Source organism: Centroberyx gerrardi, chromosome 18 (genome assembly GCF_048128805.1).
Source record: "Centroberyx gerrardi isolate f3 chromosome 18, fCenGer3.hap1.cur.20231027, whole genome shotgun sequence".
NCBI classification, from domain to species: domain Eukaryota; kingdom Metazoa; phylum Chordata; class Actinopteri; order Beryciformes; family Berycidae; genus Centroberyx; species Centroberyx gerrardi.
In genome coordinates, this window is record NC_136014.1 from 5,900,173 (window position 1) to 6,025,515 (window position 125,343).

The following is a 125,343-nucleotide window of genomic DNA, read 5'->3' on the forward strand; positions in this document are numbered from 1 at the left end:
GGTGTTTTTATATCAAAAACCCATGAAGACACATTGACATATATCAAACCAAAAGAATTGACGTCGACTCCACCAAAAGTGGCCACCATTATGTTGGAGGCTGATCTCAACCAGCGGCTTTATGGCACATCAGATGTAGATACTCTCCAAGTCATGCCGATAGATGATGGCAGCACCGGTTACATTGATAGCAGTCCGACTGCTCTCAGCAACGGGCTCTGTCAGGCCTCACAGTCACCTCCTGGAAGCAATACAGAATCTTCAGTGTCAGACTCCCTAGTTACTTTCAACAACGGTTTAATTGCTCAGCAAGAGAACAGTGAGCCATTGCAGAAAGTCACTTCCCTAATCCTGGACCCAGAATTGCCAGCAGCAGGCACTGAAAAAACCCAGGAAATGGATTCTATACACTGTGTCACATCACTGGTGGAATACCCAGAAATTGTTAGTGGTGTGGAGCCGGAGTTGAGAGAGCAATTACTGTGTGTACCTGCCCCCGAAGATGAGTCTGGACACCTAGCAACACAACCTACAGAGATATCACGGTTTGAGTCAGGCACTCAAGAGCCAGAGACACAGTTAGTGCCTGATGCTGAAGACATTGGTGTGACCTCAAAGAAAGTGTTTACGATCATGTTGGACATGGAGTTGCCTCAGTCTCAGCCACAGCACATAAAGCAAAGCGAAAACTTTGGAGTCAGCTGCCCAGATGTATCCAGCTCACAAGCAGTAGACCTGTGTGATGCAAAGCACCAGAAAACAGAAGTTTCAAGTACAGCGCTGCCTGAGAAGGAATCCATGATGCACATCCAGTCGAAAAGAAGGGAGAGGACACTCGCTACATTAAACAGTGTTGAATCAGAACAGAAAAGCCTTGATTTGAATATCCTTGAATCAAATGCGTCTCAATTTGCTGATTCATCATCGGAAAACCCCTTGACATTAGGAAGTACAGAATCGAAGGAATTAAAATTTATGAGTGCCAAATTGCCATGCAAAGAAGTAAAGAGTCAAAACTCCAGAAGTCCTGAATTCACAGAGAGTGAGGTGTTGAATTGCCCCAAATCATGTGACTCTGTTGGTGAATCTGAATTCACCGGCACAGCTCTTTCTGAAACAGTACAGACGACAACATCTCCTGGCATCACACAAGAAGAGATGACAGACTGCCGCCACACAGATGAGCAAGCAGAGAGCTCGGTGCCATGCTCTGGGTTAAGGAATCAGCCTTCAGTGGTTGCACTGGGCCATCCACAAACACAACTCCCTGCCACTGACAACACTGACACTCAGATGACAGCTACTGACGCCGCACATACAGAGACCACAGGCAAAAGATATACAGGGATGACAGACAGAAATAACACAGAAAAAATGACTGACACTGGATGCCCAGAGACTAAAACTTCATATGTGTCAGAAAGTCTTCAAGACAGTGCTAAGCAGAAAGCAGAAAGTGAGTCAAAGTTATCTGGATTGCTGGGGGCCACAGAGGGGCCACAGGAACAGGTAAAAACATTTTTTTATTATAATTTATTTACATAATTTTCTCAAAATGCAAATCAGAGACATATGCCTCATAGATTTTATTCAGTGTAATTCACATTATGCCTATTTTCTGTCCTTGTGTAATCACTCCCCTGGTTCTCTTCTTCTCACCTTTCATGTAATGCAAAAGTGTAGCTTTTGAATTAGCTCGATCTGTAGTGTGGCATGCTGGGAAACACACAACTCCTGGGTATGAGACTGGGAAGGGACTCCCCTTGAAACGAGGCTATATTCCTTGTTAACATGAGTGACACCTCTACCTGTAATTAGGGTTAGACTGAGATATTGGTTTAATGATATATAAATGTATATGATGTGTTTGAGCTGAAGAAGTTGGTTACTCACATCTTTACTGCTTTAATGTCATCCTTCATTGCTTTTGAATGACATTGAACAGTTGGTTGTCTATCATCCTTGCTGGCACAAGACTCATACCCAGCTAAAGCCACAGTCTTTGCTTGCATAAGAGACACTTGTAAAACAATGTATCCTTTGACATTTACAGGCCATTTTCCTTTCCTTACCTTGCATTGCCTAGTGCTTAAAGCTAGAGTGGGTGTGTGTTCGCTGAAACACAGCCAGCTGGTTGCTGTTGTGTTCCCTTAGATTTTTCTGACATTTTTCTCACTGTAATTTTATCCTAAATCCAACTGGAACTTGTTATTTGTCTTTAGGAAATTCATTCCATTAGCGAGTCTTTCCCACCGTTTGGCATTTTGAAGTCATTATTTAGTCAAGGTCCAATCATAGATTTAAGTCTGGCATTTGCCTTTATATGAAACCTTCTTTATCCTGTGTAAAGAAATGATTCTTTCTCAAGACAAATGTACACTTACACTATGGATGAAATACTTCAGGTGTTAAGTTAAACCTTTTTTGTTGCATAGTTTCTTGCTCACTGTACAAAATACATTTTTAAGTTGCCCATTCTGGATTATTGTAAAACTCAAGTTTGCAATGTGCAACTGCCAGGCTTTGAACATTGTACTACAGCACCATACTGGAACTAAACAAGTATTATCTTCATCAACTGCTATTTAAACACTGACAAAGATAAATATTTGTAACAGTAGCGAGAAAGATATACTGTAAACATTCACTTAAAGGTAGACAAGCTCTCCTATGAGAATAAGGGATTCTTTCTTTGCACTGCTTTTTTCCACCACAAATCGTCACCTGTTGTTTCAAATCCACTTCCCGCTCTACCTACGCCCTGCTCTAAGGCACACCTTGGTCGCATCCAAACACTTCTAAAAGGCACCTCCCTTGTTTCTGAACTAATGGCTTGACAGTTCATGTTATGTTACAGGTGCTTGCCCTGTCTAACCAAGTCTTAACAGATGAGTGATTTGCTCAAACAAAGTGGAGAGTCAGAGTACATTTTGAAATGAATAGATTTGGAACTGGGCCTTTCTCCCTCAGGGCAGACAGCTCCCTACTCAGGCACATTCTTGTGTTAATAGCTGTACTGACTCGCAGGGCCGCCGTCAACACAGTGCTAGTCGCTACTGTGGAACCAGGAAAGAACAGGAAGCCCTGTTATTATCTTGGGCCAAACACGGGGAAGAAGAAGGCTACAATGTGACACACCACCCTGGGCTTTTGTGCATATTCCCTCAGATCCAAGAGGGCATGGAGCCTGAGAGAGGGGCATTGGGGTCGCCGTCCGATTTTGGGCCTGGGGAGAAGACAGGTGGATCACCAGAGTCCCCCAAACACCAGTCCACAATGCAGGACATTTTGTCTGAAATCCAGAGCTTGGTGGAAAGAAGTGATGTTATTAATGTGAGTATTGCATCAAATTGCCCCAGGTGGAAAAACAGCTTGCTGTGCTAGAGCTAGGCTTGTTAGAACTATAATAGGCTTGCTATGTTACACTGCATATTTGTCTTGTTCCTGGGAAATGTATGTATTTGTTGGTAAAGGTACTGTCAAGACCTCCTGTCAGAATTTGTGCATAGAAAGGTAGTTGCATATTCAGTTGGAGAAACGACAGAGAATATTAATTCACTGTGTCCATTATTCAGATCTATGTAGTTGCACACAGTACATTAAATTGACATAGCAATGAAAGTTCTGTCAGTGTGAGTTATATGCTTTGAAATATGTGCATAATTCCCAAGTGTCCTCAAATGGCAAAAAGTCAAGTGTAAATGCATGGCTCAGTGAACAGATAAGAATGGCAGTTTGATGTACCTTGGGATTGATGATACTGTATTCCCATGATGCCATTGACAGGAAGATCCACATCCCACAACAAGCTTTGAGCCACAGGGATTTCCTGCAGGGTCATTAGCAGGGCCTAATTACTCACAGTGTCCACTGACTTGTACTGACAGTTTCACTGCTTTTTGATACACATTGTGATACTGTATAACTTTAGGAAAAATATAACATTTTTATGTATGTATGCACACATATGCCCCTGGCAATAGAAGAAAGCTAAAAGATGTAAACCATGAACTTGAAAGAAAGGAATGCAACTTTACAATCTCTGGTCAATTCTGTTACCTTTGAGGCCCAGTTTGTACATAAATCATTGTCTGTCTGTCTGTCTGTCTGTCTGTCTGTGATTTCTTTTAGCCTTCTTGTTCTAGCCTTTTAGCCTAGCTCCTTTAGAGGTTTTTAAACAAGTAATCAGGGAATGATAATTTGATGAACTTGTTTGCTCCGATGGCCTAGTCCCTGCTTTTAAAATTATTATTATTATTAATATTATTATTTTGTTTTTTGTTGTAGCGGGCACAACAGATGGATTTAACTTGGTCCATGGAGTCCTCTCCCAGCGAACCAGAAATTCACTTGGTACGAACCGTCCTAAAAGTTCTGGCATGTCGCTATCAACCAGCCCAGCTCAATGTCACAGCCATGGCCAAACAACTGGATGAGGCAGAGGTGAGGGTTTTACAAATGTATTTATTTATTACTCTATTTAGGCCTTTTCCTAGTCAGTCCTTAGTCCTGGTTAATGTAAGGATACATAGACTCTCCTGCCTGCCAGTTTTGATAACATGTTCACCCATAACAAAATAAATAAAATAAAATCACATTGCCTTCTTCAGAACTGCCCAAGGTCAATTTTCTGTGCACTATGATGGTTCAGTGCTTTTGAACAATTTACGTTGTTGGATTGTTCAATTGTTTTTTATTTTTCCATTTTACCTTTTTCTCTTTTTTTTTTAATTGTGCTCACTCTGTATCACAATTTTCTTGTATATCTTCATATTTTGTGTATTAATAACCAACCACATTGTCCTCTTTCTTTATGGGAGGTTCACCCACAAACTCTCTGGGGTTTCTTTCACCTCCTCTGTACCTTCCTCTAACTTTTGTTTCACTAGAGTTTTAGTTTGATGTAATTCACAGCGGTGCTCTGTTCTACAACATTTGAGCTTTGAGTTCATCACAACAGACAATACTGTCGAATAATCTCAAGTCTGTCTGCTGTCTTTTGTAGGACCACAGACGCTGTGTGCTGGAGCAAGTAGCTACAATGAACAGCATGCTTGCTACCAGGGTTTGTGACCCAGAGGCCCTGAAAATCATGGAGGGACGATGGAGCGCTGCAATGCTGGATGCGTCTGCCACAGTACAGGTCAAAGCAGCACAGCTGGACCAGGTCAGACAGTATCACAGACAGATGAAGACTACCAGAGCATTACTGGAGGTTCTAGCTGCCGAGAAGGAGAAAATGAGCTTGTGAGTAATCCAATGATTTAAAAAAGGAGCATTTGGGGGCGCCCCGGTGGCTCACCGAGTAGAGCAGCGACTCGGGTTCGAATCCAGCCCGCGGTCCTTTGCTGCATGTCCTTCCCTCGCTCTCTCTCCCATGCCTTCCTGTGTCTCTCTCACTAGTCACGCTTCCATCAACGTATTTTTATGCACATTTTGAAGTATCGCATTAGAAAAGGTTGATGGAAACTGCAAAATTCGAAAAAACTTCCTCAATTTCGCAAAAAAGTTTTTACGCTCGCTTGAGGTGGTTTTTGCCTTTTTCGAAAAAAAGTTAATGCGCAAAATGGGAGATGGAAACACCTTTTCCGAATAAGTTATGACGTAGCGAACATTTAACTCACATGACTGATCAGCTGTTTCCGCTGTCGGCGTCTTCCCGGATATTCCCATAACGCGCGAAAACATGGCTGGTAGTAGCAACAACAGGATTGCATTGGATTGCATGTCTTCGTCTCTGGACAGCATGAAACATGGCCAATACTAGCTGACATGAAAGAACAATTATAACTTGCCCAACGGAAAGTAATTCCTGACGACCTCTCTCCATTTTTCGCTCGTATATGGCCAAGGCGAATTGTTTTGTTTCCGGTTCGCAACCTCTACTTCTTCTACTCTGTTTATTACAGCCATGCGTAACGTAGCCTATACTGCCAACTTGTGACGAAATTACGCATTGCGTAGCCTAGTTTATTCGCTCCAAACCAGTTGATGGAAGCGCGCCTAATTCGCATTTTCTTTTTTTTTCTTTTTTGCGACAAGTTCGCTTAAAATTCGCTTGACAATTAAATGGAAACATGACTACTGTGTCTGTCCAATAAAGCATAAAAAATGCCAAAAATAAATCTTTAAAAAAATAAAAATAAAAAAGGAGCATTTGCTGCAGTTAATTATTGCTATAAGTACTTGATAATGATAGTTTGTGTACTTTACTCACATTCTTTTCTCTGGGTTTTTGTCAGAAATGTTTTGGGAAGCAGTGCCCTTCAAGCTGACAAACTCCATGTCCTTCTGCGAACCATGGAGCAGAAGAAAGGCATGATGGAAGAGCTGCTCCGGTTAAGTAGCCAATTGTCAGTCCACTTGAGCGAAGCTGAAAATTCAGGTGCTCTGCTTGCCCAGCTTGGGGATATCCAGGAGGAATGGAGGCTTTTAGAAGGGAGTATCAAAAGAGCACTGAGGCATGCCTCAAACTCGTCCGCTCAATCCTCTCTCTTTTTAAAAGAGGCTGAGCAACTTCAGGCCAAGCTTGAAGCTCTTCAGAAGTCGAACACTTTCTTGCAATCCTCTCAGACAATTCACGACAGCAAAAGCACTTTAGAATTTGTTTGCCTGACCACAGATCTAAAACTGTATAACCAGCTTTATCTGCACTTACAGTCACAGTCAGATGCTCTTGGCCACTTCTCTCTAGGTCGGAAAGAGAAGGACGAGATTGGACGTGTCCTTCAGAAATTGAGGTCCTTGCTCAATGTCACCAAGAGCCAGCTTGACACTTCATCACCCAGTATTGGTAGCACTTCTTTAGCTAAGATCAACAAGCACTTAAAGGACTTGGTCATGTGGGCCAAGCAGGCAGAGAACCACATCACACTTGGGAAAAAGTTGGCCCTTTTCCCTGAGGAGGCTCGTATCCAAATTATTGAGATGAAGAAACTTCAAACTGATATTTTGTCTAGACAGTCCAAGATGCAAGTAGAATTTGAGGAAATAAAAGCCATGGCCTCTGACATGGACAAGGAGGAAACTGAACAAGTGCTTACCTCACTGAAGACAATAGAAGAGCTCTATGAAGCCATTGCTCACAGCTCGGCTCATGCTCTGGACATCATGGAGAAGAACCTGCAGGAGAGGGAGAAGCTACTACGCCAGCTCACTGGCATGGATGCCTGGTTAGCAGAAGAACATGTTAAAAGAGACCCCTATCCCCATGTTGAGAATGTTTCGAAAGCCGACATCCTAAATCTGGAGAGCAAGCTTAGGGTCCACAAATTATCCACTGAGGAGATAGAGAGCCAAATAGCTCTGGTGGACATTCTGGCAAAGAATAGTAAGGAAACAGCAGTAGGGCTAAGACCAGCAGAGAGCCGCTACCTAGTTAACAGACTCTCAGGCCTTTGGACAGAGTTGGATGGATTGCTGGCTCATGAGCGAGCGACCAGCTGGGAATTAGAGGAGCTAATTCATGAGCGGACCTCGTCAGATGAGGAGTTATCTACTGTCCAGACTAGCTTGAAGCAGATATCTACCAACCTTGAGCAGCAGACATTCCCTTTAACAAAGGACACCCTTTCAGCCACTGCACTGTTGAAACACATGCTAATGGAACATCAGTGTCAAATACAAGAGCTTCGGCACTGCCAGGAGGCCAAGCGGAGCTCCCTGTTGTGCACCATTGGTGAACTGCAAGACAGGTCTAAAACACTTAGTGTCCATGCCTTGGAGCAAGACAAGTATATGTACCTCAAGAAACAAATGGAGGAATCCAGGGACATTGCCAAAGGGCAAATCCAGCGTGCCGAAGATAAAACAGTCAGTGTAGGTGAGAGGTTCAGACTATGTCAGACACTCTTGGTTGAACTTCCTTTGGTGAAGACACAATGTCAAGAAGCAGCTGACCAGTTGGAAGCCATAGCTCAGGACTTGTACCCGTCACAGCTTAATTCAGAGAGGCAGAGGATTCGCAGCTCTGTGGAAACTTTGGTCTCTTGGGAGCACGCTGTCACAGATGATATCAAAAACCTGGAGGGCAAGCTTCTGGAAGGTCTGTGCTTTCGCTCTGAGCTTCCTGCCTTGATGGAGCTTTTCCAAAGAACAAGGCTGGAGCTAGAGGGAGCTGAACAAGTGGATCCAGACGAAAAGGCCATAGATATTACACTACAAAGGTGTTGGGTTATTTGGAGAAACTTGGAGTCTGGGATGCGGGTGTTAGAGGCTTTGGGACGGAAAGAAAAAATGAACCTGAGGACCCATGGGGAACTGTACTCCCTCAGGGATGCAACCATGCAGGAGTGCCATTCACAGATGGTAAGCTAAAATATTTTTGGATAATATAGTTATAGTCTTTTTGAACCTACTAATTTATTGTGCATTTTCTTGATCATTTACCATGTATCCAACAGGAGAGTTTGTCTCAGGCTCGAGAATCCTTGAAGGATTATCACTGGGCTGCTCAAGGAGCAATAGGCTTCCTTCACAACGCTGAAGCCACCTTCTTGTCAGCTCCTGGAGGGTTTTTGGACTGCACCGAGGAGCAACGGCAGACCCAGCAGGCTCTAGCTACCCTAGAAGATGGTCTCCAGGCTCATATCTGCCACCTCGTGGAACTGGTACCTCAGCAACCCTGCCTCTCCCACCCAAAGACTGAGCAGCTCCACATTGGCATCTTGAGTCAGTTGTTGGTGGGAAGAGCTACACTGGAGGCCCAGGCCCAGCTCAGGCTGGATGCCCTGCAGAGGTACGGTCTTTTCTCACTTCCCACTGTTTACAGTTCGTCACATATTGATATGTTAATATGAATTACATTAATTGTAAGTCATGTAGTTACAGTGTAGAATGTAATCTTCAGTAAATTATGTACTGAGTCTGCAAATGCCTCCATATTTCAGTATGTAAGTTGCAATAAGTCATCTGTTGATCTATCATCTTGAGGGCAATCTACATGCAGCCACAACACTGAATGTTTAACCAATTGAATGTATTGCTTTCCACTGAAAACTGCACATTTGAACATCTTATGTGTAGCTTGTGTCTGGTGTTTTCTCATTATTATTATTATTTACTATGGTTTTTATTTTTTTTAACCTCAGTAAAGCCAAAGGCAAATTTCTAAATGTGTCTAAATATTTTAGTATTCTGTTTTATTGTATTATATTCTGTTCTATTCTATTCTATTATATTGGGGTTATAGGGGGCGAGGATAAACAATGCATCTATGAGAGGAAAAGAAAAATCAGCCAAAATGTTACATGGGTAAATCATGTTAAAATAATGCACAGGTAATAAATAAACTCACAAAGCGCATTACCACTAAGTAACAACCCTCCAACAGAGCTATCTAACCCAACCTAAGGGGGGATTCTTATTCTCTTCACCTGTACACTAAATACTTTCATGTACACATGTGACATATGTGAAAATAGATCAACAGGGAAAAAACTCGCCCATGTAACAAATGTTGCTAATTTTCCTAACACCGTCAACATTAAAAACGCAGTGTGTCGGTTATATTACAATTAACAACAATCATGAAATATGCTCTATATTTCTAGTTAATGCTTCAGTGATTTATCTCATATTCCTCATCCTGGTAGGTGTGCAAAAAGAGAACACAGCCACAGGAAGTGTCATGACGACATACAGCAACTTCTTTCGAGGTTTGAAGCCAGGCTCTCAGACTGTGCTGCTGAACTTGTGACTTCATATGACAAGTGTGTTGAGCAACAAAACAGAGTCAAGGTAGGTTAGAGGCAGCATTAATTCTGTGGTTATTAGCACATGCCGAGACACAGCATTCATTAAATTGCATTTGTGAATACATACTGGATCCACTTGGGCCTTGTATGGACATGTCAGATATTTTGACAATTATTTGATAATTATTTTAAGTGTTTGTTTTGATCTGTTTGGAGTACCAGATGGCTGAGTGCCATGTTTGAACAATCACAGGAATGCATTTGAAAGTAAAAATGTACCAGGCATAATCTGAATTGCAGTGTGTCCCATCCATCTGTTCCTACAAACAAGTAAAAATAAAGGCTAAGAACATTTTGCAGACACTATTTAACCCAGGTCCAGTACATGTACAGAGAATACTGCCTGACTCCAACTTTTTTTAATCTCTGCATGAAGTTACTGATGGAGGATCTCCGCGGCCTCGCTGGGAAGATAGAAGAACTGAGAGCTGGATGTCCGATGCAGGGCTGTGGGGTCGGCAAGGACGGGGAGCTGAGCGCCCTCTGGAGGCGCTGGGTATCATTACGGCGTGGTGTCGGCCTCCTGATGGCACACTCGGAGCAGAGAGGAGAGGAATGGAAGGACATCACCACCAGTGTGAGTTGTAATATCCACTTTTTTTTTCACTTAAAAATGATTTCATGCAACATAGATGGTTCATTGGATGTCCCACTTTGCCCTTCTTTTAGGAAAGGTTTACTCAAGCGAATCTACTGTGTCTAAGATAAGATGAATATTATTGATCCCTGAGAGGAAATTGGGTCATTGCAGCATCAACATATAGGAGATATGACAGAGATTAAATAAATAAATACATTTAAAAAAATATTGAAGATTTAACTCTTTTTACTTTAGATGGAGCAGTGTTGCAGTTCTTTGGCCAGTCTTCAGGCTGAGCTACCTGACCCCTCCACCATGGGCTCCACCCAGGGGGAGCCCCAAGACCTTCTTGCCCAGGCTGAGGTCCACCAGGCTGGCCTGGAGCAGGAGCAGCAGTCCTTGGCCTCCCTGGAGCACCGTCTGGAACATGCCCTGAGCTTATCCATTCCCCAGGATGCCGACAGCCCTGGGCCTGTGGGCCAAAGACTGGTGAAGATCCAAGAGAGCTTCAGGAGGTGTGAGACATATATTATACATGTGGAATCTTTTCATAAGAGATTATTCTTGAATGACAGGGATGCTAAGCGGATAATGTTCTCCACAGCTTGAAAGAGAGGAACCTGGTGGTGGTAACGACAGCGCTGGCGGAAGAGCAAGAGAGACAGCGTGTCCAAGAGGAGATAGGAGATGTGGAGCAACATGTGTTAGCCATGCTTCCCACTCTGGACACCTGTTCCAATCCACGCCAACAGCAGGTCACACTGCCTTTTCTGCTTTAAAGTCTGACAATTGGAAATCGATGCTCAGTTTTGTAGGAGGGCCAAAGGAAGTTAATTTTTTTTATATCAGCAAAAATAATACCAATGCATTCCTTTGGCACTGTCCATTCTGAATACAGTATGAAATAATGATTTTGTCTCTTTTTAATATGCTACAGTGCACATTGGCCTCAGGGTCTATTTACAAGTCCTGCTTAACTCCAGAGAGATGCATAAACTATGTTTGCAGGCCTGTTTTTGTCAGTTGCAGCTACAGACCCCATGGAGCTACACTAATTAGATTACAGCCTGGCCATAAGTGGTCTTTTGATATGTGGGCTACCCCAACGGTCTGAACGGTCTCATCTGTGAATGGTCTTTGTACAGTTTCAAAAGCAGTCCCGCACAGCAAATGGGAGCACATTTTCTGTTAGCTTCAGGGTTGTGACTTGTTCCTAATTAAAAACTCGAGATCTATTGAGAGCTATTTGTTTTTTTTCCTTAAGGTTCAGAGCTTTCCGTTTGTGCACTGATGCTGCTCTAATGTCACATTAATATATTTGTTCAGTTGCCTGTAGTGCTTCACTTCAGCGTGATAAAAGAGTGATTAAGAGTGATGATTTGCCATGTTTAATTTTGACTGTTTAAGTTGGTGAGGGTATTCAATTAGTCATCCTTCCCTTTTTAAAAGTACATTGAACTTGTGACGGACTGTTAGCTTACCTGGAACCTTCAATTGGAAAATCAGTTAAACGAGTTTGGAAAGGAAGAGTCAAAGGGGAAACCTTTGATCCTCTTTCCTCTCTCTCTCTCTCGCTTTCTGTCCCTCACATTTTTCCGTCTTGCATTTCTACATCGACAGGGGCTCAAAAAGGACTTGTTTTCCCAGAAGGCTAAGCTACAGCGCATCATGGACAGAGTGCAGAGCACGTATGCTGAGGTTCCAGCTGATATCGGCAGGCGGATACAAGAAGTTCAACTGTCCCTTCAGAGAACAGAGGAGGAGGTAACAGGAAACAGAATTGAATCCATCCTGGTCAGATCGACATGATATGAACATCATGTGACCTGTCATCTCACTCCAAACCTCTCTTTATTTTGTGTATGAGAGTGGTGGGTGGGCAGTCGCGAACAGACATTTTCAATGGCAGGTCGAACTGGCTGAACTTTTTATATTTACACATGTACTGTCACTGTTGCTATGTGTGATTCAGTTCAGTATCTAAAATCATTGCACATGTTGCTTATGGGACCAGGACCACTTCCCAGTGGTCCTGGAACTTCTGGAATATCATGTAATTTTGAATGGAAATGTTATTTTCTTTAGTTCAGAGGAGAGGAGCAGAGGAGAGAAGTGCCTATCCTTATCCTTGACTATGTAAGTTGATTGTCCTGATATTTGGCAGCCTTGGACAAATTATGTGTGTGTGTGTGTGTGTGTGTGTGTGTGTGTGTATGTGGGGTCATTCTGCAGATCCTGGACAGAAGCGACCCAGTTCGTAAGCTAACTAGTAGAGTGGTGGAACTGCACTCTGGGCTGGAGGGAGTGAAGACATTACTGAAGCAGAGGAGTCCAACAGTCACTGAGGCTCAAAACACACTCAAGGTGTGTCCATTTGTGTGTGTGTGTGTTTGTGTGCGCACACCCATTTTACTCAGCATCTGAAATATGCACATGTATATATGCATACTACAACTGTACATCTTCCATCCTCCAGCATGTGTGGGATGAGCTGGACGCATGGCACAGCCGCTTGACGCTCTTGGAGAGCGAGGCGCAGGATCTCGCGGAGGAGCGGCCGGATCAAGCCCACCTCCTCATGGACCAGCTCACCCAGCCGCTGCAGCTCTACCAGGATGCGGCGCACATGGCCGAGCAGCGCACCGCCTTCCTCAGCAAGGTTAGGCACACACACACACACTACATCACCTACAAGCCCTCACTTCTATATTGAACAGAGGGGAGCAGGTGGTGTGAGCTCTTGGGGAGAATGACTTCTAACTTCTGTAAAGTAGTGCCGTCGTCCTTAATTTTCTATCCTTTTTGCTCCGTCTCAGATCCCTGCCTATCTTCAGGAGTTTGAAGACATGCTCCACAGCGCCACCGGCTGGTTAGAAGTGGCCCAGTCTTGGCTCAGCGCTCCCTGCTCATACACAACAGCCAGAAGCCTTCAGAGTCATGCGAACTCACTGCAGGTCAGTGACACCAAGCAAAACAAACACTCATGCATGTGTCATGCATGTGCATATGAACACACACACCAACTGTATGCATCACATCTATACATTTGTAAAAAAAAACTTGAATACACACACACACACACACACACACACACACACACACACACACACACAAATGCATCTATGTATCTACTACTGATATTTTGCACACCCTGCATACATACTTTGATTCATATATTTTAATTTGGGTTGCCTTTAACACTCCCATTATATTCTATTTTTTCTTTTCTGTATCCCGTTACTGTTTGCTGCAGCAACAACTCAATTTCCATAGGGGAATCATTATATTTAATCTTATATTAGAATTTTTAAAGTGTGCTTGGCTAGCAGTTCAGAGTCCTGGCTCCAGGTTATACCCAGTCACCTTAATGGAAATGATTTGTGTATTTTCACCAATATCTACAAGCTTTGGCACATGTTTCTTATGAATACCAAAGATTAATGTAACTCAACATCCTAAACTACAGCTGGTCCTGGATGATGCTGAGCGGATCAGGGGCACCCTAGGGGGCTTCGGGCCTCTGCTGGATGAAATCTCTGCTGTGTGTGACATCAGCACCCAGGAGGAGAGGCTGGCCCAGGCCGACCAACAAGTCCACACCATGCAATGTAACATTGTAGGGCCTCTGGAGCAGCTCCTGCAGACCGCTGCAGTAAGAAACACATGCTCTTTACTTTAAAAAGGCAAATTCCATTTAGGCATTTTCCACAATGACAAGCACCATTTTCAGGTGTTTTTGGAGTTTTGAGTTTTGAGCTGCTGCCAAATGGCAGAAAGAGGTAACTGTTTGAATTTGTGGACTTCAGTGCCCAGAAAACCTGTAATGTGACAATGTGATCAGTAAACTACGCACTCCTCAAACCTAAATTTCCATTTCAGGGAAAACGAGGGACCACTCTATATGGCATTTGTGATCATGGAATTTTAATTTAGCAACCCTGCAAATTTATAGCTAATAAAATCATTTACTAACAGGGATATGTTCAAAATCAAGTTGCTGTTTTTTTTTTAATTGTTTGATTTTAGATAATTAACCAGGTCTATAAAAAAGTTATTGCCGATCTCCTTTCCAGGTGGTGGATGCCATGGAAGCAGAGCTGAAGACTATGGAGAAAAATGTAACCAAGATCAGAACGATTTTATCTTCCATGGACAACTCCAACATCACTGTTCTGGAGCATCTTCACAACCGAGAGGTGAGGCATGGAATTATTATTATCACTGACCCATTATGTACTAATAATTCTTCAAACTGATATATTGATCTAATCCTAGAATAAGTAGTTCTCCAAAAACTAAAAACTCTAAATGTTCAAAGTTTGTTACAGTTATACAATGTTCACACTTTGTATTTCTCTTTCAACATCAAGGTGATCCTGGCCAATGTGCAGTCGATGCGGAGGACGTTGGAGGAGATGGAGCGATGTAAAGGAGAGCTGGGCCTCCCACAGGGAGAGGAGGAGAGCCTGGCTGTCTTCTCCAGAGCCAGTCTGCTCCTGCAGCCGCTCCAGGAGCTGGAAGAACTCACCCAACAACAGGCTGCACTGCTGGAGGTACAGTATGTGGTTTTAACACGACTGTATAGGCAAAAATGAGTAGAACAACAAAATAAGTATACCTTGAGAATCATTATACAACATTTGCTTCCAGCCTGACACCTCGAGTATGCTGTTGCTTTGGTCACTGTTTGTCTCTTTTTCTCTCTTTGTCTCTCTCATCTCTTGTCTCTCTTGTCTATCAAAGAGCAAGGTTGGTAAAGAGGAGGAAACTGAGGAAACGACCCCCACAGAGGATGTCGGCATCGCCATAACAGAAGCCTCTGACCTGCCTGGAGATACAATGCAACTAGACGGGTCTCCACGAGGAAACTCTTTCCAGGTAACACTGATCTTTGGTCAGTTCACTGCCAAGCATCAACAATAATAACGCAACAATAATCCAATAATGCAAGTTTGACAGTGGTGTTTGATTTCACAACTTGGGAAATTCAAATGACAGTCACCAAGTCCAGGGTTCCCACTGGTCAATTTCTGTAATATCACAGAATTTTCCAGACAGGCAAAGTCAGGGAATTTTACAAATGGGTCACTTTACAGGAATATAGCAGTATATATTTTCCAAATAGTTTCACATATTCATTGAATTATATGGTGGTTTTCAGTAACTGAAACCAGACTGTTCAGCCCTTTACAACTTTTCTAAGCTGAAAACAACATTGACAAACCAGGAAGGGAGAACATTTTTAGGTCATGGAACGATTGAAGCAGTCCGACTAGTTATGGAAAGTCATGGAAATTTTACATCAGGTCCAGCTCACAAGAGACAGGCTTGGTGACAGTTATTGATTCCAACTCTTGTCTGGGTTTGACTGAACCTGCCGGGTCCAATCCTGGCTCCAGAATGCATCGCCCTAAAACATGCAAACTCCACCCAGCTGGCAGGCTCAAGCAAACCCTTAAAACAGTATTTCACTTTTGTGGAACATGTTTACTTTTTGGCATGCATACCTCCATATAAGTTCAACAACAGTCACCACTGGTGTGACTGTCTGACCCTTGTTATTTTGTTGCAAACAAATAAAATTACTTGAAATCTACTTAAAGCATGGTGTCATGTGGTGGTATGCATTTTCAAAATAAACATTTCCTCACAGTTGTTGCTTAAAAAGACAGTTTCCCCAAAAGCCATAGCCATTTTTTGAAGGTTTATAACCAGAGAATCTCTAACCCTAACGCTAACCCATTATCACTTACCCCTACCACTACAAGCAGGAGGCTTTTGAAGCGTGTAATTCAGAGGAAGAGGAGGATGAGGAGGAAGGAAGGAGGAGTCCTCACTCGTCGTCTTCTGACACACTAACATGCAGTGCTCCAGAGGTAAAGATCATAACAATATATTTAACACAGGAGAGCTTCTCACCGGCTTGCTCCATCTGCTGAACATGAAGAGTTTCATTCCAAAATGACATGTTCAACATGGTAAAAACTCCTCTGCTCTGTTGTCATTAAACTTGAAAATTTTGACAATATTGATCAATTAAGTTCAAGTAATATATTTTCCCCCAAATGGGTATAAAGTGTTTTGGAATGAAACTTTTCAAATTTCATGAGTTCTCTCATTTTTCTTCCTTTCAAACTGATATTTTGAAATGATTCATCATGCAATATTCCCCAACTCTGACTTCAGGCTGCCTTGTTTTTTACTTCATCTTTACTGGTGCTTATATTTATATTATATATTATATTTACTGTTATGTTGATGTGTAAGGGTTTACACATTTTTTAGCAATTTTAGCAGATCTTTGCGTACTCTGTGCTGATGCAAGGCTGTGTCAGGCAGGCAGACTTGTTCCCTTAGAAATCCACCATGGCACTGTCAGAACCAGCTGCTTTAAATATGTTGCCCCTTAGGATCCTCTCCTTTCACACACAAACACACACACACACACACACACACACACACGATGAGAATGGCATGTCGGTGTGTGTATGTGTGTGCATGTGCATGTCCATATTGATACAACCCATATGTATGTTAGGACCTAGAGGAGACACTCCTAGACCAGGACCTTGTGGAGACAAATGCTTCAACTGTGGAAAGTGAGGATGTTCCTGAAATTAATCCGCTCTCAGAAGTCAAGGTAAATAATGGTTTTGAGAGGAGATTGGATTGGTTTCATTTATAATGAGCATTTTGGCTCTCTCTCTTTTTTTTGGCTCAATAGCCTTCAAATATTTGGGTTTGTAATTTTATTTTTGATATCAATGTCGTCATTTTTTCAGGGCTACAGTATGCACTTAACTATTCAGGATAAATCATAATGCAATGAGTGATAGTAATAGTCACGCACTTGACAAACCATCATTTCATTATTGAATTCAACGATTCTGTCCACCATGGTCTTTGTCCATTGTCTGCTGCAGAGACGAACCATTGCCAGCACTTCGATTAAACTGTCATGGATCTTCTAATCTTATTTTAGGCACTGGAGAGTGTGGCCAGTCAGCTTTGTCCTGAGGCAAGTTCAGTGACCGCAGAAACTGGGCTTGTATCGGTGAAGACTGTGTTAGCTACCAAGGAGTCTGTGGAGACTGGATTAATACCAATGGAATCTACACTTGCCTCCGAGACTGAAGCTGGTGAAGCATCTGGTCGTGGATCCGTGACAGCTGAGCCGCTAACCGCTGCCATGCCACCAGCTGAAGACCAGCATGCCACTGCTCCTGCAACGGACCAACACGAGACCCCGGAACATGAAATACTTGTCACAGACACGCATACTAGCAACATACACTCCCGTCAGGCTGTGGCTGCACTGGAAGACACAAGGTTTATTCCTGTGAGGCCTACAACTCCATTCACACCAAATAGACCATCAGTGGGGGGGTCTTTGGGCAGGGAAGAACATCTGTCTCTGTCCACAGTCCCTCACCAACATCTGGTAAGTGCCTGGATTGGATTCCCCACAATTTGAATACATTTCTATTATTGTTATTCTGGGTTCCAATGGAGAGTTTTAGTGTCCTTTTAGTGGTATAAATTATGTTTCAGGGGGAAATACAAAATGCTATGGTGTAATTTTTTTTGGCATGAAAATGGCTACAATATATTGGCTATAACAGCTTCAATCCAAAAATATTCCTGAACCTATATCTGTGGAACCCTATTTCAGAGTCTTACTGTTTTTTTCCCTGCTTTCTCTCTGTCAATGTCCAGGTGACGAAGGAGCAGAGTGAAGTGAGCACCAGTCATGGCAGTGTGGTGGAGGAATCCCAGCAGACACAGCAGCCCTCTGAGATGCAGATCAGGTAAAAGGCAGGGTGCCGGTCATAGGATTCGGCGATTAAAAGCTTTACAAATCACTTGCACATACCACAGAGTCAAGCATACAGTGTACCGCTGCAGGCATACATCTCTGCATGTATTCCTTAGGGTCCCTAGATTGGCTGGCGATGAAGAGGAGGAGGAGGAGCAACGATGGAGTCGACTCTTCACCCAGATCTCTCAAAAAGTCACCACCCTGGAAAAGGTTCAGGAGGAGCATCTGACATCGGTCGGCCCAGGGAGTGGAGGGATTGAGGAAAAGGTAGGGAAATACTGAACAATGAATGACCAGTGTAATGTTCCAGCCATTACGCTAACTGATGTTTAAGAAAAGCTAATATACTTGAAGATGGCATGCATTTGGATGGTAAAGTGGAAAGTGATTCAGAGGAACCAGATGGTTTTGATATAAAAATAAAAGAAAAAAAAAAGAAAATTGACATTTGGTTATTTTTTGGCATTTACTGGTAAATAGGTGTACATTAGGATATGAACATTTTTCCCTTAATTTTGTCTTAAAATCACGATAAATCAAAGCAGTGGTGGTTTTATGTCACTACATCTGTGGTCAGATTCACAGCATTTTCACCTATCATTTCTTCCTTCCACCCTCCCTTTGCCCCTTTCTTCCTTCCTTCCTTCCGTTTTGTTTCCTATGGTTGTTTAGGTCCCAGAAAGGGAGGTGGAGACAACTGGGTCTGCTGCTGCTGTTCTCCAAGAGGCACATGAGTCCACCGCCATGCTAAGACGACTCAGGCGGACAATAGCCACAGAGGTAACACCTCAGCGTGCGTGCATGTAGGCACACAGTGTGTGTGTGTGCGCGTGCGTATGTGCAAGTGCACTATGTTGTCAAACCCGGAAGACAAATGATAAACATGGACATGCTTGCAGCATTACAAGCTAAATTAGCAAACTTAATTTCAACAAATCTTTGATGGTTAATCTGGCCAAATACAAATGTATAATAAAGATGCATGTGTATATAAGTGTTTTATTACTGCTGACTGACTCAAAACCCACCATGTTGAGAAGGTTAAAGGTTATCATTATATGTAGCAAAATTTGATCTGACTTTCCAACTTCATCATCTGACTTTAAATGGAGTTCATGTGAAGTTTCCAAGTAGGAATTTTGTTTTTCCCATATATCAGTAGACAGACACAGAGTGGGGAATTTCCACAGAGAGGGACGTGTGATATATTATGATTTTAAATAAATGAAATCTTAGTAGTACAGCTTGAGTGTGTATTTGCTAATATGCTGAAAAAAAAACAATTTCTGACCTTTGCATACACTATGTTGAGTGACAGTAGGCTCTGTGACCCTGTGTGTGGTATCTCCTAGGTCAGCTCTGCAGACGGCTCTCCTCTCGGTGCAGAAAAGGAGCTGTACACAGCTCTGCGCAGGGTCCTGCTCTGTCTGGACGCTCTGACTGACCTGCTGTTGACCCCTGCTGGGGCTGCTGCAGGTGACCACCAGCTGAGGCTGCTACAGCAGGAGGTGACCGGCCATGATGCAACTCACACACACACACACACACACACACACACCTTTTATGCTAGTACATTTACACACGCACACTGGATCACTGAAAAATTGTTCATATGCACTGTGCATAGTGATTATTCTTTTTCCTCGCATTCAGAACACCAAGGCAAAATACTTTAGAACTCAACACAAAATGACATTCATTTATCATGAGCTGATGATGAAAAGGTGATCTATAATATCAGTGGCTGGCTGAAATAGACAATATATACAGTATATATCCACCATTCTCAATCAGACAGGGATGTGATTTTTCAGAATTTCAGGCTTTTCTTGGGATATACAACTCCCATTCATTTCTAATTGGCGATTTTTGTTTTCTGCTCTTTTGTGTTCCTGACTACTTTCCTGCTTAGTGTGTATCAGCTGAGCTGGTCGTCCTGGGCGAGGCGTTGAGTAGTGTGGGGTCAGAGGTCAGGCCTGTGCTTTTGACAGAGGAGTCAGAGGCTCTCCGCTGCGTGACCTGCCTTCAGGGTTGTCTACGTACGGTCTGGCAGGTCCTCGCCTCATCCCAGAATCAGCTTCTTACACGTTTGGGCCTCCCACACCAACATCAGGTTTGAAATACTAGCCGTAGAGCTCAACTTAATGTGTTTCAGAGGTTTTTCTATGCTCACAGCCTGTGTGGCACTGAAACCACTGGTTCTATTCTAATCCATCACAAAAACAAAACCACATCTAGCAACTTGTAAACACTTATTATGAGTAGAGTATAGCAGTCTCTTCAGAGCCACCTCAATCTTCACCCCCATTAACCATGATTTAACTAACGCAGCCTGTACAGTGACTGAACCAACACTGAGTATCGTTCTCACCTAGGAGCTCTCCTCTAACCAGCTGTGTGTTTTGGACGATTTTGAACTTGGACAGAGCGAGCCATTCCCCACTCTAAAGGATGCTCCCAATTTGGAGGTAACCAATGCTTGTATGTGTGTGTGTGTGTATGTGTGTGCACAGGAGTAGGTGAATATGTGTCTAAGGGATGCTAATTGTCCCCCACGCAATGAAATTACATTACACTGATTGTACCGGTAGCTCCATTTTATGCCAATTCATCACTACCAGAGCCTCCTGGTGTTTCAATTACCTTGAACAATCATTGAAAATGCTCTGCTTGGGTTGTGGGGTGCAATTTTTTTTTTTTTTAAGTATTTTTCACTGTGCCTTAATGTAGCCTCCGATGAACAGCGATTATTTCCTACTCTATATATTTTCATACACATCGGAAGCCAATGAAATTTACAGTTGTCTACAGTTACTGACTCCTTTAAACGTAGGGATGATGTAGGTATTTTCTTTTAAGCGTGTGTTTCTCCTGTATCTCTGAGCAGTATGTGCTGGGCAGACATGTGGGAGAGTCCCCAGAGGAGAAAGCCAAGCTACAGCAAGTTTCCCGAACTTTGCTTGAGGGGATCGCTCGCCTCCTGGAACTGGGTGAAGAGTGCATAACAGCAGGGCAGACCAGCCAGCTCCACAACCACAGCCAACTCCAGCCTGTCCTCTGCAGACACAAGGTATCCAACTGTGCCCGAGGAAGAAAAGCCCACAATTAAATTTGACAATTTCCCACGTGTGTGTGGGGGATTCTTGATATGAAGCAAACTTGAAGAACGAGTGATTACATTATCATTATTATATTTAGACTTTAATCAGATTTAATGTGTATTTTCACACTTAACTTGTCCTCTTGTACAATCCAGAAGTTCTTCCAGGTCCTCGGGTCTCAGTTGGCTTTCATACAGCATCTGTTCCAGCGAGAGCCAGAAACACTGGAGAATCAGGAGGATGAGCGGGCGCAGCTGGAAATCGGGGTCGAAGCGTTGCAGCAACAGGCTCTGGAGCAGGAAGTGGCTTCTCAGAGGAGGCTTCAGGTTTGTAGTGTCCATTTAATTCATACATACAAAGTGTGCCTTTTCTTGGGGAGGACCTCAAAAAAGCCCAGTTGTTTTTGCAATCTCTCCTGTGATTGTGTATTTGTGCATGTAAACTCAGTTAAAATAAGTGTGTGTGTGTGTGTGTGTTTATCGGCGGGTGTGTAGGAGTGGAGCCGGTGGGAGGATAATTGTGGTCAGCTGGGCAGGCTGCTGGATGAGCTGGAAGCCGTCATCAGCAGCGGCGAGCCGGAGGAAGAGGAGGAGGAGGAGGTCCAAATACAGGACCAACTGGACGCCTGCCAGGTAAACCCAGTGTACCTCCTTTACCCCACCACACACTGCCCTATCTCTCTAGTTTCTGCTGTCTCTTTCCCTTCTGGAATAGGAGTTTGTTATCAGCGTAAGAGAGTGTCTTGCGGTGGATTTTTCCTTTAAGAATTAATGAACAGGTGTGTACTGTCTCAATAAGTAATGCAGGCCAAACCGATGACCGTGTTGGCCGGGTGTTTTGGACCAGCCTTCAGAGGTGGACAGATTTACGGTGGCCCGGTCACGGATCATACACTTTGCAGACACACCTCATTTCAAATTTCATTTTCTCCACGACTTATTGCAGTCAGACACCAGAAGGGAGAAGCTTTTGTTCCTTTTGACCGCTTTGCCTCTTCAAAGCTCTTCTCTTCCCTTTTATAGTATTGCCAATGCGTGTGTGTCAGATGAAATGGCTAGGATTGAATGAGACAAAAGCGTGCCTGTGTGTGTGTGTGTGTGCGCAGAGAGAGAGAGAAGTTTAGGTTGTTAGTGGAGTAGACATGCTACTCTTTTTCTCAGATAAATGTGATTTTTTCCCTTCCTTTCTGCCTGACTACAAAAAAGAGTGGTTGCCATAGCACTGGATGAGATTCAGGTTATAGGATTGGGCTGGAGTGGCATGGGTAAATCATTATATTATAGCCGGGTGATAATTTGGTTGGAGATAGTGTTTTTCTGTCCCTCTTTTTTTCCCCCAGGTTCTTTCTCACTTACACCTTAGTTTCCTCCGTCTTCTTTCCACTAGCAATTGTTGCCCCCCTCCCTTGCTCCCCTCCTTTTTGAGTTCATTTTCCCTCCTGACATCTCATAACTGTCCCTCTCATAACTACATTCATTGTATGAGTACAGCAAGCCTCACCTATACTTCTCTTTCTTGCCATCCTTCCATCACCATTCTGTCACACCAAGATGTTTTCTCCATCTCCATGTCGCATTCTTATTTTCTCTTTTCCCTTTGCCATTTTTACATGACATTTTACATTTCCAACATTTAGCTCATGCTCTTTCCCGACAGTAGAACATTACCGGTCCATGCCATCTCTTGATATGTTAGTATGGAGAGCTGTTTGTCAAGGGAATCTCATGTGGATTTTGGTCGTGATCCCAACACAAACACTGTTGATTCCCCCTATCCCTCAGCGAGTGCTGGTCCAGCTGGATCAGAGCAGAGCTGCTTTAGGTTCGGTGCTGGACCAGGGGAAGGTGCTGCAGACGGGGCCGGGGTTCACTACCTCGGCTAACCAGGCAGGAGGCGCTCTGGAGCTGCGATGGCGGAGCGTCTACAGGCGGGCGGAGCAAGAGATTCAACGCTGCCGAGATATCCAGGACAGCCGGGCCAGGTGGGACGGGTTCAAGCATACCGACACGCAACTACTGTCAAAATAGGCAGGCAATATCTGGACGGCTTTATTATCTACCAAAGGGGGCCAGGCGATGTTAATTATTGCCTGAGCAGCTTAATGAATTTTATTTCGTCTGGAACGTCCAGGTCAGATTTTTCCCCTAACTAAAAATTCTTGCCAAAATTTTATTTCATTCCAGAGCACCTTTTCAGTAATTTGAGTGCCCACAAGTAATTACAAGAGCTATTGAAGGAACAAAAGAGTAAAATGAGAAATAGTTTAAGTTCACTATAGTTTAATTCACTAGAAATGATCCTTAGCTTACTACATTCTGTGTGAGGGTGCTGTAATGTTCTGCCCCACTGGATGAGCTATCTGTGTTTCTCCTCCTCCCCACAGATTCCAGACAGACTCCGCCTCGGTCAGCGAATGGCTGGTCGGTGCCAACCAACACCTGGAAACATGGTCAGGCCTGGCCGGCACCACCGACCTGAACCAGGAGTGTATTCACAGCCATCTGACCCAGCTACTGGTAAGGCTCTCCACACCTCATCCAGGCACATATTAGAAAACATGGGGGTGGCTATATTAAGGCCTTTGAACAAAACAAACTATATCACTATGACTCACTATAAGTCTCATTATCTAAAGACTTTAGGTTTGAGTGTTGTGTCCATTTATAATTAAAGACAGTACAGACACTTTTAGTGAAGCATCGGCTAGCATTACAACTTTTTTAACCTTTACTTATCCAGGGAAAGTCGACTGAGCACCACACTGTTTTCCTGCTTCATCTTCACACACTTACACACACTCACACCAGGGAGCTGCCAGGGCAACCACAGTCTTCCACTGTTGGCTACTGAGCAGCTCCACTGGAGCAGCAGATGGGGCACTTTGATGATAATTGTTACGGGAGGGGAGAGTGTCACTCATTCACTTTGCCCAAGCACCACCGCCACCGCCGCCCACGAAATGAGTAATATTGAAAAGACAACTGCAAGTACAATGGCTTTTCAAAAAATGTCAAAACACACTTTTATTTATTGGATGGCTTCACTACATGTAGGCAGATGCTGAGTACTGCACTGTAGTAGCAGATTAGCCAGTCAAATCATAGTGGATGTTCTTTCTGTCTCTTTGATATTCACTTCACATTAACAATAAAGTACCGCCCATACTGTTTGATTGACAGGTGATCTCTGGGAAGTGCAGCGCAAAAACACCACAGCAATAACTGCTTAGAAACAAAGATGGAGACCAAATAAATAAACCCAAATCTCGCGGATTAACAAAAAAATGTAATGAAAACTTGTTCAAGAGACATCCATCATACATGATACACTGATACATTTTGACATTGAGGAACCTCTAATCCCCAGGACTTCTCCATGGAGGTGGAGGCCAGGTCGGTCCAGAAGGCGTCTGTATCCAGGCTAGGCACTCTGCTGCTGCGTCTGAGGGAAGCTGACTGTCCGGGGCTGCGGGCTCAGCTGGCCCAGCTCGAGATCAGCTGGAGCCAGCTTACTTCTGACCTGTCTAAGGCCCAGGACCGACTGCAGCAGGTACAGTAGCCGTCCAAAATGTTTTCTTCCTCTGCTATTTAAATGTGCTACATGTAACATCAATATATCATTGTCAAATTAATTGTGACTCTTTGGCATAATTACCGTAAACAAATGAGGCCATAGTGGAGACGATTGGTAGCCTCTATCTCAGGCCAGTGGTATTGTTAGTACTAGTGCTTCTCCAAATTAAGACCAAAGCTGCCAATCTTCTCAGCAATGGTTTCATTTGCTGATGTTAAAATGCCACATGTAGCACCTTTAAATTAATTTGCTGTCTGTGGTAACTGCTGTTTGCACTTGAAACAGATGCCTATACATATATATGGTAACATTTTTATGCTGTCTTGATTGTAGTTGTTTCCTGGTCTCTGCCTACGAAATCAATGTGAAGTAGGTAATTGTGTGCCAGTGTTATTCCACATCCCTCCTTGTGTTGGGAGATCCCATTAGCAGTTTATCAGAAAGAGAGCAAAAGCTCTCCATCATTGTGGACCTGAACTAAGCTAGCATCATCCTCCAGAGTTTAGGCCAATGGAGAGTGAAATGATCTAGGCCACAGTGGGGTCGCTACACCTCTGCACCACAGTGGGAAAACACAGTAAAGCTGCACATTGAAAATATGGTTCAAATACCATGTAGGTGCTGCTGGTTTTCAAAGATAATTGGGCATAGAAATCCCCCTCAGTGAAGGGAGTGGAGAGTTAAATCCTGTTCATATTACATCTGGGATGATTGAGAATTTGGGAGGATGTAAAAAGGAGGAGAAGGACACTTTTAATTTTGCTCACCATTTATCACCGGTGAATGGAAACAGATATTCCACGTTAGAAAAATTGCCTCCAGTCTTGCCAAGTTTGGCAGAAGATTCCTTTTGATGTCTTACAGTTAGGCAACCACTTCAGTCGAGGTGGATGAAAGGATGCAGTCTTATCTTCCATATAAAGATTTAGTCATTTGAACAGGCACATCAGTAAATTAAAAAAGCCTCAATGTAATAGCACAATTGTATGATGTTTATGGAAATCATGGCTGACGGCTTAGCCAGACTAGACTACCTGATTGAATAAATAGAATGTAACAAAAGCAATTGCTGTGAAGTTAGAAATGCAACGTACAATATGCATAAATATCAAGTGAAACTCAGTGGTAACAATCTTCATTCTCTCCCTCTCTTCTCTCTGTCTTTTTGCCACTATTAGCTGTTGCTGGCAGGTTGGCCACCGTTGGAGCTGCTGTCCGATCTGGAGGAGTGGGTGAAGAAGCTGGAGGCCCGGCTAAGTCAAGAGAGAGAAACAGTCCTCAAGGCTAAAGACGCTGCCCAGATCACTGAAACCCTGCAGCACTACCAGGTGCTCCTCTCTCTACTACCCACTTTGTTTTTTCCCTCTCTCCATCTCTGCCTCTTTAATCATTTTGTCAGTGGTTTTGTTTAATAATGGTTTCATCTATATATTCATTTAAAAAAAGTTACTTGAATTGTATCCTTGTCAGGGTGGAAAAGTCTCTGAAACAGCATTTAGACCATCATGGGACACTAAAACTCTCCACTGAAAGTCAGACTAATGAAATAGTTTGAGGTGTGTTATCAGCTCCTTAAGGCAGAGTGAGGCAGGTTTCACTGCAGGTTTTACAGACTGTTGAGTAAAATCCTCCACACAGCACGGGGAGGATTTCTCTGTTTATTTGTGCTTTGTTTTTAGTGATTTCTTTAAATTGCTGTTCTTTAATATTTCCCAGGAGCTGAACGCGGCCGTGGCCAGTGGGCAGCTCCTTCTCGACGTCCTGTGCCAGTCTGGGCCTCAGGCGACGGGACCGGACATCCAGGCCCTCCACTCCCAACGCACGATTTTCGCCGAGCGACTCGCCGCCCTCAACCTGCGCTGGCTGCAGCTCCAGGGGCAGCTGGGGAGCCAGGTCGGTATCTCAGCCACTAATATGCAACAAGGGTGAACCCATTGAAATCTTTCTTTTTAGCGACAGTGATCAGGGTTAGACAAATATATCGATATATATATTGCAGATATATGGGGCTGATATTGGCTTTTCATTAAAAATCTGATATGATCCAGTCAGTGTCATCACCCTCTGATATGATGGATATGATGCAGTTTGTTTGATATGTATTGTACAATTGATCAATACTACACTGGTTGACTATTTTTTGTAGTATTTTGTAGTATTTTTATTTGTGTCTTATGGTCTAAATGCTGTTTCAGAGGCTTTTCCACATGGCCAAGAATACAATTCTGAAACACTGAACACTTTCGAATTTTGGGATTTTTTTTTGTCATGAAAATGGACAAATATAAAGATACTGAATACTCACCAGCTTCGATCCAAAGATACTGGTATCGTTATTGGCCATAAAAAACCCATTTGAGTCAAACCCTAACTATGAGTGTATTTTTGCAATACACTATGGGAAATTTCTGCTACCTCAACTCTCCAAATGAACTAAAATAAAATGGAATTGATCCCAACCCTTCCTTGTACACATGAATCAGTTGCTGTGTTGCTTTACTCCTTCAGATGCGTGGAGCTGAACAGATGCATCACACTTGTGCAGACAGAGAGAGGCGGTTGCGGCGTCTTCATGGCCGGATAGCGCAGCAGACAGAGAAGCTGAAGGAGTGGCAACGCCCCGTCAGTCAAACCCTGGCTCACAAGGCTCTGCTGGAGTGGGAGGTACAGTAACAGGCTTGTGAGTAGATTTATGTTTATATGTTCTACTATCCTCTGTTCTGAGCTTGTTCCATTGTGATTGTTTTTCTCCAGGCCATTGAAGACAGAGTGAAGGAGGCGGCTGTAGAGTTGCAGGAGTTGAGAGCCACACGTGTGCAGGTGGGCAAGGATGAACAGGAAGAGGAGCATCCCAATGACATCGCCTTCGCTGGCCAGACACAGAGCGTCAGTGAAGCTTGTGCAGCTCTTAGTCAGCAGGTAAAAATAAATCTGCCATGGCACTGAAAGAGAAATGTCTGTTTTGGTACTCTCTAGTGCAGACAATAACCCAACAGTGATTCAACCTACATCCAGTTCATGAAAGATTTTCCATTTGCTGTTCTAAACAGCCGGCGTCTGGTAGCTCTTACCTTCCTCTGGTACACAGGATGTGATGCGTTTTACAATTCAGGTTTGTTTGGAATAAACAGAAGATGAACTGGGTAGTTAGCATGAGCAGTGATAGCCATCATGGCTGAACAGACAAAGTAAAGAAACTCAAACTGCATCAACAGAAAAGAAAAGAAAAGAAAAGAAAAGAAAAGAAAGACGTCACAGTACTGGACACACTGTTTGACTGACAGGTGATCTGTGGGAAGTGCAGTGCAGAAACACCACAGCATGAGCGCTGCGCAAGAGACAAAATAAATAAAGCCATTTAATATACCTGAAACACCTCAAAACCCCGCAAAAAATGTCACGCTACACTGTAAGGTTTAAATTTTAGCTTTTTTAAGATGTTCAAGGTACCTTTTCAGATACATTACAAACTTAGGATCGTGATGAATTTGTGAAAACCAAGATCATCCATTTGTCCCCAGTAGATCATTTGCCCCAGTGCTCTATGCTAACACTTTTGTGGTGACTTACAGATGGACGCTGTGGGACCGGCTCTGCAACAGACTGTGGAGGAGTGGAGTTGTTATGAGAGAGAGCTGGAGGAGGTTTCACTTCACACCACTAGGGTGCGCTGCGCTCTGCAGCATCAGAAAACTCCTCTGCTTTCACTGAAGCAGGCCAGGGGCTACATGGACCTGCTCCAGGTAAACGAAACAACAATGACCATGTGTTATGTACTTGTGCATATAGAGAAATTTTAAGATCTAATAATAAAAGCAATGAAAAAAGCAATGAAAGCAAGGTAAGATTCGTGATCTGGCTCATTTGAGGTTAAAAGGTCTGTGATATAGCTGTGATAGAGACTCTATAAAAGGGGTGGGCCTTCTTCTCCGTCTTTCATGAAAAGTCAGTTCTTGTCAGTCACTGTACCCAAATTCTGGAAAAGTGAACGTACTGCTGGTGAAGTGGAAATGTGAAGGCAAGGTGCTTTTCTGTCCACAGCAACTCCAGGAGAAGGCTGGAAGCGGGGAGGAGCTTTGGGCAGCAGTGGACAAATCATATCAGAGTCTGGGGAAGACGGTCCATCACGGAGCGGCCCGGTTGCTGACTGATCAAGTGGAAGGAGAACGAAAACGGTCAGAAGCAATGAAAATAACAGAACAGAATCAGCAGTACAAATTTTAACTGAATTCATGGAAAATTCATGTTTGTCGTTTCACAAAGCTGTGGTAGACAAACGCACCCATGTTTTCAATAGATGCCCAATAATAATAGCAGTAAGAATATGTAACTGCAGTAACATACAGTATGTGGATCTAATGTCATTTCTCTGGTGTTAATAGAGACCAGTCAGAACATGGTATTCACTTCAATAGCATTTCTTTATATGTGATCAAGTTTATTGGCAGTATGCTCGTGTTGTTCTGTCAGTTTTTTGTCATTTCTGTTTGAATACTCACAATAACCACATCACATGTAAACCAAATTATAAAGGGAGGTGTCACTTTATAAAATCACGTACACAGCTTAATCACACTAGTGTGCAGACATAAACGTAGCCACTGTTATGTAGTGATTCTAAATTTGAGTCAATGAAATAAGCATGCAATTCATGATGAGCTGCAACCAGATTGGTGCAGGTTACCTGATTGGTGGGCTGTTGGGACAAGTGGAAGTCTAAAGTCGGCCTATACTTGTTTAGATTGTGCAGTCACTAATAAGGATGTTCATGAATGACTCTAATCAATGACCTGGTATTTAGGCATATTCTTCACTGTGTGCAACATCAATGTTATCAAACTAAAAGATACATTTTGGTGTGGGGCGTAACATATTTCTTAGTATCATGGTGGGTTAGGCAGACTGACCCTACTGACCAATCGATAGAATGACTGAAACTATCTGCTGGTTGCTTGCTAAAAAAAAAAAAGTAATTGACTACCAATCTATTGTGGGTGTGTCAGGTGGAAGCAGGTTATGCAGGAGGTGAATGAGGAGCTGCTGAAGACTGGGGAGGTGCTTTCCCTCTGGCAGCAGTACATTCAGCTCTCTGATCACTGCTCCCTTCGCCTGCAACAACTACGGCAACAGTGGGAGGCGCTGTCGAGTTCCCCATTTTCATCACAGCAGGACGCACAGGCCATGGTTTCCTCAGTGGAGGTGAGTTCAGGGAATGGCGATGGACACCGATTTCTCTGAATCACTGAATTCTGACATCATCACATGTCAAGTCATTTTGTGATCACAATTCTTAAAATGCCATGGCAGGACACAACTACTTGCTGGATTTTTGGTTTGTGATTGACATTGCAATGTTTGTTTTGCTGTAAAATCTGAACTCATTTGTTTCATCACTAAGTTGTGTGTAACGTGTGAAAGCTGATCAGGAGCAACCAAAGTCTACAGAAAACTTCAATCATGGCGTTTGGTGACAAATTCACCAACATATGAACATTTCCAAGTCATCGCATTTAACTGTCACGTCATTCCAACTGTTATTTCCATATGACATGTAAGATAGGACAGATCTGGCATACCCTCAACTGAAATACCATGTAGTATGGAATCATTAGCACTCATTCATTAATTTAGGTCTCACAGACATTGGAGAATTTCCATTCAGATTCAGATTCAGATTCATTCTTTATTGTCCTCTATAGAGGAAATTTGCTTTCACAGTCTGTACACAATCAAACACTCAAAACAAGTAATGCTCAAAACAGGGTATAAACAAACAAGAACATCACAACAACACAAATCTGTTACGTTGTGCCCAGGCTATTTAAAGCACTGATTGCTGAGGGCACAAAACTCCTCCCAAAATGTGTTTTTTTGCAGAGTAGTTGTCTGTATCTGCGGCCAGAGGGGAGGAGGGTGAAGCATGGGGTTTTTTTTTATATATGTTTATTGATTTTTGATTCAGAAAACATTGTGATTGCGTTGAAGCAACACACATCAACAAAAACAACAATTAAAAAAGGGACAAAATCAAAGCAAAACAAAACATCTCGGCTCACAGACACACATTCAAACAGGCAAGTGACTCAGGAATTACATAAAATAAAAATAAAAATAACAAATAGCTAAATAGCAGGTATCACACAGGTCCATACTACATAAACCCTCTTGTAAGAATAGCAGAGATATCTAAATCATTATATGACATAAAAGGCTCCCATGTTCTACGAAATACATTGTCTTTGCGATGTAACATGCATGTCAAATAGTCCAATGATACATATTTAAGTATGACCTTATGCCAATATGTTTTAGATGGAACTTTGTCTGTTATCCAGTTCAAAAGAATGCATTTTCTTGCACAGAATGTTAGCATTTTGTAGAGTTTCCCTTTACATTTATCAGTAATAAAGCCATTCGGTATCCCACGTAACATGCATAGTGGATCACACTCTATAGTAATAGATAGGATCTTATTAATTTCCCGCCCTATAATCTGTCAGAATTGCTGTATTTTCCTGCAAGACCACAGGCAGTGGGTGAGACTACCTGTCTCTATTTTACACTTGGGACATTGGGGGGAGGAGTCAATGTTAAACTTATGGCGTTGGGAGGGGGATATGTGGGCTCTGTGTAAAATCTTGAGTTGAATTGCTTTTACTCTGTTACAGACACTCAAGGTTTTTGCACTCTCCCAAGCTTCATTCCATTCATCAACCGTAATCTCTACGTTGAGTTCCCTTTGGTGAAGCATGGGTTGAGGGGGTGGCAGGGGTCGTGTGCTATGGTCAGTGCTCTGCGAGTGGTGGCAGTGTCAATGAGGGCTGGCAGGTTGGGAGTGGGGAGGCCAATTATTTTAGAAGATATTTAGAAGAGTTAGTGATTTTCAGGAGCTTGTTTCTATTGGTGAGGGTGAGCATGGTGAAATAGCAGGTGGCGCAGTACAGGAGGATGGGTTCAATAATACTTCGGTACAGAAGGAGCAGGAGGTGGGGTTTGACTGAGAGAGCCCTAAGTTTGCGAATGGCAGAGAGTCTTTGTTGGCAGCGTTTATGGATGTCTGTGATGTGGTGATCAAAGCTCAGTTTATTGTCCAGGATGATGCCGAGGTACTTAAAGCTCTTCACCATCTCCACTGGCTGGCATTAAGCCATTTAAATGAAAGTAATTCCACTAAGTGGCAATTTGAAGGGCGCCCAGAGCAGACAGAACCAGTTTGGTGACATGCTCATTCTACCTTGCTTATTTTCATACAGTTGTCTTCATATAATATTGATCAGTTCAATCATCACAAGTTCATTTCAAGCTTTAGAATCATCAAATGCCCTGCCTGACTCACCCACTGCTTATTGTGGGGCTGATCCAGAGAGTCTATGCATTACATTCACAGCTCAATTAAAACTATTTCTGAATAAATGGTCTCCTGTCCTTGGAAAGAAACGAGGAAGATTGTTTCCAGGGAATGAACAGTGCGCTCTCAGGTACGAGGCCAAAAATATCAGCCGTGGTTTGCACTGTGTTCCTTCACCTCCACACCTGAGCTTACGATCCAGATGCTCCTTTATTTCGGTGTAGGAAGACAGAAATTAGGCTGCCATTATTTTGAACATTCATATGAACAAGCCCACAGCCCAATTTTCTCATCATTAACCTCTTATATGTGCAGCCAGCTCAGATTCCAGAAAAAAAACAGTGAAGAACAGTGAGGCTACATGGGATAAAGAACAGCGTTTAAAATGACATACATCCATCTCTCCTTTGATCTCCTCACCTTTCCAATGTACCGCCATTTGACTTTAATTATGGTTTTCTTTGTTTTTATTTGTCATACCGTAATATCAGAAATTGCAGGATGTCGCTGAGGACTTGCAAAGCAGTGTGGGAGATGTGCTGGCCACCTCCAAGCCTCTCATTGGATTGCTGCAGCCACTGGCCGCCAACTTGATCCAATCAGACACCAGACTGCTGTCACGGGACGTCCTGCTACTGAGTCAGGCATTGTCAGGGAAAAAGGCCCGATGGCAGGTGAGGAACTTCGGTCAAATATAGGCAAAATGAAACTATAAGGAAGTTAAAGCGTCTTGTGAAAGGAGCGCTGACCTGACACCAGTTTGCTTGAGGTTTAGATTCATCATTTACCTTACCAGAGATCGCATTTCACTCCTCAGACTGTTTGAGTTTCACTCATCAGGGCTGAGGAGAAGTCAGTTAATTTTCTCTCTGTGTGCAGGAGGATTTGGAGCAACAGAGAATGTTCTCTTCTAGTCTGGAGGGACTTGAAAAGCAGACACAGTGCATACTGCAAAAGCTGAGGGCCAGTGTGAATGACATGGACTGTGTGAAGGTGGGCCAGAATCCTCACTTGAGAACCTTTCCTGTCAATTTTCTAGACTTTATTAAATCATTTACAATGGTGTTCACATTTAAAAGCAATTTGATTGTGCAAAAGTCCGTGTTTATAGGCTCTAACATTGAAAACTCGGTCGCTGTTGTTATGTGGGATGTCTAGCAGATTCTCTTGGAGCTCAGTGATCTGCTGCCGTCACTGGCTGATGTCAGTGCGATGAGCTGCTGTGTGACCCATAGCAACCAGGACGCAGAGAGACTGCAGACTCTCAGCAGGCAGTGGACTGAAGGCCTGACGCACACATCTGACATGAACAGGTGAGGGAGTTCAGCTTCAACATGGGCCTACAATCCACAACAGACTGACTAGTGCAAAATTCAAGTATGGGAATAAGAAACTGCCAAAATAATTCATATTTGTATTATAAAAATCTTGAATCTTGAATCTTAATATGTATATGCACAAATCCTTAAAGTTGAAAAGAAAATCTGTTTGTCATACAGTTTGCGAATTTGTGATGTATTTCAAATGTGCAAAATACATTTTGCAAACAAATGTTATGAGTTATAGTCAATAATTGCAGCCATTTTGGCAGTATCCTGTTGTACAAGACACTCAACTTTGTAACATGACTTGCAAACCTGTAATACACGTGTAAATATATGCTCCAATCCATAAAGTTGAAGAGCAACATGTATGTGTGTGCACTGTGTGCTGTAATCTGCAAACTTGTGATTGCACATTTGCAAATGTGCAACTTATTTAGGCAGTTTTTTATTCCCATACTCTAGAGAGCAAGACTTGATCGTAGTAATAGTTTTGTCTAAAATGTTTTGATTGAATACGGGGAATGCATTCATTTTGAAACCTCCAGTTATAGTGTCTACGAAGACTGCAGTGTTGGTCTTATTTTGTGCTCTTCATGTGTGCATGTCGTGTGTCATTTACCAGAGAGATGCAGGCTGAAATTCAGCGTTCCCAGAGCTTTCAGCAGAAGTGTGAAAGCCTGATGTCTATTCAGGAGAAGTTGGATCAAGACAAAAAAGCTGAAAGTTACTCCGGCCTGCAAGAGATGCTGACTATCCATCAGGTACAATACATCTGACACTTCTCAGGATTAATGAACTCTGATGTGTGCATCAGACACATTGCTGTACGTGTCTACTTTTAATATTTTCCTTGAGAAACCACACTGCGGACTTAAAGGAAAATTCCACCCTCGGATCCTCTTACACTGTTACATGTCATCAAACTGTGATGTTCAATGTTCATTCCAGGAGTTTTTTTGTGATGAAGTTTTGGAATTTACTCTTTCCCACTTTCCGTCAACCTGCCTCGTCTACTTCTACTTCAGTTAGTGATCAATCAGTGAATTTGCAGCTCCACATTGTGATTTCGGCTGATAAGAAGGGTGTGTTTTTACACCTAATTCTTGCTTAATACAGCTTTAAAGTATAGCGTGTGAGGCCGTAAAGTAGTAAAAATTCAGGAAAATACAAGATTGGCCTATCTTATTTTGCACCCAGACTGCAGCCTTCTATGGTGTGATTGGTCACTTCAAATATTGCACAAATAGTGTATCGCCTCTTCACTTGTGAGGTTAATGCACCAGGTTGTTTACGAAGAGTAAAGCAAATTGATGAAGAGGTTGGCTTCTCAGACCTCTGGGGGAAAAGCTAGCACTAAATTCTTTGTTGGTAAATCAGTTTTCAGAAACTGTTGGGAAGAAACATAGATAAAGCATGACTGTTCTAGTGGCTAAGTTGTAAAATACAATTTGAACATTGTCCTGTTTTTTGATGGGTCTGGGTATGGCCTGCACATCCAGTTGATCATTCAGATTAGGTAAAGCATACAAATTTTCCCCTTGCTAAAACATTCTGAAACCATCTGTCTGTAGCCCAGTGTTGTTGTTCATGGCTCACAGCCTTCATATTCAGTGTCGGCTCACCATTATCGCCCAGGAAACTTTTCCTTTGTAACTTGTGGCATGAATATGTGTTTATATAGCTTGTCGCCCTTTTGAGTGTTATGTATGATTTTGCATGGCAAGATTCCTAATGTGGTTATTGGCCACCATATCAGCCTGGGCTCATTTAACTTTACAGACCCATTTGGCATCAGAAACAGTTGATCAAAATTACCTTCTTTTTTTTTACATTGTACCTTTTTTTTGTTGTTTGTCCTGCCACCATATGTAGGACATGTTGTCGTCAAGGTGGTGTCTGCCTGTCTGTCTGTGTGTAGAGACATTCTAGTGAACACAACAACTCAAGAACAATACATGATAGAAACTAAATACTTACAGCACAGGTTCCACCTACAGAACAGATGAACAGATTCGTTTTTGGAGCAACTTGCTACATAAATTAGGAACATTTATTTTCTTGAAACTACTATAACTCCTTAATGCTTTAAGATACAGAGTTCATATTAATACCACCCATGTGTTATGTGAAGGGTTAGGGTATGTTAAGACAAGTATGTTGTCTTCACATCACAGTTACGTTTAAACCTGGTGTTAAATGTAATCTAACTGGCATTAAAAAAAATGTATAAAGCCTAACATTGCTGAAACCTGCACACTGAGGTAGAAAGCTGGATGGATTCGGACTTCTTCACCAGCTACCTGTCAGTTTTTTTTTTTGGTCTAAAATGGAACAACGATGAATGAAATCAGACAAAAATAGAGATCTGAGGTACTCATCCCATCTTCTATTCTCTCCTGTTCTCATCGCTCATTCCCACAGAGGCTTCAGACTGAAATAATGGTTGGGCACCAACTCCTGCAGGGTCTCCTCCACGATGCAGTAGAGTCCCTGGAAAACAGAACAGGAGAGGAAAGGTAAGCAAAGGAAAAGATTTGAAAGACTCCCTAAATGACAATTTATTCGTATTATATGTTACTTGAAAAAAACATCCTTTCAATGTATAAACAGCATATTGCACTTTTCCAAAACATCTACCAGGACATTAAAGTTATTGTGATGCATGCTGGTCAGTACATGATGTGCATCCAGGTCCCATACAAGAGTGAAAGCCTGCAATGGTTGAGTTTTCCAAGTTTGTGGGTTTGTGGTCTTGTATTTCTTCGCAGGCGCTGTCATCTAATAAAGTAATTAGATTTGAGGTTTTCCAGTTGTGTTCCCTCCAGCTTTTGTATTGGCACATCTACACACACACACATACACTCACACGCTATGCAGTATCTGCAGCCGTGTCCTGCCCTGGAACAGCTAGATGGCTAGATGGCTCTCAGCTGCTGTGCATCCATAAATCATTTTTTGCAGTCTTCATGGAAAGTTCTTAAAACTTCTGAAGGGAACTCATGGTAAGCCTCTTTGCATCTCCAGTCCCAGGATTACTATAAAACAGAGTCTTAAAGGCGGATCTGCTGGATTGTGTTGACTGTGCAGTTGCCAGTGGATGAGCTATGATACATAATTATATTCTTATGCTACTTACTGTATTACTGTGAAACGGTCAGTAACACTTCTGTAAAACCCTCTCTGCTTGATTTGGATTGATTATGGCACATATAGATATCATTTATTTTATTTCCATATTTAAGTGTATGTTTACAGTTACTGTATTGCTGTAGTTGCCTCTGAACAGAACACATAAGCTCAAACTGTGTTGCTTCCTGCGTAGATCTGAACTCATGGTAACAGTGGCCCGTATGAAAGACAGCTGGTGTAACTCCGTGGCTCTAGCTGGCCAGCGCAGGGCCCTGACAAAGAAACAACTGGACCAGTGGAGGATCTACAGCCACGGCTTGAAGCTCCTATGGAAGCTGCTGAGGGACGTCGACCCTCTGCTGCCCCCTGCTGGACTGGCTCCATGCACACTGCAGCAGCTACAAAGCTGCATGGACAATTACCAGGTTAGTTTGTGTTTTTGTTTCCAAAATATCCTCTTAAGATTCAGAATCCTAATGAAATCTTACCAAGACACAGGATCCTTGTAAAGATCTTGCTCAGGAATTGAATCATGTTCAAGATCTTAGCTAAGGCTTTAAGGCATGGGCAGGATTGCTACTAGGATTCTTAAAATCTTGATCAGGATCTTGTAGGATAATACTTGATTGATCCTGCCGGAATCTTTGGATATCTTGAAATTTTCCTTAAGGATCTTTAAAAATCTTGTTCACGGTCATTAATGATCTTGATAGGATCATTTAGGGATCTTAAAAGATCTTTTTTAGGATCCTCAAAGATCTTCCCAGGATCTTGAAAGGGTCTTTAAAGAATGTGTTTAAGATCTTTAAGGATCTTAATAGGATGCTTGGGGATTAACAGGACTTGAAAAAAACTTTCAAGGATCTTAAAATATATTAATAGAGTGGCTGTTGGCTGGCATATCTCGGCAAGATATTTAAAGATCCTGCCAATATCTTTAAATATTCTTTAGTGATCTTTAAGGATCCTTCCAAGATCTTGGTTAGGATCTTAAGAGGACCCTGCTCAGGATTCTTTAAGGATTAAAGAACTTGCCAAGACCTTTATAAAGAAAACCTAGATGATGATGTCAGTATCATGCACAAAATATTAACAGTTATGAATAATAGATAAATACTATGTCAAGGACCAGATGGGAGTCGACCCATCCAAAGATTCCAACAGGATATTGAAAGATCCTATTAAGGTCTTTGAAGATCCTATGAAGATCTTTACAGAGCCTATGAAGATCTTTACAGAGCCTATCAGGATCATTAAGTATCTTATTAAGATCTTACCAGGATAGTGTTTCTCAAAATGAAGACCACATAAACCCCTTTGCTTCCTCTTGTAAACATGTTGTTTGTCTAAGTAATTATACTGTCTCAAAATGAATGTGGTAATGATTTATTGATGCAAAATTGCTACACGTAGCACCCTCAAAGACAAACGTCGTTTCTCCCCCCATCTTTCCAAGCGTGCTGAAGAGACCCTGGGTCTGCACTCTGCCATTTACAACCAGACCCTGGAGGCGGGCAGACAGCTGTGTATGTGTATGACAGAGTCCCAGTGCCAGAGCCGCCTGCAGACGGAGCTCCAGGCCATAGAGGAGGCCTGGGAACGCACCACCACACTGCTGGGGAGAAGAAGGTCCCTGGTCAACACTATCGCTCAGGTAACAGCCATACTTCCATCAAAGCTGTGTGTAAGGGCTTACTGGGCTACAGAGCATACCCTCTACTCACAACACCATGGATTCAGATTGAGCTGCAACTATTGATTATTTTCATTTTATTTAATTCAATCTTACATCCAATATTCAAATAATCTATAATCAAGAACGCACTTTCTTTGCAACATTTCAGTGTGACAAAATTTCTTAGAAAAAAATCAAAACGTCACTTTTATAGCTAATGCTCAAAAGTTCTGTACAGCGTAACCTGACAACTAAATACAATAGCTCAATAAACCAATCATTTTTATGTTGTTCTTTTAAAAATGAAAAAAAAAAAAAAGAATACAAATTAAACAGACATATATCTTGAAAGAATTTAACTGTGTTTAGGGAGCAACAGAATGCACATTCACTGCGCTGTGTAGTCTAAGCTACTGTATTGATCTTTTAATATGTCCATGGAGGCAATTACTCTTCTTATTATCTAACTTTTAATTGGTCATCGGTGGCAAATAGGAATATAAAGATTATTCGAAAATTGAGCTAAAACTCAATTTTCAGATTTATCAAACATTTGCTGCAGCCACAGATTCAGATATGACTTACAACCTTTGTTCCATGTCATCCCCTCAATCATCCCCCTTTTACTGCCTCTCTCCAGTATACAAAATGTTGTAAAAATACTGATTAATGTTAATAAAATCCCTCCACTGTTTATGAGGTTGACAACCAGTTACCATGTCATTGTCAGGCAGAAGCATCCAGTGAAAATGTAACAGATTTTATTGTAAAATGTCTGTTGTTTCCCATTTTCTGAAGCCATTTGATAAGCATAGAGAGAATTAGAGCTTTGGACTCACAAAATGGGCAAAAACTTAAGCTCCCGAGGTTCTCCTCATTGGTGCTGGGGGAGGGGGGGGTCAGCTGTGGTTGACCCATATCCAGGACCTGCATTCGACCCCATAACACACACACACGCGACCTGGTGTTTTCCCCTGCCCCAGAGCCCCAAGAGGGATCAAAGGCTCTAATGTAGGTATGATCCACATCCAGGGGCAGCTGGTTACCAGTGTCTCGCTCTGTGCCCGTTCATTCCATCACTGTGCATTACAATTGGATATATTGTACAATGGAATTGGACGGACCTGGATTCAGATGAAATAAAAAACAAAATAATATTAGCTACCACTTAAACATGCAAGCCCTGCCTGTCTGATGCTGGAGACAAGCCCGAGCAAACACACCAAGAAATTAAGCTCAGTTACAGTTTGGAATCTACACTGATCCTGTACTGGATCTTGGCTGGTATCTCAGTTTGTGAACGTATCAAGTTTTCAAGTACCTTATGAATACACAGTAGGCTTAGTTCTGTCTCTATGTATGTAGCTATGCAAGAGCTTGATTTACTGCACATTCTAGGCTAATCTTTCATTTACCATACAGTGGTTTATGAGGCTGTGTGTGTGCAGCTTAATTATGGTATGTTGTCAAGTCAAAAAATCTAAGTGCTGCATTAATTGACCAGTAGTCAGGGCTTGTCTGATGGATTGTTGAAAAAAATGGTCAGTTAGTTTTTGTTTTTGTCTTTGTGACAGTTTAACTGTTTAGCTGAAAGTTTGGTCACTAGGGTTAGATATGGGCTGGATTGAAGCTATTACAGATATGGGCTTGGATTGATGCTACCGAGAGCCAGTATTTTGTGCCGATATTCAATATCTTTAAATTTGACCAATTTAATGCCAAAAATTACAAGAATTCAGTGTTTCTCCCAGAATTGTATTCTTGTCAGGGTGGAAAAGTCTCTGAATCAGCATTTAGAACATCATGGGACACTAAAATGATACTAATGAAATAGTTTCAGGTGGGTCAGCAGCTCCTTAAGGCAGAGTGAGGCAGGTTTCACTGCAGGTTTTACACACTGTTAAGTAAAATCCTCCCACACCACACTGGAATAATTTCTCAGGTCAGAAATCTGATATGAAAATAGTAATAACTAGAAGGGCACTCGGAGAGCGCAGACCTCCGCCAAGGTTCGTGCTATTATTGCTTGTTCGTGAGTCAGATCCGGATCTGCTCCAAAATGTAATGGGTTCTTCCTTGGCCCATGCTACACCCTTCCACAAAGTTTCATGAAAATCGGACCAGTAGTTTTTCTGTAATCCTGCTAACAGACAAACAAACAAACAAACGGCACCGAAAACATAACCTCCTTGGCGGAGGTAATAAACCATATTTATGCACATCTGTGTGGAATCTGATCAAAATGTCACATTAGAACCAATTCAGGTTAAGGGTTTCCCACAGCCAGTGTAATATTGATCACTTGGTTGTCGATTGACTTGGACTAGCTGTGGTCAGGGAGGAACCTCCATCATATCAGAGGTGGACCACATGAGTGGCCGATATCTGTCTTTTAATAAAAAGTCAATATTGGCCTGATACATCGGTGTAACCCCAGTGGCCACCGTGCCTTTATTGGCTCCAAGCTCGAACTGATCACTGCTTTTTATGTGACACAGGGGCTAGCTGGCTTCATGAGCTGTGTTAATTACAACATCTAAATGTACTGGCCTCCCACAGGGTCAGGGGAAGTTGTGTTAACCCCTTCCAGCTAAACAGGATCCACTATGGGAATGGGAAATCCCTACATGCAACAAGTCAAATAAAGGTTAAGATCACACACCAGTGTTAATGCCCTAAATAGAAGCAACAGCAAGAGATAGCTAACTTTACCCTCTTATACTGCTCTTTGAATTTGGATTTATTGAGTTTATGACTAGAATTCCAGCTTTAATGGGCTTCATTTACCAAGGACTACACTAACAAACTTACATGGAACACTTTTTCAACATGAAATGAAAAAAACATTTTAGCATAGCAACCAATTAGACAGTATCTTTTAAACATTTGACATGAATGCTTCAGTTTTTAAATAACTTTAAGCATGGAATCAGTAGCATCTTTGAATGTGTAAGTGCGAATATTGATAAAGGAAGAATCACGATGGCATACACATTTTGTCATATAACGATTACTTTGTGGTTTCACTAAAACACATTTCAGGGTAGTACTATTGGAGTAGGTTTAGTTTTTATTGTTAGTTGCGTTATATAAAAAGTCATCAACAATAAAGCAAAAGTCATCAACAACAAATGTCTAAATTGCCATTATTAGTACTTGCTGCACTTACAATTTATTAATGGAATGGCTATATTATAGCACATGTACGCAGACAAAGCAGGTTGTCTCTGAATGTGTCTGTGTTGGTTGATGCCTCCTATTTTATCTGATATAATTCAGTGATTCTCAAAACTGTGTTGAGGGTAGATCCCAGATAAATAAAGAATCCTGTAAACGTTTTCATAGTAGCGCAACCATTTATGTGGTTTAACAAGACAATATGTCAAACACAGTGTGTCAGACGTTTGTTAGACACAAACTCCTGAGATCTCCTCATATCCTGCTGTTTTTTAGAAGTGGTGGCAGTGTCAGGAGGGGATAACCAACAGCACGGGCCAACTGGATGAACTGAAGACGAGGCTGAAGCAGCTGCTGCCTGAAAGACTAGAGGACTCAGAGGAAGAGACACTCATTCAGGTAATTAGAACGATAACAAGGCTATAATAACATCATATCAATTGGTTATAAAATCATATCAGTCAGGTATGAGTGATACAGTACAGTATACAAAGACAGCACCATTTGAGTCAGTGAGGGAGGAAACCATAATGGGGTGAAAGACAACAATCTCTCTTTCACAGCCCACATTAAAGTAATACCCCAGGTTGTTGTGAGATTGTCCCGTTTATCAACTTACCCGTCAAATGATGAGAACATAGACATCAAAATCATCCACGTGTCCCTGGTAGATCATTGGCTCCAGTGAGTCTTAGACTTGCGTGACCTGTAGATGCATCAGTTTTAAAAATGAAAATATTAAGTCAATATAGCTGATGTGGCTAGGTTTATTTTTGGAACTATTTCAGGTGAGCAACCACATATTCATCTGCTGTGCAGTGATTTTTAGTAGTAGTTTTTTAAGTAGATGGTGCAAAGGAACAATAAACTATGATATTCTCATAGAGCTACAACACTTCTTATGGAAACTATTAAAAGCGATCCAGGTATACAATGTATCCAATTAAAATGTAAAGAGAAAGCTGTCCAAGTCTTAATAAATTACCAGGATTAATCTGTTGGAAGAAAACGTGATTGGTCAGTTTGTCAGAGGACTGGTCAAAGTTTCCCCCATTACTCAACCCCCTCATCGGTAGCTACCCCCAATCCCAATAGAGCGCGTCTATTTTGAGTTTACCCCCCCTTTCTCTCATCTCTTACCCCCTGCTTTCACTCCCCTCCCCCTTTCTACCCCTCCGACCCTCCCCCTGTCCTGCCAACAGTCCTTTAATCCGGCTGGTCAGAGAGAGAGAGAGAGGTAGAGAAGGGGGTATATGCAGCCGGTGCAGGGGTGTCTGACCGGTTAGTTGTGTGTGTGTGTGTGTGTGTGTTATGCAGGAGAAGGAGGTCTCTCTGGAGCGTTTGGCCGGTGGATTGAGGGAGTTGGCGACCATGAAGATGGACCTGTCCCAGTATGTTGCGGCGGGGGACTCGGCTCTGCTGGAGCAGCAGCTGGAGCAACTCCACTGCCAGTGGGAAGAACTCTGCACGAAGGTGAGAGAGACCAGAGAGAAAGAGAGAGAGAGAGAGACCATAGAATAAAAGAGAGAGAGAGAATTGGGCTGAATGTACATGGTGCATGTGGAGAGAGATAGAGAGAGGGAGAGAAGGAGGGAAAAGTTGCTACCAGCAGTGTCTTGGCCATCACCGGCAGCACAAAGGCTCCTGGACCACTGGGATTGGACATACACACACACACACACACACACACACACACACACACACACACACACACTCTGAGAGAACAGAGCCAGCATAGGCTGGTTCATGGAGGGAAAGCTGAAACGTGGGCCAGCAACTTGCTTCCCTACAGATTAGTTTGATAATTTAATTCAATAAGTTTGCTTGACATTTCTACTGCAAAAGTACAAAACTTCAAGGATGTTTCTTAGGTTAGATGTGAGCTATGTGCAAACGAGTTTTGGTTGCTAGAATGTGTTTTTCAGAAAACACTGGTATATAAGCATACAAAGAAAACTGCAGCATTTACCGCATATCTACATGTTTTGAATTAGGCACTTGACAGTTCCCAAGCATTTGAGGTTGTGAATAGCTGCTGATTAGACACATACTCGATGGCTGGCTGAACAATCAGGAGAAACTCTCAGTCAGAACAGGCTGTAACTGCATTATTGGTAGAAATAGCTCTATTCACAGAGGCTGAAATTCCTACAGTTAAGTCTTTCAGCTTAAACACAAACACACACTTGTTCTTGGGAAACGAACGGTTATGATATGTCGCTGACGTTTTTGGCCACGATTAGGCCTTGTGATAATTTGCGCTCATGTTAATTGGACCCTCAGTTCAACTGACTGCTCCCACCTGCTCCTGTTGGCAGGAGTTACTACACAGATGCACTGTAGAGTTCTCTGAGTCAATATTAACATAGTTTTGCTAGTTAGAATGAATACTTCAAGAGCTTTCCAACTGTGGGGATTGGGAGGGATTAAAAGAATGTTTATTAAGACAAACAATGGCATTGCATAAAAATGTGACCCAAATGATGTTGGACATTGTTCATATAAAGATTTCAAGTGGTAATCCACAAGATTTCTTTTCTTTTTTCTTTTTTTTTTGGTCTCCATCTTTGTTGCTAAGCGCTCATTGCTGTGGTGTTTCTGCACTGCTCTTCCCAGAGATCAGCTGTCAATCAAACAGTGTCCTGTGACACTTTTATTATGAAAATGGCTCAAATTTTTTACTTTAACTCTGAAATTGGTGGGACAAAATTTAAAGTGGTTAGGCTAATAATTCACTACCTTTAAGTGTGGTAAGCGTAACATGAGATTTCTCTACTCTGTTCATTGCTGACATGGCCGGGGGGCATGGATCTGAGCCACAACAGCTTCCTTTGCATAGTTAACAGGTTGTAGGTGGGGGAAGCCAGTGGAATGGGTCCGACGAACAGATGGCTTGGCTGGGCTAAAGGGATTCGGGGGACAGGGTCTATTGTTGTGGGGGAAGCCCCGGTCCTCACAGGGTGACTGCAGCACACAATGCAACGTAAATACTCCAGAGTCCAAAAGGCCCAGCGGCGTTACATTAAAACCAGACCAGGGCTCATGAAAAACGAATAAATGCCACTGAGCAGTAAAATATGGCTGCCCCAAACAAGCTTTGCGGGCTCACTAAGCTCTTTGACCTCAAAAAGATCAACAGCCCCCTCCTTAACTGTGTAATGGGGTGTTATCATGTTAAGCTGTCATTAGGAAAATGGACCCTGTTAATTTCATCTGAAGAGCCAGGCTCTCTTGGGGGCTTCTCTCAATTTAGTTGATTATACAGACTCCCATAGAGATTAAATGGCCACTACTGCTTCAGTGTGACGGGAGAATTCACCGCATTGTATTCACTTAAATACTATAACGACTCTTGTATTCACAAGTATAGTTATACTTTAAGGATAAGATGAGATATGACTTTAATATCATTCTTCTGCAATTTGCCTATATATTTTGAGGAACATATGATTTGTCAAACGTTTTATAATAGCGATTCATTATATAGTAAAACACAGCCACAGCTTTACCAGTTCTTGAACCATGACAAGTGTTACTAGTTCAAGTCTACCAAAAGCTTTACAGTCTTTGTTGTGTATTAGAAATAGGTCACAGTTTCTCCTGGAATACATGCCAGGGAGTATCACAACAAATAACCCTGAACTCAGACTGGAGTCGTATTTGTTACAATCTCAGCAATAACTCTTAAAGCTGCACTAGGCAAAATCTTTAGGTACAAATCCACCCATCTTCTCAGCTTAACCCTTTTGTGTCCTTTGGTATGAAGCGTCACAGACCGGCCAGGTTGGTAAACATGAGCGTGCTGTGTGCAGTTTACTGACGTCACCTTATAGGATTTCTGGGCATTGAAATGAAATAATTGAAACAGTTGCCTCTTGCTGCCTTGTAGGGCAGCCAACAGGTGAAGTTACCTAGTGCCGCTTTAATATTCACAATCCAAACTCTATTCCCCAGGTATCCTTGCGCAGGCAGGAAATCGCTGACCGCCTCAATGCCTGGACTATCTTCAACGATAAGAACAAGGAGCTGTGCGATTGGCTGACTCAGATGGAGAACAAGGTGTGCCATAACGGAGACCTTAGCATCGAGGAGATGGTGGAGAAGCTGAAGAAGGTAAGAGAACAACCCGGCAAGCCTTTTTTTGGGATGGGAGCGTAGTATTTAGAATGGATTATGCCCCAGAACAGTGGTTCTCATAGGTTTTCATGTGACAGACCCTGGCCTGTGATTTACACAATAGAGATGAGTAAGTTAGGTAATTAGAGCAGAGATCCAACAGAAAAAAAAGCGCACTGTATGCAGACCATTAAGCTTTTGCAAGGAATTCTGTTTGCACACCAGTCTTAATAATGACACATAGTACATTCTGTGCATTGCCACAATTAGTCTACAAATTAGGGCCTAAATACCACCTGTGTAAGCATGTCTAAAATCCATACATGAGTAACACGCATTATACTACTGTATGAAGGCTATAACAGAATGGAGGCCTGGAATGGAATGGCTGCTTGCCCTTTGTTCACACACAACAGTTGTCCTTTCACTGACAGAGAGCCTTTTGTGCTTTCCTGTCTCCTCATGAACCGTGCTCATTTTGTGCACAAGTTAATAATTGGTTTGGACATTGCATAATTATTGTTTTGGGCTGTGAGATGGGATGAGAAAATGAGAGCCACTTGATAATACTGTAGCTTTCATTATTTGGCTGAAAGCTTTTTTTCACTGGCAACCCTTCCTGGTGACTGCTGCAACAACCACTTGCAACAACAAAAGCAAATAGGTGCTTGGCAAGCTGATGGAGTGGGGCATTGAAAAGTCAAGGAGCGTGTTCTTGAGACATCAAAATATCCTTCTTTATTTTGAATGGGAAATTTTTTTTTTTTGGTTTATTTTATTGGGCATTTAAAGCTGCGCTAGGCAATATTTTTCTTCTTATCAGCCTAAATCACAAAGTGGGGTTGTAACAGTGTAGATTCGCCCTATTTGCCCAAATGAAATTCTGGTGTCTGGTATGGATACTACACAGGAAGCAATATATTGAAATACGTGAAATACAAACTGTCATCTAAACAACAGTGAGCAGCGCTCTGTCCAGAGAAAGCTGGACTCACCAACGTTAGATCTTTTTCCTCTATCGTCCCTTTGATATCCTTTGCTATAAAGCATCAAAGACCAGCCAGGTTGGGAAACATGTGAGCTGTGTGCAGTACCTGACATCACCTTACAGGAACTCTGGGCATTGAAGTTAAAATTTTTCAAATAGTTACCTCTCACTGCCATTTGGAGTCACCAACATGCAAAGTTGCCTAGTGCAGCTTTAATATTTCCATATTATACAGGTATTAAATCATGTATTCAATCTATTTGTGCAATCTATTCATGTTAATCCCTGGGAAATGCATGCAGGAATCCACAAAGTCAATTTTAAATTTCATCAGCACTTCATACACGCTACTTGTGAGGTTTTTCGTATGGAGCGGCACAAAATTAACGGCGTCATGCCTCCACAGGACTGCATGGAAGAGATCAACTTGTTCAGTGAGAACAAGAGCCACCTGAAGCAGCTGGGAGAGCAGCTGCTGTTAGCCAGCGACCAGGCCAAGCAGACGCAGGTCCACGGCTCACTGCAGGAGGTCAACCAGCGCTGGCACAACCTCTTCCACCGCATCGAAGCCAGGTGAGTGGAGCTGTGACGGGAGGTTTGGTGGCCCACATGCATGTGATATGGGCTAAGGGGGTTTGAAGCAAAGGGTGTGTGTCCCTCTTACTGTATGTGCATGTGTAGATGTGTGTAAATATGTGTGTGCAAATGTACGTGTGTGTTTTTAGTAATGAAACACTTCAAAAGCAAATAATGAGAGGGCCATGGAAACAGAAATAATGTGATGTGTATTATATTATAATAACAATGGGTACAAAAAGTGTGTGTGTACGCATACACTCACATACACACATAGGTGCAAGTGCACATTTGTTCAAGTGTGTGTATGTGCACTAATTCAGTTTTGCTCATTACCACACACTAAATTCCCCCCATTACTAGCCACCCACACAAGCACTTTTTACAGCAAAGCCATTAGAAAGCATCAGAAAAGACTGAAAGGCTTTAAGTGGGAGCCGGTAATTAAACAATAGCGCTGGTACTGTGTACTGTCCATCCACCTGCTGTTGTGTTAGCCTTGCTCCGCAGCTGTCGTGAATACATGGCTTTTAATGTACAGACTGTAGGTTAAGCCATCATGATGATACAGTGTTACTGTCCCGACCCCCCTCAGGCAGATGGACAGTCAACAAAAAATAAAAAAAACTGTGGCTGTGCTAAAGTTTTGGACAGCACCATATGGCCCCATGTCTCCACTGATCCCCCCATTTTCAGTCTGTCAGAGTGGGATGACCTGAGGGAGGGAGGGAGGGTGGGTTCGTCTGGGTGGGGAGGGGACGGGTCTGTCGGCATGTATTAAATCAGTGCTTCTCAAAGTGGGGTCCTGGGACCGGCAGGGGTCCTTGAGGCAGTTCCAGGGGGTCCCACAGCAAAATGTGGCATAGTTGAATATCACTAGAAATAATCCCAATTAGAGAATGTATGACTATTGTAATTGTGGGTATCACATTCACCACTATTAACTCTCCATGCACAGTGTATACAGTTATACAATTCAGTATGGGAGTCCCTAGAACAAATTTTCTCTAGGGGGGGTCTGTAGCCTAATGTGTGACTATTTGAGGGTCTATATCATGAAAACATTTGAGAACCACTGCAAAAAATGCAAAAAACTCATGTTCAACTTGCTTACTCATCCAGCTATTTCTTCATGTGTTCTTAAATGATATGAACACCAGAGAAGGTCAAAACCAAGGCCAAAACTTCTAACCTGGCAGGATGACAGGTTACTAAAACTCTGTCCAATAAACAAGCCACTTATGAGTCCATGTGACTTTTGTTTACAAGCCCTGGTTCACATGTATTTGGACAGTGTGAACCTAAACAAACCAAAAATGAAACAAAGTAAGCTTTTGCACTAAGGTTCGGACCTAACAAAACAAACTGTAAGACTCTTTGAGCCCCACCCCCCACCCCCCACCACTGCCACCGCAATTCACCCTCACCCCACCACCACCTCCATGAATGCACCACACCATCTGACAGTGTCTCACAATCTGTGGCCCAGACGGAGGGAACATCCTCATTCCCATCCACTCCACTCCAGCTGACTCCGTCAGCACCTGCTCTCAGTGCCACCAGCTTATTTATTAGCGCAGCACCCAAATCAGCATGCTGAGAGGAAGTGACATCATACTCGAGACAGAACCTAAAGCACACATCAGAAAAAAATGTATGATGCAGCCAACAGGTTTATTTCTTTTGAATATTGATATGTGTTGTTTATTTGTATCAGAACAGAATTGGATTTGACAGTCAGTGGAATCTGCTCATAGGTATCAATTGGGTATGGAAAGGTACCTTAGAGTCCATATTTGATCTTTTTGTTTTTATCATTGTATGACGTCAGATCATGAAAAAAATGCCAGAAATTAGCATTCAGGACCAATGTCCCCTCTAAACTGAAGTAAACTACATCTAATAATTTATCACATTGACTAAATAATAATATCTCACCACTTTGCTCCACTTTGTCCTCAGAAATGTAGTCTATTTAAACTTTAAATGATACTTTGCTGATAGAATCTGAACATTTCATTTCTGAAGGTCTTTCAGTCTACTGATAATTGGCTGAATATGTTGCTGGAAGTCAAACCCAGACACTGTTGACACTCTGAAAATACTGAAAGTGTACTTTGTTATTTATGTGTTGACTGAGTTTTGTGACCTTCAGACCTTAAAACCGTAAAACCTGTCCTGAAAAACCTACATTTTGCAGACGTGGTTTTCATTCAATAGTAGCAATGTGGAATATTGAGATGTGTTGCTGAATACAAATCGCAACTCACTGCACCAGCATTATATCCAGTTAGCTGAGCCACACAAGATCCTGCATCTACTGTAACTGTTACCACTATCATCAGTGGTGGAAATAGTACCAAAATATCCTACTCAAGTAGAAGTACGGTTATTTTGCTGAAATTAGAGTAGAAATAAAATTAGTTATGTAAAAATCTACTTAAGTAAAAGTAAAAAGTATTTAATTTTAAATGTAGTCAGAGAGTAAAATAATGACCTGTAAAAAGGACGAGTGGACAGAAAGTTCAAAATGTGATAATGTGTATGTTATAGACTACATTGAGTATTATAAAAAATAAGATTCTGAAATTCATGTCATTATTATATCTGTGATAAAAAAAAAAATTTAAATACCCATCCCGTTTATACAATAGCATTATTACACTGATATTTCTGTTGTTATTAGCTAGCCAACTAGCTAGGAAGGTTAGCGAACTTGCTAGACACCAACCAGGCTAACACAAACCAATAACACTGTAGCTGAACGGATGGTAACTAAGCTACTATATTGGATAAATTAGAGCATTTAATGTTACAGTAAGTTAGTGTTTCCTCTGCATGCTTGTGCAGGTTTGATGCAACTTACTATTGTCCAGTTTCTGATGCAGTGCTAATGCAGAACTTACCAAATGTGTACTCTGTAGTTTAGTCAGTATGTCTTATGTAAAAGTAAAGTGAATTTAAAAAATACTCAGAAAAGTACATGTACACAAAAGCGCTCCATTACAGTAAGTAAATGTAATTTAGTCTTTCGCCCGGCCTTTACTGAGCCGAGTAACCAGGCAACTTTAAGGCCTCCTGTGGCCAGTTGGACTTTGTCAACTTCATCCTCTGACCACATATCCTCACTTATCTTCCAGCTCTTTTCTCCTCCTTTTTTCTCCATCCATTCTCCTCCATTCTCCCCCTTTCCCTTCGCTCGGCGGGGACCCCTGACCGTGTCTTTGTTGGGGCTCCACATGTAGCTACTAGGCTTTGTTAGGCTGTCAGAGGTGAGGAGGGAGGGGGGGTGGGGAGAGAGAGAGAGAGAGAGAGAGAGAGAGAGAGAGGATTGGTTAACTGGCGTGGTTATGTCTGCAGAGGAGGATGGATGTTTTCTGGAGGGGGATTATACTGTACATCTTGTCTGCTGCTTAATTATGCAGCCATACACTTGCAGCTACACACACACACACACCCTTGTACTATCCGTATGATGACCGTCCATTGAATACATTTATTCCCTAATCCTAACCCTAACCTTAACAATCTCTGGTTCTCACAAGGATAGAAATAGAAGAACACACACTTATCTATAGCTGCTGGGACCCCTTCATACATTCTCTAGTCCGCCACACACTCACAGCCGCTTTTACCTCCTATTATTTAGTGGAGAGCTTCTCCCTCTCGGCCCTGACAGGTCCTGTTGGACCTTAACAGAACAGGAAGGATCAAATGGGGAAATTAACTCAAACTCCCCAAATGGGGCACACTTCAGGCTTTTGAGAGCTTCAAAAGAGTGCTTTCTTTGTGCCAAGCGTTGCTATGACACCATTCGGGGTGGGGGGTTGTGTGTGTGTGTGCGTGTGTCTATGTGTGTGTGTGTGTGTGTGTGTGTGTGTGTGTTCACGAGTGGGGTCAGTTGCTATGGTGACTTTGGAAGTTCTAGTGGGAGACACCTGGGAGAGTTGCAGGGTAGTGAATAGTACTTTCTTTCCGTCTCTCTTGTTTGGTTGTGTATGATATTATGTTTCGTCTGTTATCTCTTTTGGTTCAGACTTTCTTTCTTTCTTTCTTGGTTCAGACTCTTTCTTTCTTTCTTTCTTTCTTTCTTCCTTTCTGTCTTTCTTTCTTTCTTTCGTGGCTATTTGTCATCTTCAAATAAAAACATCTGAACCATTAACTACAGGTTTTACTTACAGAAGTTACTAACAGTCTTGATTTCTTGCTTAAATATGGATTACTGAATATATATATGGGCTGTGCATTAGTATATTAGTATTATGCTAACGGACATGTGTTTGTATGGCTGTGTGTCCGCAGGGTGAAGAAGCTAAAGGAGACTCTGGTGACGGTGCAGCAGCTGGACAAGAACATGAGCAACCTCCGCTCCTGGCTGTCCCGCATGGAGGCCGAGCTGTCCAGACCCATCACCTACAGCGTCTGCCACCACCAGGAGATCCAGAGGAGGCTGGCCGAGCAGCAGGTAGGGAGGAGAGCTCAGTACACCCCCCCCACACACACACACCCCCCACATCAGTTCACCATTCAGACTGGAGTTTGTTGTTGCTGCTCCTCTGGTCTACTGAGGATATGAAGATTAAACTGAGCCTGGGCTTCTGTGTACAGGTGCAGTTTCTGTAAATAACTGCAAATGACACTCCTTTCCATGGGGTCATTGTTAGATGTTTCCTATCTTTCCTTTTTGTTTGTTTTCTTTCTTTCTTTCTTTCTTTCTTTCTCTCCCTGTCCCTCCCTCTCCCCCTTTGTCTCTTTCTATGCCTCTATTTAGATTAATTATTCATATTGGTCCTTTTTTTTTTGTTATGAGTGGCGGTCTCATGCCCCTCCGTCTGTGTGTCTGTGGGTGTGGACTGGGACGATGTCTGTCTTCATGTCTGTCCATGTGTCTGTCCAGGAGTTGCAGCGGGACATTGAGCAGCACACGGAGGGCGTGGCGTCGGTGCTCAGTCTGTGCGACGTGCTGCTGCGGGACGAGGATGCTGCCGGTGGCACCGAGGCGGAGAGCGACTCCCTGCAGGAAACCAGCCGCAGCCTGGACCAGCGCTGGAGGACCATCTGTGCCATGGCTCTGGACAGGAGGCTCAGGTACACACACACACACACACACACACACTCTCACTTATGGTGCATTCACACTATTCTGATTTTTACCACGTAAAAATCAATAAACTCATTCCATATGCTAATCGTTGCCACAACTTGAGTCTCCCGTGATCCTCTTTGCATGCAGTTTTGAGTGATGTCACACAATAGGAGAAGTTTGCGTAAACGTTAACTAGCAAGAGAAGAAGCCAAACTTTACTGTATACACCATAAAAGAGAGCTGAAGGCAGCTGAATACTAGGTAGCCAGAGAGCTTGATAATTAATTAAGTCTCTGTCATCAACACAAATGCGCCATGTTACGATACAGACTGTACTTGTTTGTAGAAAACGTGCACACATTTTGTGCTGATGGTTTGAAAAATGAAACTTTTCTGACAGTACTCTCTCCTTTTTCATCTGCCAGCTGCCTTATGTACCATGAAGCCCCACTTCTTGAACTTGAAATGAATCTTCTACTAGCTAGCCAAACATTTCCACAAGCAATTTGAATTGTAATGAAATGTGAAATGGATAGCAATTTTCCAATGCAACAGCAGTGAAAACTAGCAGAAGCAGCAACTTAAGGTCCATCAGCTGGTCTATAAAGGTTACTACCACAGTTAGTTCAAATATGGCAGTTTAACCTGTTGCAACCTTACAGCTCCACTAAGGTGCGTGAATCGAAGTGAACTGGAAAAATATAAAGAATTTCATTCCAAATGCAATATGCATTTTGAAGAAAAGCTATTATTCACTGCTTCAGATTTCAAAAACACAAATGATTGTATTTTTAATGGCACTGTTTTTTGTAAGTTCAGGCAAAGCTTTAATGTTAAAAAACAACACTTTTCAGCTGTAATCGCCTTCACTGAAGTAACAGAATAACCTGCATAGTAGACAATAAATGTACTGACCTTGTCCCCTTGTAGGATCGAGGAGACTTGGAGACTGTGGTGTAAGTTCCTCGATGACTACTCGCGGTTCGAGGATTGGCTCAAGATGGCCGAGCGTACCGCCGCCAACCCCAACTCTGCAGACATCCTTTACACCGTGGCCAAGGAGGAGCTCAAGAAGTTTGAGGTCAGTTGTAGGGTTAGAAATAAAGTTGACTTGACTTGGTGGTTGTCTGGTTACCCAACTATGTGCAGTGTGAATATGAGATTTGTCACAAGAAAACAAACGTATACGTGCAAAGTTAAATCCAACGGTAGAAAAATGCAGTGATGTTAACAAATGCAAATATTTAGAATCACTTTTTGTTATTTGGAGTCATGATCTCTGTCTTTACTCTAAATCCATGCTTCATCCCTCTCCTCCTCAGGGTTTCCAGAGGCAGGTTCATGAGCGGCTGACCCAGCTGGAACTGGTGAATAACCAGTACCGCCGTCTGGCCAGGGAGAACCGCACCGACCGGGCCAGCCAGCTCAAAGCCATGGTCCATGAAGGCAACCGCCGCTGGGACACCTTGCACCGCAGAGTGGCTGCCATCCTCCGCAGGCTCAAGGTACAGAAAGGGACAGAGGTGATGGGAAATACTGTTAGGTGGCCATTTCACAAAATACAGTCATGAAAATTCAATTTATGTTCCCAGACTCTTGTGCTTATAACATATCAACCACAGACACATTATGTAAAAGTGGCATTTTACAAGAGAAATCTCTTGCTTATTATGTGAAACTGACAATCATTTCTGAATGTCATTTGAAAGAACATTTTGACGGGAGATGTAGAATCTACCAATTGGATTTTATATTGGATATTATTTTCCCCAGTGCCTCGAGTGATTCTCTATTATATCTCTCATTCCCTTCTCATTCTTTCCCTCTCTTTCATTTGTTGTCTGTTCTTTTTTGTAATTACTTCTTAATTACCTCTATCATGCTGCATAATGAATGAATTTGAATGTTGCTTTCTTGCTATAGTCTAGTATAGTGATTGTGCACAGCAATCTACACCTGTTCATGGACTTCAAATTAAAGTTTTCACTGGGGAAACTTAATGAACTGCCCCTTTTCCCTTAAGAAATAAAATCAAATACCTGCATCTCCTCTCTTCCCTGTGCCTCCCATCTTTTTGTTCACCCTTTCTCTCAGTATTTTACCAGCCAGAGGGAGGACTTTGAAGGCACCAGGGAGAGCATGCTGGTGTGGCTGACAGAGCTGGACCTGCAGCTCACCAACGTCGAGCACTTTTCAGAGACTGACGTCCACCACAAGATACAGCAGCTCAATGTGAGGGCACAGCAACACACACACATAGACATACATACATACACACACACACACACACACACTCACACACACACTCTCTCTCTCCATCTGTCCAACCATCGAACCTCTTCCTGCAGGGCTTCCAGAAGGAGATCACCCTGAACACGGAGCGCATCGACGGGCTGATCGTGTTCGGAGAGGGTCTGATCCAGAAGAGCTCCCCGCTGGACGCTGCGCTGATAGAGGAGGAGCTGGAGGAGCTCCACTCCTACTGCCAGGAGGTCTTCAGCAGACTGGTCCGCTTCCACCAGCGCCTCAGCCAGCCACCGGTTAGCTGCAGCACACACACGCATACGTTTGTCCTTCATTCTCTAACCTTGTGAGGACATTTGGTACAAGTCACACACATGCAGCTGAAGCCAACATTGACTTGACAGCTCTTATTTCCTTGCCTCAGATGATCAAGGAAGAACCAGAGCTGTTTGGCACCAGCGTGTCCTTGGAGGGAAGCTTGGAGCTGATTGGCCGGCCGTGGCTCGGGCGTCAGGGAAGCCTGCCGGCCACGCCCACCCACCTGCTAGCCTCTCCTCTGGAGCGCTCGGGACGGGAGACGCCGGTGAGCGTGGACTCCCTGCCGCTGGAGTGGGACCACACCGGGGACGTGGGAGGATCATCATCGCATGAGGATGAGGAGGAGGATGAGGAGGATGAGGAAGAGGGAGCCTACTTCAGTACACTGTCAGGTAGCTCTGCAGTGAACTTCTGTCTGCTTTCAAACATGGATGCACATAACAGTCATAGTGCAGTGGATCAAGAGTCCACACACCCTTTCAAATGTCCTTGTTTTTCTTGCCTTGAGGGTTCCAGACTTTTTGACTTACGCAACCAAGGCGTTTTCGTTTTCCATTTTTCATACATCGTCGTTCATTTCAGCCGCCAAGGCAGTAAAAACTACAAAATTTGATATCCGCTGTACACATACACATACACACACTCAAACACATCCCTTTCTCCTCCCAGAGGTGGAGATGACTGAGAGCCAGGAGGAATTTGTGGAAGCCTCTGAGGCCCTACAAGCCTCCTCACTGGGTAGGCACAACATCTTCACCTTCTGCATGACAAGCCCACCCACAGCTCTTCATGACAGTAAATGTAACTTATGCAGAGGTCCCACTTTTTATATGCTTGCTGCACTGCTGCTGTTGCTGCAATGATGCTTCGTTCCCAAGAGGAACGGTTTGGAAAATCTGCATCTGCATCTCACAGCTTCACATAATGCCTTAATGGTGCATGGAGCTTGTTATATCACAAAACGACGCTATCATTTGATCGTCTTCTCATTTCTCATTTCAGTTCAGTTCAGTTTCAATACGCTTTATTGGCAGGACAGGAAAGGAACCTGTGGCCAAAGCAATATAATGTGAAATGGGAGCAATATAGATTTTTTCTTCAATATTTACATTCCATGTTTCTCTTCCTGTGTCTCTCTGCCAAATCTCCTTTTTTCTCTACTTTTTGTTATGATTCTTCCCTTAGTCGAGTCTATCTGTATCTCTTATGTTCATTTTAGTCCCCCCCTTGGTAACCTTTCATGTTCCACCTCTTCTGACACTCATCTTCCTCCTTTTCTTCTTCTACACCTCCCTCGCATCATTTTCTCCTCCCTCATCCCAGTTGTCCTCAATGCTCTTTACGTCTCTCTCTTCCTGGACTCTCCTCCACTCCTCTTCTCTCCCCCCCCTCACCCCCATTGAGCTAAAGGGCATGGCATTTAAGGGCTCTGTCTATTACAATTTTAAAATGCTATTCTGTCGATGTGGTTAAGTACCAACATGGACAGGTTTTTGGAAAGGATTGGTGTTGGTGTGTGAGTGAAACCACCTACTCAGGGTTTCCAGCTGCAGCTCACCCATCCCGGGTCTTGGTGCCATAACCTCTCTCTTTTCTGCTGTCCAACCATGTGAAATACGGCATTAAATAAATACTAGCACACAGATAACAAGCTTTTTCATTTTTGGGACGGGTGATTTACGCTTGTATGGCATCACTGCTTGGCGCGATTTGTGCGGATGGTTTTGGCCTGGAGTTCAATCTGCCGGAAAGTGATAGTGCAGAGTCTGGTTGCAACTGCATGCTTTTCTCATAGGCATCAACTGGGTATGGCAAGATATGGCACTCACCTTAGTGGCAAGTCCGAATTTGATCATTCTAATGGAGAGCAAAGATCAAGTGAAAATTGGCAGAAGTCTATTTGGAAGCAATATCTAATAAAATCATATCAGTGGATCATTCAGGACCAATGTTCCCTCTAAGCTGATAGTTTGGTGAGCTATGTCTAATAATTTATCACACTGACCAAATAATATCTTGTCAATCATCAGTCAGAAATGTAGTGGATATAAGCAGGTTTGGAAGTTTTAGCTGAAGGGACTTTGCCATAGCTTTGGGTTTTGTGAGTTGAAACTCAATGTGTGTGTGTGTGTGTGTGTGTGTGTGTGTGTGTTTCAGTTCCAAGCAGGTCCATGGCCATACATGAGTCTCCAAGATGGCGGACACCAGGAGACCCAGAAAGCGAGCCGCTCCAGCTGGACACAGAAGGCCACACCGAGGCCCCACCCACCCTCACCAGCACCCCCCTAAAGCAGGGCTATGTAAGTGTGACGCCTCCCGATGGACACAAGTACAACAACATTAAATTCAGTGTTGGGGGATATGGAAAGAAATTTCATACAAGGTCAACAAGAGTGACGATAACTGTAAAGTTTCTCAGCCAGCCCTAACAGAGTATGTTGTGTCTCCAGCTGCGTCTCATGTCTCAGTGCAGCGGCAGCATTGAGAACATTAAAAGAGTCTCGCTGCTCCTGGATGACGAAGACCAACAGGAGGAGCTCGGTCTGACAGGACTGACCGTCACAGACAAACAGTCAGGTGAGAGAGGCTTGTGAAAGATGGCAGCTCCAACAGCAACTGTCATACGTTTGCATTCGCTTAAATCTTGACTCTGAACACAACCCATTCAACACCTTGGAGGAAACTTCGATGACACATGAAGCGGCTGGTGGAAAACTGGTTCTGATGCGATGGAAGTGTATACAACATAGATAAGTGTGAAACAGTGTTTTCCCTATAGTTTCCTCTATATGTATTCTACCATAGCAGCCCAACAGATCATTACCTGCCATGCTAAAATGTATTTGCAAAATAGTTTCATTTTTACTCTAAATGGTCTCTTTAAGTAAAGAGTATGCTAAATTAAAAAGAATAATGGCCAAATACATTATAATGCCAATTCATGTCCATAAATCAGTATAAATAAGACAAGACAAAACCTGTGGGGGATTTTTGGGTAATTGGGTTATTGCAGCATGAAATAGTAACAGGATGCAGCAAAGAAAAATAGAATATAAATAAGAATATCGTAAATGGGTGTATTTAAACATAACTCAACCGACAGTTACAACACTAGAACGTATTAAGTAGAAATATGGGAATGAAAAGTATGAAAAAATAGGAATTACAGCATGTATGAGCAATGTATGCTCACATAACAGCACTAGAGCATACTGAGACACAGAAAAAAATGAATGAGAAATAAAAAATGAACATATAAAAATATGAAGTACATGCAAAAAAGTGTTTCACAGTTTGCATTAGGGAAGACTACAAATATCAACCAGTGTCATGCAATAGTTTTGTCTGCTTTTGAGGAGATAGTTTGTGGCCCCATTTGATTCATTATGGCAAAATTCAAAGAAACCTCAAACTATCCTTTTAATATGTGTGTGTGTGTGTGTGTTAATTCTCAGGGGTGATTGAGCGCTGGGAGCTGCTCCAGGCTCAGTCCATGAGTGACCTGCAGGCCGGCCTTCGGGAGCCTCAGCAGCTGACGTCTGCCCTCGGTGACATCACTTCCTGGTTGGGACGCGCGATCCCAGAGCTGGAGCGCCTCCAGCGGTGCGACCCAGCAGCCAGCGTCGAGGACATGGCAGCTAGAGCCAAACAGCTTAAGGTAAAAGTTAAGACTAAACAAAGCAGACGTTTGGGCCAAGCTTGAATGACAGTGTCCTGACAAGTACAACCTGGATATATACATGGATATTCATGAGCTCTACTCTTACAGGAGATGCAGAAGATGTTTGCCCGCTACAAGCCGGTCATGCTGTCTGTCAACCTGGGGGCTCAGGAGGCCCCGGAACTACAGGAGAGCCTGGGGAATATGAACCGGGACTGGAGCCGAGCGTGTACGGGCCTTCAGGAGTGGGAGAACAGTCTGAGGAAGACACTAATGCGCTGCCAGGTGAGATGGGATTTTAAAGGAAAAGTCCACTCTGAAACACTCTAACCCTGTTATATGATGGAGTTTGAAAGCAGAAAATGTCTCAGCTATCCGAATTATCAATGGTAAACGTCAGGTTTTGATGTCAGTCCCTCAGAATCAAAGAGCGAGGGCTTCTTTCTAGACTCACCATTTTGCACCAACAATCATACAGGGAGAAATCCATCGTAGAAGAGACAGAGAGAACAATTTCTCCACCAGCAGTAGCCTCAGTAGACCAGAATGCAATGCAGCCACAAGACATGTTATGTTTTGAGTGAGGGTCACGACTCACGAGCTTACTTTTACTCAACTGGAAAATCTGGGGGTTGTCGAAAGACATTCTGAGAAACATAGTAAATCACTAAGTGAAGTAGAAGTAGACGAGACAGGTTGAGAAAAAGTGGGTTGCAGCAAAAAAGTAAATTACAACACTTCACAAAATAACTGCTGGAATGCACTGAACATCACAGACTGATGGTACTGAACATTGGAAGAATTTAAAAGGTTGGATGAATTGTTATAGATCCCCCTGTCTTAAACAGTGCTATAAATCTACTTCAAAACATCTTACACTTACTCATTCAGTCTTGTCACGAGTGTCCCTCTTGGTACGGGATTTAAATAGAGTTACTCCCTGTATGATTGTATGATTTTGTCATCACTATATGGCGATGAAATTAGTTGTGAAAGGAAGCAGGAAGAATGTGACTGTTGCAGTAGTTCACTGGTTCAGTAGTAGCTCTAATGTTCTGTGCAATGCTTGCATGCGGTGTAATTTAGGATTTTCTTGGCAAAATTTTCAGTAAAATCATAACAATCCTCTCTGGTAAGCTATGCATCATGGAAAAAGAAAGGTTGTTGGAAAGCAGCTCACTAGAAAATAGTGCCAGTTGTTATCACAATTCAATAACACTATAAAGGCCAAGCCATAGTCAAATGACAGCTGTTTTGAATTTTCAAATTGAAATATCTTTCTAAATGTCCCTCCATGGCCTTTCCTAGACTTTCAAAAAAGATTTTCAAAATCAGGCAAGGAAATAGTGGTTATAACTGTATTTACCTCTTATATTGACAGCTTGTTTGGCCCGCAAAATCCATTGGCCCTTCTAGTGTTAATCCATACAGAGAAAATGTGGCTATTTGTAAGCATTATCGCACAACATAGAGTGTGAAATTATGAATGTTGGTGCTGTCCTGTCAAAATTTGCATGAGGTGAGGTCACATAATGCACTCTAAAAGTTGGAGCACCAAAACAGACTCCCACTGACTGAGAAATGACCTTTGACCCCTCTCCCCTTCCAGGAGTTCCATGAAACCCTGCACTCTCTGCTGCTGTGGCTGGCCCACGCAGAGAGCAGGCGCTACGCAGTGGACATCAGTCACCCGGACACCCCGGTCAGAGCCCTGCGCCAACACCGCAGCACACTCACTGTAAGCAGATAGGCCTGTCCCACACGGGATTTCTAGTCATATCCAAGCTGTGAGAAAGAAAGCACACCTAGTAAGATGCCAATGCTTGGTGACTCCTTAATACAAGGGTTCGACCATTATGGGCGTTTATAGGTTGATACTGATGTTCTGTTGCATCTTTAAATCTGACCATTTTCATACTGAAAATTAGTATTAAGTGTTTCTCAAAATGTTATTCTTGTCATGGTGGAAACGCCTCTGAAACTGTGTTTAGACCATCATGGGACATTAAAACTCTCCATTTTGATGATGATGATGACGATGATGATGATGATGATGATGATAGTAGGTTAAGGGCTTCCATAGACAACCAGTGTAGTATTGATCAATTCTACAATAAATATGTAATCACACAAAATGCATCATATTCATCATATCAGAGGTGGACGACACTGACTGGCTGATGTGGGATTTTTAATAAAAGGCCAATATCAGCCCAATAAAGGTACAAATCTTAAGGAATGATATCGTCAGTCATTATCCCCATCATAATCATCATTGCCTTTCTTGCAATCGATCGATCATCGTTGTCACCATCTCCACCGTTTGTGGTGTGCAGGCTCTCCAGGAGGAGCTGCAGGGCCGGCGGGCTCAGCAGGCCTCCCTCCAGGCTCTGTGGTCTCAGCTCCAGCCGGAGGAGGGGGCCGAGGAGAGCGGCGAGGCCCAGGAGAAGCTCCACGTGACGGGCAGCAAACTGAAGCTGCTCCTGCGGCAGGTCGCCCAGGACCTCGGCACCCTGCAGCAACGTCTGGTAATGTCAAACCGTAACATTTATTGAGTATTCTCCTCATTTTCTTCTGTCTGTCTTGAAATTGTGCATGAAGTACATGTATGGCAAATCAACTTAAATTCAATTTGAATTCAAGCCACAAAATTGATTTTTTACCTCTGGTCTTGATTTTTGGTTGGAATTTGATTTCAGTGTGGGCAAAAGGGTAAAAGAATTGGGAAATGTTTTGGCAAGCTAAAGAAAAAGACTTCAAGAAATGATTGCTAAATGTCAGGGATGTTGATATGATTATGTGAGAGCTGGGGACTCAGTGTGAGATTTCTCCGTCTGTAACGCAGGATTGTGAATCTGCGTCTTCATCTTCGGCTGAAGGAGGCGACCCAGGCCAAAGTGCCTCTTTGCATTCATCCCAGGAAGGAAAGAAAAGTCCTGCCACTAACAGGTATGCAGGAAATGCTTATGAGGGAGTTTTATTACACTAAATAAACGTGCAAACATACCACAACAATGTCTCAACTAGGGGTTTGTTTGGATGCCACAAAAACTTAGTGTATTCCTATAATTAACCTCTTTCTTCTGTGATGTGCAGAGAGAAGAGGGATCCATCCCCGCCTCGCTCCCTGTTCTACCGGGTCCTGCGCGCCGCCTTCCCCCTTCACCTCCTGCTGCTGTTCCTCCTGCTGCTGCCCTGCCTGGTTCCCCTGTCAGAGAGCGACCCCAGCTGCACAGTCGCCAACAACTTCGCCCGATCTTTCTACCCCATGTTACGCTACACCAACGGTCCGCCGCCCACCTGACACTTGCGCACGTGACAAAACAGACTGTTTGTATATTTAAAATACACACAGAGAAACGCACACCTCCTTTCCCTTCCACTAAAACATGTACATATGCTTTTTGACATACAAATCTGATATCAGTTGTTCTATGTCCAAAGCTGATCAATCCATTCTCTGCAAAAAGGATTGTCACTGTCCAAAAATTTTATTTCAATGTCTATTTTCAAAGATTTGATTTTAGAGCAGACTGTATTTATTCCATGAACAAAGCCACCAATTTGTTATCATGCTGAGCATTTGATGAATAATTGGGCCTATTGTAAACCTCTCCCTCCACATATTAAAAATAGTGTATATGAGGCTATTTAAGTGAATGATGGATTGATGATTGATTGGAGCCAGTGATTTACCAAACGATAGATCATGAAAGTACAATCCAAGCCATTGCTTTGCTTTTTCCAGATTTTTTTACACACCAAATTTATACATTATGACGTCAAAATATGCCTTTTTTGAATGATATAATATTGATCACTTATGTGCACTGTGTCCTTTCCATTTACATGTTTATACTCAGATATCACTCCTGCCACGGTCCTAATTCTATATGGTTTCTAGGTAAATGTTCTGTTAACATTTCATTTTCTCATAGTTTATCCTGCACCAGAGGAGCACACTGATCTATTCTGATCTATTTTTGTATTAGACTGAATTTGAAAAAGGTCATTTTTCACAATAGTAGACACTGGTAAATCACAGCTAGCATGCTGGTTGAAATCAAATTTAAGCTTTGAAATAATATAAAATAATGGCAGTTTTATAGAAATACTTGTATATCTATATTTTTGAAGACACATTTTGTAGTAGATTGTGAACAGACATGTCCATGCCTCCCAGTGCACTGTTGAGGAAAACACTTTAGTCCTTAGATTACATGTATGTACAGAATGTAATATTATAATGCTTATTTATAAAATCAAACAGTGTATTTATTCTCCTGAATTTCTGGCAATAAACACTGTTTGTCTTACTGAATTTACTGAAGTCATTCTGCCTCAAGTCCTGATGTTGAAAAAATGAATTAAACATGCCTTTGACAAACAAAAGAAAATTGTTAAATATGCTTTGTACAGTGAAGATGGATTTTTAGGAATTCAAATCAAAATAACGAATTACAACCAACAATCTCAAAAACTTCTCCTTGACAGTCAGTACAACAAAATAGAGTTTGGATATTTTATGGGTGAAATGCCCCTTTAATTCCCTAAAAGCTGACTTAGAAGTCAAATAGTTACACGCTATACATGAAATCTGGTTTAGAACACATTCATAATATCTAAACAAGAGCTACATTACAGCCACATGGCACAACCCTGAATTCTCATTCAAACCTTATACCTTCATAAATTGTTCATGTTATGTTTATGCCATTTGTTACATAGTATTGGAACACCAAGGGAATTAATGAGCAGAATTATCACAGTAATCATTTCACTTAAACTTATTGCTCAATATCTCGGAACGACTGATTTCCAGCCACTGCTAGTAGCAGTCTGCTACAGTATGCTGGTGATTGTTTTTTGTCTGTCATCACTCTGGATTTTATGCAAGTGAATAAGGGAGGACTGCACACTCACCTTTAAAAGATGCCATTTACAGACCACAATTAAATGTGTTGGTGTACTGACTGCAATCTGCTTTCTAACGCGCCTCTTGAGGACAATGCACTCAAAATGGCCTTTTTTAAAAGAATATTTTTTACAGCTTTTCTGCTTTATTTGGAGGTACAAACCAGAGAGTGTGAGGAAAAAGTATAAACAAAGAGGCTATGACATGCAAAAATGATGATGAGCAACACTGGAGAGTACCAAAGCCCACTGAGCGACCAGAATAATAATTTGCCTTGTCTGAAACCTGAAGAGCAGACCTCAAGATTCCTCTAGCCTTGATCCATGATGATGACACACATTGGAGATAATGACACAATAACCAACAATCCTTTTTCTTAACAAAATTTTACTTGAGAAATTACACATCATTAGTAAAAGTGATCACCAGAAATAAACAGGTATGACTATCTTTTTCTACGTACATTAAGTACACTGTAATTATACACTATGATCATACAGCATGTGATATACGGTGATATAAAGTGTGACCAGAGGAAAAGGACAAGACAAGCCCAACTGAACTGGTGTCGTATTCCAGAGGTGGATATATTCTAACTCTACGTATTTTTATGTTAGGTGCACGTCCACATAAGTGTAAATCTTGCAGTGCAAAGTCATGATTGTCAAAGCTGCAGCACAACTGTGCACACAATAGCTTAGCAAGTAAGTACTAAGATACAAAAATAGGCTTTTCCTTTTCTTCAAGCAAAACAGACAAGTATAAGAGTGCAATATCATCTTGGAGTAATAGTGGTTACGCTTCTTCACAGAAAACAAGCAACATCCTAGACAATAAAGCCAGGACAGGACAGTGACGAGTAGCTCAGCTACAGGGCTCTCAGATGACGTAATGCGCCCTCTGGTGGCCATAGTGGAGGTACATCTGATTGTGTTTCTAAACCAGACAGAAATCAACAGATATGGTTCATTTCTGTGCTGTTTTTGACTGGGAACATTTCATCACTGATAAATCTGGTCAAATTTGTGTCTATATAATGTCAGCAAGCCAATTTATATTTCTGTTTGTGGTCACTGTCTTGTAAACACATCTGATTTACATACAAGCTAACATATCTAGAAGCTAGCGTTAGTGGCTAGCACGTTAACATGAGCTAGCTAATAGTGATGGGTCAGTTCACGAATCAATTGAAATTTTTAAACGATACTTTAACGTGATCAAGTAAAACAGAACTGAATCTAAATTTCAAATTGCTTCAGTGTCCGTGGTTGGACTGCGCTCTGTACAGTTCTAAGCGAGCCAAAGCGCTTGTAAACACAAAACAAGATTTTCGACACCCAGACCGAATACTACTAAATTGTGCAAACTGTACGAGTCGTTCAGTTTGTTCTGCAGTTCATTTGCTAGCATACGATTTAGTAGCTCAGTTGCTGAATTGGATGGAACGAACTGTTCAGTTGCTGTATCAGACTAAACAAACTGTTCAGGTAGGTAGGCAGTGCCACCGTTTGGTCAAAAGACACAGTACAAGCGTGAGTGCTTCGCTCAGTGGGTTCAGCGGTTCAGCTGCTAGTGCAAGGGTTAGTAGCTCACTTGCTGTATTCGACTGAACGAACCGCTCAGCTGCATAAGCAGTATCACCTTTTGGTCAAGACAGTACAAATGTGAGCGGTTCGTTCCTTCAGCAGTTTAGCGGTTCACTCAATGAACCAATTCTGTATATCAGTCAGTGAGCGTTTAACCCGTTTCCAGTTTTTATAGGAGACAACTGAATGGACACGATAGCAAGCTAGCAATAGCGGCTGAATCTGCCAGACTATTCTTTATGTTGAGTTTATACAGCTGTAGATTAGGCCAAATTCATGACGGTAGACAAGAGTCTACCAAATTTAGCACTATTTGAGACTGGACTTACCAACTACTTATAACGTTACTGAATGGATCTACACTCACGCCACAACAATCGTTTTCAGATATCTCTCTTTTTCTAGCCTGGTTGTTATATATTTACTTGTGCACAGCCAGTTCCCCAATGGACCTCCATGATGGCACCAGCCAGGGTTGATAGGAGATTTGTGACACAACTGCAGAACCTCTATTAGGGTACCACAAAAGCAGTGAGAACCCTCCACATCTTGATATGCTTGAATGGTTACAAAAGCCATTATGCAGTTGCTGTGCCTCAGTGTCTTCACTTACTGTCTGTCTCTAATGTTATTGTCTAGTTGTTGCTTTATTATCCCTGGTAACAACATCTCAGGGTTTGTTAAGACTTTGTCTCCTAACATGATCACCATGATGATCAGTGCTTTATGCACCTTCTGCCCCGTTTTCAGACACTTCTTGATTGTCTTTTCTCTAAGGACAAAAAGAGGTTTACTATCCATTATGTAACTAGCTGCTAACATCAACAGTTTCATGGCAGTAAAACATACATTTAAACAATTACTGGTCCCACTGGCCAAATTACGCCCAAAACTCATTGAACTTACTGTTTCACTCTGGTCTAAAGTTAAATCTTTAGCTTTAACTTCATTAAAGAGTAACTTAACGCCAAACCCAAATCTGTCTAAAGCCTGACATCTAATGGTAAAAAGCATGCTACTGAACTTGCCATCTGCTATTGGCTGATCTTTGGTATCAGGTGATGTCACCACCTGTTGTACTCTATAGAAGGTGACATCACCTGACACCGAAGATCAAGAGTAAAGATACTCTTTAATGATTTGAAAAAATCACCAGAATTGGTACACTGAATATTTGAAAGCATATTATTTGACAGTGGGATTTTCCAAACTCATGCCAACTCCCTTAACCACTCAATTTTGAGAGATCAAATAATTCACCATTTTGCAGATGGTTCCAGTAAAATATCTCTCCAATCATCATGTCAACTAGTTTTGTGCAAAGCAGAGTGCAGCATTGCTAAACATTAGAGCACGGAGCAAGGCTGCATTTTGCACTTGAAACACTTTGATGCATTTGAACTCTTTTGACGGCAATTAGACAGGTGTAAAAACCCTGTCGCTCCGCTGGCTGCACTGACTACTGGGGTTCATCGCCATTGCTGCTGGGAGTCCAGGTATTTGAGGGGCCGCTGCCGGAGCTGCGGGGCCGCGGAGGAAACTCCGTCTGGTCCATGGACTCCTGCTGGGGAGGCTGGCGAGACAGGCGGGAGCTGTGCATGATGTGGGCGTCCAACATCTCCAGCAACAGGTCATACAAAGGCACCATGTTCTTCATTTTCATGCAGTGGAGGTGGTCCATGCCTTTGTTACTGCACAGGTGACAGGCAGGAGAAAAGACAGGGACAGAGTAATGGAGGACGGCTCGCTGGCGGCTTTTCTGTCATAATGACTTTTGGGATTGACTGGGATGTAGTCCAATCATGATGATGGGAGAGTCATCATGTCTTGGGGGAAAGATGTTGTAGCGGTGACATTTGGCTGTGAGGACTATATTGTGGCTTTGTTCAGTATGGGGACTATAAAATTGCTGCACACTAATGATTGCAGTTTTATTTCCAAAAAGTCAACATCTCAGGAACTGAGAAAACTAGCTTACTAGACTCTTCCATTGACATCCATATGTCATTTTACAAGGGGTTATGAATGGTTTGGTTTTTGCATGAGACAATGTAAGCCATCAAATACAGTAAAAAATATCAATATTATACATGTTTCTAAAGGACACCAACAACACGTATCAAGATGTTCGAAGAGTATGTAACTGAGAAGTGTCCACTTTCCACTCGGTGTCACAGCCAACAAGGTTGGAAGCAGACAACTGAATAGTTTTGGTGACAATACATTGATACTTTTGTCATTGTTTAGGGTGGACAGACTACAGACGGAGGAAAAACAATGATAAAGTACTGCAGAACAAAAGACCTGATCCTGCAAGCAAATACCCACCGTCAGCTTGTTTTATGAAAGGGCTGCAATGTAATTAGAAACTTTAGACTTTTCATGGGCAATAATGGTGCTAGGAAAAAAGTGACTGGAGGTCCTTATACCTGGCGTGGCGAATGTGGGAGAGCAGCATGAGCAGGTGGGCGAGGCGGGTGTACTGCTGGCGGAAGGTCAGGCCGGTTTTGGCGATGGCCCACACCAGCGCGTCCGTCACCGCGTCCAGCAGATGCAGCAGCTTGGAGCGACTCTGCAGCTCCTCGCCGCCCTCTGAGGAGCTTAGGCACATGTCTGGCAACACACACACACACAGAGACATGCACACATTTGTGCAGAAACACACTGCATGTAGTTTTACTACAGTTTAAGGCCTGTACACTGGCATGGACTCATCAACGTTAGATCTTTTCCTCTCTTGTCCCTTTGGTTTCCTTTGGTATAAAGCATCACAGACCGGCCAGATTGGTTAACATGAGCGTGCTGTGTGCAGTTTACTGACGTCACCTTACAAAATTCAAACACTTACCTCCTGCTGCCATTTGGGGCCACCAACGTGTGAAATTGCATAGAGCAGCTTTAAAGAGGGTTTTTTAATAGGATGCGACAATATTTAACCCTAACCTCATTTAATTAAATACAGAAAAGACACAAATAGCTTCCCAATGTAACCGCTCAGAATAGAGGACCTGACCCAACTCACTCGTAAACAGGTACCTCCTGTTACTCAGTGCATTCGACAGAGCCAATGAGAGCAGAGACGGTGACTCAAACTATACACAGTGTTCCCATTAGGTTTTTCACTGGTGAGTTATTTAGCCTGTTCCCCTTGCCAACCCTCTGCAGACTCACAAAGAGATAGGATTACAGTCTGAGGCACCAATCAAACACTCCACCACGGTTTCACATAAGGGTGCATCACACACACACACACACACGCACACACTCACTCACTCACTCACTGGAGTTAAGGAGGATCATGGCCTTGAGGCAAACGTACTCCTCCCTCTGCAGCTTGAGCTCTCTCACCCTGGACGTGGCGGCCAGCAGCATATCAAAGATCTCCACAAAGCCCTGGACACAGCTGCCCTCATCTCTGCCGGGGCAACACACACACACACACACACACACACACACACACACATTAACAATTACTTGTGCACACTCCACACATCATCACCAACTTCCAAGTTAGGCAAAAATCATTTGATGAAATTTTGTAGTGAAGTGGCATACCCACTGGCATATATTTAACTAGGATGGTCCCACTGCCAAGAAGTAGTACAGTATGTTATAGTCACAATGGAAAATTACTTTTTCACTTTGTTAGCTAATTTTCAGTGCCATAATATACACCTATTTAACAATAAATGCCAAAAAACGTTTTGTATTTTTATATCAAAATCCCATTACTTTTACTTCCTGGAAAACAGTGTATCTTTAATGGCGACCTCATCATGTACCAGTAGGCGTACATAAAAATTGCTACCAATAACGCCATCACAAATTTTTTAACAGGCCACAAAATAAAAAACAATACCAACTTTAGATTACTAAAAGGTTTGTCTTCAACTTTGGATAATGCTGATCGCCTACAATTACTTCACATACTGTATGCTAAGTGTTAGCATGTGCAGCAGACAGAACTATCTACTGGAGACACAGACGTATATTGGGTAAGTTGACCAATGGGCCAAAAAGTCGGTGTAGTCCTTTAAAGGAATATAGTTTTGGAAAGATTGTCCAGTCCAATAAAAACGGGCGGTTCTTCCTGCCAGTCAAATGGGAACAGGAGATTTCAGCATGGTGTTACCTGCTCAAGCTAAGGTCGGGGGAGAAGATGAGTTTCCCCGGATGGTCCACAGACCGCCACATCAGTCCGATCATCAGCACCTCCAGCCAGCAGCACTCCAGTAGGTGCACTTGGTCCAACAGACCGAGCTCTATAAACCCTGGGGAAAAGAAATCAGGTAAGATCTACAGCACATATACCACAAATCAAACAACATATAGACACTGGTTATGCTTACTTCTAATACGGGGGAAGAAATGATGATCCCAATAGTAATATAAGGACTGCTCACCACCATGTTTTTTGTTGACGTCAAAATGTACCCATAATGCTGTGAGTTTCCGTGCCACAGTAACTTGTTTAATGGGAGTCAGTCAGGCATCTTAACCAGGTTTCTCATTATCAGAGTGTGAGCTTACCTGGTTATTCTGATCTGATTCTGAAGTTATGATGTTCACATGCATTGCCCCAAAACCAGGTTACATGAGTAACTGGGTAAACAACGGAATTCTCTGTGCATGTTAATGTAGTCTTTGACAAGTATGACGTACTGTCACAGTCTGTGCTATTATCTGATTTCAGGCTGAGACCTACTCTACCTGCCAAGGGCACACAAACATCTCAGTTTAAGGTGAGATAAATGGCTGCAGTGCTTTTCAGACCACAGCTGAAATCAACATCCAGTGAAGCAGCAGTCATTAAATGTTGTCATATCATGCAGAGAGGCAGTCTGAATCAATCAGCATGCAGAGACACTTTCTGAAAACACTTGGGTCACAGCTCATCCAATTCCAATTTTAACACCGCTACTCAATTTTGGAATATTGAGGCTCAAATGCTGAATAAAGCAAGGACAATTACTCTGTGTCTGGCCAAGGCAAGTCATTATACTAAACCGCTCACTGCACACTAATATAACCTGACTTGTAAACAAGGGGACATTCAGCAGAACTGAGCAGCTCTGCAGGGATGTAGAAAAAGATAAGAGGAGTGAAATAATATCCGGATATGCTCAATTTTTATCTGGCTGTTATTTGAGCTACCATATCCATTTTTAAAAGATGCTTTGTGTAATCTGCAAGTAAACAAAATAAGCAGCGAGTCTCTAGTGAAATATACTTTACTATTTAACTAGGATCCCTATTTGTCATTTCGATAGGATTCTATAAGAGGCGACACTGGTGAAAAATGAATGCTAGAAAAATCAAACTTTTGTCTTGTAGTTGCTGTCTAAAGCAGAGATGTTTAGATGTCCACAAATATCTGTTTTCATAAGCAAAAACTTCAATATTGATTACCCATCAGTAGATAGAATAGATTCACTTTTGTTGGGTTACAAAGTCAGTCTCAAGTTATTAGGAAACATTTCTAGTGTAAGATTTCTGTGTAAGATTTCTGTGTAAGATTTGAGAAAAATGGAAAACTGATAAACAATGCATAAGTATGGACAACTAGAAAGAAAGCTGGCAAATGAACAAGGATATACAAAAAATGTGTCACTGTCTTATTTCAATATAAGCTTGCGACTTGTATGTATTACTGGAGATCAATAAATGACAGCAAAATATTTATATAATGCTCTAAATGTAAAATTGAAAATGATTCACTGCTTCGTGCTTTGTGGGAATGTAGAGAGGTTCAACATCTGTGGAAGCATGGCTGCAGAGGACATTCATACATCAAATCAGAACTAATATAAAGTATGCATCATCATGTTATCATTGATTTGGTAAAAAAAACTATTATTTCAGAACTGGAAATCAACCAGATGCTCCACTGTGCAAGAATGGAAATGGTAGGGGAGAGAGGGGTAAGTTGACTCTGTGGGTAAGATGAGCGACCCCTTGTTTCTAGGAGACCATATAGAAAATTGATTGTGATCACAGATTAAAGAAGAGTATATTTTTCTGAATCTGTGATGGAGGAGAGCACATGGAGAGAGTGGTGACCCAGGTAAAAAAAAAAAAGGGATTTTTACTGTCAGGTCATTTCATCATGGCGAAGATGTCATGATTCTTCTGTCTAAATGGAAGTCGACTCGTTTAGGGCTTTATGAAATATTAATTTAAAGCTTTATAAGATGCAATATAAGGTCATGAACTTAGCATAACAGTGGGCCAGAGTTACTGTGTGAAGCAGTTTTGTCAAACTGGTGGCTGTGGGGTAAAATGTGCCACTAGCCCTGGGGCAACTACGGAGAATGATTTATTCTCTATGGATACCTAACAACCTTAAGTTTACATTGCAAGTACTGTTTGAAATAAATACAAAACAGGATAGCAGTTTTTTAAATGAACTATAACTATTGCTATTGTTTATGATTACAAAACAATACTTTTTCACCCTTGAAAATAGTTTAAAGATCATTTCAGGCAGTGAAAAAGAACAATATACAACATACATTTAAGGCAGAAGCTGACAAGTTACAAGTACAATAAAAGTGCTATCAACTCTGTGTTCTTTAAAATCAGTGTCCGGGTGAGGGAGCAGCTGCTACAGAGCAGAGCACAACAGGCTGGCCACTCTGCTAAAAACAGAGGAGGTTCCATCCAACAGACAGAACAGTCTCAGAAACAGCAGGCTCAGAAACAGACTATGCTGAATAGCCCTGAGTGTCTGTGTATGCTAAATGTGGGTCGCGCGCGTGTGTGTGTGTGTGTGTGTGTGTGTGTGTGTGTGTATGAAATAGCGAGGCCGGTATCAAATGGTTTCAAAACAACCCTTTTAACCTTTCAGAGCACTTAGATAAGACAACAACTTTTATCTATGTCCAGATCATTATGCACATACACACACACACACACACACACACACGCACACACACTAACCTGGAATCTTCTTGGCCCAGCTGATCATGTGAACCAGCTCCTTATCAGCCAGGTTGGTGAGCGACATCATGACGTTTGCCTCGGTCAGCGGCCTCCTCATGTCCCTCATGAGGTAGATCTCCGGCGGCTCCGCCTCCATGATCCGCTGAATCAGCTGCTCTGGGGTCAGCGCGGGAGGGTGGGGCTCATTTAGCGAACCAGCCGCCGGTCCGGTCAACGCCTCCCTCTTTGGTCCGTTGGGTCCGCCCCGTGACGAGAAGCGGGTTGCGCGCCTTATCTGGGGGCTCCTGTAGTTTCCACGCTCCCTGCGCATACCTGAGCCACAGAAAACATTTTTTTGCTGTTGTCATGTGTCAAAAACCTTATTTTTTTATTTTCATGTTGTAACTTAAGTTGAAGTGTTACATAGTCCTCTATAGGTTGAGAGAATTCTGTGTTACAAGCACTACTACCATCTAACTACCATCATAAACTATGACATTTTTTCAAAAAATTTCAAAAACTGACCTGCATTGCTTCATTGTAATTAAATAAGACCCAAACAAATGTGAGTATATATTTATTAGATAGCCTATTTATTGCATTGGTAATTGCACATAAAGTTAAAGGCTCATACAGGCCTTATAAACAGGGTGTGGGTCATACTGCCAAGCTCTTAAAATCCCCCACAGTTCCCAGCAATCTGCTCCACTTCAAACAGCTGTTGAATTGATTGATTTTGCATGGAAGTGATGAACTACTACTATGACTGTTAGAGTAGGGATGATGGTTTTCTCATCATCCAGATACTGGTCTGGGTATGAAAAGGAGGGGGACATGCTGGCACCAGATAACAATAATAAGATAGTGTGATGGTACGAACAAACAATACTGTTATCTGATAGAGCTACAAGAGACCAGGGTTTGACATATATGGCTTTTCGAAAGCAGATACCGATATTTTTGTACTGAAGCTGCCATTACCCAACATAGCACATTGAGGGGGTACTATCTGCAGTGGAAAACCAAGTGGTACTACCAAAAGCGAGTAGAGTTGAGTAGAGTCGAGTCGAGTTGAGCCGGTACCATGCGGTGGAAAAGCGGCTTTAATGTCTTTCAATTTAACCATTTTCATGCTAAAAATTACAAATACTCAGTGTTTCCTCTTCAGAACTTTATTCTTGTCGGGGAGGAAAAGCCTCTGAAACAGCATTTAGACCATCATGGGACACTAAAACTCTCCATTGAAACCCAGACTAATACAATTCTTTTAGCAGCTCTTTAAGGCAGGATGACCCACCACACCTATTGGATACCTAGTCAAGATAAAGTTCCTTGTTCGATGGGGGCAGAAAAAGATGTAAAATGCGACAACTCCTAAATGAAACAGAAGGGTAATAATCAAATAAGGTAGAGATCAGAGAGATACAAACCACACTTGGTCATGCCAACTTCGTAGCATTTGCGAAGGCGACAGGCCTGGCAGCTCTTGCGGCGGTTCTTGTCTATAGTGCACTGATTGGTCGCTGGGCAGATGTAGTCATTGTGTCCTGAAAGAGAGAGTAGTTGTAAGAAGAGGGGGAGAGGGGCAGAAAGGGAAGCCCAAGACAAGTGTGAGGGAAGACCAAGACAAAAAGACAGGGGAGGGAGAGAGAAAAGGGGAGATGAGAGGGATCAGGGGAAAGAAAGGCGGAATCCCAACGTCCGGACGTACGGACTTTGACGCACGCTTCCGCTGAGTCCACAAGGGCTTAGCGCTGTCTCACTGCAAAATCAGCAAGTGCTTAAGGGTTCTGATGCCAAGCCTGTCTTGTTTCTCCTTTTTTAACACCATTTCAAGCCCTTTCACCCTCTTGCACTCACGCACTACACTGAACACATTGACCAAAGTCCGCGAAGGCTCAGTCCGAAAGTCCGCAAGTCAGGAGTCTGGACATTGGGATTCAGTTAAATTGTCAGGCAACAATAAACCGAAGCACTTACCACCAACCATAAATCATTAAAAAGGGATTCAAATGGGTGTAATTGTTGCATTTTAGATAAATCTTCTAATGAAGTTGGGGAACTTTCCAGTAAATACTTAGCTGTCCTACAGGAGCATTGCTTTCTTATCTGAACCAACTGAAGGCAAGATCCAACCTAAAACAGCAGTCCCATGTTATTCCTATGATCTTAGACACTTCACGACAAGATATGAATAAGTCTCCAAACAGTAAAAATGAGAGATTCAAGATTCCCATGATGGATTCGTTGAGTAGGAGACTAACACAGGTGTATATTCTGGTTCCTAGATTTTAACGCTGCAGTAATAGATAGGATAGAAATAAGAACAGAGCAGTACAGAACATTTCTACAATACAGGCACATGTGTGTTTTTGCACCTCACCTTGGATGCTCCTCTTGAAGAAGGCCTTACATCCCTCACATGACCAGACCCCATAGTGGTATCCTGAGGCGTAGTCATGACACACGGCGCAGTAGTGGAGGTCTGCCTTCCCCCCCGATGACACCACAGCCTCCTCGCTGTCCTGGGAACGCCTCCTCACGCTCTTACTAACACACAAGAAGAGTCATTTCTCTTCAACACAAGAAACGCTTAGGAAAGAATAAGCAGTTGTTTAATTAAAAATGCCACATGTTGCATTTTGTGTTTAACTTTGTGTGCATTCTTAAACAGCATGTAGTGTAATTAAGAGAGAATTCATCTATGAACCAGTTTTGTCTTGTTGTAACTAAGGCATTCGCTGGGGAAAAAAAGTTTTTTCCAGGCACAGATTTAACCTTTGCATTTGCCAGTGCAGGTTTGGATGAAAAAGCATGAGGATCAGGATTTCATGGTTACAAACACTGGGAATAAACAATGTGGCATTCGTCCATTCAAGGATGAATGTTTTCATCAGCCTTGCCAACTTGGCAATACTGAATGCTTATGTAAGTAAACATCACAATCAAATTTGGATTAATTAGTTTCGAGTGGAATGAAGGAGGTGTGAGTTGTTTCCCCCAGAGCATATTAGCATTTGTTGAATATTCAAGAAATACCCTTTCTGACTCACCTGAATTCAGTTGTGGATATCTCAAATTGGAATTTTGATCCATCAAATATAAATTTTGACATGTCACAGTCTTTTTTCAATGAAAGTGGAAAAATGGAGATTTGGAGTTGGTATGTTCATTAGTGGAAAAGGAACTACAGATATGTATTTCTGAGTAACAGACATCTATAAATCAGTTACAAGTAGTCAAAATGTAACTTTGACTGGTTAAAATGCAATGCTTATGTTTTATAGAAAGCTTATTTTATCATTCTGAGTGTGTTTAAATGTTAAAACGACTTGCCATACCCAGGGAGCGATGCACTATCATACCTTTCCATCAAGACGCTGTCCCGCGGCGACAGCTCCACCCACTGACTGTGGATTGGCTGGCCATGCTGGGGCCGGGACTGGGAGCGGTGCAGGGGTATCGGCGGCCCCACGTGGCCGTGGCCGTGGCCGGGCCAGAACACCGAGGGGCTCAGGGACTGACGGACAGCGGGGCAATCCGACAAGTTGGGACCGGCGTAACTGAAAATAGCGGGACTGTAGAAAGGTATGGTGAAGTCGTGGCCGAGGTCGGTGTACGGGGACGGGATGCAAATGGGCTGGCCGCTTTCGAGGGACAGGCCGGGTGAGGAGGAGCTGAGGACGGGGGACAGGACGCGAGCGCCGACTCGGCTGGAATCCACCTCCTGGAGCTGCAGAAGGGGCTGCTCCCTCTCTGGGGAGGAGGCAGACATCGCAACTACAGATGGTCTCAGTAGCACTAGATTTACTACATCATCAGCAAGGGATAAGGGAGTCTGGGATAGAGGAAAGTTTTTCCCTGGTGTAGAATGGACTATGGTAATGTCATTATCTACAACTACTGAAAAAACTGGCCCAGAATCACAGCAGATCTACAAGTACCGGTGGCTTTTACTGCCAACCTACACACGCCCGAGCAGTTTCATGTTACTCACATTATAAATTCTCAGCACACGTTCCACAGACACGTATCCGACCAGGTTTGTTTTGACTCTGCTCAGCGGGAAATGCTAATGTGAGGATGGATTACATCATCAACATGACTTGGGCATCGATCGAGCGGGCATCAAACTTGTAAGACAACCCGGAGGGTAGTGGAAACAAAACAGCGGTCCTAACCCAGAGCGGGGAACGGCCCTCCGAATGTTCAGCGGTCAATCCCAATGCGGCCATGGGTGTCAGACATCATCCAGTGGTGGCACAAAGACCCAGTCAGAGATGGAGGGAGGGGGGGTCCACCTAGAGGATAAAGAGGAAGGCACTGGTTTAAGGAAAATGTCTGGTAGTGAAGTCACGATAACTGACATTTCAGTATTGAATTTTGTAAATGTTTGATATGAAATGTGTTCTGCAAGCTGAAATTCTATTTCAACATGGGGCGTATACATACAGATTGGAGGAAGAAGAAGAAGAAGGAGTAGAAGTAGGAGAAGAAGAAGGAGGAGGAGTAGAAGTAGAAGAAGAAGGAGGATGAGGAGGAGGAGGAGGAGGAGGAGAAGAAGAAGAAGAAGAAGGAGGAGGAGAAAAAGAAGAAGAAGTAGAAGAAGAAGAATGATTGGAATAGAAAGACCCGCAGTCTGGCTCTTGACAGCAGTCGGAGTCAAAATTGCAAACTTTGAAAGACCATAACTGCTACACCACTGGTCTGACTTTAATGAAACTTGGAGGGATGATGCATCTTGTGCCTGCATCATTTGTGGGGATGACATATTTACTTTTCTTGTTTGCTGTGATATTGTATTAGTATCAAGTTTTTAGATATTAGACTTAGTATTGGTATCAAAGTAAAATGTCGCAGGCATGTCAAAAAAAAAATTTTTAATATTACATTTTCACACAATGGTAGCACATTCATGCCAATATTGTGTCAAATTGATTATGGTAGTTAATATAGGACAAAAACTTGATGTGTGAACCAGAGTGGCTAATAGTGAGAATAGTGAACTTTCATTGCTGCAAGGTGGAATTTCACTTGTTTTGAGGAGTGCAATGTCTGAAAATGACAGGAGATGTTTCAGCAAGTGGATTAAGGTAGGATTTATAATGTAGACAGCTGGTAGATCAATGAATAACACACACACACACACATACACGCACACACACACACGCACAGATCAAGCATGGGGCAGTCTAAGGACATGTTAGTCTACTCTTACAACATCTGTATATGTGATGACACAGCAAATCCAGCAGAGTTAATCATTCCTGGAAGGCAGCAGTCTATCTTCACTCAAAGTTGGCACACATTGTCTGTCACCTTGCCAGCATAAACCTCACTGCAGGATATCATTACTTATCAAAAAAAAAAAGTACAATTAATCTTGCCAAATGGCAGAGGGAATGTTGGTTTGGCCACAACCTGATCATTCTTAGGTGCAGTTTGAGGCTTATTGTACTGTAAGTGAGAACACTGCTGGTAAGCTTTTCAGCAAAGAAAATTGGCAATAATTAAACTCACAAAGCAGCAATTAGTACAAATGAAAATAAGAGAATGAAGGAGATGACTATTAATCATTTGAACAAAGGTGGAAGGTGCAAAAGTTAATATATCAAAGTGTTTTTTTCCTTTCTTTTTTTATGAAATGAAGGTAAAACATGTCTAGAGAAACCTCTCTCCCAGCTGTGAAAACCAATTCTGGAAAATCCCACAAAACATTTGGGGAATTTTTAGATGCAAAAAAAAGCACCTTCTGTATTAAATCAAATGTGCTTTTCTACAACCGTCCAGGCTTTTCATTGATTTGCAGGATGAGATCAGTGCCGCGCTGCCATCGTTTCTATTACTCAACGCAGAGGAGAAGGCAGTGATCGTTTTCAGACACGCCATGACATTTACATCCAACCGATTCATCTAGCTGCCTGGATGCCCGAGCCAAAGTGAGCTGGGAAGAGATGCAGCCTGTCTGGTGAAGAGAACCTCAGCCTGCAGCGTGACACCAGCGTTGGCACGCCACCTTCATATTAACGAAGGGAAGGTTCTAGGAAGTTCGGCCAAGCTCGCAACCAAGGATGGGATGTGGAAGGCCGATGCCACACGGGACGCTTCCAACCACATCACAGTGTCAACCTGGTGGAAGGGACTGTGTGTCCTGAAGCCCATCTATCCTTCAGATGCAACTGGTCTCTCACACCAAGGTACGAAACAGACTCACAAATGCAAGAGTGGTTTGAGCCATTGAAGATGAATTCAACACAATTAAATGACTCAAAAGATGTTCCTCACCAGGATGTTGCTTCATCAGAGGATGGTAACTAGAAAGAATGCTGACCAATCAGTCTATTTTTTATGTTACTCAGTTTATTAACCTTTATAACTCAGTTTATTAACCTGTAGGAGGGGAGAAAGATGGGCCCGTGTGAGAAATTCTTCTAATCTAAAATGTGATTCTAGCGGCTTTTGTTATGAAAGAATTCTCTTCAGATTGTCCTTAAAAATATTTTAATCCTTGTTGTCAAATCTCATTCATCATAGCTGATGTGCCTCACTGTTGCAAAATATCTGATATATGAAAGTTCAAGCTGTTACAAATTTATAATCAATTATTTTTCTTATTGAACGCAAACAGCAGATGGCGTAAGTTCCCTTCCCTTGTGCACCAGATGGAGCTTGAATTTCCTACTAATCTACAGCAACACTGATCATGTCAGCTTTTTTATCTGCATGTATGGCCTCTGTTGTTCTCTTAAACACGTTGTATAAATACATTTGTCGACTTGACCTGCCTTGTTAGTGCTGAGTCCCATTCTCACTGTCTGGTTTTGAGCTGCGAGCCTTGGTGAACTGGACTGCCTGGGCTTTTGCTTCATTGGAAAGATTAAGAAGTGTAGGCACTTATTCAATAGGAGAGGGAACAAAAGGTGTGAGCAGGGTGCACAGGCAGGCATCTGCAGCGTTGACACAGTTAGAAATTCAGCTTCAACACTGTGTTATTACATTTGGTTTCATCTTATAGAGCTGAGCAATTGTTTTATTTCTGCAGGGGGGGGGATAATATATAGTGGAGATATTCGATACCACGGAAAATATTGCGATATTCGATATTATCGAATATCGGGCCAAGCCTAATATACATACACATCTACTGTATACTGTATATACATATTTAAATCACTCATACAATTGGAACAGATGGCAATGGTTTTAGTTTGGTCTCTGGCACAAACTGAGAATAAAGACCAGCTCATTTTATGTATATTCTAATAATTAGGGCTGCACAATAATGGCTAAAACTGCAATCTTGATAGTTTTGCCTCCTACTGTGATCACAGTTAGTCATGATTATTGGTCTCAGTGATAATGCTGAGAACACTCTGCCTTAATGCACTCATCCTACTGGATTTAGTGCTGACTACTGAGGTGACAGAATAGATCAGTCCTATTACTTTGAGGTGTGTCAGCAGCTCTAAGGCAAAGTTTGTCGAGTCTCTGTGCTTTTTGATCTCATTTGGTTCGTAACCTGACTATCTCTACTGCCGTGACAAATGACCAGTTTTTGGCAAAGAAAAATGATTTTGCGCTGGCAGTCGGGGGATGGCTTTACCTCTCTGTCGTCACTGGGTTTATCCATTCTTAACTGATGGATGGACTGATGAAACGCCAGCAAATCCATGCGTTTTGGCTATTCTCCACGTTAAATTGAAGCTCTAGGCTATTTGTTTCTCCTGCCAGCCACACGCTCATCTGTTTCTGCTTGACCTGCTTGGAATGATGGATGTAAATAGAAAGGAATACGCTAAACCTAACCCTAAACCCCTAATCCTACCAAAATGTGAATAAAACCTAACCACTAGACTATTGTAAGAAACCGTAACTTAAAGCAAGGACATGCCAAAGATCTACAGCTCATATGCTGCGGAAAGTATAACATGTACTGTAGCAAAGAGCGCTGTCTTGTTCAAATATGACTTCATTTTGGCCAAGTTTCCCATGACCTTGGTGTCTACGGCCACTTCACTGCCTCCGAAAACATTTGAGTCTTTTCAGAGGGAGAAAACAATTATGGCCGGACTTTTACTAATCAGCGGTTGGGGGTAAAAGCAGACGAGGAAGAGTATTTTTGTTCCCTTTGAAGCGTTGACCTTGCCTTGAAAGCTGCCTCCTCGCTTGTCAGCCCCTCCAGCAGCTGCTTGTCCAGTGTGGGAGAAAACCTCCCACCCACTCACACAACCATGGAAAACACATAAGGCCACCGTCCTGGATGCATCACCTATAGCACTAAATAATGCAGACTAACAAATATGACGTGAAATGTTATTTTTTTAAGGGAAGGTTGGCTGTTTTTCCCCCAGGAACACCTTTCTTCACATTCCCATCCCACAAGCCTTGCTGGTTTCTAACCTTTTCGGCTGCTGCTTCTGTGGTAAGTCACACACACACACACACACACACACACACACACATCAGCATGCTGGAAAACCCTTATCCTCCCAAACCGTGCGCGTATGTCCAGGCCAAATTAAGTCAAAATGTGAAGCGAAAAGAACTGCTCCCGGCCACTAGCCAGAAGTGCATGCCTTTGAAACAAAAGCCCAAGGCCGCGGCGTTTTCTCATCCTCCAGGCTCGCCGCCTCCCCAACATCGGGCGGAAGGGGAAAAGGTAGAAGTGGCTCTTTTTAGGCTCGGCGAGGGGAAGCTGTGCCCTGCTGTGAGAGAGCTGGACCGTGCCAGAGAATGTCAGAAAAATCACAGATCGTTTTTTTGCACTGCTATTTCTGACGGACAGTTTCCAGATGCTGCGAATTTATGTGTTAAATTTAAGCAAGAAACAAGAAAATTCAATCCTCAGTCTTCTACTGTCAGCCGCTCCTCCTATTTGCCCCAGCAAATTCCTAGATAGCTTTATTTAAACATTTGAAGCAGTCACTGGGAATTTCTGATGCCTTAAAAGTACATTTTCATATTTATGAATGTCAGTTTTGCTGCTCTCTATCGCTGATTGCTAGAACACAACAGTGATTCAACCTATATCCAGTTCATGAAAGCTTTTATATTTGCTGTTCTAAACAGCCGGTGTCTGGTAGGTCTTTACTGGGAAAAATCCTCTGGTGAACGGGAAATGATGCGTTTTACGTTTCCGGTTTGTTTGGAATAAACAGAAGAAGAACTGGGTAGTTAGCATGAGCAGTGATAGCCACCATGTCTGAACAGACAAAGAAAAGAGAAACTCAAACTGCATCAACAGAAAATCCAAGGAAAAAGACGTCACAGTCCCGCCCACATTGTTTGATTGACAGGTGATCTCTGGGAAGTGCAGTGCAGAAACACCACAGCAATGAGCGCTGAGCACCAAAGATGGAGACTAAATCAAAAAAAAAAAAAAAGACATTGAGGATTACCACTTTAAGGTAGAATTTGCTCCCTATGAACTCACTCTTTAAAATTGAAATTAACTGAAATAAAGACAACCGAGAGAACCAAGAGAGCTGTGTAGTTTTGTTTCCCTGGAAAAATCTTTCCTCTAAGAAGGTATTGAGTTTGTCAAGTCAGCCAGACTCTGCAGAGACGTTCTGGGAGCAAAACCCGGGCAGCACTGCATCTAAACCTGGTTTGAAGACGAACGGCACGTCCTTTTAAGCAGGCTGCCTCTTTTTTCACGTTTATCCTGCCCTACTTTAAACGACAATGATGGAAAATTCTATTTTGCATGCAGAAATGAATACATGAATGCATTCTAAGAAGTCAGGTCCTCAGTCAACCCGACACAACTGCTGCGACTGGCATGATTCATTATATTTCACCTTCAGCTGGAACGAATGGAGAGTGGATGTGGTGCTTGGTGGGAGACTGCTGCCTCTGGAGAAAATCCCCCTGGATCAATGCAATATTATATTTATCTCTCTCCAAAGTATAATAAAGGTGCAGGAATTTATCATTTCAGAGTACTAACTTGTTATTCTCAGAGAAAAGGATTTTTAAAGAAGTAACAAAATATAACTTATGACTCAGGGAATAAAATGAAACAGGTTCATTGTGTTTTTGCAATCGAAAATGCCACCCGCATAAATGGTTTGGTTTAAATGGTTTGATTGGTTATTAGAATTCAAATCAAAAAGACGAGGTTCAAGAACGAAAGGAACCCAAGTCAAATATCAATGAGTGAAGTGAACAGGAATATGTCCATGGAAATGATGCACAGCTCCAGTCAGGAGAGAGGTTAATTCCTCCTGTGAGCTTGTGTATATTTCAGCAGCTGGCAGATAGGACCTGCTGGTTTACACAGAGATAAGTCCTTTTTGAAGTGGGCTGGTGTTCACATTGTTGGAAAGGGCTTGTTTCAATTTAAAAGCCTCTCAAACGTTTTCGTGTCACACACCCACAAATACACACACATTAGGGCTGCAGACCGCTATTTGATAAGGTTTAGTCCCATGGAACCATATGGGAAAATTGTAGTTGTCTACATTGTAAGAGAGGAGAAAATAGAGGTGAGAGTGACATTTGTGATTATAATAGTCAATGAATTCTCTAATTGGGAAAATTTCTAATGAATTCAATTAAATTGTAGTGATATTACATTATTCCTCATATTACAGTTGGACTCCCTGGAACCTCCTCAAGGACCCCTGGAGGTCCCAGGACCCCACGTTGAGAACCACTGCACCAGTGATCATGGCAGTAATCAATGACAGTCAAACCCTTCCAGAATCTGTTTAAAGGCTTAATATAAACCAGCTAAGATCTGGATCAAATATGGTTATTTAAAAAGTAGCAAAACGCCGCAGACAAACGCCCACCCATTGGATAATCAGCAACAAGAAATCATAGTTCTGTTTTATGGCTGGGTGTCACCTCTTTATAGGCTGTAACACGTGACTACTATGACTACAGGTTGCAAAATAATAAACAAACAAGTAGAAATTTCAATCCGATCCAATTTTAGACACATGCAATCATCATTAACGGGCCTTCGACCTGTTACTTTTTGTTACATATTTGCAAAATTAATAAATCAGTGGATCAGTGGACTTTTCTTCCCTATCCGCTGTGTTGCACGTCGCCTACTGCCATGCATACATGCAGCAACACAAGTTTTATTATTAAAAATGGAAATGTTCTTACCTTTCCTTCCAGATGCACCAGTTGCAGAGAAAGTTGTTGCTTGTCAGTTCGGATCAACAGACAACATGAAGTCCCACTCCGGTGTCATGTGGAGGTAAAGTGTAGCAGTAAAGTGTGCAGTGCTGTTCCAGGCCTGGCTGGGAGACACAGCGGGCACGGGGCAAGTTTCACGACAGTCAGGTTGCACTGTTACAGGCCACGGCTCTCGCTTTCCTCTCTCCGTTTCTCCAGCCCGGAGACGCACGGTCGGCTAAATACCAAAGTAAAAACAGCCGAAATATGGTAGGCAACTTCCGGTTATAATCTTCAAAATAAAAGCCGTTCTGACGCGTTTCAGCGTTCGTAACGAACGAAAATAAAATTGCAAAATGTCGCTCCTGCCACATTTTCGCCTTTTTTCACCGTTGCATTTATTGAGTTTTTCAACTGGTAATGGAAAAGCAGAATACCCTACACAAATAACAAAAAAGCTGTAACCCCTCCGTTCCACCCCCGCCCCCAACAACTACAAAGCTACAGTCAAATAAACAATATCAATCAATATGCTATAGCAAAACATAATCTTGACAGAACAATACAGAACAATAATAATAATATTAAGAACAATACTAATATATGAAAAAATAGGCTACACTGATAAAAATAAAAGTTAAAAAAAATCACTTGTATCACTAACACGCCACGTTTAAATCATCAAATATAATTTTTTTTGCCAAAGAGGCAGTGTTTCATAAACACCATGCACCTTAATAGATCTTTTTCATATCAACTAGAGACTAATTTCACATTTATTGTAATGATTTCAATGAGGATTTTGATATGTTTGTTTTTGTGTACATCCCCCAATTTTTTTTTAATTTACTTTCACGGTGACGAATTTTGCGCTTTTATTGTGAAGGAAAATCCCCTTATTTTCGGTATTATTTTGTCAATTGTGTGAACTTGACGCAGCTTGGGGACATTCTCAGCGACGTCAGAATAAACCACACCCGCCTCAGCAGCATCGCCCTGTGCACGTCCCTCTTATCTCAAGAGGCCTAAAACGACTGCAATTAAACTTTACTGTTCACACACACACACACACACACACACACACACACACATACTACTGAACACTAACAGAGACTTTACGCACATAAGGTTAGACCGATATATCAGGCAGATATTGGCTTTTAAGCAAAAGCAGTTTGATTGATTAGCCTACATATTTATCTATTAGGCTACATGAGTTTCAGTGGACAGTTTTAGTGTCACATGATGGTCTAATGCTGTTTCAGAGGCTTCTCCACCCTGACAAGATTCAAATTCTGGTTGAAACACTAAATATTTTATTTAGTGTGGAAGTAACTATACAATTACTCTTGTTACTGTAATCGAGGATTTTTTGTATAATTGTACTTTTTTTTATAGTATATTTTGATTTTCATTTTACGTTTACTGAAGTATGTACTTTACTACATTTATTACATACATACATACATACATACTTTGTTTTGTAACGTTTTGTTTTGTCCAATCTAAAAGAATCTAGTTAGAACCCTGTCCTTTTAGAATTGCATGGAAAAGATCACATCTTACGTTCTCGCTACATTTTAAGTTAGTTACTTTATGCATAGCCTACTGTATTGCTGTATTGCATCAGTGGTTGATTGTTGGTTAGTTAGATCTAGGTCGGCTTGTTCTATGTCCTTAGGGTTAGGGTTGAGGAGAGGTGTGAGGTCCGTGCTTTAATCTGAAATTGTTTATGTTGTGTATTGGATAATGTGTTGTGTCGATCCTTTTGGGTGCTTTTCCTTGTACTAATTTCAGAGTCCTACTGTCAATGTATATCGACAAGGGGGAGTTCATCCTAGGGGTGCAGTGTAATTTGTCACATTGAGCTTTGCTCATTATCTAGGGATGGGAAGATATGTTTATAAGATTCAATACGTGATACAGGCTTCATGATTCAATACAGCCATGATACCATGCAATTAATAAAAGTTCAATGACAACAAAGTCTGACTGTGCAGAATTATGTTTATTTCTGAGCCACAAATCTTTCTAGCAATGGCACTGGCTTGTTAGAATGTAAACAACAATCTGAAAATGTCATTACAAAGTGACAATAATATAATTTGGATGGAGAGCTTGTGAAATTGTGATGGTCAAGCGTCTCATTTGTGATTACTACAGCAGAATAAAATGCAGCTAATATCAAGATAAATTTTTCTGCCCCACAATACGTATTGTCACATTTTTGCATTGCGATATATTGAATTACAATATATCGGCCCATCCCTATCATTTTACATGTAAGTACTTGTACAATGAAAGTTCGACAAGGGAAGATTAAGAGGCGGGGCCACCCACCTTATCTTCAAAGTAACGTGTTTGGATTTGGAAGCAAGTTGGCGACAGCAGCCAGTAGTAGGCTCCTGTAGACCCAGGCCCTGGAAGACCCAGGACAGCAACAGCTAGAGGACCCAGAGGACCCAGAGGACCCAGAGGACCCAGAGTACTACGCGTACGCGGGAGTTTTAGATTGTTAACCAGTTGACTTGGTTGCGTTTGATTCAATAGTAAAACAACCATCAAACTCTTTACTTTTAATTGGATTTCCTTCTTTACATTTGAAGAAGACGTGTGCAAAAGTTAGAGTTGATCTAGCAGATAGCTAGCTTTTTTGAATAAGTGTGCATGTTAATGCATTGGTTATGCCTATTTGGCCTGACGGAGGCCTGGGCCCGTGCAGTGTTGACTGCCTGCACTCTCTGAGCAGCACAGCGGAAGTCTGACCTCTACTTTTCTATGAGCTCATTAGCAGCGAGTCCAGGGAGGAAATTGCTTATGATCCCGAAGCCAAGAAAGCAGATAGGTTGCAAAGAGGTGGGGAAAACAAACAATGCCACGGAGATATCAGAGTTTGTAATGAGAAACAGTGAGATGGGAGAGGGATGATGGAAAGGCAACTTTTTCAGGCAACAAGGATGGGCAATCAGGGATGTAGAAGAGGGTAAACCCACCTAGACTCAGTTTGCCCACTTTTTTAGGCTTGAAATACATGGTACACATCATAGTAAGTAATATCAAACTGATGTAAATGATGTGAGTAATGGGTCTTTGAAGGAAAAAGCATAAATTAATTGTTTTCTGAAAGCATAATTGACTTTTCTTCATAATGATGGTTGTTGTTGGAGACCAGAATTTACCCACCTTCTTACTTACCACTACATTACTGCATTGAGCTATATGGGGATTGGCAAATTGGTCAGAATCTGTATGGAAAACACAGTGGTGTGTATGGAACAAAAATACATACATAAAAATATATACATAATTCCAATGAAAAACTGCAACCGCATGTAATTGTTAACAAAACTGACTTTGCTTGGGTTTTATACTTGGCATTTGACACTGTGTGTGTGTGTGTGTGTGTGTGTGTGAGTGAGATTTAATGAGTATTGGCAAATTGGTCCGAATCTATATGGAAAACACAGTGGTGTGTATGAAACAAAAATATATACATAATTCCAAAGAAAAACTACAACCAAATGTAATTGTTAATTGTCTTTTAACTTGGAATTTGACACTGTGCAGGTGTATGTGTGTGTGTGTGTGTGTGTGTGTGTAGCCCACACATCATATAAGCTATATACCTACACAAAGTCACACAAACACACACGCAATGCTTTCAGAATGGCTCCACCACCCCTACTGAGATAAACAGTTTGTTACAAATTGGTTTCTGTGCAAAGTGTGCCGTTGCACTTCCACACCATGGTGTTAATTTGTTTTTTACCGATTAACCACTTTGCTGATTGTAGGCGTCTCCCTGAGGAGCTGCGACGCTACTGTGCCGTCCGTGACCACATGCAGTTTTGTCAAATCTGTGTATCCGATAGTTTCCTCAAGGTAAAAATGATGTTAGAAAAATAAGAACACTTTCTGCTCCAATTAGAGGGTTAATGTATGAGATACTGCACCAGCGATTAGTCCTAGAAACTAGAATACTTTCTCCAGATTCAATTCCCTCCCTACAGCTGCTCTCACAGGAGTCAGAAGGATGGTGTGTGTGTGTGTGTGTGTGTGTGTGTGTGCGCGTGTGTATAGGAGAACATCTTTTCTCCTCCAAATGTCTTTGTGAAAAAAATCAAAAAATCCCTTTTCCCGGTCTTGGACCACTGTCATACTTACACCTGCTGAGATAATCATTCAGAATTACAATGCGCTCATTTCTCCCCTCTCCAAAATCCAATTTTGGTAATTACTTTCTGCTGCTGCACAGTCTATGAGTGCTTCAGAAGCTCATTTGACATTACCAGGTAATGGACTACAGTCTTTACATTCTGACGAAACCTATGTAAGTGCACCACAGGTGGCAAGGTGCAAATTGTGAAAGAGGATGTAGCTGTGGCTTCGCCCGTCATGCTGTCATTTGGTGTTTGGAGGGTCTGAAGGGGCAATTTGCTGTCAGATTTGCACTCTTCTATGACAGTTTATCCCTCAGTTGTCATGATGCATGACAACTAATGAGCATGATTGAGTGCGCTACTTCCGTTGGCGCAACGCCTCCTTGTGGACAGCGGATCTTTTCACAACGGAGTGACGGATACTTTGAAAAATGTCAAACTTTGCATTGGCAGCGGACTGTCAGAATCTGTCGTTTTAAACCGAAGTGATGGTTAGCATAGCATCTACTAAACAATGTATGTTTTCAATAAATTAATCTTTTTACATATAATACATATTTTATTATTTGACTTTTTATTAAATACGTTTGTAGTGACGATCTTTAACATAAATGAAATATTGTGATTATTGTTTTCGATTAAAATATGTTCTCACGTAAATAACCAGCTTTTATAAGACAGATTACTTTTTAGAGCAAGCTAGAGCTACTATTGCTAGCTCGGGACCTCGCTACTTTAGCTCTAGGTAGCTAGCGCTAGCTTGCTAGCCCAGACAGAGGAGCTCCAGGCACTCCTCCATCTGCCTCCATCTTCCATCATCTTCCACCAAGATACACTGTGCAGTACGAACCGTTGGATGGCGAGACTGCGTTGAGAATTCAGGCACGTCAAATTGACGGAGGAATTGTGTACGAGCATTAGTTCAAGACTTTGGTTAACGTGGCCACTTGGCTGCTGTAGCACAGATGTCAAGGTGTGTTAGTTTTACCCAGATCTTTCATGTGTAATTTTTCACACTAAGGCTCCTGCAGTCAATTATATCTTTGCATGTTTCCCTGGATTTTCATCACTTTGAGGAATCGTTCTTTGGCAGCTAGACTGGCCAAATTTGCAGCACTTAGGCTACATTCACACCACAGGCATTCATGCTCAGTACCAAGTTGCTGCTCATATCTGATTTTTTTGAATGACTGTTTACATTTATTTTTGGATATTCAATTCAAATATGAACTGTGATGTTGAAAAAACACACGTGAACAGAGTAAGAATAAAAAAGATGCCACATAGTCTTCTAGCTAATATTCCATAGGAAGCAGTCCAGCCTTCCCTCTTTTGAAAATGTAAAATAGCCCAGAAACTTGTTTACTGAATTTTAGCCAATGTTGCCCTGATGCTGGAAGAGCCCAATGCTGCCATTTAGTTCAAACTATAAAACATTTAATCCCGCGATAAACTCTTCCAGTCACGACTGCCTGAAATGGCCACTGTCAATGACAAATAAAATGTGTGCAGTAGGCTACTGAAACACGACAAAACAATATATTGGATGGAATAATTCCAGTAGTCTATACTGTCTAAAGTAGCCACAGTCACTGGTGGTGAAAAATCGAGGCAACCCTTGATATTTTTCTGATTTTCTTTTTGTCAAATCCCATCATCTTTCACCTGCATTTGATAAGATGCTGCCTTTCATATCACCCCCCCACCCCGCTCCCTTTTTTTCCTTTCATCCAGTGAAGACATGCCTGGACGTTACACTCACCAGCTGCTCACTGCTGACCGTCACCCAGATCTTGGTATCCTGCTTGTGCTGTTGGGCGTTGGTAAGTGGTGTCGGGTCATACTTTTCTCCGAATACGTCGCAACTCGGCCATCCGAGTAGTTTGCATTCACTTGCTTTATGTTAAAAAAATTTGAGAATGTTTCCTAAACTGTTTAAACGCATTGCCAGCCTTCTAGGCTAACGTTAGCAATCGAGCTAGCGATAGCCTAGCTAGCAAGCAAACTTCAGCTTTCAGGGGATTATGAATGTAAATGCCACAAGAAATCGAATGCTGTAGCCCTGTAGTTATCAAGGGATATGCATGTATTTTATTTAAATTTGTACTTTTGGTTAATTTTCAAGTTCATTGTAAAAAGCTTACGCGACCATGGCCACTTCGTCGATGGGAGAAGTCCGCCTCCTTGAGCTTGGCTTTGAGGCTCTTGATTTTTTTTTCGTTGACACTGCAGCCAAGTTTTGTTGTGTTTTTAGTGTTTTAGTTTTGCGGAAACAGCTGGCACCGAGAAAGGAGAAGTCCTCTGTGCCCTGGGAGAGATGGATCCATCAATAAGAGGAACACAGAAGGTTATGCCCCCATCCTAAAGAGCTGCCCTGGACTCTGCTGATTTCTCTATCCAGCTCAGTTTACATCTATTTCATGCCTCATAATTACACCACAGTGCTAATCAATTTATGGCTTAGATGGTATAGGTTTTTCACAGCACAGTCTGTTGATGTATATTAGCCAGTTAAGTGTATGTGATCCCATATAACGCTGCCAAGAATAGGAGTCACTGGTCAGGGATCATGAATGTAAAATGCACTCCTAAAGCTCAAGAGCATCTCCGGAGGAATCTGTATGGAACTATTCACATTCGAACGCCCATCACTGTTTTCCGAACCATTGCACCCTCCAGCAGTGTGAAGCGGAGCATCAGAACAAGGAATCAAAACTGCCTGACCCCCAGGGTGGCAAGGTCTTGCTGCGGTTGTGGGTTCAGGCTGACCTCTGTGGCACGGGACAGGCCAGGCGTCACATGCTGGCAGCTTTGTAGAAGTGAGAGTGGGAAGTTGTTATTCTCATTGTGGCAACCTGGCACATGCGGTCACACTGGGGGCACTGCTCGGCGCTTTGGGCACACGATCAATGTGGGAGCAATTTATCTGCTTCGATTTAGTTGTCACAGGGACGAGGAAGAACATGAATTTGGTTCTGTTGCTTTTGGTAGAGGGATGGTTTCAATTGGATGCAGTGCGGACAGGCATTAGGCACACAGAGAGGATTTTACAGGCTTTTATTTCATCTCGCCTTGACTACTGCCATTGCCTGTTTTTTCCCCAAAAAGAGGTAGAATGGCTTCAATGTGTTCAAAATGCTGCAGCAAGGCTTTTAACGAAAACTAAGAGGCAGGACCATATCTCCCCCATTGTAGTGTCTCTTCACTGGTTGCCTGTGCATTTTAGAATTTATTTTAAGATTTTATTGATTACCTTTTAAAAGGATTTCCATGGCCTGGCTCTAGTTATCTCTCTGAACTTTCGATAAATCCTCAGGCAGGACTCTTCTGACTGTTCCTGTATCCAGGCTGATCGGGCTTTTTGCTTTGGACATACTTGCCTGATAGTAGTCGCTGTAACAACAATTATCTTAATATATGTAGATCAACCTAAAGCAATGGGCTATCTGTATCCTGGGGCAGCGGTAGCCTAGAGGTTAGAGCAGGATTATGACTGGAAGGACATTCATTTCCAGAGAAGCTGCTCAGTGGCCGACAGTAGAACCTTGTGGTTGTACTGGGCAGCTCCCAGGTTTTAATGTGTGGAACTGGATGTGTGTGAAGCTGGATGTCGCAGGAAAAGAGCATGGTGCTCAGTCGACACTCCCTAAACTAACATAAACTAACATTAAATAGGAGTTGCGGAGAGTTGATTAAACCGTAAGTTGTAAGCTGTACACCATCAATAGGGAATCAAGTGATAGTCAACCAGACAGAAATACAATGCAGGCATTTGGTTTTGAGGGTGAACAAGTATGAGATTCTGAACTGAGAGAGACTGTCAGGACAGCACAGTAAACTGTACAAGAAAATATGGTAACAGCTGCAGCCAGGTAAAAACTAGCACACTGAGATATAGAACAAAAAGAGAAAGCAAAAAGTGATTTAAGAGGAAAGAGACAAAGAAAGCGAGAGGAAGGAAGAGACAGGAGGAATTCTTGTGGTGAGAGGAGTCAAGGCCAGACAACTTGATCCTAAGGATTTATGACTTTAGGCTTACAGCAAGCTCATCACTATAGTTTTCTCTTTTATATTTTATTTACTCAAATGGATAAACTATACACATAAAATAATAACGGCACAGAAATGACACAAAGATTTAGCAGGTAAGATAAAAACCTCAAAGGCAGGCTAGATACATTCTCTTAAGAGTGGAATTAGTAACATAAATATCAAAAAATAAAAGTGCCGCATAATAACTGCAGACAAAATGACATTCAGACTCACTAAGTGGAAAGAAAGAAAAAGTGAATAATTAAATAAAAAACTTTTCACTTACAATTGAGCCCTGTCTCTTAATGGCAAAACAAAAAGTGAGTCTTAGCTCTCCCTTTTTGACAAAAAAACACGCCAATTTTTTGGGCGATTGGCCCATTGGTCAGCATACCCACTGAGTGTTAAGAACAAATGTTGCATTCAAGTGCTCTTCGTAAGCTCCCATTTCCGAAATCAGAAGTCATAAACACAACTTGTCACTCATTTAAGTGCTTTTGGTCAGAAATAATAACAAAAGTATTTTTTTTGGTGGCTGATGTTTTACTTAAGGAATCAGCCAGCACAGAGTTACTTTGCGCTGTGGTGGAGAAAATCCATGTCAGGCATATAACCCAATTCAATCAATTAATTTATTTAAAATGAAAATGTGTGACAACTAAAAGTTAAACAAAGAGTGAAAAAAGAAACATACAACAGTACTAGTTAATTACATGGGATGCCAAGCAATAACATATAGTAATACATTACATTACATCATTGTTACCTGCAGTTATTGACATGGCTTACGTGCTCTCCGCCTTCACCACATTTTTGCAATTTGGGTCTTTGCAATTTCAGCTTCCCCAGTCGGCTGTACCACTTTGTTCATGTGCACAAAAACACATGAAGGCAGGGATACTCATCCATGTGTCCTCAGTAAATCATTGACTCTGGTGCTCCATGCTAACACTTTAGTAACCTGAAATAGTTCTGAGAGTATCAGCAAGACTGAATTAATGAGATTTCATTTTTTTAAATTGATGAATCTTCAGGCCATATCATGAAAAACACAAAAAGAAAATTTCACTAAAATGTCAGTTTTCTTACTTGGGCTAATGCTAGTTGCCTACTATCACTCAACACAGTGTATGCTGAAGTGTTAGCATGGAGCACAGGAGTGGACAACATGATCTCACACAAATACGTGAAATAAACACAAACTCTGAAACGGCGATTTACGTGCTGTGGACACATATTATGGGAAAATAACATTTCTCCACCACAAACTGAATTACATTCCCCACAACGAATTAAAATATGTTCCTCCGCCACAAATTGAATTAGATTCCACAGGTTGGCTGACGGTTAATTTTAGGCATGTAGCGACTGTGGTTAAGGTTAGGGTTAAGGTTATGGTTAAGTTTAGGCAAATAAAACAACTCGGTTAAGGTTAGGGAAAGGGCTTGGTCATGGTTAAATGAGAAAAACATTTGTTAAAAATGAAAATGTGACTTATGGTTAAAATGTCCTTTGTAAACGCTGGAGCCGCCCCAACCACAACAGCCTTACTGTCCACCATGCTACTTCAATGTGACACTACATCCTGTTTACAGTCGTGTCTCCTTCACGTAACCGTTGCATGCTGGGAATACATAATTTTGACACTATACGTTCCACCAACACGTAATTTGCTGTTAACAAGTCGTGTTCATTTCACGTTTTTCTGTGAGATCAGGCTGAGAGTGGACGATCTACTGGGGACACGTGGATGATTTTGGTGTCTATGTTCTTATCACTTAATGTTGACCAAATCTCCAAAAATGAACCGAATCTCCCAAACTCTTTTGCATCCTGTAGCCAAGTCTGTAGGATTTTTGTAGTACGTATGTTCCTTTTCGAGGACCTTTTACTAGGGGAAACTCAACAATATATGGTGGTGATCAGCTACGCTCGACATTTCCCCAACTTCACAGGAGAAACTTTCACTCTCGTTAGCAGGATAGAGCAGAGAAGAGACAAAATGTGATTGGATTAAAAGGTGCATAGATAGTGATATAGCAAATGAAAATTACAAGGACAGTAATAACTGAGGGAGAAGGGGAAAGAAAGAAAAGGTGTGTGTGAGAGAGATAGAGAGAGGCAGTGGTGTGTGTCAGTCCCTGGGATTTTTAGCTGCTGGTTTCCTGTAACAGGCTAAAGATGTTATTTATTACCAGAGAGCGCCGTGCCTCACATTCTCTCCCAGTACACGTTGTGATGTGGGAGTAATGGTCCTCTTCCGAAAAGCAATTAAAACCATCCGGCAAAAAAAAAAAAACAAGCCTGCATCCCCACAGCCATCATTCAACTTTGAACTCATGAAAATGTGTTTTTGTGTGGCCCTTTCCTCTCGTTCTCAGTGTGGGTTGGGTTAAGGTTTTTCAGAGGATTTTGGCATAACGCGCAGAAAAATTGAAAGCGTGTGTTTGTGTATTGGACATTTTGATAGGTTCCATTTTTCTCATGAGAGGTCAATGCTTTGTTGAGTTGAACTCAGTGATCTGTGGCCTTCATCTGTTGCTTTACTTCCAACTAGCAGCACTGATAAAACCTCAGTAGCTGGGCATTTCACACTCAAGTATGTTTACGTGTGTGTGTGTGTGTGTGTGTGTGTGTGTGTGTGTTCAAAATATAACCAGATGGAATTAGCCCCAGCTTCTCATTCAGAAGACATTCTCCAGCGTAGCCACATCTGTCCAGCTTATTTATTCAATTTCCAATGAAAGACTTCAATCAGTTTATCATTAGGCAAGGCAAGTTTATTTATATAGCACATTTCAGCAACAAGGCAATTCAAAGTGCTTTACATAAAGCATTGAAAGCATCGAGACAAAGTGAAAAAGATATTGCATTAAAAAAATCAAATCAAGTAAAATAGAAAGATAAAAGAACATAACAAACACAACAAATACTCCCACTTTTAGATGCACATTGTGAGTGAACCCATATGTTTTTCTTTAATTTACAGATCTCACTGCCCAAGGCAGACGAGAATCATAGATTCTCCTCTTGGTCAAAAACCTCACCATCCACAGAGGGTAAAGCTCTGTCCCCCCCACATATAGTGTTCACTCGTGCAAGTAAGCATTACCCGGACAAGACCAATGAAAATTCGTACTTGCCCGTGTCAGCTCTGTTGGGATCCTGAACAGAAACAGTTAAAATGAGAATAAGATAAATAATTACATCCCATCATGACAAAATCAAACGCTACCTCTGAAGTAGTGCAGAGCAACACAGTCAGCATGTTTCACCTGAGTGAGAAATGTATTTCCCTCCATTTTGTGTAGAAAGGTCCTGGGAATGCGTAAAATCAAGTGATCATTTTTCCCTCGAGCAAAGCTAAAAGCCATTTAATGGTTTGGTTGAGTTTCAGCTCGTGAATGAATAACTCAATTGAGTAAGAGTATGGGAGTCGAGATGAGTTTATTTGATTTTATTTTGTTCTATGATTTATTGCTTCTTGACACATTAAAAGCTTATTGGCCACAGTTTGGTTTGTTTCATGTTCGGGTCAACTCAAGGGAAGAGTCAGTAAGTTCAGAGAGTGTGGGCAGACATTACAGGGCATTATTACATTCTGTCCTTTTGGCTCACAAAGAATACAGTATAATCAGTGAATATTTTGTACTATGGAGACTCAAGATTCAAGAGTTTATTGCTAGATCAACCAAGTTGCTAGAAGTTTGTCTCAGTGTGCTTGGACACAAGAAATACCCACAAAATCAATCCATAAAATCAAATAAGAATAGTAAGAGCCTTCCTCCAAAAGAACAGAGAGTGAAATATGAATTTAAAGCTTTAAAGCTTCACATTGCATACAGGTAGAGAACATAGAGGAGAGAGGGGGCAGGTTACAGCTAAAAGACAGCCAGACAGTGATGGAAAAGGCGACTCCACTTTCAATTGCACTATTAAAGTGTATTATCGCCTCCTGACCGATACCAATTGTTTCTCAACTGTGGAAGGAAGAACATCCGCACAGCAGCTAAATGCCAACCCAGCATTTTTTTGTTTATTCTAGCAATTTAAAGCTGCACTAGGCAATATTTTTATGTAAAAAATACACCCGTCTCACCAGCCTAAATCACAAAGTGAGGCTGCAACAGAGAAGAAGAGCTTCCCATCCCCAGTAATTGAGATGCCATGGATTTTCCCTCTTTGCCCAAATGAAATTATGGTTAGCAAAAGTGTCTCCTAAACAGCAGAGAAAGCTGGACTCACCAGCGAGGGCTGAACCTCTTCACCACCTCCACCCCAACCACACACTAAGAAGAAGAAGTTTACTGACGTCATGTTACGGGATTTCCGGGTAATGAAGTCCTCCAAATTCAAACAGTTACCTCTCGCTGCCATGTGGGGCCGCCAACGTGCAAAGTTGCCAAGTTCAGCCTGTTTCATGTTCTTCTTTTTTGTGGCTTGATGCCCTAAACCAGTCGCTCTGCCAGTTCCTCCCTTCTTTATTGATCAGCATCCGTTTTATTGAACACATTTCTGCTTGGTAAACAAAAACTACTCGGATACACCTCTGTTAGGGGAATGGAACAGAATGGAAAGACTTAAAATTCCCTCCAAAGCACTTTACCTTACTGCCTTCACCTAAAAACAGCAGGAAAATAAGCATGAAGAAATATACCATTGAGGTGCTTTTTTAATTCATTCAGTACACACAAGTTTTAACAATATCCTTTTAACACCTGCTAGGAGTGGTGTGTGTGTGTGTGTGTGTGTGTGTGTGTGTGTGTGTGTGTGTGTATGATTGAATGTATTTTCACTGCCTGAGATGTCTGCCACCAGTCAGACAGCAAGAGACAGGAGAGAAAGCAACAGTTTAGAAATCGTTTCTTCAGCCACTCATGATATATTCCCCTTACTTTTATTGTCTTTCATCTTCCCTCGACAGTTTCTAATACCTTACTCTTAAAGCTCTGAGGTTCATTGAGACCAAGGGTTGAGAAGCGGGGCAGAGGAGCAGGCTTAATTGTCAGAAGATATTGCGGTTTGCTGAAATTAGCAGTGGGATGAGTCAGTAGGTCTACAAAGCGATGATTCACTTGTGTTTTCTAAGACTCAGGAGACTTTCCAAAATTAGAGGCTTTCTGTCTTTTAATCACATGGAAGCTCAGCAGAGTATCTCCAGATTACAGTTAGTTCAGTATGCTGCAGATAAACCCTTGTGAGATCCTCAAGCAGCGCTCTGTTAGTCATTCCACAGTCCAGGCTGACTATGCTATATAGTCAACCCAGTGCATTTTCAGTGACAGAGTGACAGAGTGATAGAGCTGATCTGGTTCTGGGGCTGCTGTTCAAAACTACCTCAAAGTGTTAAATTAACTCTGATGGGTGTGGACTGGACTGATAGAAACAGCTAATGGGGTTTTCTAGTCTCTGGATCCACATATGAATGCATTTGTAGGCTTGCTGCTACTTGATCAGTATTCTGTTCTTATTTTATTTGGTGCATTTGCCATTTTGTATTTTTTCATTTTCTTTTTTTATTTATTCACATTTTTATTTATCATGCACATTATTTATCTCGAAAAGCACTTTGTAACTCTGTTTTGCTAAGTGCCGTATGAATAATAAAATGATGAAAATGAATGTTATTATATTACATTATTATTATATTATTATGAGAGGCTGCAGGTCAGTGTCAGTCTGGTTGCTGCTGCAGGTGGAGGCTGAGTGACGGCCAACTTCACTGTGAGAAAACAAATTCAGATTAGAGACATAGATTGCATTCATCATGCATTGTTTGTATTAACTCTGAATCAGATTAATTTAAAAGACTATTATATATGGTCAGAATAGGTCTGTTTACACTGAGATGTTGAATTTCACACTCCAGGCTTCAGTGACGGTGAATGCTGTTATCAGCTCTCTCATGTCCGGCCTGTTGACTCTGCTTTGTTGAAATCTGACAGCTGAACATGACGTCAAATGACAGACAACAGCAAGCGGTCTTCTCAGAACCATCATTCAGGTTGAAAAACTAAAAAAAAAACGTACTTTCATTCATTGGACTGATAGACTGATTATCTACAAAGGGTTCTGTCACATTGGAATCGTCCATCAAGTTGAACTTGTGGGTGGGACTCAGTGTGACAGGGAAAATTCTGCCTGTGTGGAGCTTCTTCTGATGAATCAAAAAGTGTATTTAAAAGTCCCATATTCATTTTCTGTGAACTTATTTTCAAACGTATGATGCATCAGGATAAGAACAGTGTGCTTAATGATGTTTTTAAAAGAAATTTGGGTATTTTTTCTGAACAAATGGAGGAATTAATTAGATGCATTATATTAAATAATTAGACGCATTATTTTCAATGCTGAGAAAATTGATTAAGGCCTTGTTGAGTGTTCTCTATTGGTTTGTATTGTGGACATGTTTGTGTTCATTCTGGCCCCTTCACATTTTTGGGTGCATTGGTTTCATGTGTTTTTATATGTGCCATTTGGGCTGATTTTGCCTTCAGTCAACTCAAAAGTGTTTTCAGGTAGAATGACAGCACACCCTAGTGGTAAAAGTCTGTACTACCATTAAATGAGGCTGAAAATATGAATTATGAGGTCATTTTTCTTTACAGTAATACTGTCATTTACAGAAGCCAACAAACAGCTACTTGCAATCATAGCTGTTTTGCCGCTCAGACTTGTGTGTACATTCTGTCACAGATTTAGAAGGTGGGAGGCTAAAGGAAGGGAAAGAAGTACCATTCACAGAAGAATAACTCACTTGACTGGCACTGAGGCAGTGCCAAATCCCATGATACAACTGGGATTTAGATTAAACTACAAATTTATGTCATTTGTGTAGTGTCAGATTTAGTGCGAAAAATCAAAATCTTGCAAATTTCATCCTTCTAAATCAAATTAATAAAAGTCAAAGAAAACTTGAATTCCAAAGTTTCTGAGTTGTGACATTGTGCCATTGGGCCAACATTACAACATGGCACATTATCTGACCACAACATGGTAGAAAACAACTCTTTCTGTGAATCATAGATGGAGAACACAGGGTAATGTTCTGCTCTGAAGAGCATCTCCAGGACACACACACACTGTGATCAGATTAAATCTCAAAAACAAGTTTAAAGGTGCTGCATGTAGCATTTTAACATCAATAAATCATTACCACATTAATTTTGATACATTAGTATAATTACAGGAAACAAATGAGACCATCACCGAGAAGACGGACAGCCTCTACTGGCCTCTACACTGCATTGCTGTATTGCTTTACGGCACAAAGGGATATTGGTTGAGAGAACAAGATATAACTAATGCATATAGGATGCCAGGGAGGGGCAGGGGGGTCATGTAACAACATCTGGACAACAAACCTGAACAATTGTTATAGTTAATGAACTCTCTCTCTCCTCTCTTGTTGCTGGATTGGGTTTGATCAAAAGCATTTAACTGAGTGCCTCTTCTTTTTCTTTTTGCATATTATCAGCATAGCAATACAGACCATGGGAGGGCCATTACAGGCCACTACAGTTTTAAAAGTTACTCTCATCATCCCATTTCCAGTGAGACCACAACACTGTATACTGGTATAGACCCCAGGTGGCAGAAACTCTGCCCACATTAAGCACACTGCTGGGGGTTTCTCTGAGGTGCGAACGCGTTCATGTGACCTCCAATTCGACAAGGTGCAGATGTAGGGTTTCTCCTCTGTGTGAACACACTGGTGGGATGTGAGAACACTGAAACTTTTTCTCATACTGGTCACAGTGGTAGGACTGGGGTTTCTTTGGGACTCCCAACTCTCAAAGGTCATGTTTCCACCATGAACCTCTGTCTTATTTCTGAAGGAAACTATAGAACCTATTATTACTTGGTCAGTGTGATAAATTATTAGACATAGGTCACCAAACTATTTGGAGATAGATATGGCTTCTAAACAGATTTCACATAATTTCTGCTTGATCTTTGCTCTTCATTATAAAAATTACAAGATCAAATTTGGACTTAGGCTAAGATATGGAAGTGCAAAAAAGTGGTGTGATATCCAACTCAAACAGAACAAGCACTGGGTGCTACTGCTTGTCTTTTATACATTATTTGATCAGTTGATCAACCAACATATCTTCCCATTTTAGGAAGATTTACTAAACTGGGAAAACCTTTTCAATAATGTATTGGGAACCTGAATGCAGGCAGCATGCAGATATATCTTTCTGTTTGTGCTTCAGTTGTACTTTTAGAAGCTACCTGGCCCAAGACACAATTTTACTCAAGAAACTCCTTATTCTCCTTGTTCTGCATCATCTCGTCTGGGTCTTCAGCAAACCATCCTGAGGTGGGATATCTCTTATCTGTTTCCCCTGGTCTGTGTTTTGCTTACAGACATTGGCTACTATTGACTACAGGTAATAGTCTGCATTAAACAGCAAGTGAATACATATAAATTTGCATATTCTGATATACAATGCAATCCATATTTAACCAGACAGTGGTCGCTGCAAGCATTTACTCACACAAAACCATGTATGTGAGTTAAAGATACACCATGAGTTGAGTGTTTTGATATGTGATGTATGTTATGAATGTTCCCTCCACTGTAGATATGACAGAAAAAACAGCATCACATACAGTAAGTCTGCAGCTTATTAATTACAAAAACCTTGAAGAGAAAGGAGGTTCCTCTATTTCATTATCAGCTCAATGTTTACAATATGTAATGACTACAATAAATGCCGTAACAGGGCTGTCTTTGTTTTGAATATTTACTGAAGAACAGAAAGACATCCTCGGGTGTTGTAGAGATGTTTTCTGCTGCTGTTCTCCTCAATTGGTCCTTTATTTGAAATAGACCGTTCAGTCAGGATTCTGCCTTGTCATGGGTGGAAGAGTCTGATCCTCCAGCTCTGAACAGCTGGTCTTTGGTCTGCGTGAAGGCCGGCCTGCCTCTGGCTTGTCCTCGAAAGCCACGCATTCCCTGTTTGTTGAGGGCTTCAGTCCATCCAGGATAGAGCTGGAGTTTGAGCTGTGGCTGGAGTTTGAGCTGTGGAGGAAGCTGTTTTGGCTTCCTCCAGCCAAAGGAGGCACCAAAAACATGTCCTCATCATTCTCATCATCGTCCTTCATCTGGCCCCTCAGGACAGAACTGGAGCCAGAGTACAACTGAGCCCCGCAGTTGAAACTGCGTCTGTTGAAGTGAGGTTTCCTCCTGTTTCCTCCAGGGAAGCAGGGTTTCCTCCTGTTTCTCTCAGTGAAGCAGGGTTTCCTCCTGTTTCTCTCAGGGAAGCAGGGTTTCCTCCTGTTTCTCCCAGTGAAGCAGGGTTTCCTCCTGTTTCTCTCAGTGAAGCAGGGTTTCCTCCTGTTTCTCTCAGTGAAGCAGGGTTTCCTCCTGTTTCTCTCAGTGAAGCAGGGTTTCCTCCTGTTTCTCTCAGTGAAGCAGGGTTTCCTCCTGTTTCTCCCAGTGAAGCAGGGTTTCCTCCTGTTTCTCCCAGTGAAGCAGGGTTTCCTCCTGTTTCTCTCAGTGAAGCAGGGTTTCCTCCTGTTTCTCTCAGTGAAGCAGGGTTTCCTCCTGTTTCTCCCAGTGAAGCAGGGTTTCCTCCTGTTTCTCCCAGTGAAGCAGGGTTTCCTCCTGTTTCTCCCAGTGAAGCAGGGTTTCCTCCTGTTTCTCTCAGTGAAGCAGGGTTTCCTCCTGTTTCTCCCAGTGAAGCAGGGTTTCCTCCTGTTTCTCTCAGTGAAGCAGGGTTTCCTCCTGTTTCTCTCAGTGAAGCAGGGTTTCCTCCTGTTTCTCCCAGTGAAGCAGGGTTTCCTCCTGTTTCTCCCAGTGAAGCAGGGTTTCCTCCTGTTTCTCTCAGTGAAGCAGGGTTTCCTCCTGTTTCTTCTGGTGGTAGTCCTTCATTGGGAGGCTGATGTTACTGGTGGGATGCTGTATGGCTCCCACTCCATGTCCTCAACACCATCATTCTTCAGCGTCTGTCACTCGGCCAGAGTTTGACTGAGTCCCAGAGTTGAAGCTAGGTTTGGTGAAGCAGGGTTTCCTCCAGTTGCTTCCAGTGGAAGTCTTTTGTTGGGAGGCTGGTGTTACTGGTGGGATGCTGTAGGGCTCCCACTCCATCAGCTGCTGGTTAGCTTGTTGATGATCACAAGAATCCTCTCTCGTTATATGATAGGAATGAAAATGATTCAAAAGTTCACCAGATATTGTCCAAGTGTTCTATTGTCTCTTGTGACACTTACATGGACTAATGGCAATTAGAAGTCTCAACTTCTGTGTTTGCAATTCATGGTACATATTTGTAACTCCTCATCTTTCAGATACAGGTTCTTGATTGAATTTTTGTCTCATATTCTCATAGTCCGTGCTTGTTTTTTTCATCATTATTTTGCCTCAAAAACAAAGCAGATCAAAACTGATATGGTAAAAGAACATGTGCAACATCATGTCTTGCAGTGTGGCACAATTATCCATGCTGTAAGTTCCTTCATGTTGTTTTGTTGTTTTGCTTTTTGGCTCATCCTACCCATGCTCATCTTCCCTCTTTGTAGACAGATGCAGGTTTTCAAAGATAAATACCAATACCAGCTTTTGTGTATTGAATTTGACAATAGCCAGGCATTTTGTGCTGATAATCAGTAACTTTGAATTTTTCCATTTTCATGCCAAAACTTATAAGAATGCACTGTTTCCCCTAGACTTTTATTGTGGAAAAGCCTCTGAAACAGCATTTAGACCATCATGGGACACTAAAACTGCATGAAATCCAGACTAATTAAATTCTTTTAGGGTTAGCAGCTCTCTAAGGCAGGATGACCCACCACACCTATTCAATAGTAGGGAAACTCTGGGATATATTACTGCCTTTAAATTAAAAATTAATTTACAAAGAAACATTATTGAACAATTAAATGAATCAGTAAAATTTGCAAATGAAATAAACTATAATTGCAGACTGTACATACTGTTTTCACGTAGCTGTGGCAGGAACCTCTGTCATATTGGCAGAGGATGACATGACTGTCTGATATCTGATATTTAATGACAGACATATATCGACCCAATAACCCAAGTCCTCAGTATAGACTTAGCTGATAAACTCCTCCTGGTTGATGACTTTTATATTTCTCTGCACAACAAACAAGCTATAAGTTATTCTCAAAAAAAGCAAAAATGATATTTACTAAATATTCAGAGCTAACAGTATTGTTATTATCTATTAGAAATAACTCCAGAATATAATTTGTGGTCTATTGCTTGTTGTCAGGTTAGGAAACCGGGTAACACTTTACAATAAGGGTCACTAAGTTAAGGGTTAGTTAATGCTTAATAAGCATTAACTAACCCTTAATTAACAGTTAACTAATGTGTCTGGTAATCATTTACTAATGGTGGTCATGTTAACTACGGTATTAATGTATACATTATTTAATAGTCATCTTTATAAACTATTAAATAATGTATAAATTAATACCTTAGTTAACATGAACACCATTAGTAAATTACACATTAGTTAACTGTTAATTAAGGGTTAGTTAAGCATTAACTAACCCTTATTAAGCATTAACTAACCCTTAACTTAGTGACCGTTATTGTAAAGTGTTACCGGAAACCCAATTGTAGTAGAAGTAGCAGTAGAAAGCAGCTGTAATATCTTCCAGTGTAAGGAATTTCCTATGATTTCATGTATTGTAGTCAGTATAAAGTGAAGTCTCCAACTTTCTGGCAAATAAGCACTTTGATCAACTTAACATTGTACAATGAGAAGATTAGTGGTGTGATCTTCATTCGGTCAGTATTTAATGTGTTACAGTGCAGTGAGATTATGCTACACAAGCTAATATAAATAATTTTCTATAGTTTACGGTGATTCCCAAGTAGCCTGGTTCCAACCACATAAATTACTCATTTCAGTTTTCATTTATTATTGTCTGTTTAACAATGCCTAAGATATTGAATTTGGTATGGAATTGGTTATGGGGCTGATTTCCTGATGTTAACATTAAAGTGTGTCAAAACTTTGTGCTTGAACTTTGCTCCAATTATAATGATAACAACTTGAGTCAACCATATACATAAGAAATGGAGCCTCTGTAAATGCACATGGATTTGAACTTTTTTTTTCATTTTTTCATGTGCATCATATGTCTGTAAATGTCTTCTGCACAAATAAAAAAATATAGTCCCTTATAAGGGCCTAGAAACAGATGACTAGATGAAAAAACACATTAAAAGCAGAATATTACTATTATAAAAAAGCTATTGGCAAGTCAAATAAATGCATTGGTTTTTGGTTTCGTGTGGTGGGCAGACTTCTACATATAAGACACACACACACACACACACACACACACACACACAAGCTAGATGCTGATACAAAGGGAGGAGTTCAGTGAACTGCAAAAAGCACTAATGGGATCCCTGACAATATAATTAACTAACGAGGCCGATGGGAGTGACAGCTCTCTGTCACCAGACACCCATCAGCACCCCCCCCCCCCTCCCCCACTGCATGCTGTCCCCTCACATCTGCTCACCCTCCTCTGTTTTCAACTGCAGTCATTAACATCCGTCCTCCTCCCTCTCCTATTCATATGCATTATTTCAGCAGCCCCAACCCCACTGCATATTTTAAAAGCTGCCAAAATGTTGTGTTTTTTAATCAATAAAGGTGAAGACATTGTCAATTAATCAATTTGGTTTTGATTGACCAACCCCCATTTTCTGCTGGACAGCGAACTGGTTTTAATTGTCAGTTAATTTCGGTCCCTTGTCTTTCCACAGTGTAGCTGTTTCCAAATGAAAGTCAGACGTACCTTGTGTTCAATCAAAGAATGATTTTCCCTCTTCAGGTTGTTTCATTTGATTCATTATCAGAGGAGGCAGAGAGGCTGAAAACTATTCAGTGTTTCACAAGGAAAAAAAGAGCAGAAATTAGAGAGAAATCAGAAAAAATAGATATGATAATACATTTATATGTTAGAAATATGCTTTTTCCTATCTCATAAATCATCTTGCGACCCCCTCAAAATTATGTCATGACCCACTGGGGGGGTCCTGACCCCCAGGTTGAGAAGCACTGCATTAACACAGCTTTGGCTGACATTAATGCTGCCAGAATCACTGCAGAAATAATGTTTAATAGTAGGGTTAATAGCATTTTTCTTCCATCTTATACAGTATATTTCCTTGAGACTTCCCCAAATTTAATCTGAGCCACAACATCATACAGTATGGACCTCAGTGAATATAGCAGAGCCTTGTTGTCTCTGCTGCATTTATCCCAAGGTACTTTTCATCTTTTCAACATTGCAAAATTACCATACCATATGGTTTCCATCAGTTGAATGAAATCCCTACTTCGTCTTTCTTGTTCGCGGTTTCTGTACCCCTGGCCCCTGAAGTGCCTCTCTTGGCTTGATGTGTTTGATTCGCTGCTTTTACCACCTGCGCATTCTCATTACAACCTGCGCACGTTGGGACGACAGGTTGGGCGACGAAGACCCGCCGAGAGAGACCCGGTGTGCACGCATGTGTTTGATACCCCTCTGAGGCTTAAACTGCAGGTGCACCGTTAATTGAAACCTAATGAAATTTTGCTTCAGTTCAGTAAACAAGATTCGGCCTAGGATAAATCAGTGTACCTTACATGTCTCATTGTGTCCCTTGGTTTGATTGGGCCTATATAGACCAGGTATGCAGATGGTATCTTATAAAAGCGAACAATGGCGAGTGATTGCAGAACATATCGAGGACTTCATTATTAGGAATCTGAGTATGGAACCCTGTTTGATGTTCAATGATCTGTCTATGAGAAAACTTTCCAGTCAGCGGTCGATTGGAGATCTTTGCTAATGGAAAGCACTGCGTCGTCCGTGTAAGAGTTAACCGTTAACCTCTCTTCATGCTTGTTGTGATGCTTAGTGCTACTCTGCCAACCCAGCAGGGCACTAAGGAGGTCAGAAATGTGTCCACCGCCACGGCTGCAGCCACCACAGACACGTCACTGTTACATTGTGTTGCATTGTCGCAGCGACTGATTTATTGCCGTGCCACAGAAAGGCTGCCATTGTGCCCCGGTAGCAAAGCCAGGAATGTTGGACGCTCCATTAATTGGGCAGTTTATTGTGCATTTGCATGGGGGGCATTGGTAATGATTAAGCAACCCCTTTAGTCACAACACTCTCAGCACTCTCACACACACACAAATGTGAACACATGCAGACACATAACATTGAGCTAAGAGCAGTTCGACTAATTTTCCACCATCCTTTCCAGGTTTTTCTTGATTCTCGACATTAGGAGTGAGACCAATGAGAAGCCACAAGGCCGGGCAATCCTAGGTTATTTATGGCATTGAAAAGCAGTATAGAGGAAACCTGTAGTACCAGTAGTGCAACAGTAGGGGTCAGTATACGCATGCATAGATGCACAAAAGCCAGCAGTGTCCAAATGAATATAGGTGAAATCCAATGCCTTCAACCTGCCCCCCCCTTCTTCCTCCCTCCCTCTCTCTCTCTCTCTCCCTCTCTGTTTCACACATACACACTCACAGTAGTACCCTCCATCAGTGCATCGGGGCTGTGTGTTTACAGTGCTCTCTCTCCACACACATTAGTGTTATGTCTACGCAGCAGTCTCCTCCTCTGTGGCTGATACTCTATTGATGGAGTAGTATTAGCCAGTAGTAGTATTGACCTGGCCGCCTTCATCTGGCATATGTTGGACATTTCACTGCACCACCTACATTGTAGTGCGAGTGGTCATAGATGGTTGAACGTATCCTATAGGTTCATTTGCATATACCTCCTTATGGCCACACTCTCTGTGCTCTTGCAGCATCCCAGAGGGTAGCAGAACCCCCACTGCCCCCCCTCCTCCAACACCACCCACTCCCACCCCCCCAATTTTGCAGCCCTTTTTGATGTAACACTTCTGAGACGGGGATCTTGCGCTAGCTGTTTTGACACCTGGGGTGTGTTGCTTTACCTTCAGATACAGCTGGATCACACTACTAAGCCTGGATCTGTGCCAGATCATTAAGGACACTTGATGGTGTCTCCCGGTGATTTGCTTTAGAAATCACAGAATGAGCCAAACTGCTACAGTATGTCCACCTTCACCATTCTGGCACCCTAGGAGTATCTCCTCTCTCTCTTTCTTCTTGCTCTCTCAGTCTTTGTCTCTCTCTCTCACACTTAGGACACACATCCTTTAGCAGCGCCTGGCTTTCTTAGCTGATAGATTTGGGTCCAGATTTGGCTGCAGTTCTTCCATTTGGCCGGCTCTGTTTTCTTCCGCTAATCTTTGGCAGTCGTTTGCAGGTCTCCATGTTGACCAAGCAAATTAGTGTAAAACGCAGCCGTAATGCTTAACATTAAAGAGCCATCTGTTAGAGCTGCACTAGGCAACTTCGCACGTTGGCGGCTCCAAAAGGCAGCGAGAGGTACCTGTTTGAAAAATTGGAACTTCAATACCCAGAAATCCTGTAAGGTGATGTCAGTAAACTGCACACAGCGCGCTCATGCTTACCTGTGATGCTTTATGCCAAAGGGACAAAAGCAGCAAAAGACGTTGGTGAGTCAGTGAGTTAGTGGGGATGGGACGCTCTTCTCTGTTGCAGCCCTACTTTCTGTTTTAGGCTGATAAGACAGGTATATTTTTACATCAAAATCTTGCCTAGTGCAGCTTTAAAGATTGGGGTTTTGAATGTTTGATTGCAGTTTGCATGATTTGTGAGTTGAGTTGTAAATGTCGTCAGCAAGACAGCTTGATAGCCTTAGGGCCAACCGCATGCCAGCCTTTAGCCAGGCTGAAAATATGGCCTTGGTCCCTCCTTACAGCAAATCGTGGCTAAAATCATGCTTTGCACAACTTCAAACAACCTGCAATCTGTCCAGAAAAGCCTCCTCCTGGCAATTGAATCCACTCATCGAACTTCCCAAAAGGTGAAAAGGACTTTGGCTTCAGCGACATATTGAAACAAGAAAACCTCTGCCCTGATTGGCCCCAAGATATCACTACAATTATTTGTATTTATTTGCATCTTTGATGTCCAAACGCAACCCATTCTAAATCTTAGAGGGAGTCTTGACCACACACCCTACGGCAAGAAACTGCCTCGTCAAAAACTGATTCCGATGTGATGCCTTCCATATAGAAAACAAATACATATGAAAAGTTGACTCTCACAAGTTCAGTTTTGTATTTAAAATCCACTTCGATTGCAGCAACATTTTTTTTGGGACTAACTTCTACCTGGTCCTTTTATGAGACTGGACATTTGTTTACCATCTTATTCACAAACACTTCCAGTACCGAGTATTTGGTTAGAGCTGCCAGATGAATTGCCCACTAGTAATGCTTAAGTATTTCAAATATACTGAAACACAACATCCTTTGCCATGGAGAGATGAGCCAATAAGGGTAGAAGGTCACACCACTTATTACCTTAGGATTACCAAATGTGTTCATGTCACAGACCACCAAATAGATACAGATTAGGGCCCCATTTGATAAGAAAATGTCTCAGGGACCCAAAATGATTTTATTTATTTTTTTGTTGACTTTTTTGTTGATTATTCTAACAATTATGATTTAATTGGTTTAATTGGGACCTTTCTTTAGTCAAAATAGGCTGAAATATGTATTAAAACTTCAATACTTTTCTTCACTGTATTTGTCAAAGACATCATCTTCGATATCCTTAAGGAATGTCAGGTTATAATGTGGAGAATGGTCATTGATGATGAATTGAAATGGGTTTAAGAAACAAAAAACAAGAGAAAACAACACATTACTACATAATAATGCAATCAATCACAAAATGGAAATAATAATTCAGAATATTGTAATTTACTAGTGGATTAACTAAAAAAGTAATTTGCATTGATTGAAAGACAATACACATAAGCCACCACACACACACACGCACACGCACACACACACACACACACACACACACACACACACACAAACAGCTGCAGTCCCACCCACCTCTCCTCTATCCCTCTCAGCTCCAGGATGTCCTCTTTCCATCTGCTAGTCTCTAAAATATAGCTAATGCAAACTTCAAAGCCCATTGGCTTCATTTAAAAGTCACCCATTAGATCTTTGACAAAGAACATAGGCAACAAAAAAAATCACTTCTGGTTGATTGTATTTGCACTGGAAATGACTCATGAATGCTTCCTCATATGCATACACATAGGCATAAAGGATGTTAGATGTTTACTTTCATTCATAAGGAGACACTATTTTTATGTAAAATAAAAGTAAGATAACCTACATTTCTGACCTGTGTGCAAATCTATATAATATGGAGCCATTTATTTATTTATTTATTTTTTATTTTTGAATAATATGTGTCTTAGTCTGGCAGTTTTGTGTAGGAGATTGGCAAAAATTGGAACAAAATATGATGCAAAAATGTTGCCGTTTTAAACTAGCAGGGACTACTTTCCAAAGGAAGTGAAGATGGTGCTCATATGAAATAGTTCCAAAAATTAAATTGGCTACATCAGATATATTCAGCTAATGACACTTCATTTTTACAATTTATGAATCAGGACATTTAATAAAAAAAACACACTAACAACTGTTTATTACTAAAATGTCAGTCTTCTTACTTTGGATAATGCTGATGGCCTTCTATCACGCAACATAGTGTATGCTAAAATGTTAGCATGGAGCACCAGAGCCAACCGGGGGACATGGATGATTTTGATGTCTGAGTTCTGGTCACTTCATGGGTAAATTGGACCAATGGGACAATCTCCCAAAAACTATTCTTTTAAAGATTACCTGTGTAGAATTGTGTCTAAATATATCACTGGAATGAGCTGTGATAGTGACCATCAGTGTTACACTAGCCAAGATGCTTCTTCAACCACATTTCCTCCATTTGATTCAGGCTGATTATAAAGCAGGCTCATAGCTAAAGACTTATATAATTTCTTCACTATAACCTGAAATTCTTAAAACACTATCCCAGACCACTGTTCAATACACACAAACCAGTTTCCTATGACAGAGAAACCTTGCTTCTTGCCTCCTGTAGCTGCCTCCTCTGTTTTCTCTCCTCTCCTATGTATAGTAGAAATCCCTCCCTCTTTTCCTCCCTCTCTTGGCCGTAAACTTACTGACCCTCTTTGCTGCAGCAGCGCTCATCGCTGCATTGACTCCTTCTGTGGAGAAAATCAATGAGCAAGGTTCAAAACAGCCATTGAGGGAAGCAGCATTGGTAACACTATAAAACCATCAGTGCAGGATTTATTGAGGATGCATTTATGGCCTCAGCGCCGAGTATTGTGCCTGGTGTGATTTTGCTCGTAACCGTGCTCATATATACTCTAGTATGTGTTCTTTTATTGGTGCAAGTAAATGTAGAACATTAAGTCCATGTAAATAATAAAAGGAAAAAGGAGAAAATGATCCCTCTGTTAAGAAGTGGTATTAGAAGATGGCATATTCCATGAGAATTATGACTAATTATTCTCTTTACCAATTGATTATGTGTAAAATTCAAACTGGATTTCTTTTACATAAAAAAAGGTCCAGTCTATAAATAAAATGTTGAGAAAGAAGGCTGCAGTAGGCTTGAACTCCAGTTTCAGTTTACATTTTGAATCGAGTGAACTGAAAAGAGACCCCAAACCCTGCCTCGCAGGCACACACACACACACACACACACACACACACACACACCCACACAGAGAGGCCATACAGACACACATTTTGATGGGAAACCACTGATAAGCCCTAATGTGAAGACATCAGCCTTTCCCCTTTCCACACATGCTTCTCACCTCTAGCCACTCACAGCAACTCATCATGAGTGTGAGTGTGTTTGGCTCCATGCCTGCTGCTGTCCATACCTCCCTCATGCCCTTTATCAGGTGTCAGACGTGGGTTTGGCGTCAACAAAACCTTCCCTGCTTTCCCTCCACACCCTGCTTTTTGAGCTACATGGGCCAAATACCAAAAAGAATGCGTGGGCGCTCACCCTACCTTAGTCTATGGGAGTGCAAATTACATCTTTTTGTCATTATGGAGAGGAAAGATAAAGCAAAAGTAGCTTGAAATCTATTTGGAAGCCATATTTAAAGACACGCCAGTGGAGCATTCAGGACTAATGTTCCCTCTAAATTGATAGTTTGATGACCTACATCTAATAATTTATCAACTTGACCAAATAATAATATCTTCTCAGTCATCAGTCATTGCTCCACTTTGTCCCTAGAGTTTTAGTTGATATAAGCGGGTTCTGAAGTGTTGGTGGCAAATTATATTAGATGCAGGGACTTTACCACAGCTTAGGTGTGCTGACTGTAATAAATTGTTGCCCCTGTTCTAGCCACATCGAGTAGTCATCAGAAGTTCATTTATTCAACTCTCACATTCTTTCCACAGAGAAAAGGTGCAGGGATCTTTGCTGTCATATTGCCTTTGATTTGAGATCTCCACTGAAAGATGCTTTTTAGTCTTAAGTCTCTCTTAAAGGTTTAATCCCAGCCATCTTGGACTTTATATCGCTGTGTCAATGGTAGACTCTGATATCTGCTCTCACATTAGGCTAACAACTGGAAAACATTTTGGTGGTCAGCTAGGCTAGACTTGGTTAAGCTAGGTTTGACTAAGATTAAGCTATCACTGTTAATATGTGAAACCTTGTAACTAACACATTTGGTGATTTTCATGTTTTAACTTACAAAGGTTAACTTGGAAAGATGCATGGTCCTCTATGGGTTGAGAAAATTATCTTCAAACATCCTCTTCTTGTTGTCTTTTAACCTCTTGGGCTTGTTAAACTTTTACAAACTCCAATCATTTAACTCAACAATGAATCTTAAAACAAGGTTGTTTTTCCTATAGTTACGGAAAAGTTGGCATTTTAGAGATATGAGATTTTCACTCAACAGCGGCACTATGCTATCTGAGGGTAATGCTAACGTAGCCTAGCCTAAACTGCGCCAGCCTGAAAGGTCTACATAGCTTGGAAAGCCCCTCAGCCAGGCGTGGGAAGATGGGACATGAAAGCCTGAGGCTCAACACCAGGCTAAGTGAATCACCAGTTCAGATGCAAGCGTCTCCCTCGACATTACTGGCAATTAGCCACTGATAACCGGCCAGGAAAGGCAGCAGACAGTGTGTGAAGGTCATCGCGCAGTTTGGAGAGTCGGACAATAACGCAACACACTGGTCTCAGGACAGGATGAGGATCAAGAGCTAATGCTATCACACGCTAACACTTCACCAAGTTCAGAGAAGCAGTGGAAAGCTATTACGCAGGAAAAGAAGGGTTCTTTGGTTAGGGTAGTGGTTCATGAAAGCTTTTACATTTGCTGTTCTAAACACCCGTGTCTGGTGGCTCTTTCCTGGGAAAAATCCTCTGCCGCACAGCAAGTGATGCGTTTTTGGATGCTCAGTTAGCATGAGTAGCGATAGCCACCATGGTTGAACAGACAAAGAAAAAAGCGCCACCTACAGAAATTCAAACTTCAGAAATCTATCTAGAAACATTTGAGCATAGTGGTATAGATAAACTATAGAACCTGGTGTCAAAACGGTGCTTTACAACACCAAAAAGGGTTCTGCTATGGTACATGCCTAAAGAACCATTCTCTGATACTGTATAGAACCCTTTTTTGTTAAGAGTATATTCAGTGAGAGCAATACTAGGTTCATTTGGACCGATGCCAGTCTTTCCCTTTCTCACAACAGCAGACACTGACCTCCAACTGAATGCCTGAGCTCCGATGGGGAAAGACAATTCATTGGAATGCATTTGTGAAGGAACGGATCTGTGAATAAACATACAAATCATTTCCCCCAGAGGATTTTTCAGTGGTTTTAACCCATTTTCTGTGTGATTAATATGGATGATGGGGGTTAGTGGGCACACCGTCCAGCAGTTGTTTTTCTGTATAATGTACTTTTTTAAATAAAAAAAAAGATAATTGTCTCCTAATTTTTTTTGTAAGCATTGAATATAGTTCATTATCTGTGTCATTTGTTCTAATAATTCTGAAGGGTATGACATAATTTTCATCAGAACCAGGTGAATTTTGAATATGTTTGGTTTAATGTTTGAATTTATGCCTCAGTGTAAATCTCAACCCCAGCGTGCGTACATACACACACACACAAACACACCTCATTGTGGCTGGGAATCTTGATCATTGGGTGGAATTCTCTCCCTCCCTTTGATGTTTCTCCAAGGGTGACTATTTATACAGCCACCACTTGTTGTCTGGAAAGTGTAAGCCTCTGCTGCTCCATAGAGCCCCCCGCCATACACAAGCGTATAAACACCGCTCGGCTCAGAACGCTACCCTCCTTATCGACAGGAACCCAAAGTTCCTCCGGTGGAAATGTCTTTGTTCCCCCCTCGGCTGCCACACAATGAGCGCGACTTTCTGGAGTCGGCTGAAGGCGCTGCGAGCGAAGGCCTTCTCTCATTCCACACATAGCACGGCGAAGGCATTGACCTTGGCAAGAAGCTCTTAAAATTGTTCTCTCGCGAGCACGCATGTGTACAGTCACCTTGGCACACAAACAGACGCTCGCATACGCAGCAATACACGTTTCAATAATAGCTGCAAGCTTAAAAACAAATGGGGGTGGGTAGAATGACTTGCTTGACTGCACAGAAGACTCCATAACGTTGAAATGAATGCTGGATAATTAATCATGTGGATATAACTCATGCACTGCAGCATGCATGGGTAAAACTTCTTTCCACACTTGCACCTGACAAAAAAACTGAATAAGGTTTGCTCTGGGAAAAGGTTTAGTAAGATAATTTTAGAGCTGGAAAAGGTTCAAATTTGCCAAAAATTGCGGTGCAAGTGCCAAAAAACAATGTTACAGGGTATGAGTTGCTTATCAAAAACCTTCATTTACTTCAGACTGCCAAGCAATCATGAAGTGACCAATTTTACAGTCACAAAGATAATACTCAGGGTCTAAGACATCAATATAATAAATTTGCATATCCAGCAAACAATGAGCCTATTTTGTGATGCATCCATAAGAAACGAGGGATGACAGCGAATCTTCTTCTTCTAGGTGTATTAACATCCTCATATGTAACACTATCCATTCAGTAGTAGACAGTACATTTAGTGATGAATTTGGAAGTTGTGAGTTGGAAATTTTGGAAAACAGCTAGAATGGTTCTAGGTTCTGAGAACCATTAAAAACTGTGGCGTTGGATTAAAAAGGTTCCTGTGGGAAGCATCTGGAAAAAAGAGAGATCAAAGGTACTCCAAAAAAAACCTAACCCTAACCCACCCAATGTGTTTTGCCCTGTGGCCTTAATCAGGGCATTGTGTGCTTCTTTGTTCACAGTTTTTAACCTAGAATAACTAGAATAAAGGCCTTTTTGCAGATTTTTATGGGTTGTGAAATAAGAAGTTAAAGCGTAACTAAACCCCAAACCAAAATCTGTGGTGAAGCCTGACACCTAATGGTGAAAGTAGGGTACTGAACTGGCAATCTGCTATTGGCTGATCTTGGTTTCAGGTGATGTCACCACCTGTTGTACTCTTAGAAGGTGGCATCACCTGACACCAAAGACCAGCCAATAGCAGATGGCCAGTTCAGTACCCTACTTTTCACCATTAGTTGTCAGACTTCACCACAGATTTGGGTTTGAGGTTTAGTTACTCTTTAAAGAAGCACAAACCTTCCATTAGTTCCTCCATCTATCTATTTATAATTGAGGAAAGGTATGTCTTACGGGCATTGAGCCTACAGTTGCCTCTGCAGTATGGCATGGCGTGGGTATTTGTTACAACACGCGAACAGTATGAGGTGATGGCATAGCTGCATGTTCGTAGTAGGATCATCAACACATTGGCCCTAGAGCATGTACAACGTTCTACACATGGGCACAGAGACAGACAAACACACACACACACACACACACACCTCTTTCCCCTAATGACTTGCCTCATGGCGGCAGTCAGTCGGAGCTCCGCAGAGGATTAAATCCTGTTACGGCTGGCTTTTCAGGACACCTTTAACCGCATTACGCTCCGCTCGCAAGTCTGGATCCAATTTCCCTATCAAAGAAGGTAGCACACACAGCTATACTGTGACAAGGTTGCCATCCTTTAATGTCAAAATTGTCAAAAGCGCAACATGTTTTTCCTCCTCCAGTATCTCCAGTGGCTGTCCTCATCCTCACACTGCCACTTCTGTGGGTAAGGGGGGCAGGAACTTTGTCAGAGAGGGTAGGAGCGTGGGGATCGGTGGGTGGGTGGATATGAGTGGAGGTTTAGCTTCTTTAGTTTCTTCTATGGTGACCAAATGTCCTCACAAGAATAGAAAGATGAGGAAATTCATCTAGAGTGAGAGCATGTTGCTGGTCCTCACCTCTTCAAGGGGCTATTTTAGGATTATAACTTGGGTTTAGGTTAAGATTTGGCGATGGCCACCATGGCTGAAAGGAAGGAAAGAGCACCACCTACAGAAACTCAAAGTGAGTTTTACAGTATGCATTAATGACAGCCTGAAGTCTTTCAAGGAGGTGGGTCCAAGTCAGGTCCCATCTCCCCTTCTCCCTCTGGTCCCAGTGACAGAAAAAAGAAAAAGCCTGTCTGGTAGAAAGGGAGTTGGAACATCGGCCACATGTTCGTCTGCAGGATGAAAGGCCTTCCTTTTTAAGTCAGCTGTCACGTCGGGCTCCTTGCCAAACAGCACATCCACTTGCCATTCCCAGCTGTGCCCTGATCCCTCAGTGCCAACGCCGAGTCCTAGCATGACCTCCGATGACCTCGATTTACAGCTATTCTCTGAATCTGACTCCTACTAAAACAAATGCTCGAGGTTCCCTGAACAGTTTTCTTCTTCTTTCTGTCAATGCAAACAGTCAGACACTCAGAGGCTCGGGTTCACAAAATTGTTTGATAAAGCCCATCCTTAGTCTCAATTCAAACCAATTTCCATCAATTTCTCCAGTATACATCCATCTGTGGAGGATGCTATGAAATACACTTGATAAGTGAAAACAAAATAAGTAACTCACTTCTTTGACATCTGTAATTTCTCAACTGACATTTCACTTTATGTTGTTATACAGTATGTCCATTGAGGCCAGACTGTGCCTTTGGTATGTATATAGAAATCTGAATGCAAGCCTATGCACCTCCAAGGCTGGACTGATCAATCTGAATGAAACTGTAATTATTGTGCATCTAGGCTTGTCTAATGAGTCCTAACATAAATTAATGACAATAGTTGCAACCAAGTGTAACTGAAGCCTATGATCCCATCCATTCATTAAGGCTTTGTGCAGATATAAGGAGAAGAATGCAATCAATTATCTTTCAGTGCGACGCTGCCTGTAACTTTCCATTATCCTTTTACTTAGTCATTATAATTGAATTGATTGAGTGCAAATGGAGTTGACCTTTGATCAGCTATCGAAGGTGAAGCGTGTCAAGTGTCAAGTTGAGACAATTGATTAAAGGATTGGTTGGGTTTTTGGATGAATTGATTTTTTTTTTTCTGAAGGAGAGTGTTTCGGTCACCACCTTCCCTCCCACTGCTGCCCAGCAACATCTGTCCTCTGTCCTGTGTTATATGGAGTCTATCTACACAGCTGTGTTAGATATAACACTTTATTTATGCATTGTTATTCATGTCATAGATGATCAAATTTGATGATCATGGACTAATATTTCATACATAACACAGTGATTGTTAATTGAACATTAAAGGAGTACACTGTACTGTTAAAGACTGTGTAATCCATGAAGTGGAATGAACAACTACTTGAAGCACCAAACCCCTCCAGCTGCTCACTGGCTATTGCAGAAAAGTACTGGGCAGGTCCCGGTCATGACTGTGTTGAACTGTATGAATGTGAAGCAAGATGGCCATCTGCTATTGCCTGATCTTTGGTGCCAGGTGATGTCACCTTCTATAGAGTATAACAGGCACCAAAGACCAGCCAAGAATGGTTCTCAGCTTCTAATGTTAAAAACTGTGGCACTGGGTGCTCCTTCGATTAAAAAGGTTTGTGTAGCATGTGTGGGAAAAAGAGAGATCCAAGGCACTCCAAAAACGTCCCTAACCCTAACCCAATCCTAAACCACCCAACTTGTTTTTCTATCCGAATAGAACTAAGGCTTTTTCACTGATTTTGAGTTGTGAAATAAGAAGTTAAAGAGTAACTAAACCCCAAACCGAAGTCTGTGGTGAAGCCTGAGACCTAATCCCAAAGCCTGACATCTAATGGTGAAAAGTAGGGTACTGAACTGGCCATCTGCTATTGGCTGGTATTTGGTGTCAGGTGATGTCACCACCTACCTACCACCTTGTCCTCGTAGAAGGTGACATCACCTGACACCAAAGACCAGCCAATAGCAGATGGCCAGTTCAGTACCCTACTTTTCACCATTAGATGTCAGGCTTTGGGTTTGGGGTTTAGTTACTCTTTAAAAAGGAGATAACTGGGCTAAGATCTGCTGTAAATGTTTAAGGTGTGAATCAGGAATCTGTGTACAGAGCTCCAGAAGAGACAAGCAGTGGGTGCTGTTGAAATTTTTAACATGCTCGATCATTTTCTCTCCAGTCATTATTTCTCATAGTGGATCATCTGTACTTGACATGGCTCAAGGCTACATATTTCTGTGACATGCCCAAACCAACCTAGGAATGTGTGATATTAAAAAATCACTCATTTGTTATTTCCATATCAAGTTATGGACCGAGTAAGTCAAGCATCCTCACAATGAGTCACACTTTGGGGAGTACACACAGAGGAGCCAATAGGTAAGACTAGCCAAATGGCTACAATGTACAGTATATATACCTGTTTTCCCATTAATATATTGATGACTAAAAAGGCTTTTGTGTGCAGCACTGATATCAGTAACACACACTGTATCATATTTTATCCCACCAGGAGTGCAGCAGGCCCCAAATGTTAAGAACACCATGCCCTGGTTATCAAGTGTGGTGGATCCCAGAGATTGAACCCAAACCCATGGTGAGAAAAACATTTCTGGGTCAATGTCGTGAATGAGAGACTTTCTGGAGCATTCTTCAGAGCTACAGTGGATGTGTTTACATGCATGTTAAAGCTGCAACATGCACCTTTTTTGACATTAAAATAAAAATAAACCAATAGGATATATTATACATTAACTGTCTGTGATCGTGTATGTTAATGACTAAATCCCCGTTTGCCTGAAATGGGCTTTTCAGTGACGTTCGGGACATTTTGGGGCGTTTACCATTTGCTGTGGGCGTGGCCAACAGTGAAGTGGTTGTGGTTATCAGGGTGAGGCTAGTGGCTACAGGGCAAGGAAGTCATAGCAACAACAACAATGGAGGAAAGCAGTAATAAACAAAAGTACAATGAAGCTAAATGTGCGGTAGCATTGCTTTTTTCTAGATGCTGTTACAAGGTAGACAGATCATCACGATGAGTGACAAGTGTTGGGGTGTGAACGTAACCAACTGAGGGGGAGGAGGGAGAGGATTTGCAATATGCTTTCTCCCTCTGGGCAAAAAGTTGCATATTGTAGCTTTTATTTTCAAATATTCAGAATAGTCAAGTATCCCCTAAAGGAGGATGTGAATGCCATATCCTATTCACAATACTTTGGATGAACTGATATCCCAATTATTAGAAACTTTGGATATGCCAATATAAGCTAGATTAGCTGTTAAAAAGCAGCTATAGACCACCAAGTCTGCCCAAATAAGGAATTCCAATTCCATCGCCTTGTCAGACTAATGGGAAAATCAATAGGGCTGTAAAATTATGTTAATGCCTCAAACTACATGTGATGCCAACACTGACTATTTTTCTTAAGATCTTTAGATTTAATATGGATTTTTTTATTTGTTAAGGTGGGTGTGGACCAGTTTTGCCGCAATCACTCTGTCCACCTACACATATAACCCACAGTTGGATGCAACAAGTTCACACTTCTCCGGGGGTTGTTGAAAGACATTTTGGGAAATGTAGGAAATCACTAACTGAAGAAGTAGATGCGTAGATGAGACAGGTAGAGGGAAAGTGGGAACAACAAAAAAGCAAAACACTTCATCACAAAATAACTCCTAGAATGCACTGAACATCACAGATTGATGTTCAATGCATTATCGGTAGAAGAGTATCTGAGGATGGACTTTTCCTTTAAACACCTTAACCTATTTACTATTGGTTTCTTCAGTCTGTGTTCTTCAGTGGTAATTTTCAGAATATGTGAAGATGCATATAAATATCAAATATAGTGTTAAGCAAGATATGAGCTAGCATCCAGAATACTTTGTGCACATATAAACAAATTTAAAGCTGTGGCCAATATGAAATGAGTTCAGTAGATCCCTTTTACTAAAAGACATGGAAGCAAAACATAAATGATAAAAGTTAAGAGAGTGAACTGAATGAATAAGTTACATCAGAATCTGGATGCTTCCTCTTTCAAGTTTTTGTTTGAAGTTCAGGATAGAAAGAAGTGAATCTGAAGTTGTGAGGAAGTTGGAAGCTGGGGAGGGCCAAAGAAAACACCGGCCTCTTCAGTGTCGCTGTGCACTTCCTGACATTTCAGAAAAGCTTTTGTCGTCCTGTTCTTGTACAGGTACAAAAAACACAGCAAAACAGCTGCCACAGTGCTTTATAGTGGCTATCATGACGATTACTGTGTCCTTTTCACCAGAACTGTGTAATTTATCTCCCTTGTGTGTGTCCAAAGGTCACTGTGAATCACGTTACAGTTTAGGAGAGGTGAGACGTGTGTTACATCAGGGACATGGACACAAAGAAAAAAGAAGAAAAGAACATTCAATGAGTTTGACAAAAGGATTGGCACCAAAATCATCTCTGTGTCTCCAGATAGCTCTTTTCGGTGCGCATGCTACCGCTTTAGCATACAGTGTGTAAAGTAATCGTAGGCGACTAGCAATATCCTAAGTGAGGAAACGAGAACTTGTTTAGGGGATTGGTAAAATAGACATAAAAGAAGAAGCACTTTCAATGGCCGAAGATCTCTCTTCCCAAAGGCTTTGAGCGTAACTTGTTTTGTTTACACAGGAAGTGAGCGACGTTAGCTCAATCGTTAGCTAGACAGCTAACGACAGCTAAGTTTTTGTGCTGTTTATTCATATGGACTTCACGAATGATAAAGACTGAGATTTTGTTTTCAGAAGTTATGAATCTACAGGCCACAAAATAAAAACAACAATACAAACTATTTATTACTAAAAAGTATATCTCTATACTTTTGAAAATGCTAATACCCTACGATTACTTAACATACTGTATGATAAAGCGTTAGCATGCATACCGGACAGAGCTATCTAGAGACACAGAGACGATTCTGGTATCAATTCTGTCCTCACATATTGAGTAAGGTGACCAATGGGCCAAACAATCGATGTAGTCTTATAATCCTCCACAGTTCCTATACATAATTCATTGCTGTATTCTACATGACAGGGTTGAAGAGTAGTTACTAAGGGTGTTTTACATTACCTAAGGTCACTCAAGCTCGGAAAGGTGCAAATTGACCTTGCATGTCACATGGGTAGATGGTGTCGGCTTGCACCGCGCACTGTCACTTGAGCCTGTACAAACGGACATGCACAGAATATGTAGAGGCAAACCTAAAGGAATAGTGCATGATGGGAAGACAGACACACACATAAATAGACGCACTCTGGCACTGACAAGCTCACCGTCTTTCCATCTGGCTGTACATCTGCACATATACAAGTCTAAAAAATCCAAACGCATGCATAGACACACACACACACACACACACACACACATACATACACACACATACACACACTCAGAGTTCAGCTAGTATGTGAGTCCTGTGTCATCATGTCTTCTTCTTGCCCCTCCAGCTGCTAAAGGCCAGATTCTCACTAGAGATGTCCACAAGACCAATGTCCTGGCATCAGGCCACTGTATGAATGTGTGTGTGTGTTTGTGTGTGTGTGTGTGTGTGTGTGTGTGTGAGGACTCTTGGCTGAGCTAGGGGAGTAGATGCGAATTCACAGTTTGTTTACCCCCTTTTGACTTTTGACCTTTCCTCCTGCCCTGCAAAATCCATCATGTGTGTTCTGAATGGACCAACTACTATGACTATGACCTCCCTGTGTTAGGTGCTACATTGTAGCCTTTTTAAACTTATTTAATTAATTAAAATTAATCAAATTAATTGTAACACTTTGGTATAATTATCAGAAACAAATGAGACCATATTCAAGATGATTGGTAGCCTCTATCTCACACCTGTGATATTGTTAGTGTTAGCGTTTCTCAATATTAAGAAGATTATTATGTTGGAAGTGATTTTTCCATCGGCCTTTCTCTCCTTCCACCATCTGCCACTGCAACAGCGCTGTGTTTTGTGCCATAAAGCAATCCCCCTCTGTGCTGTAAATCAATTCAGCAAATTTCCAGTCAAAGTCACCCAGGTGGCACACAATGTAAAATGCAGTGGAGTCCAGTAGAGGCTGCCAAAATTCTCGCCAATGGTCTTGTTTGTTTACAGCAATTATACTAATGTTTCAAAATGACTGCGGTAATGATTTATTAATATTAAAATGCTATATGTAGTGTCTGTAAGCAAACTGCAATGATAAGGATAGCCTCACTGCTGCACGTTAAAACATCTGAAAAACAATCTGAAGCCATAGATTGTTTCCAAGAGATCCCAAAAGCTGTATTCCTATTCTGAGAAGCTTTAAGCATGGAGAACAGAGGTACCTGCCCCTTTGCTAGGTCAGTTTGGTTTCAGGCAGAGTTTTAATGCTTTACTTGTAGTATAGGAGTTCATCATTGGCAATCAATCAATAAAGACTGTAAACTATATACTGTAATAATACTTGACATTTTACATTTTTTTTTAGCAACAAAATAATTGGAAAAACTTGATCACTTTGGATTTCTTGTCATACATCTACACAAAGTACTTAATGTGAAAAAAAAAAAAAACAAGCACGGGAAAAAACTTTTTTTTTATCTGGACATATTTCTGCACATCCTCTTACTATTTGCTGCTGCAACAAGCACATTTTCCCTACAGGGATCATTCAAGTTTCATCTTACCTGAACAATAAAAAATGAAATCCACTGTATAGCGTCAAGATTTTGTGAAACATGTTTATTTACACACACACACACACACACACACACACACACACACACACAAACACACTGGAGCAGTTGTGCCAGAAAAGCTGCTACTGCATCTTAAGACTCTTTCTGTTGCAGCCCCCACCCCTCAGCCAGCCTTCCCCTCCCCTCTGCCAAGTTAGTGCCCACCCCACCCAAAACAGGAGGGGGGGTGCTGCAGTGTCTGGTGGGAGCTACAGTGCCAGCCAAACCCACCGCCCCCACCCAACACACACACACTGGCAGCCCCACAGTGCCAGCTGCAGCCCGCTGTCCACCAGCACGTGCCAGCTTACTGTCCCATAAGGGGCATGTTTTGTGTGTGTGTGTGTGTGTGTGTATGTGCATGTGTGTGTGTGTGTGTTAGAAGGGACGAAGGGCTTAGCCTAAAATCCTGCCACCCAGCTGCTGCCACCGTCAGATGGTCCCGAAGACCCACATTAACAGATGTACAGAACAACCGCGGGGAGCAGGAACACACAAAACACCGACTCACAGTCTGGATCCTCCAAACACTCCGCTGCATGCGTGTATAAAAGAACATACAGCAGAATACAGTAGAAGAAGAAGCAGTTTCAGCTGATTCCTCTCCTTTTCGAATGCTCTCGTCCGTTTCAAGCCCAGCATAGTACTAATACTACTTGTTTACAAATGCAAAGTGCTGAGACGTCCTTGGCTGTTGCGAGGAGCCACTCCAGGAATCTGGTGTCGGTTTACTGATGCAGTCTGGGACAGGAGGTGGTGGTGGGGGGTGGGGGCGGAGGGGGTAGTGATGGCACGCAGACGGGCACAGAGGGAACTGGGCATCGCATTTCCACTACCTTACACCGAAAAACACAAATAAAGCGTATTTCCTCGGTGGAAGTAGAACAACTTCATGTCCATATAAAGAATAAAACTAGGTCAAATAGCATTTAGAATTCATTTGTTTTTAACCTGCTTGGATTATGGTGCTAAGTAAGTGGGGTTTGCCATATAGGACATTTGTCTACAGCCAACCAAGTATATATTTCAGATTAGTGATTTACCTGACACTATTTTGAATTGTCCTGATGTTGCAAACCCCACCCATATGGCCATCCAAGCAGGTTAAAACAAACAAACCTTTCACATTATTTGCAAATACTCAAGATTCAGGATGAAGAATAATATCCTTGTGGTGTGCGATTTAATTTCTGGACTCAGAATTAAGAGCAGTACACCAAATTCAGTCATGTTTGTGATGAACTGACCGGTGAAGTCACATTTCCACAGCAGACCAAGGAACATTGAATATTGAATATAGACATTGTGAACGGTTAGGAATGGCTGAGAACTGGCAACCATAAACAAGGCTTTTATCATATTTGCCATGAGAGGCAACAGATGTGAGCCAAAAAAGCTTGTGTGGTGAAGGCTCAGGCTGGTTTACTGTAGTGTTTAGAGTAGATTCCATATAGGGGAGAGAGTTGTACAAGTCCCATTTGGACTGTGTGCCAATTCCAATGCAATTTTAATTAGTGGTAACCATTTATCAACACTGAATGATGCTTCCTAATGATGACACCCTTCCTAAAATGATTCTGTAGTAATCTTCCACCTCTGTTACCGTCACTGGACACATTAACATTTGACTGTATTCCAGTATATTTCTATAATCATTTGGAATGCATATCATCATGTATATAATATCCATACACATCATCATCTCCCTTCCCCTCTGCTCCTGCGCCTCCACTCCTTCCAGCAAGACGTGTAAGTCGATCCGGCCTTTCCGACAGGAGGAAGGTCCCATTAGCGCCAGCCAGGGGCACCCACGGGAGACGGGAAGAAAACTGTCCCACCCTCCGCATCATAACATCACTCATGAAACATTCACATCTTTATGTAGCCGGGACGATCACGCCAGCCTCCCATTGGCGGAGGCCGGATCGGCCCAGAACAGGAGAGGGGGTTTTATTGGTGTGGCGGCAGCGCGAGGGATCGGAGGAAGACTGGTGAGGTTATTGGACGGATCGATCCGGCCCGTCCTCAGCACCACACAGACCAGGGCAAGGGCGAGTGCTGCAGGGCTTCAAACCTTTTGTTGATTCTTTTATGTAACCGTTAAGTTCATCTTGAACTGATTTGATGTGTGAATACATTTGACATTACTTGTTGAGTTAGAGTCGGCATAATTACAAAATTTGCATGATTGAGCTTAGCTGAGCAGAGCTGAATTTCACTGCCAGCTCACTTTCTAGGGCCGAGTCAAGTGTTGAGCATTGGAGAACATAATTAAATTAGGGTTCAGTATCTAAGGCTCTGTACACACTGCAGCTGAAACTGTCCCAAATCTGAATTTTTTCCTCCTCCTGTGACCCAGATCTGATGTTTTCTAATGGAATTTGAATGTTTTCTTTTTTTAATGTGATGTCTTTTGTTATTGGTACTCACTAAACTGCATTGACAGCACTTTTCAACACTGCTGTCAGTTCATTTTGGTATCAAATATGGGTTACATACTAGAATTGATAGGAACACCAGCAGTTTGAAATTGAGCATGAGGGCCTGCAATGTGAACGCAGCCTAATTAGATTGACTAATGTATAACTGGTACCTGCTCCCTACTGAATACACTTTGTTTACATTTCCTCTCACATGACAGCATGCTATAGAACAGCTGAACACTGAGTTGCTTCCTGGTATGTGGATGTACAGCACAATTTTTTGTACTATACAATCCTGTGTTTTCTGATATTGAGCAGTATAGCATTTACTTTTGGTCAGAAGACAAAAAGGACTGGAAAGTAATGAAACTTATGAGCAAAACAAACAAATCTCACTTGGAAGACACTCAAAGTTGTCATGTAAATAGCTGATATCTGATATTAAACATTTACCAGTCTGCCACAGATATTACATTTGACTGAGGTTTCAAGAAGTTGTGCCCATTACTTCTCATGCTTTCCCAATGTGCTGCACTGCAAACCAAATACTGTGGGCTTTAATAAATAATTGGGATTTATTTACATTAGAGCATTAAAATTCCACTAAATGAATGAGAGCGATTCATCTTTTTCTCTTTCTACAAAATTAATAACTATTTACTCCCTTCCACAATCAAATATACATAATATGCATATTCAGCTTTTAACACCAGCTGTGAAGGGATGCATCTTCAATTCTTTATTTTGCTGTGTCCCATTTACAGAAGACATGATGGCTTTTCCAGACAATGACATGGATACGAAAGGGGTGGGGGGGACATTTTTTGAGGAAAGTTATTTCAGATTGAGTTGGTACCTTGAACAATACACCTGCATGACGGCAACAAAAACTGTTCCCGTCATTAAAGCCTTTAAACTAAACATCAAGCGAAAGCGGGATTTTTCACATTTGACCTATTGGCGTCCACATAACAAGACACTGACAGAGCCATGGTGGATTTCTTAGGAACCTTCATCAGTGTTTTATTCCAGAAATCTCCATGAGAGCAAAGTGAGACAAGGAGAGCACTTTACTCAGGCGAATAAAACACGCCACAATACACCACACAATGTTTTAAAGAGTTACTTTCCTTAATAGTGAAAACAAACCAACAACATAAAAAGATGACCATTGATTACACAAATAATGCGTTACACGTTACATTAAGGCACCTGAAGCAGAAGGGTTTGTGACGGGTTTAGAAACGGCTGCTAGTAAAAAACTCTTTAAGGCCGTGATGTCAGCTTTTGCCACAACGCTCCTCTTCCATTTTCAACCAAGTCATGACTGAAGCAAAATCATCCAGGCCTCTAATGGAAAGCAACACTGTTTAACAAGTTAAAAGTGACTGGACCCTTACATACAATGATCGGAATTGGAAAATTGAAATTGGAAGAGTTCCGTTTCATTGTGAATAGATATTTTCCTATTTATATTCCTTTTTTGTGTTCAAAAACTATGCCAAGCTGGTACAAGAGATATAATGTGAGGAGGGCAACAGATTGAGGCCAGGTCCAGGATTATTGACCCACATACAGTCATACAGCGT

At 41.9% G+C, this 125,343-nt stretch overlaps 2 protein-coding genes across 3 annotated transcripts; one reads left to right on the top strand and one right to left on the bottom strand.

The window, feature by feature from the left end:
- The first annotated feature begins 1,281 nt into the window (after positions 1-1,281).
- Positions 1,282-62,792, top strand: syne2a (spectrin repeat containing, nuclear envelope 2a). Its single transcript, XM_078289803.1, has 67 exons — positions 1,282-1,509; positions 3,169-3,333; positions 4,288-4,443; positions 5,006-5,247; positions 6,243-8,307; positions 8,403-8,737; positions 9,594-9,738; positions 10,132-10,332; positions 10,591-10,850; positions 10,940-11,090; positions 11,956-12,099; positions 12,568-12,699; positions 12,812-12,994; positions 13,152-13,289; positions 13,802-13,987; positions 14,409-14,531; positions 14,706-14,888; positions 15,079-15,213; positions 16,104-16,211; positions 16,874-16,975; positions 17,318-17,776; positions 18,052-18,143; positions 18,268-18,421; positions 18,827-18,934; positions 19,507-19,662; positions 20,067-20,267; positions 20,530-20,622; positions 21,042-21,224; positions 21,411-21,581; positions 21,750-21,887; positions 23,037-23,236; positions 23,639-23,771; positions 24,622-24,804; positions 26,007-26,156; positions 26,545-26,721; positions 27,337-27,492; positions 27,583-27,747; positions 28,401-28,571; positions 28,870-29,003; positions 29,832-30,027; positions 32,668-32,850; positions 33,056-33,169; positions 33,335-33,489; positions 34,124-34,262; positions 35,923-36,017; positions 36,824-37,055; positions 38,087-38,284; positions 41,759-41,881; positions 42,800-42,955; positions 45,437-45,595; positions 46,993-47,159; positions 51,465-51,627; positions 52,060-52,250; positions 53,179-53,329; positions 53,571-53,753; positions 54,343-54,480; positions 54,597-54,788; positions 54,917-55,202; positions 55,480-55,548; positions 56,968-57,110; positions 57,261-57,387; positions 58,266-58,468; positions 58,580-58,756; positions 60,081-60,209; positions 60,808-60,999; positions 61,317-61,420; positions 61,568-62,792. The coding sequence occupies exons 1-67, from the start codon at positions 1,294-1,296 to the stop codon at positions 61,773-61,775; spliced, it is 13,167 nt and encodes a 4,388-aa protein (XP_078145929.1). The 5' UTR covers positions 1,282-1,293; the 3' UTR covers positions 61,776-62,792.
- Positions 62,793-66,431: 3,639 nt separating this feature from the next.
- On the bottom strand, positions 66,432-75,668 carry esr2a (estrogen receptor 2a). 2 transcript variants are annotated; one of them, XM_071921315.2, is made up of 8 exons: positions 75,259-75,668; positions 74,277-74,437; positions 73,324-73,440; positions 71,912-72,226; positions 69,105-69,243; positions 68,254-68,387; positions 67,402-67,585; positions 66,432-66,663 (listed from the first exon to the last, which is right to left on the bottom strand). In XM_071921315.2, the coding sequence occupies exons 1-8, from the start codon at positions 75,666-75,668 to the stop codon at positions 66,432-66,434; spliced, it is 1,692 nt and encodes a 563-aa protein (XP_071777416.2). The 2 variants fall into 2 exon arrangements, with proteins under 2 accessions (XP_071777416.2, XP_071777415.2); XM_071921314.2 differs by having other exon boundaries at positions 74,277-74,443.
- Between the last annotated feature and the right edge of the window lie 49,675 nt (positions 75,669-125,343).

Bases quoted from the DNA above. Each gene is read 5' to 3' on its own strand.
- syne2a (XM_078289803.1), top strand. From the start codon at position 1,294: ATGACAGCTACTGACGCCGCACATACAGAGACCACAGGCAAAAGATAT. The intron at 17,777-18,051 runs GTAAGTGCCTGG...GTCAATGTCCAG, and splicing joins CAGTCCCTCACCAACATCTG to GTGACGAAGGAGCAGAGTGA. The intron at 33,490-34,123 runs GTGAGGGAGTTC...GTCATTTACCAG, and splicing joins CACACATCTGACATGAACAG to AGAGATGCAGGCTGAAATTC.
- esr2a (XM_071921314.2), bottom strand. From the start codon at position 75,668: ATGTCTGCCTCCTCCCCAGAGAGGGAGCAGCCCCTTCTGCAGCTCCAG. The intron at 73,441-74,276 runs GTGAGGTGCAAA...TCTCTCTTTCAG, and splicing joins CTTCAAGAGGAGCATCCAAG to GACACAATGACTACATCTGC. The intron at 66,664-67,401 runs GTATAAGGACCT...TCACCTGTGCAG, and splicing joins TCCCACATTCGCCACGCCAG to TAACAAAGGCATGGACCACC.